The sequence below is a fragment of the Leopardus geoffroyi genome, chromosome X (genome assembly GCF_018350155.1).
Source record: "Leopardus geoffroyi isolate Oge1 chromosome X, O.geoffroyi_Oge1_pat1.0, whole genome shotgun sequence".
Taxonomy (NCBI): domain Eukaryota; kingdom Metazoa; phylum Chordata; class Mammalia; order Carnivora; family Felidae; genus Leopardus; species Leopardus geoffroyi.
This window is the reverse complement of record NC_059343.1, coordinates 99,080,606-99,221,447: the sequence shown is the minus strand read 5'-3', so window position 1 is coordinate 99,221,447 and position 140,842 is coordinate 99,080,606. Positions and strand designations below refer to the sequence as shown.

At 44.8% G+C, this 140,842-nt stretch overlaps 6 protein-coding genes, 1 long non-coding RNA gene and 1 pseudogene across 14 annotated transcripts; 6 read left to right on the top strand and 2 right to left on the bottom strand.

Annotated features, from left to right (window-relative positions):
• The first annotated feature begins 7,332 nt into the window (after nt 1–7,332).
• Nucleotides 7,333–10,668, top strand: LOC123595201 (rhox homeobox family member 1-like). Of its 2 annotated transcripts, XM_045472581.1 has the most exons (5): nt 7,333–7,722; nt 7,882–8,197; nt 8,301–8,395; nt 8,821–8,866; nt 10,620–10,667. In XM_045472581.1, exons 1-4 carry the CDS (start codon nt 7,644–7,646, stop codon nt 8,847–8,849), a joined length of 519 nt encoding a protein of 172 aa, XP_045328537.1. In that variant the 5' UTR covers nt 7,333–7,643; the 3' UTR covers nt 8,850–8,866; nt 10,620–10,667. The 2 variants fall into 2 exon arrangements, with proteins under 2 accessions (XP_045328537.1, XP_045328538.1); XM_045472582.1 differs by lacking the exon at nt 8,301–8,395 and having other exon boundaries at nt 7,337–7,722; nt 10,620–10,668.
• A 21,218-nt stretch (nt 10,669–31,886) lies between these two features.
• On the top strand, nt 31,887–33,533 carry LOC123595200 (annotated as a pseudogene).
• A 2,181-nt stretch (nt 33,534–35,714) lies between these two features.
• On the top strand, nt 35,715–87,180 carry LOC123595198 (NFKB activating protein). Of its 3 annotated transcripts, none has more exons than XM_045472576.1 (10): nt 35,729–36,297; nt 39,427–39,507; nt 51,091–51,161; nt 51,340–51,483; nt 53,393–53,456; nt 55,274–55,383; nt 55,697–55,772; nt 56,955–57,104; nt 68,611–68,723; nt 68,974–69,460. In XM_045472576.1, the coding sequence occupies exons 1-10, from the start codon at nt 35,900–35,902 to the stop codon at nt 69,072–69,074; spliced, it is 1,308 nt and encodes a 435-aa protein (XP_045328532.1). In that variant the 5' UTR covers nt 35,729–35,899; the 3' UTR covers nt 69,075–69,460. The 3 variants fall into 3 exon arrangements, with proteins under 3 accessions (XP_045328533.1, XP_045328532.1, XP_045328534.1); XM_045472578.1 differs by lacking the exon at nt 68,974–69,460 and adding an exon at nt 86,210–87,180 and having other exon boundaries at nt 35,730–36,297; XM_045472577.1 differs by lacking the exons at nt 68,611–68,723; nt 68,974–69,460 and adding an exon at nt 60,303–63,346 and having other exon boundaries at nt 35,715–36,297.
• AKAP14 (A-kinase anchoring protein 14) lies at nt 63,395–83,288 on the bottom strand. 2 transcript variants are annotated; one of them, XM_045472580.1, is made up of 6 exons: nt 83,163–83,288; nt 79,792–79,958; nt 79,609–79,700; nt 66,436–66,615; nt 64,141–64,193; nt 63,395–63,504 (listed from the first exon to the last, which is right to left on the bottom strand). In XM_045472580.1, exons 2-6 carry the CDS (start codon nt 79,946–79,948, stop codon nt 63,420–63,422), a joined length of 567 nt encoding a protein of 188 aa, XP_045328536.1. In that variant the 5' UTR covers nt 79,949–79,958; nt 83,163–83,288; the 3' UTR covers nt 63,395–63,419. The 2 variants fall into 2 exon arrangements, with proteins under 2 accessions (XP_045328536.1, XP_045328535.1); XM_045472579.1 differs by lacking the exon at nt 83,163–83,288 and adding an exon at nt 82,293–82,371.
• Nucleotides 87,181–89,094: 1,914 nt separating the features above from the next.
• On the top strand, nt 89,095–91,452 carry LOC123594313. The gene is made up of 2 exons (XR_006710745.1): nt 89,095–89,383; nt 91,170–91,452. It is a non-coding gene; the product is annotated as an uncharacterized LOC123594313 (long non-coding RNA).
• A 1,641-nt stretch (nt 91,453–93,093) lies between these two features.
• NDUFA1 (NADH:ubiquinone oxidoreductase subunit A1) lies at nt 93,094–96,916 on the bottom strand. The gene is made up of 3 exons (XM_045471094.1): nt 96,801–96,916; nt 95,744–95,833; nt 93,094–93,224 (listed from the first exon to the last, which is right to left on the bottom strand). The coding sequence occupies exons 1-3, from the start codon at nt 96,900–96,902 to the stop codon at nt 93,204–93,206; spliced, it is 213 nt and encodes a 70-aa protein (XP_045327050.1). The 5' UTR covers nt 96,903–96,916; the 3' UTR covers nt 93,094–93,203.
• Nucleotides 96,917–97,215: 299 nt separating this feature from the next.
• On the top strand, nt 97,216–98,304 carry RNF113A (ring finger protein 113A). Its single transcript, XM_045471093.1, has one exon. The coding sequence runs from the start codon at nt 97,216–97,218 to the stop codon at nt 98,245–98,247; it is 1,032 nt and encodes a 343-aa protein (XP_045327049.1). The 3' UTR covers nt 98,248–98,304.
• A 15,930-nt stretch (nt 98,305–114,234) lies between these two features.
• UPF3B (UPF3B regulator of nonsense mediated mRNA decay) lies at nt 114,235–130,101 on the top strand. 4 transcript variants are annotated; one of them, XM_045470997.1, is made up of 11 exons: nt 114,235–114,650; nt 115,584–115,690; nt 115,856–115,962; nt 119,645–119,743; nt 121,463–121,573; nt 122,575–122,618; nt 123,113–123,295; nt 123,697–123,735; nt 125,615–125,775; nt 126,108–126,476; nt 129,071–129,166. In XM_045470997.1, the coding sequence occupies exons 1-10, from the start codon at nt 114,495–114,497 to the stop codon at nt 126,472–126,474; spliced, it is 1,374 nt and encodes a 457-aa protein (XP_045326953.1). In that variant the 5' UTR covers nt 114,235–114,494; the 3' UTR covers nt 126,475–126,476; nt 129,071–129,166. The 4 variants fall into 4 exon arrangements, with proteins under 4 accessions (XP_045326953.1, XP_045326951.1, XP_045326952.1 ...); XM_045470995.1 differs by having other exon boundaries at nt 114,240–114,650; nt 126,108–126,414; nt 129,071–130,101; XM_045470996.1 differs by lacking the exon at nt 123,697–123,735 and having other exon boundaries at nt 114,242–114,650; nt 126,108–126,414; nt 129,071–130,101.
• The last annotated feature ends 10,741 nt before the right edge of the window (nt 130,102–140,842 follow it).

Genomic DNA, 140,842 nt, shown 5'->3' with positions numbered 1-140,842 from the left:
AGGGGCAAAGGGAGAGAGAGCATCTTAAGCGGGCTCCATGCCGATGCTGGGGCTCAAGCTCAAGACCACAGGATCCTGACCCGCCAACTGAGCCACCCAGGCGCCCCAGAGTTTTTTATTTTCTTAGTAATCTCTACCCCCAATGTGGAGTTCGAACTCATGACCCCAAGATCAAGGGTCTCCTGCTCTTTGAACTGAGCCACCCAGGCACCCTGCCCTTTGGTTCTTTTTGACACAGATACTCTCCAACGTGCTGCTAAATGACATCACCTAAACTTGTAAGCCTCTCTCGTTGATCCGCTTCTCCCCCAGGAGTTAACTTACCTACCCCCCCTTCCAAATGGTGGCACCCACAAGCCTTATCCTGGGGACACAAGCCTTGCCCACTGACAAAACTGGCAAAGCGTCACCCAAATAAGTCTTGTGTATCTTACTGCCACCTTGTGGTCATACAGTTTTCCTTAGTCGGCCTAGAAACCTCTTGAACATTTACAACTCATATTTTTCTGGTTTACCTAGATCCCACTGGATGCTCTACAATGAACCCATTTTTATTTTTTTAAGTTTAATTATTTTTTTTTAGTAATCTCTACACCTAACGTGGGGCTCGAACTCACCGCTGTGAAATCAAGAGTCCCTTGCTCTTCTGACTCAGCCAGCCAGGCGCCCCCAATGAACTCGTTTTTAGGACAAGGAATAAGAATTTAGACATGAAATGATTGTGGTTTTCAGCTTCCTGGTTTGGACCAGTTATTCTCATTATCATTAATTATCTATTGTTAACTAATCATCTGGGTCCCCCTGCATATCTATGGTACTAACTCATTGTTCCAAAAGAAAATAAGAATTCAGATTTGAGAGGAATATCTTTTTTAGCTTCCTGATATCAAGTATTACTAGCTATTTCTAGGTATCTCCTATAAACTAGATACCTATGAACCACTATTCATCTCAGACTTATGAGTTCTTTTTTCTAAGTTTATTTATTTATTTTGAGAGAGAGACAGAGAACAGGAGGGGCAGAGAGAAAGAGAGAGGAGAGAATCTCAAGAAGTCCCTGCACTGTCAGCACAGAGCCCGATGTGGGGCTTGAACTCACAAACCGTGAGATCATGACCTGAGCTGAAACCAAGAGTCGGATGCTTAACTGACTGAGCCACCCAGACGTCCTTAGTTCTTTTTAAAAAATTTACTTTAAAGAGTGCTCAAGCAGGGGAGAGGGGCAGAGGGAGAGAGAGAATCCTAAGCAGGCTCCACGTTCAGCATGGAGCCCTATGCAGGACTCGATCCCACAACCCCAGGATCACGAGCTGAGCCGAAATCAAGAGTCTGATGACACTCAGCTGACTGAGCCACCCAGGCGCCCCTACCATTCTACTTTCTATTTCTAGAAATTTAACTACTCCAGGTATCACCGATAAACGGAATCATAACAATATTTGTCTGTCTGAAGCTTAATGCCTTCAAGGTTCATCCCCATATGCTACATGTTGTAGCAAGTGTCAGAATTCCACTCCTTTTTAAGGCTGAATCAAATTTTATTGTATGTGTATACCACACTGTCTTTACCCATTCACCCATCAATGGATACTTGGGTGGTTTCCATCTTTTGGCTCTTGGGAATAATGCTGTTCCGAACTTGTGTACGCAAATATCTGTTCGTGTCCTTGCTCTCGGTTCTTTGGGGTGTGTGCCCGGAAGTGGAATTGCCGGATCACGTGGTAATTCTGACAACATTTCTGAGGAGCCACCCTACCATTTTCCACAGTGACGACACCGTTTACATCCCCACCAGTGATGCACAGGGTTCCAATTCCTCCACACTGCTGTTAACAGCCAACCTGCTGGGTGCGAAATCATAGCTCATTCCTTCTGTTAAGACTAACGTGTGAGAAAAATGTGCTTTTAGACTTCTGGCTTCAAATATTTATTCTGCTTTTATACGATTGACTCTATTTTTTCATGTTTGACTTTTTCACGTTTATTTATTTATTTTGAGAGAAAGAGAGAGACAGAGCAAGAACAGGGAAGGGGTAGAGAGAAGAAGAGAGAGAATCCTAAGCAGGCTCCGCGCTATCAGCGCATTGCCCGACTCGGGGCTTGACCCCACGAACCGTGAGATCGTGACCTGAGCCGAAATCAAGAGTGGGACGCTTAACGGACTGAGCCCCCCAGGGGCCCCCTCTCGTTATTTTTTTCAAGTAAACTCTACCCCCAACAAGGGGCTCGAAGTCACAACCCTGAGATCAAGAGTCGCATGTTCTACTGGCTGAGCCAGCCGGGCACCCCAATACTAACTCATTATGATCACAAGAAATAAAAGCTACATCCGAGAATCATGTTGTTTTCAACGGCCTTGTCTCAAGGATGTACTCTGGCCATTGCGAGTCACTTTCAATGAACTCATTACCTACGTACCACTAAATGACCATCCTATTCCCTAATTTTTCCACAAGTAATTTGAATTTAGGTTTGGAAAAAAAAAAATATTTTCCAGGTTCCGGATGTCTGCAAGTTTTTCTGCGTATCTCTACTTATTTCTAGGTATCCAGTGCCCCAAGGACACTTAGTTAACTCTAGTATTACCTGTTTGTTTCAACAAGAAATAAGAAGGCACAGTTGAGAAAAATACGGTTTTCAGCTTTCTGGATTCAACTAATTACTTACTACGGTCATCTCGAGTTTACTCATTCTTTTTAAAAAATTTTTTTTCAACGTTTATTTATTTTTGGGACAGAGAGAGACAGAGCATGAACGGGGGAGGGGCAGAGAGAGAGGGAGACACAGAATCGGAAACAGGCTCCAGGCTCTGAGCCATCAGCCCAGAGCCCGACGCGGGGCTCGAACTCACGGACCGCGAGATTGTGACCTGGCTGAAGTCGGACACTTAACCGACTGCGCCACCCAGGCGCCCCTCGAGTTTACTCATTCTTTAGGAATCCTAAATTCTAGAATATCCACGCCCTATGCCATCGAGAAATATGATTTCAGAGTTCAGAAGTAGGAGTTTTGGCTTCCTGGCTTATGCTAGTCAATATACTAAGTTCTAAGTTCTCTCTAGATTATCTAGTGTTTGTTTGTTTGTTTGTTTGTTTGTTTGTTTGTTTTTTAGGTGTCATCACTCATCTACAGTTTTAAGGCAAAATTCCAACAAGAAATAAAAACCCGGTATTGTAAGACTGCTTTTTAGCTTGCAGGTTTCAAATACTTGTTCTGATTACCTCGTGTTTCTTCCAGTGAACCAATGAAACAGGTGTCACTAGAGATATATGCTACTAACTCATTATTAGAAGGACAGGTTCCTGGGTGGCTCAGTCAGTTAGGCATTCGGCTCAGATGGTGATCTCCTGGATCGTGGGTTCAAGCCCCACGTAGGGCTCTGTGCTGGTAGCACAGAGCCTGCTTGCGATTCTCTCTGCCTCTCCCCGGCTCTCTCTCTTTCTCTTTCAAAATAAATAAACTTCTTTAAAAAAAAGAGCAGAAATAAGTTGGAGCAGTGAAGAATGATGCTTTTTTTTATTAAGTAAACTCAGCGTCCTATGTGAGGCTCGAACTCACAACCCTGAGATCAAGAGTCGCATGTTCGACCAACTGAGCCAGGCAGGTGCCCCAAAGAATGATTTTTTTTTTAAGATTTTATTATTTTTTAAAGATTTTTATTTATTTATTTAAATTTTTTTTTAACATTTATTTATTTTTGAGACAGAGAGAGACAGAGTATGAACAGGGGAGGAGCAGAGAGGGAGGGAGACACAGAATCTGAAATGGGCTCCAGGCTCTGAGCTGTCAGCACAGAGCCCGGACGCGGGGCTCGAACTCACGGACCGCGAGATCGTGACCTGCGCTGAAGAGATCATGATGCCTAACTGACTGAGCCACCCAGGCGCCCCCTCAACTTCTTGAATATTCAACTACTTTTCTTCAGCATCTTGATTTCAACTTGGTATTCTAGATATCACCACTTGTCCCTGGGTTACTGATGACTGAGTTACCACCAGATTTCTATGGTACTAATTTATTAGTTAATAAAGAAAGTGTTGAGCTGAAAGATGCTCTTACGTCTGGTTATCTCTCCTTAACTAACTACAAAAGTATAATAATAGCATATAGCATAATAGCAAAAGTTACTGAGCACGTCCTCTGTGCGAGGGATGGTTCTCGGAGGATAGGTTCAAATCATTTAAACAGTTCACTAGTACATTTCCCAAGTGAGTGACTTTAAGCAGGTTATTTAATATCTCTGTGACCCAATGACATCACCTATAAAAGGAAGATAATAGCAGCTCTAAGTCCACAGCGTTGTTAAGAGAATTAAATCTGTTAATATAAATAAATCACTTAGACCATCGTCTGGAACACAGTAAGAACCAGCTTATGTGTGAGCTACTCTTATTATCTCAGTTAATACTCACAACAACCCCATGAGGCAGGTACTATTATTACTCAATTTTACCGATGAGGAAACGGAGGCACAGGGAGAAAAAGCAACTCACCAGCTTAGCCACCTAGCAAAAGAAAAGGAAAGCCGGAATACAGATGCCAGCAGTCTGACTCCAAGGCTCTCTGCCCTCATGAATTTGGTACAGCAAACCCACGATTCTCTTCTATGCCTATTTTTACGTAGACAAGGCTCAATTAGGCATGTAAGGCTTTCAAGAAGCGAATTAACTAAAAGTTTTAAGTAAATACTAACCTGCCTGATGCTTAGAGAGGCGACACTCACCCAAGGAGCACATAAATGGCTGGAGTTTAGAAAGTGCTGGAATAGGGGCACCTGGGTGGCTCAGCCGGTTGAGCGTCCGACTTCGGCTCAGGTCATGATCTCGTGGTTTGTGAGTTCGAGCCCCGCGTCGGGCTCTGCGCTGACAGCTCAGAGCTCAGAGCCCAGAGCCTGATTCAGATTCTGTGTCTCCCTCTCTAACTGGCCCTCCCTCACTCGTGCTCTGTCTCTCTCTCTCTCTCTCTCTCTCTCTCTCTCTCCCCAAAATAAATAAACATTAAAAAAGAAAGCGCTGGAATAAATTGTGGAAATCTCAAATATGAGAGACCACACCACGCAAACTGTAGTGGGGGTTCTAGCCAGGCTAACGCACACCATGATCCTAACCACTGTAGGTCTCTCATGTTATAACTGATCCCAAGCCCAAACCGATCGTAGAGTATCTAGCCGAGAGAGGGGGAGGCCTGCGGAAGCCAGCATGAGCGGCCTGAGGAGGCTTGAGTAGTTAGGGAGAGGCTGTGGAAATGTAACGGTTTGACAGCTTTTTCAAAGTGAATTCTACCACCATCCTGTAACTGTTTTTCTACTCACCCTTCGGGAACAAGAGGCATTGAGAGAGTATGTTTACTTGGCGCGCACAGTAGGTGATAATTGTTATGAATTGGAATAATGTGAGGTGAACAGGGGCCCCCATAATTTTAGGGGCCTATGAAAATGGTTTCATTTCTTTTATTAAATGGGTCTGACGACAGTGGTGGTTGTGAAAGTAAAAGCAGGATAAATCATGTACATGGTCGAGCACGGGACCCATTATAAGAGGCTATTCTCAGCACTCAGGATACTAACACATTCCCACCTGCAAAACATTTCTTTTTTGAGGGGGGATCTAAATTAAATTTATTAATACGAGAGCTTGATGGTGCTTAATTCCAGGGACCAGAGCTCAGATCACTGGTGCTTGATGAAAAGTAAAGAGAAATCTTAAGGACATAATTAAAATCATGACTTTTGGGGCGCCTGGGTGGCTCAGTCAGTTAAGCATCTGACTTCAGTTCAGGTCATGATCTCCTGATTCATGGGTTTGAGCCCCACATCTCTGTGCTGACAGCTCAGAGCCTGGAGCCTGGAACCTGCTTTGGATTCTGGGTCTCCCTCTTTCTCTGCCCCTCCCCCGCTCGCGTTCTGTCTGTCTCTCAAAAATAAATAAACATCAAAAAAAAAAAAATAAAGAAAAACTTGACTTTCACCATCCTCGAAATTCTATGAATTCTTCACCCATCCTTGAGACATGGGTAAAATTGAAAACCATCAAAATATTTGGACTTCTTAAAAACTGGATTGTATGAATGGTGTTTATGAGAAGGTGTTTGTGAAAAATCGATGACCCTGGATCTTATCCAAGAGGACAGCACTGAATAGTTCATATGTTCCTTGAGGGACTAAGATGCTGACGTCTTTCTGATACCGGACCATTATGTGATTGCTGATTCGGCATCAGGGTGTAAGTTACCTTTCATTCGCACCAGGTCCAGCGAGTTATTGGGCACTGGGTATATATACATACATATTTTTTGACTATAGCCAGAGGAAGTGGCAGGGGCGCGCAGACTGTCATTAAGCGGTATTCGACACTATGCAAAACATTTTTGGAAGGGAGAAACAGAGCCCTCAATCTGCCTTCTTATTTATTAGACGTTTATCAGCGCAGAGCAAGAACTCAGGAAGGTGGTTCTAGACAAAGGGAGATGGAGAAAGACGAAGAGGACCAAGAGGAACAGGAGGAGGAGGAGGAGAGTAAAAACCTGGAAACTAACCCAAGTCCCCAGCACCCGCCCAGCGCAGAAACACGTGCGCTTTTGCAGAGGACCTACAGCTAGAGAGGGGACAGCGGAGCTTGACATGCAGAGGTTGGCAAGCCCCACAGTCCAGGGCCAAAGGAAGGGCCGCGGGCAGTGCAAGCATTCTTGGATGCACAAAACTGGGGGCAGGGTTCTACACTTGTACTACCAACCTGAATTCCTTACTACCAATCTAGAATATTCGTTGCTTTCGCAAGAGACGGGTTGGGTTTTTTACAGCGTGGATCTGAGCACCCACGGTGCTCTGCAAACCTAGCCTCAAGCTCCCGCTCCTGATCGCCCAGAGAAGCTTGGTGGGCTCCGCTTTCAGCGCGTTATTGCAAAACCCCAGAGCAAGCAGTCCCCCCCCCCCCCCCCCCCGCCCAGCTAATCGTTTCGTCTGAATCGCCAGCCCGGCTCGTGGGCTCTGGGTGCGAAGGGAGCCGAACCAGAGAGTCCCGTCCATTAACTACCGACTTCTCGGCGGGGAGAGGCGCGCTCAGAGCCCACGCGGCGAGGGCGACCACCGTCGCTTCCATGCTGGGGCTGCCAGGGGCCCCGCGCTTTCTCCAGCCCTCCCTCTGAGTCCCTCGCCCTGGAGGAGCTTAGGGCGACAGCCCTGCACCGACCTCGGTGCAGCGACAGCCCGGCGGTGAGACGTTCTCGCCACACTTCTCCCAGGGCCCTGGGGGCTGGTGGGACGTTTCGTGCCCCGCCCCCAGCCCCGCCCCCGCCCCGCCCCCGGCTGGCTGGCACCGCCCAGCAAGGCCCCTGCCCCAGGGTAATGCCCCGGGTAAGCGGCTAGTTAGAGCCCTCGGGCACGCCCCCTCCCGCAGCACGCTTCCGGCAAGCGCTCCGCCTACCTCGTGGCCACGCCCCAGCCTCGTGTGCTCCCCGGCAGGTCCCGCCCACCACGCACGCGGGTGCCGGGGTAGTGGGCGTTCTAAGCGAGCGACCATTGATCCAGGGGTAGGCGCGCGGTAACCCGGACCCCGTGCCAGAAAGACGACCCGACCCGGGGGGTTGCCGCGGGCCGCAGCGCAGAGTCTATAAAGGCGCACAGCTGCGTCGACAGCGCTCGGGACATGGAACCTCCGCCCGGGAGCCCCCTAGAAGACACCGCTTCCCAAAGCCTGGGAGACGATGAGTTCCGAGAACGGCAGGGTCGGGGCCTGAACCGGGACATCCGTTTGGCGAACCGTGGGAAACGCCCTTTCCCTGGGAGAGGCGAGGGGTCGGGACGCGCGGCCAGCGTCGCTGCTCTCGGGTCGCTGCCCCACGCACCCTGGGCTCCAACGCAGTGATCTCTCTTTTCTTTTCCAGACGCGAAGCCTACCGTGATCTCAGTAACTGGAGGAGACATCGGGAAGGATCTACTGTCCGAACCTGAGCGGGGAGCAGCAGCAGAAGGGGAAGAAAGCCACGGCGGCGCGGGAGCTCCCGGCCCCGTAGACGAGATCCAGAAGGGCGGCGGCGGCGGAGAGGAGCCCCCGCAGCAGCAGCAGGAGGCCCACGCGGCCACCGAGGATCCGCAGCCCCAGGACAGGCAGCCACGCCTCCGCCACCTGTTCATGCGGTTGGAACTGAAGGAGCTGGAGAGAGTTTTCCAACGCACCCAGTACCCCGACGTGTTCGCGCGGTGAGTGGCTCGCTCTGGAGGCGCCCAGTTCTCTAGGACGCTAGGGGCTCGGCGGCGTGGGACGCCTTTGGCTCTCTCCCGGGTCTCTCTCCCTCCCTTCCAGAGCCAAAGCTACCTATGGGCTGGAAGCCACCGAAATCTGCCAGCCCTTGCCCTCCGTCCAAGGTGGGAGTGATGCCTACAGGGCTGGGCATCGAGGTAAATATTTTCCTGCAGTATGTAAATGAATCGTCAAGAAACTTGGGCCGCGCTCCTGTTTTCCTAAATCTCATTCTCTCGGCTCAGGATTGAGATCAGGATGAGGAGTCAGGCACCCTCATGCAAGTGCAGGGTTGGATCTGGTCTTTATTTAAAATGCTGATAATTTGGTCGTCCCGGAATTTTTTGTGCATCCGTTTGATTCAAGTTATATTGATCTTGAACTCTGAGTTTTTCAACGTACCCTGAAATTTTGCTCACAAAGGCAAGTTGTCCCTGAAGCAAGCCCGGACTTGGGTATTACAGAAATGCGTGCTGGGGAATTGGGGAAAATAGAAATCTAAAAACAAGCATGAACTGTACATTGTATATCTCATTTCATCCACAACCCCAGATACTAAATATTGGCGATTTTCTTCCCTCAGAAAGGAGATTACCATATGTATGGATGTGACTCAAACCGAGGCACAGGTCAGTAAACTTGAAAAAAGCAATGTGGCTGGGCAGCCGTTTTAAAATCTGCTTTGGGTCTTGGACACTTTTGTTCTAGACATTCTCAAGTTGTTGTTTCGGTTACCTTTTCCATGTTTGCGAAATAAGTTTTGAACTTTAGGTCTTTGGTGAATGGAAGTTGGGATAAGTACACCCTGGTTTATGGAAATTGCCCATTACCAGAAGGATCTTGATTTCTTAAAGCAAAACAGTAAAAGAGAACCAAACTGCTTCTTCGAATTCCCTGTACAAAATCAAGGGTAGATAAAGTTCAACTCCTTTTTTATAAAAGTTTATTTATTTTGAGAGGTGGGGGGTGGGGTGGGAAGAGAGAATCCCAAGCAGGCTCCACACCATCAGCACAGAGCCCGACATCATGACCTGAGCTGAAATTGGACACTTAACCAACTGAGCCAACCAGGTGCCCCAAGCTCAACTCCTTCTAACACGTCTTCTAGGGAGCATTTCTGTGTGGAGTCATGTTGGGCTCAGTTAAATCTGGGAACTATGCACGTTAACACACAAAGGACCTAGGTTATGAGAGGGTTCGACTGTATTGTTACTTTAAATATTTAAAACCAGGCATAAGTTCTTAGCTAAATCCACACACACACAAAAGTACATTCAGGCCTTGGGGTAAGGGAATTATTCACATACAGAGAACACACGATATGAGTAACTAATGTCTGTTTAGTTACACCAAGACGAATGCAGGGAGACGGCTTTAAAGTCCAAGTGCCTGGTTCTCCTGCTGTTTTAGTCTGTAGCAAAGCATTGTAGAAAGTGGCGGCCCTACTTTTAATGTTCTGAAACTCTCATGTGTCAGCCTGAAAACATTATAGTGGAGGGTTGGAGGAAACTGGAGATTTGTTTAGAAATTGAAGCAAACAGGGGCACCTGGGTGGCTCAGTCAGTTAAGCGTCCGACTTCGGCTCAGGTCATGATCTCATGGCTCATGGGTCCGAGCCCCTTGTTGGGCCCTATGCTGACCACTCAGAGCTTGGAGCCTGCTTTGGATTCTGTGTCTCCCTCACTCTCTGCCCCTCCCCTGCTCATGCTCTGTCTCTGTTTCTCTCAAAAATAAATAAACGTTTTGAAAAATTTGAAGCAAACAATTTTTTTTGGTGCCCAAACCTGGGAAATAACCATTTTTTTTTTTTTAATTTGAGAGAGGAAGAGTGCACGTCGGGGAGAGGAGCAGAGGGGGAGAGAGAGAGATATCGAAAGCCATCAGGGTGCCCTAAGAACAATTTTTTTCTTTCTTTTTTAACGTTATTTATTTTTGAGAGAGGGAGGGCAGAGAGAGAGGGAGACACAGAATCGGAAGGAGGCTTCAGGCTCTGAGCTGTCAGCACAGAGCCCCATGTGGGACTCAAACTCACGAGCCATGAGATCATGACCTGACCCGATGTCAGACTGACTGAGCCACCCAGGCACCCCAACCCTAAGAACAATTTTTTTAAATATTTATTTATTTATTTATTTTTATTTTTTTATTTTATTTTTTCAACGTTTATTTATTTTTGGGACAGAGAGAGACAGAGCATGAACGGGGGAGGGGCAGAGAGAGAGGGAGACACAGAATCCGAAACAGGCTCCAGGCTCTGAGCCATCAGCCCAGAGCCTGACGCGGGGCTCGAACTCACAGACCGCGAGATCGTGACCTGGCTGAAGTCGGACGCTCAACCGACTGCGCCACCCAGGCGCCCCAATATTTATTTATTTTTGACAGCAATAGAACACAGGCGAGGGAGGTACAGAGAGAGGGAGACAGAGGATCCGAAGCAGGCTCTTCACTGACAGCAGAGAACCCGACGCGGGGCTCAAACTCACAAACCATGAGATCTGAACTGACGTCGGACGCTTAACCGATTGAACCACCCAGGCGCCCCAAGAACAATTTTTAATACAGTTTCACTGAGCTAAGAAGGGTGAAAAGCTTAGAGAAGAATTGCATACAAACATATACCTTGAAGATACGGCACAGATTGAGCTCTATGAGTGAATATTCTCGAGGACTTTCTAACATCTAAGGATTTTTTTTTTTTTTTTTTTTTTTTTTGGTGATACTATTTTGAAGAGATGGGTTTTATGGAATTTGGTGCTGGGTAGGGGGAGGGTTTCAATTTATGCCAGATTCTTACCTCTGTTAATTTGAAGTATTCTTTCATTTGTTCGGGCAGTGATGTCTAATTCGTGCGTCAAAAGATAACCATTTGAGACGGTAGCAGGTCATGTTGTATTAAGAGATTATTTGTGAAAAACAAAATCCAGGATGAGTTTGTTATTTTTGTTCCATGGTATGTATGTGAGTGCAGTCATGCAGATGGGGTGTAGATCTGGTGGTATGGAGTTTTAGTGAATTTGGACCCAGTTTGTCTAAATTTTCCTTAATTCTATAGACGAAAATATCATGGCAGTGTTCAGGGTGTCAGCAGCTCTTACAACGCAGTAAGAAGCCACAGTCCCCCTGGGCCCTCCAAACCAGGCCTTCCTCGTCAGATCATGCTTTTAACTCTCAAGAGGTTTCAGAGGATGAATAACCCATTAGGTATCTTTGAGGGAAACCTGTTTAAAAGTCCAACCTGCTGGGGCCCCTGTTGAGAGAGAGGAACATTCAGGAATGCACCTGTGCATGCCCACTGCCACCCTCACCAGATGATTTTGAAAACAATATTTTTAATTTTATTATTTTGAGAGAGAGTGAGAGCATGTGCACGTAAGCGAGGGAAGGGCAGAGAGAGAGGGAGACAGGGAGAGAGAGGGAGGGAGAATCCCAAGCAGGCTCCGAGCCCGGTGCAGAGCCAGACACGGGGCTCGATCTCACGTCCATGAGATCATGACCTGAGCCCAAACTGAGAGTCGGGTGCTTAACCGACTGAGCCACCCAGGTGCCCCACAAGAAAATTTTTAGTCGAACACGTGGCTTTGCCATGCTGAGACTGAAAGCCAGACGGCACTCAGCCCAAATCCTGTAGTTAACATTCATATCTAGTCTGACACACTAACAACATTTCTTTTTTCATGCTCAGACTGCTTGCGAGAATAACAAGTCCCTTTTCTGTTCTCTGTAGATGTTAGTTTGGGCTGAAAAGTTATAAACACAGTCTCGGGGAGGGGAGTATGCAGTAGTTTCAGCATTTTACAGTAATTAAACATTCTGGATCTTTCTAAAGTTTCTAAATCTTTTTCACATCAAACAATGTAAATTTTCCTAGGTAAGTGTGAAAAGTAAGTTTTTAAACAAAGAGTCACTGCGATTACATACAAAGTAGGGGAAATGGAGTTTGTTCTGAGTCGTTTTAGTCTTTTTAAGTTTATGTATTTAATTAGAGCACGAGCAGGGCAGGGGGCAGAGAGAGAGGGAGAGATCTGTCAGCACAGAGCCCAACGTAGGGCTTGAACTCAACGAACTGTGGGATCATGACCTGGGCTGAAATCAAGAGTCAGACGCTTAGCCAACTGAGCCACCCAGGCACCCCGTTCTGAGTTGTTTTAAAAAGGACAGGAAAAAATGTTTTGGGGTGCCTGGGTGGCTCAGTTGGTTAAGTGTCTGACTCCATCTCAGATCAGGTCTTGATCTCAGGGTCGTGAGTTTAAGCCCCGCATGGGGCCTGCTTTAAATAAATAAATAAGTAAATAAGTAAATAATAAAAAGAACAGAAATACGTTTGCCGGAATGGAGGTGATGGGGTGTCGTGCTTATCATTGGGCGTCCTCGGAGCACACGCGTGGATGTGCTGACCTGCCATGCAGTCGTTTGGTGCTGATACGATACCTCTGGGAAACGTTGGCGTCCCGGAGGTGAAATAAGAGAGCTAAAATAGAATCCTCCCCTGCATTTCCTGCTAGGTAAGCTAAACTTGGCCTCATTTGACCTGCTGTAGCCCACATGTGGCCTGGGCTTCTCAACGCCTGGAGCGGACACCTCGGGAGTCAGTTGCTATGGTAACATAGCCCTCATCCTAGGAATGCTGCGTGCCATTACCTTCATCGGGGTTCAGTGAGACTTCTGCTCACCCCCATTAAGCCCAGGCGGTAAGGTGTCCCAGCGAGAGCCGGTCCTTGCCTCGGCCAGATCATCTTAGGAACCATATTCTCATTTTCCTTTGTGGAACTCTCACATGAGGTTTTTTTAATTCGGCAAGTGAGACAAACGCTCATTGGCCCTGCGGTAAAAGACGGGCATCCACGGAGAACCAGTCCCGTTGTGCCACGTGGCTCTTCCAAGCCAAGTACCTTTCTCTTCTGTACCCGGCTTAGGGGAAGAAACCTCAGTAGTCTCTGCACCGCAAGGGGCTTTCAAGGTCATCCAGTCCACTCCCTTCATTTCACAGATTTGGGACATAGGCCCAGAACAGTGGAGCAGGCAGCTCAAGAAAGCGCGCAGAGTTCCTCAGCCCCTGGGTGGCCGTGCCCTCCCCCAAGACCTAGATCATCCAGCTCTGGGCAGCACACGCCAGCTCAGGCTCAGTGCCTCAGCGCTTGCCACCTGCATCCTGCCTAGAACTCTTTTCTCCAAAGGGCTGGAGACTCAAAGTTCCCAACTCCTCGCCGAGTCATTTCACTTCTAGGAAAATAGGAAAAGTTACCAACCTCCCCTACAGACATTCAGCCTCCTGGTGCTTACAATTTCGGGCCTTGAGAGAGTGATGCGATTTGTACCCTTTCCACAAAAGGCCGGGTGTGCTTCCATCATAACCGCCCTCATTTCTCCCAGTCTCCTTTCAAAACCAAGTTTGCCAACCTGTGGCGCAACCTGTGAGCAAATGCTAGCTCTGAACGTGTGGTGAATTAACTAAAAAATGTTTATTTGTTTATTTTTGAGGGAGGGAGGGGAAGGGCAGAGAGGGAAGGAGAGAATCCCAAGCGGGCTCTACACTGTCAGCACAGAGCCTGATGCGGGGCTGGAACTCGTGAACCGTGAGATCATGACCTGGGCTGAGGTCGGATGCGTAACCAACTGAGCCATCCAGGCGCCCCTAGAAATACAATTTTCAAATGCGTTGAGCTGTAGTCCACCTCCGTCCCTTCCACACACAAAGGGTAGGTCTCACGGTGAATGTCTTAATTCCCAACATTTATAGGCCAATATTTTGGATTCTAAAAATACAAAAGGTGCCGCCTGCACGCACTCTTGTGTTTAAAATCAAAGGACACGGGGCGCCAGGCTGGCTCAGTCAGTAGAGCCCGTGACTCTTGATCTCAGGGTCGTGAGTTCAAGCCCCACGTTGGGCATGGAGCCTACTTTAAGAAAAAATAAAAAATACAAAATCAAGGGACACAAGAGATTTAAGGGGTGGCATTCAGGCCTGGGTACATAATTGAGATGCCTCAACCCATCCTAAGCACAGTACCAGACAAAATTAGAGCTGCTATGAGAATTGCAGATTCGGAGCTCAACATCCTCATATTCCAGGCCCAAGAATCTTGGTTTAGGGGGGGGAAATGGAGGCAAGATAAGGACCAAGGAAAAGCCTCTGTCCACTTCTCCCTTGAAGAAGAGAGACAAAGGACGAAACAAATGATGTTTTTAAACAGGAAGTGGAAAAAGAGACTGTGGAGACCTAGGGGAGGAAGAAATCCACGTCAACAGCTGGGCCCAGAGCTATTGATGAGGTTGAGGGAGCGGGAGAGTGAGGGAGGCTGGCAGCTCATCACTTCCTCTGGGAGGTAGCCAGTGGGGCACGAGGAGATGGTTCTGGCCAGCTGGGCATAGAAGGGAAAGGAAAAAACAGAACTCAGGCTCATATGCAGATGAGTTCCTTACATCTCCTTCCATAGCCCCCATCACAAGGTCAAGCAACAGAGCTGTCTTTTCTCTTTTTCTCACTTGCCTACCCTCCTTTTAACTCAACCCTGGCCCAGGCGCATAACCACAACAGCCCAAGAAACATCCAGAAGGGTCTTATTTCTTCATTTTAAGCAAAAGAAATTTCCAAGAAATTCCAATGAATTCTGTAGGCCCACCCACCACATCAAAACCTCAATTCCAACAGAGACTCAGGCAAAAATATTTCAAGGTGTTAAATTGGTTCTTCTGCTATTTATTTTATGTTTTTCAGGGTTTTTTTTTTTTAAATATAATTTATTGTCAAATTGGCTAACATACAGCGTGTACAGCGTGCTCTTGTTTTGGGGGTAGACTCCCATGGCTCATCGCTTCCATACAACACCCAGTGCTCATCCCAACAAGTGCCCTCCTCAATGCCCATCACCCATTTTCCCCTCTCCCCCCCGCCATCCACCCTCAGTTTGTTCTCTGTATTTAACAGTCTCTTATGGTTTGCCTCCCTCCCTCTCTGTTTGTAACTATTTTTCCCCCTTCCCCTCCCCCATGGTCTTCTGTGAAGTTTCTCAGGATCCACATGTGAGTGAAAACATATGATATCTATCCTTCTCTGACTGACTTATTTCATTTAGCGTAATACCTTCCAGTTCCATCCACGTTGCTGCAAATGGCCAGATTTCATTTTTTCTCATTGCCAAGTAGTATTCCATCGTATATATAAACCACAGCTTCTTTATCCATTCATCAGTTGCTGGACATTTAGGCTCTTTCCATAATTTGGCTATTGTTGAAAGTGCTGCTATAAATATTGGGGTACATGTGCCCCTATGCATCAGCACTCCTGTATCCCTTGGGTAAATCCTGGTAGTGCTATTGCTGGGTCGTAGGGTAGCTCTATTTTTAGAGACTTAGACTTCAGGGGTCTCCACAGCCAAACCTGTCCTTCCATTAGATGAATTCATTCTATGGTTTCAAAACGCCACTTAACCTTTAGCTTAAAAGAGTGTTCAGTCCGTTTATTCCAGAAACAAGAAAGCTGACCACCATCCTGGTTGAGATGGGGGTGTGAACGATGAGGAAAGAGAGCTCACCATCATGAGGTGACTGTCTAAGAAGAGCAACCAAATTCAAATTCAAGGCCAGAGAACTGAGGTCCATTAGCCTCAGCCTGCTCCTTGTCACCGTTCCTTCCCCTGACAACCAGGAGAAGACCTTAACCCCTGGGCAATAGACAAGTGATATTTTTGAATACTTGCACGAGATTGAGTCTTCTGCATTTTTTGTCTCCCCCAATATGGCAAGGTGGTGGTTTACATGTAACAGCAATGAATAATGACAATAATAGCTACAGTTTTCTGCGGGCTTACTGTGTACCAAGTACTGTGCTACGCAACCTGCATAAATTACCATTAACCTCTTATGCAGACAAGGAAACTAGCACAGAGAGAGGCCAAATAACATGCCTAAGATCACACAACTGACAAGTGGCTCCAATGAAATTCACTGAAACAAATATACAATTCACGTTAATAAATTCTTTGAATTTGAGAGAAAAATGTAGTGCATGTTTTCACATTTCTTTTCTTTCTTTTTTTATCTTGGAAACAGAGAATGTGAGTGGGAAAGAGGGGCAGAGGAAGAGAGAGAGAGAGAATCCCAAGTAGGCTCTATGCTCAGCTCGGAGCCTGATGCGGGGCTTGATCCCACGACCCTAGGATCAGGACCTGAGTCAAAATCGAGAGTTGGACACTCAACTGACTGAGCCACCCGGGCCACCGGGTCACCATAACATTTCATTAACCAAAATAACCTCATGTGTTAGACATTCTGCTGAATGACAGATTCACATTAATATACCTTTATGCGATATTTCTCGATTAAAGAGCAGATTAAAGCATTAGGTATGAACTAAGTATTTCTCATTTCTTCTTGTTCTTGCACCAATTAAATGGATTCTCTTTTCTATGGTTTAAACTACCTTATTTGTTATTCATTCGTTCATCCATTTATTCTCTGTCTTAGGACTTAAGGCAACATATAACGTTAATGATGTATATAATACAATAAGTAAATAAAGTGAAAAATGGTTATTTTTAAAAAACTTTTTAAATGTTTATTTACTTTTGACAGAGAGAGAGAGAGAGCATGAGCGGGGAAGGGGCACAGAGAGAGGGAGACACAGAATGGGAAGCAGGCTCCAGGCGCTGAGCTGTCAGCACAGAGCCCGACGCGGGGCTCAAACTCACAGACCGGGAGATCATGACCTGAGTGGAAGTTGGACGCTCAACCGACTGAGCCATCCAGGTGCCCCGAAAAGTGGTTATTTTAAAAAAGTGGATTAAGCTGTGATTTTTCAGAGAAAATGCAAAGTCCCTTTCCCTGTCTGAATGGTAAGCAGTGTGTGAACACACAATATTAATGGAAATATAGAATTCTCACACTTTATTTTTAAATATTTATTTACTTTGAGAGAGAGCACTCATTGGAGGGGCAGAGAGAGAGGGAGAGAATCTCAAGCAGGCTCCGCATGTTAGTGCAGAGCCCGATGTAGGGCTCGATCCCCAAAACTGTGAGATCATGACCAGAGCCAAAATCAAGAGTCAGACGCTCAACCAACTGAGCCACCAGGCACCCCAAACTCTCACACTTTAAAAAGAAAGACAAGGACTTCCAGTTTCCAGTCCAAAATGTAAAGAATAAGGAAGGAATTCTCATCTTCATAACAAGAAAGAATGGAATAAACTGAAAACAATTCTTCTTAGATCTGTTAGAGCACTGAGGTCATAGGGCAAACTGCTGCCCTGGAAAGTAGGGAGAAGACCGATAAACACAGTTTGCCAGAAGCAGAAGCCTAAGCAGAAACCCACAGTTAGAGTCAATATGAGTTGGAACACAGTAAACTATAATTGATGAGTTTTATTTTATTTTATTATTTTATTTATTATTTTTTAAGTAGGCTGCATACCCAGCATGGAGCCCAACGCAGGGCTTGAACTGATGACCCTGATATCAAGACCTGAGCTGAGATCAAGAGTTGGACACTTAACTGACTGAGCCACCAGGCACCCTGTAATTGACAAATTTTAGAAGCTTAGTATGGATTGCCTTAAGAGTTAATACTCTGGCCAGGGCAGGGTTCCGAGGAGCTATCACTGTAAAAATTGGAGAAAACTCCACTTGCTTAAAGCAGGGAGAGGGGAAAACTATTTTGAAACATATCCAGAGCTCTCTGATTTTCTCAACCAAGGCCTACCCTGAAGGGAAACTATTTAACCACAGCCTAAGGGACTTGGGTTTTACCAAAGCCTGGGTGACGGTGGAAGGGGTCGGTACACCCAACTCTGGCCCCTTCTAGCCTTCCTGTCTCAGTTAAAGGAAAGGGTGGGGAAGCTGAGAAGCCCTTGTAAAGGTCACAGCCCAGGGAGACGGACTCCCTAAAGGACTGAGATCTAATCATAGGACTATAGAACGTTTTTCCTCCCCACAGACTTACCACCAAATGAAGAGTGCTCCTGTTTAATAGTGGACTACACCTGAAAGAACTGCAAGCCTCAGACCCTATTTAAGAAGAAGCCTCTAGGGAAACTCAAAGATGACAGCCGAGACAAAAACAAGGACACTAAAGGGAATTTTAGCCTCTGACACAGCAAACAGTAAACACATCCTAGTTCCTAGCCAGATAAACAGAAAACCTTGCACTAAAGCACTATCTACTCCAGTTCTTTTACCCAGCACATCACGTTTGGCTTTCAATAAAAGGTATAAGGCATGCTAAAAAACAAAAAAACAAAAACAAAAACAAAAAAACCCACATATTCTGAAGAGACATAGCATCAGAAGTAGACTCAAATATGGCAGAAATTTTGGAATTATTTGATGTGGAATTTAAAATTACTATGATTTGGGGCATCTGGGTGGCTCGGTCCATTAGGCATCTGACTCTTGATTTCAGCTCAGGTCACGATCTCACAGTTCATGAAATGGAGCCTTGCATCAGGCTCTGCAGTGACAGCACAGAGCCTGCTCGGGATTCTCGCTTCCTCTCTCTCTGCCCCTCCCCCACTACCTCTCTCTCTCTCTCTCTCTCTCTCTCTCTCTCTCAAACTAGATAAACTTCTAAAAATAATAAAATGTATCAAAAAATAAAATAATAAAATAACTATGATTAATATGCTAAAGTCTCTCATGAAAAAAGTGGACAATATGCAAGAACATACGAATAATGTAAAGCCAAGAAATAAAAACTCTAAGAAAGAATCAAAAGGAAATACTAGAAAACAAAAACACTGTGACAGAACTGGAGAAGGCCTTTTTTTTAAGATTTTAAGTAATGTCTATACCCAACATGGGACTCAAACTCACAACCCTGAAATCAAGAGTCGCACATTCCACCAACTGAGCCAGCCAGGTGCCCCTGAAGAGTGCCTTTGATGGGCTTATCGATAGACTGTACAAGGCAAGTAAGAATCAATGAGCTGGAAGATATGACAACAGCAACTTCCCAATATGACAGAAGCTCCCCAATATGACAAGAGAAACTTCTGAAAATGAAAAACAAAGAGAAAAAAGAATGAAGGAAACAAAACAAAACAGACCACCTAAGAGCTGTAGACAACTGCAAGAGGTGTAACGTGTGACGGGGATGCCAGAAGGAGGAGAAAGAAAAAAGAGTGGAGGAAATGTTTAAAGTAAAATTGGCAGATCTCCAATTTAAGTCTTCAATCCATTTTGAGTTTATTTTTGTGTGTGGTGTTAGAAAGTAGTTCAAATTCATTCTTTTGCGTGTCGCTGTCCAGTTTTCCCAACACCGTTTATTGATGAGACTGTCTTTTCCCTAATGTATGTTCTTGCCTCCTTTGGCATAAGTTCATTGACCATATGAGTGTGGATTTCTTTCTGGGCTCTCTGTTCTGTTGCATTGACCTGTGTGTCTATTTTGGTGCCGGTACCATACTTCTCTGATGACTCCAGCTTTGTAGAATATCTTGAAATCTGGAATCGTGATACCTCCGGCTTTGTTTTTCTTTGTCAATATCGCTTTGGCTATTGCGGGTCTTCTGTGGTACCATACAAATTTTAGTATTGTTTTAGTTTTGTGAAAAATGCTGTTGGTATTTTGGTAGGGATTGCATTAAATCACTATGCTGTACACCTGAAACTAATACAACATTGTGTGTCAACTGTACTCAAAAAATCTTTTAAACCTTCAAAAAAAAAAGTTATACTGGCAGAGATCTGTTCCAAATTAATGGCAGACACCAAACAACAGATCCAGGAAGTTCACAGAACATCAAGCAGGATAAACACCGAAAAAAATCTATACTGGGGCATATCATATTCAAACTGTAGAAAATCAAAGGCAAAGAGAAAATCTTGAAAGAAGCCAGATTAAAAAAAATACCTATACAGGAGCAAGGATAAGAATCACATCAGACTTCTCTTTAGAAAACATGCAAGCAAGAAGATGGTGAAGTGGAAAAAAAATGTTTCTGAGAGAGAGAGAGTACAAGTGAGGAAGAGGTGCACGGGGAGGGAGAGGGCGAATCTTAAGCAGGCTCCACGCTCAGCACGGAGCCTGATACGGGGCACGAACCCATGACCCTGGGATCATGACCTGAGCTGAAATCAAGAGTCAGATGCTCCATTGACTGAGCTACCCAGGTGCCCTAAGTGAAGTGAAATATTTAAAGTGTTGGAGGAAAAAAAAATCCATTAACCTAGAAGTCTGTATCCATCAAAGTTATCCTTCAAAAGTGTGGAGAAATAAAGACTTTCTCAGACAAATAAAAATTAAGAAAATTTGTCACCAGTATACCTCCTTTGCAAGAAATGTTAACAGGAGCACTTAGAGAGGAGGAAAATTAGAGGAGGAAAATTAGCACTTAGAGAGGAGGTCACAAACTCAGACTTGTGGGGTACCTGGCTGGCTCAGTCTGGAGAAGCATGCGACTCTGGATCTTGGGGTCGTGAGTTCAAGTCCCACATTGCGGGGTAGAGATTACTTAAATAAATAAAAATTTTAAAAAAAGAAATTCAGATTTGCATAAAGAAAGAAAAGGTGTTAGAGAAATAATAAATGAAGGTAAGATGAAACATTTTATTTATAATATTTTTATGTGATCTAACAGATAACAGTTTGTCCAAAATAATAACAGTAAAAATGTCTTCAGTGATTATAGCACATGGATAAGTGAAATGAATGACAGCAATGTTATAAAAGACAGGAGAGAGGAATTGGGAACACTGTGCATAAGGTATTTGTACTACCAGTAAAATGATATAGTGTTATTTGGAAGTGGACTTAGACTTCTTGTAAATGCATATTGCAAATTCTAGGGCAACCACTAAAAAATTTTTTTCTAAGTGTTAATGGTATGTTAAGAGAATAGAGAAAATTGAATCATAATAAAAATCTCAATTAAAACCAGAGAAGGCAGAAAAAGAGTGGAAGATAAAATAGAAACCAAGAACAATGACAATGAATACAAAGCAATTACAAAAATGGTAGATACTAATCTGAATATATCAATAACAATTTTAAATGTGAATAGTCTCTGGCAATTAAAAGATAGAGACTGTAAGACTGGATTTAAAAAACACAAGAGCCAACTATATGTTGCCAACAAGAAACCTACTTTATTTGTTTTTTTAATGTTTATTTATTTTTGAAAGAGAGAGACAGAGTGTGAGCAGGGGAGGGACACAGAGAGAGGGAGACACAGAATCCGAAGCAGGCTCCAGGCTCTGAACTGTCAGCACAGAGCCCGACACCGGGCTCAAACTCACGAACCGTGAGATCATGACCTGAACCGAAGTCAGACGCTTAACGGACTGAGCCACCCAGGCGCCCCAGGAAACCTACTTTACATATAAAGAGAGATAAATTGAAGGTATGGAGGCATTGAAGGTATGGAGAAAGATATACCATGCTAACATTAAGCGAAAGAAAGCTGGAGTACTTCAGACAAAGCACGCTTCAGAACAAGGACAATTATCAGGGATAAAGAGGGCCATTACATAACAGCAAAAGATTCAATTTTCCAGAAGACAGCAAACCTTAATGTGTCAACCCAGTGTCAAAACACATGAGTCAAAATTGACAGAACTACAAGGAGAAATAGACAAATCTACTGTTGTACTTGAGAACTTTAACATCCCCTCTATTACTAATTGACAAATACAGCAGGTAGAAAATCAGTATAACCAAATATAATTGAACTAAGAGCATCATTAATAAACCAGATCTAATTGACCTTTGTAGAATACTTCAACAACAGCAGAATGCACATTGTTTTCAGGCTCACATGAAACATTCACTAAAACAGACTATATTCTGGGCCATAAAACACACTTCTAAATAACACATGGATCAAAGAATAAATCTCAAGAGAATTTGAAAAAATATTTTTAACTAAATGGAAATGGAAATACAACTTATCAAAATTTGGAGATGCAATGATATCAATGCATAGAGGGATATTTGTCACACTGAATGCCTATGTTAGAAAAGAAGAAAAATCTAAAATTAATAATCTAAGTTTCTACCTTAGGAACCTAGAGAAAGAAGAGGAAATTAAATGCAAGTAAGCAGAAAAAAAGATATTAAAAAATCAGAGCAAAAATCAAAGAAATTGAAAACAAGAAAACAATAGAGAAAATCAATGAAACCAAAAGGTGGTTATTTTGAAAATATTGACAAAAGTGATAAGTATCTGTCCAGGCTAACCAAGAAAAAAAGAGAAGACACAAATTGCTACTATCAGAAATGAAAGGGGGCCATTATGGGGCACCTGGGTGGCTCAGTCAGTTAAGCATCCAACTTCGGCTCAGGTCATGATCTCACAGTTTGTGAGTTCAAGCCCCATGTTGGGCTCTGTGCTGACAGCTCAGAGCCTGAAGCCTGCTTTTGAGAATTCTTTCTCTCTCAAAAACTTAATAAACATTAAAAAAAATTTTTTTAAACAAAAAAAAAGAAAGGGGGCCATCACTTCTGATTCCACTGACATTAAAAGGATAATAAAAGAATATTATGAACAACTCTATGGTCACAAATTTGATAACTTAGAAGCAATGGACCAATTCTTTGAAATACATAATCTAACAATACTCATAAAAAGAGAAATAGACTATATGAATAGGTCTATACCTATTTTAAAACTGAGCCAATAATTAGTAACCTTCCAAAACAGAAAGCAACAGGCACAAATGAGTTTACTGGGGAATTCTACCAAACATAATAAATCATACAAATTCTCTACAATCTGTTCTAGAAAATAGAAGCAGGGGGAATGCTTTCTAACTCATTCTATGAGATCAGCATCATCCTAATACTAAAACCAGACAATACATTACAAAAAAGGAAAACCAAAGACCCGTATCTCTTAATATAGATGCAAAAACCATCAACCAAATATTGGCAGATCAAATACAACAAGTTATGAAAACAATTATATACTATGACCAACTGGGATTCATCTCAGGTACGCAAGGCTGGTTCACACTCAAAAGTCAATTAATGTAATCCATCACATCAACAGGCTAAAGAAGAAAAAATGACATGATCCTATCATCAGATGCAGAAAAAAGCACTTGACAAGGTCCAGCACGAATTCATGTTAAATACGCTCAGCAAACTAGGAACAAAAAGGAAGTTCCTCGGGGCGCCTGGGTGGCTCAGTCGGTTAAGCGTCCGACTTCGGCTCAGGTCATGATCTCGCGGTCCGTGAGTTCAAGCCCCGCGTCGGGCTCTGGGCTGACAGCTCAGAGCCTGGAGCCTGTTTCAGATTCTGTGTCTCCCTCTCTCTCTGACCCTCCCCCGTTCATGCTCTGTCTCTCCCTGTCTCAAAAATAAATAAACATTAAAAAAAAATTTAAAAAAAAAAAGGAAGTTCCTCAACATGATAAAGGACATCTATAAAAATGTCTACAGTTATCATACTTAGTGGTGAGAAATTAGATGCTTTCACCTTAAAATCAGGAAGAAAGCAGGGATGTCCCCTCTAACTACTATTATTGAACATCATACTGGTAGGCCTAACTAATGCAGTAAGACAAAGTAAAATAAAAGGTATGTAGATGGGGAAGGTAGAAATAAAACTGTCTTTGTTCACAGATGACATGACTGTCTAGGTAGAAATTCCTAGGGGAATCTCCTAGGGGAGCCAGAGGGCTATAGAAAACAGGCTCCATTACTACAGGGTCTGTGCGTGAACTCAGACCCAGCACAGAGGCAACAGTTTGAAAGGCACCTGGCCCTTACATGAAGGAGATTTATTGACTAATTTTAGGGGGTGTGCTGAGGGGCAGGAATCTGTAGGAACTTTCCTTAGGACAAAAGCACTGTAAGAGAAAATTAAAAAATAAGACAAATGAAAATGAAAATAATAACATTCCAAAATCTTTGGGACACAGCAAAAGCAGCTCTAGGAAGCAAGTTTATAACAATACAAGCCTACATCAAGAAACAAGACAAATCTGAAATAATCTAACCTTACACCTAAAGAAACTAGAAAAACAACAAAGTCCAAAGTAATAAATATATAATAATAATAAGGAATAAATATCAGAGCAGAAATAAATGAAATAGAGACTAAAAAAGCAATACGAAAGGTAGCGCAATTAAGAGCTAGTTCTTTGAAAAGACAAACAAAATTGATAAATCTTTAGCCAGACTCATCAAGAAAAAAGAGAGGGGACTCAAGTGAGTAAAATCAGAAATGAAAGAGAAGTTACAAGTGACACCACAGAATCACAAAGCATCTTAAGGGAGTACTACAAAAAAAAAATATATATATATATATGCCAAATGCCAACAAATTGCACAAACTGGAAGAATAATAAATTCCTAGAAACATACAAACCTCCAAGATTGAATCATGAATAAACAGAAAATCTGAACAGGCCACTTACTAGTAATAAAATTGAATCAATAGTCAAAAACTCTCAACAAACAAAAGTCCAGGACCAGATGGCTTCACGGGTAAATTATATTAGACACTTAAAGAGAGTCAACACCTATCCTTCTCAAACTATTTCAGAAACTTGAAGAGGAAAAAAATGCTTTCAAATTCATTCCACGAGGCCAAAATTACCCTAATACCAAAACCAGAGATACTACAAAAAGGAAAATTACAGGTTAATATCCCTGATAAACATAGATGCAACAATGCTCAACAATATATTAGCGAATTAAATTCAACGATACATTAAATGGATCATACACCATGATCAAGTGGGATTTATTCCAGGGATGAAAGGATGGTTTAACATCCTTATCTCAATCAATGAGATACACCACATTAACAAAATGAAGGATAAAAATGATACGGTCATCTTCCTTAATTTTTAAATGTTTATTTTTGAGAGAAAGAGAGCGAGCAGGGGAGGTGCAGAGAGAGAGGGACAGAGGATCCAAAGTGGCTCCACGCTGACAGCAGAGAGCCCAATGCGAGACTCGAACTCACAAACTGAGATCATGGCCTGAGACAAAGTCCTGAGCCAAAGTCTGACGCTCAACCGACTGAGCCACCCAGGCACCCATGATCATCTTAATAAATTAAGAAAAAGCATTTCACAGAATTCAAAATTCAGTTATGACAAAAACTCTCAACAAAGTGAGTATAGAGGGAACGTACCTTAACGTAATAAAGGCCACATGTGACATACTCATAGCTAGCACCATACTCAACTGTGAAAAGCCGAGAACTTAACTCTAAGATCAGGAACAAGACAAGGATGCCCATTCCCGTTCTTGCCAATTTTATTCAGCATAATACTGGAAGTTCTAGCTGTGGTGATTAACAAAAAAATAAAAATAAAAATAAAAATAAAAGGCATCCAAATTGGCAAGGAAGAAGAAAAACTGTCACTATTTGCAGGTGACATGATATACAATACATAGAAAACCCTAGACTCCACCAAAAAACTATTTGAACTAATAAATGAATTCAGTAAGTTGAAGGATACAAAATTAATAGAAATATGTTGCATTTTTCTTTTTTTTAAGCTTATTTCATTTATTTTGAGAGAGAGATAGAGAGAGTGCGCGCAGGGGAGGGGCAAAGACAGAGGGAGAGAGAGAATCCCAAACGGGCTCCACACTGTCAGCACAGAGCCCGACACAGGGCTTGACCTCTTGACCAAAACCAAGAGTCAGACACTTAACCGACTGAGCCACCCAGGCGCCTCTCTGTTGCATTTTTCTACACTAATAACAGTCAGAAAAAGAAATTAAGAAAACAATCCCATACACAGTTGCATCAAAAAGAATAAAATACTTAGGAATAAATTTAAGGAGGTGAAAGACCTGTACTCTGAAAAGTATAAGACATTGATGAAAGAAATTGAAGATGATGCAAATATGTAGAAAAATATACTATGCTCATGGGTTAGAAAAATTAATATTCTTAAAATGTCCATACTACCCAAAGCAGTCTGCAGATTCAATGCAATCCCAATCAAAATACCAATGGCATTTTTCACAGAACTGGAACAAATAATCCTAAAACTTGTATGAAATAACATGAGACCCTGAGCAGCCAAAGCAATCTTTAGAAAAAAGAACAAAGCAGAAAGTATTATATTCTCAGATTTCAAACTATACTACAAAGCTGTAATAATCAAAACAGTGTGGGACTGACATAAAAATAGACACATAGATCAGTAGAAGAGAATAGAGAGCCCAGAAATAAACCCACAGTTATATGGCCAATTAATCTATGCCAAAGGAGGTGAGAATATACAATGGAAAAGAGACAGTCTCCTAAATAAATGGTATGGGGAACACTGGACAGCTACATGCAAAAGAATGAAACTGGACCACTGTTTTACACCATACACAAAAATAAACTCAAAATGGATTAAAAACCTAAATGTAAAACCTGAAACCACAAAACTCTTAAAAGAAAACATAGGCAGTGGGGTGCCTGGGTGACTCAGTCAGTTAGGTGTCCAACTTTTGATTTCAGCTCAGGTCATGAGCTCATGGTTCATGAGATCAAGCCTCACGTCAGGCCTTGCGCTGACAGCACGTAGCCTGCTTGGGATTCTCTGTTTCCCTCTGTCTCTCTGCCCCTCCCCCACTTGTGCACGTGCACTCTCTGTCTCTCTGTCTCTCTCTCTCTCTCAAAATAAATAAACATTAAAAAAAGAAAACTTAGGCAATAAACTCTTGAACATCAGTCTTAGCAATGTTTTTTGGACTTGTTTTCTCAGGCAAGGGCAAAAAAAGCAAAAATAAATGAATAGGACTACATCAAACGACAAAGCTTTTGCACAGCAAAGGAAGCCATCAACAAAATGAAAAGGAAATGTACTTAATGGAGAAGACGATTGCAAATGATATATCTGATAAGGGGGTTAATATCCAGAATATCTAAGGAACCCATATAACTCAACACCAAAAAAAACCCCACACATAATGATTTAAAAATGGGCAGAGTAGTGGAATAGACATTTTCCCAAAGAAGATACAGAGATGGCCAACAGACACATGAAAAGATACTCAACATCACTAGTTATCAGGGAAATGCAAATCAAAACCACAGTGAGATGTCACTTTATACCTGTCAGAATGGCTAGAATCAAAAAGATAAGAAATAACAAATATTGGGAAGGATATCGAGAAAAGGGAACCCTGGTGCACTGTTGGTGTGACTGTAAATTGGTGCAGCCACTATGGGAAACAGTATGGAGGTTCCTCAAAATGTTTAAAATAGAAATACCACACAATCCGGCAATTGCACTCCTGGGTGTTTACCCAAAGAAAACGAAAATACTAACTTGAAAAGAAATATGCACCCCATGTTTACTGTAGCAGTATTTACAATAGCTAAGATATGGAAACAACTCAAGTGTCCATTGATAGATGAATGGAGAAAGAAAATGTGGTAGGGGGCTTGGCTGGCCCAGTCGGTAGAGCATGTGACCCTTGATCTCATGGTTGTAAGTGTGAGCCCCAGGTTGGGTGTAAAGAATACTTAAAAATAAAATCTTAGGGGCGCCTGGGTGGCGCAGTCGGTTAAGCGTCCGACTTCAGCCAGGTCATGATCTCGCGGTCCGTGAGTTCGAGCCCCGCGTCGGGCTCTGGGCTGATGGCTCAGAGCCTGGAGCCTGTTTCCGATTCTGTGTCTCCCTCTCTCTCTGCCCCTCCCCCCGTTCATGCTTTGTCTCTCTCTGTCCCCAAAAAAATAAATAAAAGTCGAAAAAAAAAATTAAAAAAAAAAAAATAATAAAAAAAAAAAAAATAAAATCTTAGAGGGGCACCTGGGTGGCTCAGTCGGTTGAGCGTCCGACTTCAGCTCAGGTCGTGATCTCACGGTTTGTGGGTTCGAGCCCCGCATCGGGCTCTGTGCTGGCAGCTCGGAGCCTGAAGCCTGCTTCGGATTCTGTGTCTCCTCTCTCTGCCCCTCCCCCACTTGTGCTCTGTCTCTCTCTGTCTCTCAAAAATAAATAAATGTAAAAAAATAATAATAAAATCTTAGAAAAAATATGTGATATATCATCCACAAAAAAGAATGGTATCTTACCATTCATTCCCGACAAAATGGATGGACCTAGAGAGTATCATTATAAGTTAAATAAGTTATCCATAGAAAGACAAATATTAGGGGCACCTGGATGGTTCAGTTGGTTAAGCATATGACTTTGGCTCAGGTCATGATCTCCCAGTTGGTGAGTTCAAGCCCTGCGTCGGACTCTATGCTGACAGCTCAGAGCCTGGAGCCTGCTTCAGATTCTGTGTCTCCCTCTCTCTCTGCCCCTCCTGCTGTGCTCGTGTGCTCTCTCTCTCTCTCTCTTTCTCTCTCTCTCTCTCAAAAATAAATAAATAAACATTTTTTTTAAAAAGAAAGACAAATAGCATATGATTTCACTTATATGTAGACTCTTTTATTTTATTTTATTTTATTTTTAATTTTTTTTCAACATTTATTTATTTTTGGGACAGAGAGAGACAGAGCATGAACGGGCGAGGGGCAGAGAGAGAGGGAGACACAGAATAGGAAACAGGCTCCAGGCTCTGAGCAATCAGCCCAGAGCCCGACGCGGGGCTCGAACTCACGGACCGCGAGATCGTGACCTGGCTGAAGTCGGACGCTTAACCGACTGCGCCACCCAGGCGCCCCTATGTAGACTCTTTTAAAAACCCCAACAAATGAAGAAACAAAACAAAATAGAAATAGACATAAATACAGAGGACAAACTGGTAGTTTCCAGAGGGGAGGGGGATGGGAGAACGGGTAAAATAGATGAAGGGGATTAAGAGGTACAAACTTCCAGTTATAAAATAAACAAGTCACAGGATGAAAAGTACAACATAGGGAATACAGTCAATAATATTGTAATAACTTTGTATGGTGACAGGCGGTAACTAGACTTCTTTTTAAATTTTTTCTTATTCTTTTAATATTTATTTTTGAGAGAGAGAGACAGAGAGACAGACCGACAGGGTGCGAGCGGGGGGGGGGGGGGGGGGGTGGGGAGAGAGAGAGAGAGAGAGAGAGAAAGGGAGACACAGAATTTGAAGCAGGCTCCAGGCTCTGAGCCGTCAGTACAGAGCCTGATGCAGAGCTGCAACTCACGAACTGCAAAATCATGGCCTGAGCTGAAGTCAGATGCTTAACTGACTGAGTCACCCAGGCACCCCTTTAAATTTTTTTAAAATTTTTTAATGTTTACTTATTTTTGAGAGACAGAGTGAGAGTGGGGAAGGTGCAGAGAGAGGGAGACAAAGAATCTGAAGCAGGCTCCAACTTCCGAGATGTTAGCACAGAGCCTGACGTGGGGCTCAAATTCACAAACTGTGAGATCATGACCTGAGCCGAAGTCAGACACTCAACCAACTGAGCCACCCAGGCACCCCAAATTTTTTTTAATGTTTATTTATTTTCGAGAGAGAGAGAGAGCCCACGCATGAGCAGGGGGAAGGGCAGAGAGAAGGAGACAGAAGTTCAGAAGCAGGCTTCACATTGACAGCAGAGAGCCCTATGTGGGGCTCGAACTCACAGAACTGTGAGATCATGACCCTACCCAGAGGCTTAATCAACTTAGCCACCCACGCACCCCAGTAACTAGACTTCTCATGATGTTCATTTTGTAATGTATATAAATGTGTAATTACTATGTGGTACACCTGAAACTAATATAATATTGCATGTTGGGGAGCCTGGGTGGCTCAGTTGGTTAAGTGTCCAACTTTGGCTCAGGTCATGATCTCATGGTCTGTGAGTTGGAGCCCCATGTCAGGCTCTGTGCTGACAGCTCAGAGCCTGGAGCCTGCTTCAGATTCTGTGTCTCCCTCTCTCTCTGCCCCTCCCCTGCTCGTTCTCTCTCTCAAAAAATAAATAAACATTAAAAATATATATAATATTCTATGTCAACTGTACTTTAATTTTAAAAATATTTAATTATGTTGATGGGGAAAAAAATGGGTGCCCTGCAAAAGACACTGTTAAAGAATGAAAAGACAAACCACAGACTGGGAAGAAAATGTGTGCAAAACACTTATCTGATAAAAGACTTGTGTCCACAATATACAAAGAGCTCTTAAAACTCAACAATAAGAAAATAAACAATCCAGTTAAAAAGTAGGCAAAAGGTTTGAACAGAAACTTCACCAAAGAAGATGTAAAGTTGCTCAATAAGCATATGCAAAGATGCCTAACGTTATGTGTAATTTGGAAACAACGAGATACTGGGGCGCTTGGGTGGCTCAGTCAGTTAAATGTCTGACTCTTGATTTCGGCTCCGGTCATGATCCCACAGTCAGTGAGATTAAGCCCCACTGTGGGCTCTGCACTGACAGCACGGAGCCTGCTGGCGATTCTCTCTCCCTCTCTCTCTGCCCCTCTCCTGCTCACGCTCTCTCTCAAATTAAATAAACTAAAAGCTACAACAACAAGATACACTACACACCTATTAGAATGGCTAAAATCCAAAACACTGACAGCAGCGAATGCTGACAAGGATGTGGAGCACCAGGAACCCTCATTCCATGCTGGTGGGAATGCAAAAATGGTTCAGCTACATTGGAAGACAATTTGGCAGTTTCTTATGAAACTAAACATACTCTTATCATATGATCCAATAATCCCATCCCTAGGCATTCACCCAAGTAGCTTGACAGTGGATATCTACACAAAACTTGCATGTGAATGTTTACAGTAGCTTTATTCATAATCATCGACACCTAGCAGCAACCAAGATATCCTTCAACAGGTGAATAGGTAAAGTGTGATACATTGGTACAACAGAATATTATTCAGCAATAAAAAGAAATGAGCTGTCAACCGAGGAAAAGACACAAAGGAAACTTAAGTACATATTGCTAAGCGGAAGAAGCCAGTCTGATTCCAACTAGGTGACATTCTGGAAAAGGTACAGCGGTAGGAAAGTGGAAAGATCAGTGGTTTCCCAGGAAGGGGAAACCTTTTTTTTTTTAGGAGGAGGGGAAGAGAGCAGGAAAGGAAGGATGAGTAGGTGGAGCACAGGGGATTTTTAGGGAAATGAAACTATTCCGTATATACAGCAGTGGTAGATACAGGACATTAAGCACTTGACAAAACTGATAGAAAACACTACACAAAGAGTGAACCCTAATGTAAACAATAGACTTTAATTAAAATGCGCCGATACTGGTTTATCAATTGTAGCAAAGGTACCACACCCAGTGCAGAATATAACAGGAACTCTCTGTACTTTCTGCTTGGTTTTTTTGTAAACCTAAAACTGCCCTAAAAAATAAAGCCTATTAATTTTTTTAAAAAAAAAAAAGCAAGACAAGATCAAAACATGAATGCTGCTGACATCTCCATTCATATGAAGCCAATGTTTTCAAGATATGCCTATTCTAGGTTTTTGGTTTATTGGTCTGGTTTATCTGATAATAAAGAAGTACTTCATGTAGTGTTGGTTAAATTGTGCAAAACTGTGTTCTCAGGCACTCCTTTGTTTGTTTGTTTGTTTGTTTTAATTCGGTGTTTATTTATTTTTGAGAAAAAGAGAGACAGAGCATTAGCGGGGAAGGGGCAGAGAAAGAGAGAGGGAGACACAGAACCCCAGGCAGGCTCTAGGCTCTGAGTTGTCAGCACAGAGCCCGACGCGGGGCTTGAACCCACGAACAGTGAGATCATGACCTGAGCCAAAGTTGGACACTTAACTGACTGAGCCACCCAGGAGCCCTTGTTTTTTCATTTCTAAAGCAAAGGAAGGAGGAAGGAAGACCTGGGGAACTGGAGAAAGAGAATGAAGAGGAAGAGAAGAAAAAGGTGGCAGCCTGAGGAAATCAAATGCCACAGTTCCACACTTAACATTTTCTCTTACGGAAATAGCACATGTGCAGCACGTTTCTCTCTTAATGTCATCACAACAGAAGTTTTGTACCCTAAATGCCACAAATAAAGAAAGTCAGTGAACTGGAGGAAAGCAACGCAGGAACAGAGGGCTGTATTATCTTTATCTCTGTATTAAACCTTCTTTCCCTTTCCTCCTCTTTCATACATAGGTGTGAATCGACAGCTGTTCGATTTTCTTTGGAATCTGTGACACCACGGGCACTGGCTGAGCTCCGGGATCTGGGTTATTTGCCAAGTTCTGGAACTTCCTTATTCTCCACCCCTCTCAGATATTGACCGCGAGCTTCATTACACTCAGCATTAGCCACTGGCATAGTTGGCCAACATCCTAGTCCCATAGGGACCTAATGGGCAGCAAAGCACTCAAATTCTCCATCCAAGTCACACACTGGGCAGGGCGTCATTCGCTCTTCCTTCTCTCTGTCTTGGGCCCGCGTGGGCGCGTGCACACACACCCCAGCAGAATCCTCACCTCAAATATACGCCGGAATGGTCATATCATTCCGTTTCATCCTGTGTTATTTTCAGTCATCAGAACACTCCCACAAGCTCTGACCACATTTCTACCTGTTGGCAGACACAGCTCCTCTCAGTGAGGTTAAATTAGAAATAATTGTCCATTGGTGGCTCAGTCTTTCCAATGTGAAATTCCTATGGGCTGATCCAAGAGTTGGAGAAATTTTCCATACGTCTAGAGGCCTAATATCATCAAACCCCTTCCCATAAATGGAGCACCAATTCATCATCAGAGGAGAAACCCTAGTGAGCCACGAGTTTGAGGGACTGGCAAAGCCAGCACTAGAGAGCCCAAGTCTGTTTGAACCAGGAACAAGAAGTATTTGGGAAGAAAATTATTTTGTGAAAGTATTTAGTTCAAATCTGGGGTTGGCGTAACCATGGTGGCTCACGTCCTCTCCACTTGTGTCTGCCAACTGTCCTCAGCCTTGACACCGCTGCCTGGGGGCTCTCACGCTGGCAGTGGCCTTGTCCCTCAGCATCACCCTGTGTGGCGCAGGGACCTGGAGGAGGCCTGGGGCTCTGCAGCCCACCTCAGTACTCCCGCAGGCCCCAGTTACACAAGTGTGCCACCCGCACAGTGATGCACTTTGACGTGGGAGGAAACCAAGGACCGTGTTCTTTACGTCTTGAAACTCTATGGCAAGATTGACCCAGAAGAGCTCTTGGTGAATTCCCACTTTATGAAAGACCTGGGCTTAGACAGTTTGGACAAGTGGAGATTATCATGGTCAGGGAGGATGAATTTGGGTTTGAAATTCCTGATACAGATGCGGAGAAGTTAATGTGTCCACAAGAAACTGTAGATTACATCGCAGAGAAGAAGGATGTATATGAATAAAACATTAGACCCTTTTTTTTTCACTGAGAGCTCTCAAAGACTCAAAAGATGCTGGCGAGTGTCTGTAAATGATAACATGTTTTGGCATGATCGCTGCCTTTGACAGAGTAATTCTTTTTTTTTTTTTTAATGTTTACTTTTGAGAGAGAAATGGAAAGTGTGAGTGAGGGAGGCGAAGAGAGAGAGGGAGACAGAGGATCCGAAGCGCTCTCTGTGCTGACAGCAGAGAGCCCGATGTGGGGCTCAAACTCATGAACTCGAAGATCATGACGTGAGCTGAAGTCCCACACTTAACTGACCGAGCCACCTAGGTGCCCCTTATTTTTAATTTTTTTAATGTTTATTTTATTTTTGAGGGAGAGGGAGACAGACAGAGAATGAGCGGGGGAGGGGCAGAGAGAGAGGGAGACACAGAATCTGAAGCAGGCTCCAGGCTCCCAGCTGTCAACACAGAGCCCAACGAGAGGCTTGAACTCACGGACTGTGAGATCATGACCTGAGCCGAAGTCAGATGCTTAACAAACTGAGCCACCCATGTGCCTATAGACTTGTATTTAAATTATCTGTTCTGTCCTTTGAAAATAAATCTATACAACAAACAAAACAATTATTTAGTTCAGGTTTTGAGCTCATAACTCCTTTCAAAAACAGATCAGAGATTAAAAACTTTGTTTTGGGGGCGTCTGTATGGCTCAGTCGGTTAATCATCTGACTTCAACTCAGGTCATGATCCCCTGGCTCACGAGTTGGGGCGCACCAGGCTCTCTGCCTGGAGCCTGCTTCAGATCCTCTGTCTCCCTCTCTCTGCCCCTCCCCCATGCTCGCTCGCGCACTCTCTCTCTCAAAAATAAACATTAAGAAATTTTTAAAAACCCAAAACTTTCAGTCTTGCAACTTTTTTTCTTTTTAAGCTTACGTAAGTTTAAGTAATATCTACACCCAACGTGGGACTAGAACTCACGACCCGGAGATCAAGGGTCATATGTTCTTCCGACTGAGCCAGCCGGGCACCCCATAGTGCACCTTCTTTAACAATTATTGGTATAAAAGAGTCCCCCTGACTCCCACTACCTTAATGCCCATTTCCACAACCTAGTGGACTTTCATTTAAAAACAGTATAAAAGGGGCGCCTGGAAGGCTCAGTCCATTAAGCATTCGACTCTTGATTTCAGCTCAGGTCATGATCTCAAGATTGTGCGAGCGAGTCCTGAGTTGGGGTCTGCACTGATAGCACAGAGGCTGCTTGGGATTCTGTCTCCCTCTCTCTGCCCTTCCCCTCTCCCTCTCTCTCTCAAAATAAATAAATAAGCATTAAAAAAAACAGTATAAAATGAATCGAAAAAATGACCATTAACCATGTATTGCTGAGCTAGCATATGATGGGACTAGTTTATGGGGCCTGACAAGAAATGGGTTACAAATTCCTTTTGCTGGAGCACATTAGAGGAGATGAATTTCTGGAGATGAAATATGCAGTTTTCTCCAGGCTACAAACTTAACTATAGTGTATCAGGCTCAAGTAATTTTTTTAAAAAATGTTTGTTTGTTGGGGCGCCTGGGTGGCGCAGTCGGTTAAGCGTCCGACTTCAGCCAGGTCACGATCTCGCGGTCCGGGAGTTCGAGCCCCGCTTCAGGCTCTGGGCTGATGGCTCAGAGCCTGGAGCCTGTTTCCGATTCTGTGTCTCCCTCTCTCTCTGCCCCTCCCCCGTTCATGCTCTGTCTCTCTCTGTCCCCAAAATAAATAAACGTTGAAAAAAATTTAAAAAAAAATGTTTGTTTGTTTATCTATTTAGACAGAGAGAGAGAATGGGTGTGGGAGGGGCAGAGGGAGAGAGAGAGAGAGAGAATCCCAACTCAGGACCCGAACCGAAATCACGAGTAGGTGGCTCAACCCACTGAACGACCCGGGCACCCCCATGCTCAAGTTATTAACACAGAATTTGTGCCCCCTAAGCTAAGTGGGCAAAATGGGGCTGACATCATAGCTTACCATCAATTTTGATAAACACTCCTTACTTTATGTGAGATTAGAAAGAAAAAAAAACGCGTGTGGGGGTGAGTATACTCCTACATGCATGTACATAAACACAAACATATACATATAAAGTCATACTGGGTTTGTTATTCATACGGCTGCTCAGTGGACTGTCTCCTGGGGCCTCTCGCCCTTCCCTTCAAGTATTTCGATTCGAGGCTGAAGAAAGGACAAGGTCTCTAGTCCGGTTTAAATTTGAGCCGCTTCACCCGGGACCGGAAGGATAGGTGGATCCGGTTGCCCCACCGGCTTCATTATACCTATACACACATCCTGTCCCGACGGCAGAACCACCTAGGTCGGGGGAAGGGATTTGCCGACGTACCCGGAACTGTTTCCAAGGTTTCTTCACATTCGGTGGTGGCGCGACGGCGGGCTCTGGGATCCGAAGCAACCGAGATCTCCCTTAGCTCGCGAGAGCGCTCCCTTCTCTAGCGACTGAGGGGACCCGGCGGCTCGGGGAACCCGGCGGCGGCGATGGCTCCGGTGTCGCGTTCGCGCAGCCCGGAGGGGGAGGCCTCGGGCTTTGGGGGGAAGCGTCGCAGTTTGTCCAAGAGCCCTAAGCCCAGCAAATCCGCCCGCTCCCCGCGGGGCCGCCGCTCCCGCTCGAGCTCTCGCTCGCACTCTTGCTCTCGGTCTGGGGACCGGAATGGTGTCAGCCATCAGCTAGGTGGCTTCAGCCAAGGGTCCCGAAACCAGTCTTACCGATCCCGCTCGCGGTCACGCTCCCGAGAGCGGCCCTCGGCGCCGCGGGGCAGCCTCTTCACTTCGGCCTCATCGACCGCGTATTATGGCGGCTACTCACGCCCCTACGGGAGCGACAAGCCGTGGCCTAGCCTTCTGGACAAGGAGAGGGAGGAGAGCCTGCGGCAAAAGTGAGTGACACGGGCACGCCTTCTCTTGCGGGAGCCCACCTGCCTCCGGAGTCGGACTTTCGGTTCGCCGCCCCCCCCCCCCGCCCCCTTCTGACAGTCCGCAGTTCGCTCTCTGCCTGCCTGGCTCCCGTTTCCGTCCCTTCTGTCCACCCACCACGACGCCTTTTTTCGCCCTTTTCTTCCCTTCGGTTTTCACCCCTCCCCGCGGCCCCTTCATTCAGCGCCCTGGTGTCTCCTATCTCTGGCTCCTGGCGTACAGCGCTGCTGTGCAGAGCCTCAGACCTAACGGGATTACAGTATTTACTTGGTTTTGTCATTATTACGTGTAAAGCATGCTTTTTTTTTTTTTTTTTCTTTTGTAAATGTTTACTTCTGAGCCGGAGAGAGAGAGAGAGAGAGCGCGCGCGGGCGCGAGTGGAGGGAGGGGCAGAGACTGGGAGAAAGAGGACCTGAACGGGGCTCCGTGCGGGCTGACGGCAGGCGGCGGGATGCGTGGGGCTCGAACTCGCGAGCGGAGCCGAAGCCTTAACGGACTGAGCCATCCAGGTGCCCCCGTGGAGCGGGCTTTCATTTGGCACTGGGTTGAGCTCATGGAATAGAACGGCCCCGTTTTGTTGATCACAAAGTTAGCAGAGTGCCTAGCACTTTGTAGGCGCAGAACCATTGCTCGTTGAATGATGGGACGGGTTGGAGGTGATAACGGGATGTGGAAGCGGAAACGTTTGGCGGAGAGGTGGGAAAGCTTTGAGGTCAAAGAGTTTATCTCGGAGAGGAGAAAAACCTCTGAGACTGAGACGATTGCATGTAGGGAAAGTGATCGGCGGAACTGTTGATTAGGCTACACTGAAAAGGGTCTTGTTAAATGGTTTCTAGTTTGGCCATGAAAAACGGGGTCAGGGCGAAATCAAGTGTCCTCTCAGGAGAGTGAGTATTGGAGAGGGAAAGTGAATCGTTTGAGAAAGAGAAAGGAAAAAAGGTTATAATTATTGCTGTGTAAGCCTTCATAGCTGATGCTTATTGACTGTTAAGTTATGCTAGGCACTATATTAAGTGCTTTACCTGTACTGTATTGGAAAAGAAATTGAAAAGTTTCACAGGCATTGAGGAGGAGGTTAAGGTTCCGACCGCGGGGAGAGGTCTCCATAAATCTTTTTCTTCCAAGAATGGGAAGTAATAAAGCATTGATGAAGAGGACAGGCTCCAGGATCAGACTGCCTGAGTTTGAAGCTCTGCTTTATTATTATTATTATTATTATTATTATTATTATTATTAACTTTGATTATCTTTATAAGCAGTGTGCACTTTTATCCACACACATTTTGGGTTGTTTTTTTTTTTTAATTATTATTGAAGCCCCGTTTTGCTGCTTAATAGTTGTGTGACCTTGAGCATGTTTCTTAACTTCCCTGAGCTTTATTTCTTAACCATTTAAATCTTTTTTTTTTTCAACGTTTATTTATTTTTGGGACAGAGAGAGACAGAGCATGAACGGGGGAGGGGCAGAGAGAGAGGGAGACACAGAATCGGAAACAGGCTCCAGGCTCTGAGCCATCAGCCCAGAGCCCGACGCGGGGCTGGAACTCACGGACCGCGAGATCGTGACCTGGCTGAAGACGGACGCTTAACCGACTGCGCCACCCAGGCGCCCCATTTCTTAACCATTTAAAAAAAGATAAAATTAGTGCCAAGGCTTTTAGGGTTGTTGTAATGATTTAGTGCCTGGAACCTAATAAATAGTCGTTGAGTGTTAGGTCTTAGAGTTTCCTGCATGGAAGCAGAAACGATAAAAACAGTGCTGACTTAGGTTGGAGACCTACCTCTCCAAATTAAATTTGTCAGCAAGTTATCTCCTGGCTGTGTTAGAAAGCAACCAGCTTCTTACCGGACAACCCTCACCAAAAGATGTCAGAACTTCTTGGATGAAATTTGCATTTGTACACTTAGGAGATGAATAATTTATCTTAAGAGTACAGATGAAGCTGGTGGCAGTGGGGATGAGAACTTGACTGTTCCTACAGCGTGTCATTCTTCCCCCTGTATGCATATATTCCAAGTTGGGTTATATATGACCCTTTTAATTTTTTTTTTAACGTTTATTCATTTCTGAGAGAGTGAGCAGAGGAGGAGCAGAGAGAGAGGGAGACACAGAATCCGAAGTAGGCCCCAGGCTCTGAGCTGTCAGCACAGAGCCCGGTGCGGGGTTCAAACTCACTGACCGTGAGATCATGACTGAGCTGAAGTTGGATGCCCAACCGACTGAGCCACCCATGCGCCCCTAAGTATGACCCTTTTAGGCTGTTTCTTCGAAAGGGAAACCTGAGTCTAATTCTGCATGATTATAATACCTTTTCCCCTGAATAAAGATGTAAAAACTAGTATATTCAAGCAATCAAATCAATTTATTTTGTAAAAGTTTGTTTTTTGTCTTTTTTAACAAATGGAGTCACAAGCAGCTAAACTTTGAGGAATTGAGCCTTAGTTTTTTGGGTTTGTTTATGAGCAAAACTAAAAGGAACCACAACATAAAAATTTTTTTCATGTCCTCCAAGAGTAGATGGAGGATATATCCCTTTTCCAAAAAGGAACTAAAGGGAAAATAGAGAAAACAAACCCCGTATCGCATTGAGGGCAGTTTTAGTCAAAATAAAACTTTTCTTTCACTTTCAGAGCTCTCTTTATTTTCTACTTCTAATGCTTCATTTTTATTTTCTTTACTAATTCCTGAGTTTCTGAACATGGGTTTGATTAAATCAAAAGTAGAGATTGCTCTTTACTCTCATAAATGTGTATAAACAAAGAAGTTATTTCCAAATAGAAAACTGTTTGTGCCACTATTGCAGAAGATGAAATGAGCAGTTAGGAGCTGTGTCATACATGAGGTAGAACAGATGCACTTGACAGTCTTTTAGGCTGTCTGGCCTGGACTCTCAGGCTCTCTATAGTCTGTACCATTTAATAGTACTGTCGAGAACATGAGATCATAAATGTTGAGTTTACACTTAATTTATTAATTTAAATTTTAAAACGTAAAGGGAAAACAGAACTTAACTGGACCCCTTTGAATTGATTATCGATTTAGGAGACAGTTTGGCCATGGAGTTAATAATTTGTATGCCTGTATCTTCTAGGAGATTAAGTGAGAGAGAGAGGATTGGAGAATTGGGAGCTCCTGAAGTATGGGGACTTTCTCCAAAGAATCCAGAACCAGAGTAAGTGACTTGAAAATATACTTTTAAACTGTAACATTTGTTTAAATCCAGAGACTATTGTAAAAATTTTTGTTAAGTGAAGAACTTTAAGTATAGCTCACATTTTTCATCTTGTGATTTATGCTATTCTACCCCTTAACATTTAAAAACATTGAACCTAGGGGCGCCTGGGTGGCGCAGTCGGTTAAGCGTCCGACTTCAGCCAGGTCACGATCTCGCTGTCCGTGAGTTCGAGCCCCGCGTCGGGCTCTGGGCTGATGGCTCAGAGCCTGGAGCCTGTTTCCGATTCTGTGTCTCCCTCTCTCTCTGCCCCTCCCCCGTTCATGCTCTGTCTCTCTCTCTGTCCCAAAAATAAACGTTGAAAAAAAAAAAAAATTTGGGGCGCCTGGGTGGCGCAGTCGGTTAAGCGTCCGACTTCAGCCAGGTCACGATCTCGCGGTCCGTGAGTTCGAGCCCCGCGTCGGGCTCTGGGCTGATGGCTCAGAGCCTGGAGCCTGTTTCCGATTCTGTGTCTCCCTCTCTCTCTGCCCCTCCCCCGTTCATGCTCTGTCTCTCTCTGTCCCAAAAATAAATAAACGTTGAAAAAAAAAAAAAATTAAGCAAAAAAAAAAAAAAAAACATTGAACCTACCTAATGATTAAAATATGTTGTTAGTGGATCTTAACTTATTCATTGTTCTTTTTAAATTGTAATTCATGGGGGTGCTAATTTCCTATTCACAGAAGGGCTCAGTATTAAAACAGATGTGTTTATATTATTTTGAATTATTTTTTCTCAGCCTAACAGCAGATTGCATGTCACATGTTAGCCTTACAAAGGGCTTTAAAAAAAATTTTTTTTATCTATTTGTATTTATTTATTTATTTTCAAGTTAGTTAGCATACTGTGTAGTCTTGGTTTCAGGAGTAGAACCCGGTGATTCATCACTTACATATGACACCCAGTGCTCATCCCAACAAGTGCCCTCCTCAGTGCCCATCACCCATTTACCCCACCCCCATCAACCCTCAGTTTACTCTCTTCATTTAAGAGCCTCTTATGATTTTCCTCCCTCTCTGTTTTTATCTTACTTTTCTTTCCCTTCCCCTATGATTATCTGTCAAGCTTCTCAAATTCCACTTATGAGTGAAATCATGTGATATCTGTCTTTCTAACTGACTTATTTCGTGTAACATAATATCCTCTAGTTCCATCCATGTTGTTGCAAATGGCAAGATTTCATTCTTTTCCATTGCTAAGTAGTAGCCCATTATATAAATACCACATCTTAATCCATTCATCAGTTGATGGGACATTTGGGCTCTTTCCATAATTTGGCTATTGTTGAAAATGCTGCTATAAACATTGGGGTGCAAGTGCCCCTTCGATTCAGCACTCCTGTGTCCATTAGATAAATTCCTAGTAGTGCTATTGCTGGGTTGTAGGGTAGTCCTATTTATAATTAAAAAAATCTTTTGAACGTTTATTTTTGAGAGACAGAGAGACAGTGTGTGTGTGTGGGGGGGGGGACAGAGAGAGAGGGAGACACAGAATCTGAAGCAGGCTCCAGGCTTTGAGCTGTCAGCACAGAGCCCGACGTGGGGCTTGAACCCACGAATCACGAGATCATGACCTGAGCTGAAGTCAGACGCTTAACCCGCTGAGCCACGTAGGCCCCCCTCTATTTGTAATTTTTTAAAGAACCTCCACACTGTTTTTGAAAGTGGCTGCACACCAGTCTGCGTTCCCACCAGCAGTGCAAGAGGGTTCCCCTTTCATCACATCCTCACCAGCATCTGTTGTTTCCTGAGTTGTTACCTTTAGCCATTCTGACAGGTGTGAGGTGATATCTCCCTGTGGTTTTGATTTGTATTTCCCTGATGATGAGTGATGTTGAGCATCTTTTCATTTGTCTGTTTGCCATCTGGATGTCTTCTTTGGAAAAATGTCTGTTCATGTCTTCTGCCCATTTCTTCACTGGATTATTTATTTTTCGGGTGTTGAGTTTGATAAGTTCTTTATAGATTTTAGATACTACCCTTTATCCAATATGTCATTTGCAAATAACTTCTCCTATTCCATCAGATTGCCTTTTAGTTTAGTTGATTGTCCTTTGCCGAGCAGAAGTTTTTTATCTTGATGTGGTCCCAGTATTTCATTTTTGCTTTTATTTCCCTTGCCTTCTGTGACATATCAAGTAAGAAGTTGCTGTGGCTGAGGTCAAAGAGGTGCTGCCTGTTTTCTCCTGTAGGATTTTGATGGTTTCCTGTCTCACATTTAGGTCTTTCATCCGTTTTGAATTTATTTTAGTGTATGGTGTAAGAAAAGTGGTCCAGTTTCATTCTTCTGCATGTTGCTGTCCAGTTCTCCCGGCACCATTTGCTGAAGAGACTGTCTTTTTCCAGTTGGATACTCTTTTCTGCTTTGTTGTTTATCTGTCCTTCTCTTCTGAATGACAGCCTTGCTGGATGAAGGATTCTTGGTGCATATTTTTCCTGTTCATCACATTGAATATTTCCTGCAACTCCCTTACGACCTGCCAAATCTCCATGGACAGGTCGGCTACTACCCTTATATGTCTACCCTTGTAGGTTAAGGCCTGTTTGTCCCTAACTGCTTTCAGAATTCTCTAACTTTGTATTTTGCCAGATTGTCTATGATACGTCATGGTGTTGACCTGTTTTTGTTGATTTTGAAGGGAGTTCTCTGTGCCTCTTGGACTTGGATGCCTGTTCCCTTCCCCAGATGAGGGAAGTTCTCAGTTGTAATTTGTTCAATAAACCTTCTGCCCCTTTCTCTCACTCTTTTTCTTCTGGAACTCCTATGATAAGGATACTGTTTTGTTTTATGGAATCATTTAGCTCTCTAATTCTCCCCTTCATGATCTAGTAATTTCCTTTCCCTCTTTTTTTAGCTTCATCATTTTCTGTAATTTTATCTTCTTTTTCACCTATATTCTCCTCTACTCCTTCCATCCTCCATGTCACCGTATCTGGCTTCTTTTGCATCTCATGTATAGCATTTCTTAATTCATTATAACTATTTGTTAGGTCTTTGATCTCTGCAGCAAGAGATTCTCTGCTGTCTTCTATGTTTTTTCAAGCCCAGCTATTAGTCTTAAGACTGATTCTAAATTCTTGTTCACATGTGTTTTTTATATATGTTTTGCAATTCTCTGGCTGTGATTTCTTCCTGAATTTTTTTTTTGAGGAGGATTCTTCTGTTTTGCCATTTTGGCTAAGTTTCTGTCTTTTGCATGTTTTTAATAGCTCGTTATGTGGAAGAACTACTATATTAAAAAGGGGGTCATACACTGTCCAGGGCCTGGCACTTCACAAAGTGTTATGGAGTGTGTTGTGTGCACTCTGTTGTGTATTTCGCTGCTCTGTCCCACTGGTCAGTCCTCTGCAAAGCTCCTCCTTGCTTGTAGTGGTGGAATGTTTGGACCTTCCACCAGGTGTGTTTTCATTTGTTCATTGAAGTAACCCTGAAAAAAAAGGAAAGGGGGGGAAGCCTGATCCCATTCAAAGAGAAGAATGAAAAGGGAAAAAAACCAAGCAAAGGAAAAAAACTATAAGGCTAAATCCTGAGAAAGAGAAAGGAAATTAAAGAAGAGATAGAAAAGGTGTAGAAAGAATAGAGTGAAAATGCCGGATTAAACAAACAAAACAAAAAAGTGTGTGTGTGTGTGTGTGTGTGTATGTGTATAAAATAAGAATTGACCAAAAACAAATCAGAAACTATGAGCCTGATTCCAAAAGAAAAAAAGGAGAGGGTAGAAGGAAAAAAAGAGAAGAAAAGAACAAACAGACAAAAAAGCAGTCGTCTTGTTGGTGCCTGGGACCAGTGGCTATGATGGCCTGGAAGAGAGGCCCTCTGGTTCACCCAGTGTCAGTGTTCCTCCAGTAGATAAGCAGTCACCAGACACAGAGGGGTGGGGTTTGGTGTAAGCGGGTCTCACTTCCCCTGGGGGCCGTTGTGCTGCTCCCTGAAGCCCCAGCGTGTTGGTGTCGGGGAGAAAAATGGTGACACCCCAGTCTCTCCTCCCCAGACCCGGTGTCTCGAACCACGCTGTTCAGGCAGCCCTCACAGAGCAGCGCGGGCGGTCGGCTTGTCCTGCTCAACAGTCTCCCGCTCCTCCTAGGCGCTCGGCTGCGATTCAAAACCTGATGTCTTGAAGAATCCCACGCCGCACGGTCCCTGTTCTGGTGTAGTGCCACTCAGCCCTGCCAGTAAAACGCCTTTGGCTGGCGCCTGCCGGGTCTTTTGCTCTTACGGAGGCAATAAACCCTCTTCTCACGGTACTCGAGGAAGGGGACTGTTCTCTCCCGGTGCGCCCCTGGGATGGCTACAGCACTTCGGGGCCAGCTCCTTCCCCTCCAGGTGCGTGCACACGGCTCCGGCTTCACTCCGGAAAAACTCGGGCACTTTTGAAACCTCTGAGTTTCAGCTCCTAAGCCTGTTGGCAGAATAGAAACTGGCACTCGCCGTATTTCTCATTCCCGAGTCCATGGTCCGGAGAGGTTTCACAGCCCCTCTCTCTTTCTCTCCCTTTTGTCTCTCCACAGAAGGGGTTCCCTCCCCTCCATGCCTGTGCCATTTTGTCTCCCCCAATTCACATACACGCATCTTGATCCTGCCAAGCTGTCTCTCTCCACCTGTGGAGAGCCTTCTGCCACTCCACAGATTGATTTCCTGGGTGTTCCAAGTGATCTGACCTCAATACAGCTGTGTTTGAAGGATGAAGAAAATCCCGGTCCCCCTGCTTCTCCCTCAGTGTATTTATTTATTTTTTTAGAGAGAGAGTGAGCAGCGGATGGGCAGAGAGAGGGAGAGAAAGAACCCCAAGCAGGCTCTGTACTGGCTGCGCAGAGCCTGATGTGGGGCTCGAACTCACCAACCGGGAGCTCATGACCTGAGCCGAAATCAAGAGTTGTACACTAAACTTACTGAGTCACCCAGGTGCCCTAAAAGGGATTTTTTTAAATGTTTATTTATTGGGGGTGGGGGGCAGAGAGAGAGAGAGGAGAGATAGAGAGAGAGAGAGAGAGAGAGAGAGAGAGAGAATCCCAAGCAGACTCTGTGCTGTCAGTGCAGAGCCCACCATGGGCTCAAACTCCTTTAACTGTGAGTTCAGGACCTGAGCCAAAATCAAGAATTGGATGCTTAACCCACTGAGCCACCCAAGTGCCCACAAAGAAATTTTTTTTGAGGTACAATTGACCAACAACATGGATGATGGAGTCTTTAGAGTTTTCTGTATATAATATGTCTTTTGCAAATAGTGACAGTTTTACTTCTTCTTTACCAGTTTGGATGCCTTTTGTTTCTTTTTCTTGTCTTCTGGCTAGGACTTCCAGTATTATGTTGAATAAAAGTGGTGGGAGTAGGCATCCTTGTCTTGCTCTTGATCTTAGGGTGAAGCTTTCAGCTTTTTCGCTGTCGAGTATGAGGTTAGCTGTGGGTTTGTCGTACCTGGCCTTTCTTAATTTGAGGTATTTTTTCTCTATATCCACTTTGCTGAGAGTTTGTATCTTATTTGGATGTTGAATTTTGTCAGATGGTGTTTCAGCATCTATTGAAATGATCATATGATTTTTATCCTTTATTTTGTTAATGTGGCATATCCACATTGATTTCTGGATATTGAATTATCCTTGCAATTCTGGAATAATTCCTACTTGAGTGTGGTGTATGATCTTTTTAATGTAGTATAAAATTTGGTTTCCTAATATTTTGTTGCAGACTTTTGCATCTATATATACATGCATCAGTGATATTGGCTTCTAATTTTTTTTGTTTGTGGTGTCTTTGGCTTTGGTATCAGGTAATGCTGGCCTTGTAGTAAATCGGTGAGTGAGTGAGTTTGTTCTTCAGTTTTTTAGAATTAAGAAGGATAGGTATTATCTCATTAAATAACTGGTAGAATTTACCTGTGAAGCCATTTGGTCCTGGAGTTTCTTTTGTTGAAAGTTTTTTTATTAATGATTCAATTTCATTAGTAGTAATCAGTCTGTATTGTAATCTTCCTCATTTGGACAATTGTTATATTTCTAGAAATTTATCTGTTTCTTCTAGTTTGTTCCATTTGTTGGCATGTAATTGTTCTTAGTAGTGTCATGATTATTTTTGTATTTCTGTAGTATTGGTTGTAACTTATCCTCTTTCATTTCTTACTTTATTTATATGGGCACTCCCTTTTCTTCATCCTGAGTCTGGCTAAAGGTTTTATCGATTTTATCTTTTCAAAGAACCAACTCTTAGTTTCAGTGGTATTTTCTATTGTTTTTTGGGGGGGGTCTGTGTTTCATTTATTTTTACTCTGATCTTTTTTTAAAAAATGCTTATTTATTTATTTTGAGAGAAAGAGAGAGAGCATGCACACACACGTGTGTGCTTTCACTTGGGGGAGAGGCAGAGAGAGAGAATCCCAAGCAGGCTCTGTGACAGGGCTCAATATCCTGAATCATGAGATCATGACCTGAGCCAAAATCAAGAGTCAGATGCTTAACCGACTGACCTTTATTATTTCCTTCCTTCTACTAACCTTGGGCTTTGTTCTTTTTCTAGTTCCTTTAGGTGTAAGATTAGATGGTTTATTTGATATTTTTCTTGGTTCTTGAGTTGGGCCTGTATCACTATAACCTTCTCTCTTAGAACTCCTTTTGCTGCATCCCATAGATTTTGTACTGTTGCGTTTCCATTTTTAATTTCCTCTTTGATTTTCTTCATTGATCCATTGGTTGTTTAATTCCAAGTTGTTTTGCCTTTATGTGTTTGTGTATTTCCAGCCTTTTTTTTTAAAGTGTATTTATTTTTGAGAGAGAGAGAGAGTGCGCAAGCAAGGGGAGGGGCAGACAGAGGGGAACAGAGGATCTGAAACAGGCTCTGCGCTGACAACAGATTGCCCGATGTGGGGCTCAAACTCATGAACTGCAAGATCATGATCTAAGCTGAAGTCGGACATTTAACCGACGGAGCCACCCTGGTACCCCTCCAGCTTTCTTCTTATAATTGATTTCTAATTTCATACTGTTGTGTTCCGAAAAGATGCTTGATATGATTTCAGTCTTTTTAAAATTATCAAGATTTGTCTTGTGGCCTAACATGGGATCAATCCTGGAGACTGTTCCATGTGCACTTGAAAAGAATCTGTTTTCTGCTGTTTTTGGATAGGGTATTCTGTATATATATGTTAAGTCCATGTAGTCTAATGTGTTATTCAAGGCCACTGTTTCCTTATTGATTTTCTGTCTGAATGATTTATCCAGTGATGTAAGCGGGGTGTCAAGGTCCCCTACTATTATTCTGTTACTGTCAGTTTCTCCCTTCACGTCCATTAATACTTGGTTTATGTATTTAGGTGCTTCTATGTTGGGTGCATGGATATTTACAAGTTTTATGTCTTCTTGTTGGATCGATCCCTTTATCATTATGTAATGTCCTTCTTTGTCTCTTTTTATAGAATTTGTTTTCCAGTCTATTTTGTGTGATATAACTATTGCTACCCCAGCTTGTTGTTGTTGCCATTTGTGTGGAATATCTTTTTCCATCCCTTCACTTTCAGTCTGTAGGTCTCTGAAGTGAGTCTCTTGTAGGCAGCATCTCCTGTTTTTTTAAATCAATTCAGCCACCCTATGTGTTTTAATTGGAGCATTTAATAAATTTACATTTAATGTAATTATTGATAGGTATGGACTTATTGCCATTTTGTTGACTTTTTCCTGATTATTTTTGTAGCTCTTCTCTGTTCCTTTCTTCTCTTGCTCTCTTCCTTTCTTTTTCTCTTGATCTCTTCCCTTGAGATTTGGTGACTTTCCTTAGTGTTATGTTTGTATTCTTTCATTGGTTGTGTATCTGTTTTAGGTATTTGGTCGGTGGTTACCATGAGGTTCATATATAATGTCTTAGGTATATAGTAATCTCTTTTAAGTTGATGCCCACTTAAGTTCAAATGCATTCTGAAAGAACTACATCCCCCCCCCGCAAATTTTTGTTTTGATATCATATTTTACATCTCATTATTTTGTTTCCATTGACTAATTATTGTAGGTCTAGCTGATTTTACTACTTTTGTCTTTTAACCTTCATACTAGCTATGTAGGTGGTTGATCCACTACCTTTAATATATGTTTACCTTTACCAATGAGATTTTTCCTTTCATAATTTTCTTACTTCTAGTTATGATTTTCTGTTCTACTTAAAGAAGTCCCATTAACATTTCTTGTAAGGCTGGTTTGGTATTGATGAGCTCCTTTAGCTTTTGCTTGTCTGGGAAACTCCTTATTTTTCCTTCACTTCTAAGCAAGAACCTTGCTGAGTAGAGTAACCTTGGCTGTAAGTTTTTTCCTTTCAGCACTTTGAATATATCATGCCATTCTCTTCTGATCTATAAAGTTTCTACTGAAACCAGCTTATGGGCTTACGGTTCTTATGGTTCTTTGGTATATAACTGGTTGTTTTTCTTTTGCTACTTTTAAGATTCTCTCTTTATCTCGAACTGTTGACACTGACTATAACGTGTCTTGGTGTAAGTCTCTTTGGATTCATCTTTTCTTTTTTTTAATGTATTAACATTTTTTAATGTTTATTTATTTTGAGAGAGAGGGGGGCAGAGGAGCAGAGAGAGAAAATCCCAGGCAGACTCCATGCCCTCAGCACAGAGCCTGATGCAGGGCTTGAACCCACAAACCATGAGATCATGGCCTGAGCCAAAATCAAGAGTTGGACACTTAACCAACTGAGCCACCCAGGCATCCCTCTTTTTTTTTTTTTTTTTAATGTTTTTTAATTTATTTTGAGGGGTGGCAGAGAGAGAGAAAGAATCCCAAGCAGGCTCCGTGCTGCCAGCGCAGAGCCTGACAGGGGGCTTGATCTCACAACTGTGAAATCAGGACCTCAGCTGATATCAATAGGCGTGGGGCGCCTGGGTAGCTCAGTCGGTGAAGTGTCAGACTCTGGGTTTCAGCTCAAGTCATGATCTCATGGTTCATGAGTTCGAGCCCCGCATCAGGCTCTGCAATGACAGCACAGAGTCTGCTTGAGATTCTCTCTCTCCCCCTTCTGCCCCTCCCCGCTTATGTTGTGTCTATCTCTCTCAAACAAGTAAATAAACTTTAAAAAAATGAAGTTTATTTATTTTGATAGAGTGAGAAAGAGCAGGAGAGGGGCAGAGAGAGGGAGAGACAGAAACCCAAGCAGACTCCACGCTACCAGCAAGGAACCTGATGTAGGGCTCAGACCCATAAATCGTGAGATTGTGACCTGAGCCGAGATCAAGAATCAGACACCCAACTGACTAAGCTACCCAAGTGCCCCCCAAGGTTTTTGTTTAATGTTTATTTTTGAGGAGGAAGAGGGACAGAGAGAGAGGGGACAGAGGATCCAACAAAGCAGGCCCTATGCTGACAGCAGACAGCCCGATGTAGGGCTTGAACTTGTGAACCGTGTGATCATGACCCAAGCCAAATTCAGACGCTTAACTGACTAAGCCACCTAGGCTCCCCCCAATATTTTATTTTTAAGAAATGTTTACACCCAGGGGCACCTGGGTGGCTCAGTCGGTTAAGCATCTGACTTCAGCTCAGGTCATGATCTCGTGGTTCATGAGTTCAAGCCCCACGTCAGGCTCTGTGCTGACAGCTCAGAGCCTGGAGCCTGTTTCAGATTCTGTTTCTCCCTCTCACTCTGCCCCTCCCCCACTCACGCTTTGTCTCTGTGTCTCTCAAAAATGAATAAGTGTTTAAAAAAATTAAAAAAAAAAAGAAAAAAGAAATGTTTACACCCAGCATGGGGTTCAAACTTACAATGGCGAGATCAAAACTCTCATGCTCAACCAGCTGAGCCAGCCAGGTGCCCCTAGTTAGTTTTCTTGTATTAAATAGTACCTGGGAGCACCTAGGTGGCTCAGTTGGTTGAGTGTCTGACTTTGGCTCAGATCATGATCTCACAGTTCGTGAGTTCAACCCCCTTGTTGGGCTCGCTGCTGTCAGCACAGAGCCCACTTCATATCCTCTGTTCCCCTCTCTCTGCCCCTTCCCTGCTTGCATGTGTGCACTCTCTCTCTCTCTCTCTTTCTCAAAAATAAAATTAAAATTAAAAAATACAATATCTGAAGGCCTAATTATTTTTTTCCTTATTTTTTTCCCCTTTGGTGCTGTTCATGAGGTTCTTCTTCCCTCTCCTCTATCTGTGTCTACTTTGAGTTGAAACAATGTGCTTGACAGGTAAACTTGTATTCTGTGACAGTGATAGCATTATTATCTGAAACTTGTTCTTATAGGTACCTTGGAAAATGGTCAAAGAATCTGAACTGAAAGAATGAGTTGGAAAGAACCCTAAAAATAATTTCCAGGCAATACCTAAATTATTCCAGATGTGATCTTCAAATTAAAAGATTATATGATAGGGGCACCTGGGTAGCTCATTTGGTTAAGCATATGACTCTTGAGTTTGGCTCAGGTCATGATCTCACAGTTCGTGGGATTGAGCCCCAAGTCAGGCTCTGCACTGACAGTGTGGAGCCTGCTTGGGATCCTCTCTCTCTCTCTCTCTCTCTCTCTCTCTCTGCCCCTCCCATGCTCTCATGCTCTCTCTTTATATGTCTGTCACTCTCTCAAAATAAATAAACTTAAAAAAATTTTTTTTTAATGTTTTTTATTTATTTTTGGGACAGAGAGAGACAGAGCATGAGCAAGGGAGGGGCAGAGAGAGAGGGAGACACAGAATCCCAAGCAGGCTCCAGGCTCTGAGCTGTCAGCACAGAGCCCGATGCGGGGCTCAAACTCACGGAGTGTGAGATCATGACCTGAGCTGAACTCGGACGCTTAACTGACTGAGCCACCCAGGCGCCCCAAATAAAACTTTTTTAAAAAGATTATATGCTATGAAACTTCTCTTCTAAACTATTATAGAATTTTAATATATTCATTTTCAGAATTATCTACAATAGAATTAAATCTCTGTATCTTGTAGTGTGTTAGGTTCTAATTGCTCTGGGGAGACAGAACGGTTGCTGTTCTACCATATGTCCTTTATACACTGAGATTAAAATCATGAAGTCTTCCTTTAGCCTTCCTGTCTCTAGTTTTTTCCATCTTTCCTTATGGTTCCATACATTTGGCCTGTGATTTCTTCTGAAAATATAAATCATACACATTGCTTTCAGTTTGAATAGTGTTTTGTAAACTCTAAAGCATTATGCAAATGTAAGTGATTATTATATTATTTTGAATGTGATAGACCCTCAAACTATACCCTTACCAAGTTATTTCAGTGTTTGCTTTTAATGGTTCTTGGACAATCAGTGTCATCACTGAAAAATTTTTTTTATTTCTTATTTTGACAGAGAGAGAGATAGAGAGTGAGCAGGATAGGGGCAGAGAGGGAGAGAGAGAGAATCTCAAACAGGCTCCCTGTTGTTAGCACAGAGCCCGATGCGGACTCAAACTCATGAACTGTGAGCTCATGACCTGAACCGAAACCAAGAGTCAGACGCTTAATGGACTGAGCCACCCAGGCACCCCCAAAATTTTTAATTCCATATTTTTATATTCCTCATTTTATCACTTTTCTGATTCTTATAACCATCTTCTTTAAATTCAGCTCTGATGAACACACACCAGTAGAGGATGATGAGCCAAAGAAAAGCACTACTTCAGCTTCTACTTCAGAAGGTATTTTTAAAATACAGAGCTTTTTAATTGAGAAGTTGAAAAAAGTGTTTATAAATAGCTGAATATACTTCGCTTTTCCTCAAATTGCCTATCATTTGTTCTTTATCAGTATTTCAAATACAATAAAATTGATAATCATAATATTTAGAAGTTAATTTTATGTCCGTGTTTTATATAGAAGAAAAGAAGAAGAAGAAGAAGAGGAAGTCTAGTCATTCAAAAGAAAGGTCCAAGAAAAAGAGAAAGAAAAAATCATCTAAAAGAAAACGCAAGAAGTATTCTGACAGCGACAGTGACTCTGACTCTGAAACGGACTCCAGTGGTAAGAAGGCCGGCATCGCTCTGCAAGCCTGGCTTCACGACTCATTCTACTTAGAATTTATTTCAGAAGAAGGTTCTTAAACGCGATAACGGCAGCCAAGAGTTGTGGAACGCTCGCTGCCTCCGTGCCAGGCACCCCGCCAAGCGCTCGGTGTTCGTTGTCGCTGCTTGCCCCGCGCGGTAACTGTAGAATGTGTCCTAGAGCCGGGGACGCGGGGCCCAGAGCAGCTGGTAAGCGCGGCACTCAGGGTCGCACAGCTGGGATTCAAGCCTGAGCAGCATGGCTCCCGACTGGCTGTGTGTGGCTGCACAAGGCGTGTGGCAGCGAACCAGGGCGAGGTTGGGCTGGGAGACGTGTGGCAGCGAGCAAGCCATAGGGCCGCGTCGGCCCCGAGGAGCGGCCCTTGTGCGTCATCCTCACGCTCGGTGGGCACCTCGGTGCCGTTTTCAAAAAGGCACATCATAGGGGCGCCTGGGGGGCTCAGTCGGTTAAGCGTCTGACTTCGGCCCAGGTCATGATCTCGCGGTTCGTGAGTTCGAGCCCCGCGTCGGGCTCTGCGCTAATAGCTCGGAGCCCGGAGCCTGCTTCAGATTCCGTGTCTCCTTCTCTCTCTGCCCCTCCTCCGCCCACACTCCATCTCTCTCTCTCTCTCTCTGTCTCTCAAAACTAAATAAACATTAAAAAAACTAAAAATAAATAAATAAATAAAAAGGCACATCATAAAGGACCCTTTCGGGCCAGCAGCTGGTTTATGGAAGACACCCCCTGTGGGGTGGTGCCTCTCAAAAAGCCACCTTTTTGTTTCCTCTCCTGGCTGATGATTGCCAGAGGGTGCCACCTCTGGGGACACATGACATGAAGGTGTCTTTTCCTCTGATGTCACCTGGGTTTCCTGGCCCCCGTTGTCACTTTTCTTCCTCACTGCTGGAAGAGCGAACTTCCTTAGAGCACAAGTGTGAGCGTGTCTGTCCCCTACTTACAATCCTTCAGTGGCTCTCTGTGGCCTTCAGGGTAAAGTTTGGACCCTGCTGGCTCCCTGTCTAATCACACGTGCCCTGTCACTCTTGCAGCGTCCTCTGTAGCCTGAGACGTGCTTTCCGTCTCCTCAGTAGTCTGTGTTCTTTCTCTCGCTTCTGTTACTTGGTACAGAAGTCCATCTGCCTGTGATGCCAGTCTCTCCCTGCGTGCGGCGTGCCTTCCTCACTTCAACAGCGGGCATGCAGTGCTTTTGTAATAAAACTGACTTTAAAAAGAACTAGCTTGGGGCATCTGGGAGGCTCAGTCGGTTGAGTGTCCGACTTTGGCTCAGGTCATGATCTCGCGGTTTGTGAGTTTGAGCCCCACATTGGGCTCTCTGCTGTCAGCACGGAGCCTGCTTTGGATCCTCTGTCCTCCTCTCTCTGCCCCTCCTCTGCTTGCACTTTTTCTCTCTCAAAAAATAAATAAACGTTAAAAAAAAAAAAACTAGTGGGACACCCGGGTGGCTCAGTCGGTTAAGCTTCTGACTTCGTCTCAAGTCATGATCTCACGGTTCGTGGGATTAGTATTTTGACATTTGCTTTAAATACCATCTTTTTTGTTGAGATATTCAAAGTAAAGTAGAAATATCATACTGCCACCCTAAAAATTTCTGTGTACATCTCTAAAAAATGACATTTTCCTACTTATCACCATACTATTATCTCACACAGTGAAGTTAATAATAACACCTCTATCACTGAAGGCTTAGTATGACTTTAATTCCTGTGTCCCTGGTGCCTAGCACATATTTTGATCAGTAGCAATAAATTTTTGAATTGATAAATTTCTCTGTAACAGCAAATAGGGCAGCAATAGGATATTTAATCAAAATTACTAGGGTTTTAGAGTTAAGTTTTTGTTTTTAATTAAAATATGCTTTAATTTGCAGATGAAGATACAAAAAGAAGAGGAAAGAAAGCCAAGAAAAAGGAAAAGAAGAAGAAACACAGATCGTCAGTTTTTCTCTTCAATTTTTATCATGGAAAAGTTAAAATATATATAAAATTACATAAAGTTATAAGTAAATAATGATAAATAAAATAGTATAATGATACCCTGTATAATCATCACCTCGCTGAACAATTTCAACTCTTTGGCAATCTCCACTGCCCACCCCCCATTATTTCAGAACCAATCCCAGATGTCATTTTGTCCATAATCTAGCATGTTTCTCTAAAAGATAGAGAAAATCGTAACTACAGAGCTGTTATCATGCCTAAGAAATTTAGCAATAATTCCTCAATTCTCAGCAGATTTTTATTACAGTGTATTCAAATCTGGGTCTAAATAATGCCCATAGGGGCACCTGGGTGGCTCAGTCGGTTAAGCATCCACCTTCGGCTCAGGTCATGATCTCAAAGCTGGTGGGTTAAGCCCCACGTCAGGCTCTGTGTTGACAGCTCAGAGCCTGGAACCTGCTTCAGATTCTGTCTCTGTCTCTCTGCTGCTCCCCCGCTCATGCACTCGCTCGCACTTTCTCTCTCTTTCTCTCAAATATAAAATAAAAAAAATAGAAAATAAATAAATAAATGCATGATGCGCATAAATTGTGATTATTGATATGTCTCTTATACCTCTTTAAATCAATTGATTCCCCTTCCATTTTTGTTCTTGCTGTTTACTTTTTAAAAAACCAAATCATTTACCTGTAGAGTTTCCTATAGTATGGGTTTTGCTGATTGTACTTTTAAGTATTTATTTTGAGAGAGAGAGCACAAACACAAGCCTGGGAGGGAGCAAGAGAATCCCAAGCAGGCTCCAAGCTCAGTTTGGATGGAGCCTGACATGGGGCTTGATCTCACAAACCATGAGATCATGACTTGAGCCGAGATCAAGAGTTGGACACTTGACCAACTGAGCCACCCAGGTGCCCCTGATTCTGTTTTTTAAAATTCTTCTTATTTTTAAAGACTTTATTTTTAAGTAATTTCTATAGCCAGTGTGGGGCTCAAACTCACGACCCTGAGATCAAGAGTCACATGCTCCATTGACTGAGCCAGCCAGACACCCCTGATTATATTTTTAATTGTGTGCTTTGTAACATGTTCTCTGTCCTCTGTATTTCATATATTTTGATAGTAAGGTCTAGAGACTTGATAAGGTTCAGATTTGAGTCTTTGGCACACATACTTCATAGGTGGTGCATACTTCATCAGGAGGCAGATAATGTCTGATTGTCTCTTTTTGTCCTATTAATAGCCATGGATGGTCATTGCCTAGATCCCTTATTTCATTAGGGATTGCAAAGTGGTGACAGTATAATTCTGGCTTTCTTAGGTAGAATAATTTTATAAGAGAAATCAACCCTCATCAACTATTTGGTTGCCCTGAAGTACAGTTTGTATAGAAAGGCAAGATAATTACTTTTTTAAAAAACTTTTTTTGTTTTATGAATTTTCAAAATAATGATTTGGACTTTTTTAGTATCATTATGAACCCAAGGATTCAGACATATCTGACATATTTTAATCCATTACACTTCAAATTATTTTAATCCATTACACTTCAAATTGGTAAGAGCTGGTTTTTAAACCGCTTTGTTATCTTTCTACAACATGAGAACTGTATTTCATTGTTCCCTTGAGGGATCTTTTTTATAGTGAAACATGATTTGGTTAAATAAGTTAAGATTTTTTAATTAAAATTCTCTAAAAATTTTAATGAGCTGAGAATTTAAATATTTTTATCAGTCTTTCATTGCCTTAAAAAATGAGATTCCCTTTAATGTGGGGCTATTAATTGTATTTGTATAAAATTATAATCATTACAGGAAGAAATATAAGAAAAAGAAGTCTAAGAAGAATAGAAAAGATTCCAGTGATTCAAGCTCTAAAGATTCCCAAGAAGAGTTTCTGGAGAATCCGTGGAAGGATCGATCAAGTAGGTTCTTCTGGTAGACTTTGACTCAGAACAGATAAAAAACATTAAATTAACATGGGGTGCCTGGATGGCTCAGTCGTGATCTCACATTTGTGAGATCGAATCCCATGTCAGTCAGTCGTGAGATCGAGCCCTGTGTTGGGCTGCTCCATGCCCAACATGATTAAGATTCTCTCCCTGTCTTTCTACCCTTTCCCTGCTCATGCACGCATGCATTCTCTCTCTCTCCAAAAAAAAAACAAAAAACAAAAAAAACATTAAATTAACTGATTAGTCAAAATGTGAATCTGTTTCTGAACATCTTTTCCTGCAGAGCCTGAAGAACCCTCAGACTTAATTGGCCCAGAGGCTCCGAAAACACTTGCCTCTCAGGATGATAAACCTTTGAAGTAAGTAACTGTGTACTTAAAATAACTAAAGTCCCTTCATCAAAGTATGGCCCTAACTTACCTTTCCAACCCTATCACCCTCTACTCCTTTATTTACACCCCAGGTTCCAAGTGAGCGGAACTAAAACTTCCTGCATTTACTGTGCACTTTCCCACGTCATGCCTTGTTTACCTTATGCTTCCCCCAACATGCCTTCCCTTTTTTTCCCAGCCCTAGTTTCTTTACTACTTCCAATTTCTTCCTGTCAAAATCCTTACCATCTTTTAAAACCCCTTTCAAAAGGAGGGATCATGTGCTGATTCCCAGTACCTTCCCTCCACAAGTAGATGTGATTCCTACCCTTCTTTAACCCTTTCGTCCTCAAAGTATTTCTGTTTCTTTTGTGTGTTGTTTTATGTGTTCTACCTTGTATTGCAGTTATGTCCTTGTTGGGATGTAAATTCCACAAGAACAGAAATTATTTTTGTATTCTAAGCTTTGAGTTTAATTATGTATTTAAGATGCAGTCAATGAATTGAATGAAGGGATGGTAGTTTTTATTTTATTTTATTTTATTATTTTTTTAATATATCAAATTTATTGTCAAACTGGTTTGCATCAACACCCAGTGCTCATCCCAAAAGGTGCCCTCCTCAATACCCATCACCCACCCTCCCCTCCCTCCCACCCCCCATCAACCCTCAGTTTGTTCTCAGTTTTTAAGAGTCTCTTATGCTTTGGCTCTCTCCGGGATGGTAGTTTTTAAAGTCCCCTCAAATAAAAGTTAATAGATAATAGTTACTGGATAGCATTATTACTGGTTATAAGCCTAAAAAGTATGTTAATTTGAGATACTTCTTTTTTTTTTTCTTCAAAGGGAAAGAAGGGGAAAGGAATTAGCTGGGGGCAGAAGCTGTAAAGGCAGTGCTTATAGACATAAATTGATCCATAATTGTAAACCATGAATCTGTACTCACTCATTTCAGTTCTTTTGTTCTTCCAAAGCATGTCTTTATTTCTGGGTTAGTTACGTAGGTCAGAGTGCAATGTTCACTAATTAAAGTAATTCACGTTGGGCTTCCCAGCCTGCTGCTGCCCAGCAACTGTTATTTTTGTGCTGTTTTCTGAGAGATGTTTTTGTGCTCTCTTTAGATGATGAGTTTTTTATAATGAACTTTTCTGAATTCTGAATTACTTTGTAGCTATGGCCATGCACTGTTGCCTGGTGAGGGTGCAGCTATGGCTGAATACGTAAAAGCTGGGAAACGTATCCCAAGAAGAGGTGAAATTGGCTTGACAAGTGAAGAAATTGCATCATTCGAATGCTCGGGTTATGTAATGAGTGGTAGCAGGTAAGTTATTGGCATCGAGGTCAGTTTCCATGGTTAGATCTTTTCCTTTCTCACTATCATAATTGTATTTTGGTAATTGATTTTCATTAAGTGATCATTCCTAATGAAAAGTAGAGTATACATTTTGGTTTAATACTGGTTTTATTTGGTTTATATAGTACTGGTTTTACTGGTTTATTGGTATAAACATGGTTGTCTAAAGTTGCAACTATGTGTGCAACTCAGCCTCAAAATCAGCTCTCTCTCCAACTTCAAAGAATCAGTCTTTCCAGTGTCCTTTCCTAGTTTGTATTTTGGTACAGATAGTTTTGTTTTCTAGAGGATATAGTTAATTCAGTCACTTAACACTGCTCCATGAAGAATGTGGCATTCTGGTAGGAGGAAATCATTTTCGTGAGACAGTGTTTCCTGTTTTCTGAGTTTGCCTCTAGTTCTCTGTAGAGTCAGAGGATGTGGAGTCTCTAATTCTCTGTGGACTCTGAGAATGAAGAGCAGAAAATGATTATGACAGACATCAGGTTCAGCATAGGGAAATGAAAATAAAATTATGGAAGAAAAAGCAAAGTACGAAGAAGAATGATTAGAGTGAACTAACAGGGCATCGGTACCAAGATCAACCTGAATTTCGGATTTTTAAAAACTTTATAAACTTTTAAAAATAGTTAAATATTTTAAAATAAAGTTGGAGGCAAATATTTGCAGAACACCTGAAGCTACTCCAGAATCTTGGAATTCTGAGGACTAGCACAGTAAGACAGAAAGAAATGAGTCATAAGCATTGGAAAGGAGGATATAACTGTCATTTTTTGTGAACGATAGGACTTTTTTTTCCATAGAAAATCCTTAAGAATCCAGATGATTCTAAATAATAGGAGGGTTTAATAAATGGTTCAATGTAAGGTTAATACATAAAAATGAATTGCATTTCTATGTACCAGGAAACAGTTAGAGAATGTAATTAAATAAAAAGAAACCAACATTATAATAGTATCAGAGAATATTAAGGATTTAGGAATAAATGTTAACAAAAGATGTCTAAGACATCTATAGAGAAAACTATAAAACATTATTAAGAGACATTAAAGAGGAAGGCATTATATAAAGTTGTCAGTTCTTCCCAAACTGATCTGTAGATTCACTACAGTTCTAGTCAAAATCACAACAGAGTTTTATGTGAAACTTAATGTTTTATAAGTTAGACTAGAGGGCTGAGAATAGCCCAGTCACCTTTGAAGAAGCAGAACAGGAAGATAAGATGTGCCATCCCAGATATGAGGACTTAGGAAATTTACAGAACTTTAGAAAGCACAGGGGAACAAATGAATTGTTCAGTGGAATAAAATACAGAGCCCAGAGGCAGAGCCATACATGTGTGGAACTTAAGTTATATGAAAGAGATGGTATGTCAAATCATTGGGGAAAGAAAGAACTGTCAGTAAATGGAGCAGGAGAAAAATGGTTATCCGTTTGGAAAAAGATGAAAGTAGAACCCTGCATCACCATATTTAAAAATCAGTGCAGGGGCGCCTGGGTGGCTCAGTTTGCTGAGCGTCCGACTCTTGCTTTCAGCTCAGGTCATGATCTCACAGTTTGCAGGATGTAGCCCCATGTCAGCTTTGTGCTAACAGCATGGAGCATGCTTGGGGTTCTCTCTTACCCTCCCTCCCTATGTGTCTCTCTCTCTCTCTCTCTCTCTCTCTCTCTCTCAAAAATAAATAAATAAACTTTTAAAAAAGTGCAGCTAGATAAAGGACTTAAATGTCAAAACAACTTTTAACACTCTTAGTATAAAATATGAGTAGATACCTAATAGATCTTGGGGTGGGAAAGTGTTTCTTAAACTTAAAATAAAATAGTGATAAATTTGCCTAGGTTAAAAGTAACAACTTTTGTTCATCAAAAGACACCACTTAAGGAAAAAGACAAGTTTCAAGCTGGGACAAGGTCTTATAACTGATAGTATTGAGAATATTTAAATACCTATAAACAACCCAAAAGAAAAATGGGAAAATGACACAAACAAGCATTTGTTAGAAGAAGAAAAATATATGGCTTACACATACATAAAAAGATGTTCATTATCATTGGAAATAGACATCAAGAACATACCGAAATACCATTTTACATCTATTTGACAGACAAAAGTTCAAAGTTCTAACAATACCAAGCATTGGAGAAGATGTGGATCTGCAGGATCTCTTAAATATTGTTAGCGGTAATATAAATTGGTACCACCACTTTGGAAAAGTCTCCTATCATCTTGGGAAGTTGAACATTCATATACTTTATGACCTAACAACTCTATTCCTAGATACCCAAGAGAACATCTTTCGCACGTACTAGGAGACGGGTACATAGATGTTTTATAGCATTGTTCACATAGCACTTTGTGTTCCAAATAAACTCACTGTACCCTGAGCGACCTTGAATACATTGTCATCTCCTTGTCTTTCCATCCTGCTGCTCCCCCACCCTCACACTAACCTGAAATGGTTCTCCCCTTTTCCTTACTCAGTTTTCTCTATTTTTCTAGACATAGCTCAAGCCTGATCGCAAACCGATTGTGTAGGGTTGGTTTACATATACATAAAAGAGTTTCTTGAAGTTTTCTCTCTAAGCAAGGAGACCTTTTGAAGATGATACAATAGTTTCCCTCAGCCCCGGCCCCCCATGTTCCTTATTTGGCCCTTGTGCTAAATCCCTTCTTTTCTTTGAGCTGCTACTGGATTCTAAGGAAGTTATTAAATCCACTCATGAAATTCCTCAAATTCTATCGTAGTATTAGACCTGGTTCTTTTGATCGTGTGATAAATTAGAATCCTGAGGAAGTTCCACCTGATCGATGACAAGTTAAATCTTCCTTCTGTCTTACTGTCAGTTCCCCAAAGGTAAATTCCACGTATCACATAGGAAGTTTAATAGTTTGCTAGTTTTGGTTGTTTTTACACCCTTAGTATTTGAAGTTGATAACCTTCGTGATGTTGACAGAGCATCAAATCATTATTTGAATACTACAAATGAATCAAAGGACACATCGGCAGATAAGATGAATGATCTTTTGAAAATCCGACCCATGACCAAAACAATTTCTGTCGGTCAGTTTTTTAACTAGGCCTCTCTGTATTAAGACAAGATTAGTGGGGAAGTACTATAAGAATAATTACTGAGAAATTAAGCCAAAAATAAAATTATCTCCAGGCATCGCCGAATGGAGGCCGTGCGACTGCGGAAAGAGAACCAGATCTATAGTGCTGATGAGAAGAGAGCCCTGGCGTCCTTTAACCAAGAAGAGAGGCGAAAGAGAGAAAACAAGATTCTGGCCAGTTTTCGAGAGATGGTATACCGAAAAACTAAAGGGAAAGATGACAAATAAGGATTTTCTGATTGTTCAGCAGACATTTTTAACAACAAAAAAAAGTCTGGGTTCCACATATACATACAAAAAGATTATTATGATCTGAAAAATGAAAAAGCTTTACAGTGCTACTGTGCCTTCTATTTAATTCTCTTAGTCCTTCAATAAAAAGCTGCTTATTGATGTAATTTTAGCAAGATCTTTGGGTTATTTTTGGATTGACCGTAATAACTTTCTGGTTTAAAAATCCAAATTACGAATGAGATCATACTGTATTCGGGGAGGTGGCATTGAGAGGAAGTGTCAATAAGACAAGAAACTTAACTCTCACACCATGGGCCAGTGCTACTCTTAGCTCTGCATCGTGCCCACCCTCCACCCTTACCCCTACCCCCACTGCAACTGAACTTGTGGGAAATTAATCACTTCTCTCTGTTGGATGTGTTATAAATGGTCTTGATAGAAACATACGGGAGGCCACTTGTGTTAATAAGATGAAGGCATTGCTGAAAAGAGGAAACCTGGAATTTGAAAATTGGCCTGTATAATACATAGTCCGCCCTGGAAATAACGTATTTTGTTTTCAGTCCCTACCTCTCTATCCCCAAATCCAACAAACAAGCCAAAAAGCAAACTAACCCACACACGTACTGAGTTGAAGACGTGAACATTAGTGTTTTAAATTCTTAAAGGTTTACTTAAAAATGGCTCTTCCGAGTATAAAATGTTAGGAAGTCTACTGTTGTGCCAGTGTGAGTACATTATTTCCATCTAAGTTGTGCTTAGGTCATTATTTGAATACTGGAAATGAATGGGAGTCCACTGCAGTTAGGAGTTTCATAGGAAAAAATTTAATGAAGTATTGTTTTTAACATCGTTGTTTCGTAAGGATGAAGCTAAAATGATAGTAAACGTATTTTAAGTCTGTCCTTTGTGTAATAAGCATATTTTATTTTAAACATTGTTAAACCTTTCAGTTTATTTTTTACATCTGTCATTCACTTTAACTTTGTATAGAACTCCTCACTTTATCACTTTTTATGGCTACTGTTGACTTTTAGGTTTGGGAGAAATGGAAAATTCTGGGACTAGTTCATGATCTTTTTCTTCCGTTATTTTGTTCAGTTTGAGTTGTTAGGTCACAAGAGTGAAGGGGAAAGGGGACAAGGGAAGTTTTGGCTATTTGTGTTAAGTTTGTTTTGAGCTGTGTTGTTATGTGTCTAGGATAAATCTAAATTACCTGGGGGATGGGGAAGTTCTAACTCTGAGCTTATAAAATGCTCTTTCTCCTTGTAATAGTTGAAAGTGTTTTTTTCCAAAGTTTTAAAATAAGGCAGTCGTATTTCAAAGTATAGATGAAAAGTTTTACTATCTAACATATATTCTAGGAAAGTGTCTACCTTTAACCCACAGCTAAACCATTTGGCGTGTAGCAACATTTATGACCCCTGAATCTGAAGTGATTTCTGTTTATCGTTGTTGCCCGCTGCCTAACCTAGTAAATCTCTTACTTCCAAAAGACAAAAGGAAACTAAGTTTCCAAATTTATGAGTTGTAACCTGTTTACTTCCTGTGTAATAAAACCGAAATTTATAATCCCTACTCAAGAATTTTGTTCTCTAAGAACATTGTTTTTTATTACTGGTTCCTAGAGACTGAATGAGTTGACTTATTTTCAGTAGGCAAGGTAGTTTAATTGCAACAGCTCTGATCTAGGATTATTGTGGATTTTTATTGGATTCTCCTGTCTCCTCCACAGACTAGATAGTCAACAAATGCCTGTTGACTAAATGAAAAAAATATATTAATGTATTTCAGAACTTTTCATTTCTTTCACCAGGGATTTGTTCAGGAAAGATCTACCAAAGAACAGCTTCAGTAGCGTATTCTTTGGGGAAGAGGAGGGAAGAAGAAAAGGGCTAAAAGTATTTTATTTTGAGCTCATGAGAGTTACTGCTTCAAACTGTGCTTAGTCATCTGAGCCATAAATCAAATAGGAGGGGTGTTGTGTTTGAAATTTATGTTTTATTCTTCAGGGAGACTTATCTAGTTTTCCACCTCCTTGCCTGTTGTTCTGATCAGATCTTCCCTCCTTTTGTATCTGTTGCACAAATGTAAGAGTTAAAAAAAGAAGAAAAATATTACCCACAGTCTTACCACATCAATTGCCTTTAGTATTCTGTGTTCCCTTCCAGTGCTTATCTATGTAAATACGTATTCTGACATACTTGTAAGTAATCACCTGTAATGCTATCTTGTCTTTGGTGTTTTAAAACTTTACAGCCAGGTAAGACAGCCTCATAGGGTAAGAACAAGTGATGATCTGGTGTTAGGCTGGGAAGAAGACAAAGTAAGGGTGGCTATCGAACATTCCCTGTTTTACTGCCTCCTGTCCTCAGGCCACCCTGTTGCCGTCACGGTTGTGATGCTGTATTGCGGTAGGCGGCATGCCCGGTTTCAGAGTTTCCGAATGTATTATTTAACTTACTCATTTAAGTGAAGGAAGGGGTCTGTGAGTAGGGAAATATTATGAGCTGTAGAACGACCACCACTTTTCTTTTCCCCAGTTATGCCCATAAAGAGGTATGTGTGCACTAGAGAATTGGGCTCATATGGGGGAACAAGCAGCCAAGTGTCCATCTCCGTTTAGTCTGACAGGTGAATTTTACAAATCTCTAAACTTGGCTTCTATACCTGTTAAGACTAAGTGATACAGGTAGTGATGGGAAAAACCATTTAGAAAATGGAAAACAACTTACTGGTTACTCTGCTAATGTGATGGAAGTTGCCAAATGGAAAATGAATGAATGCAAAAAAAAAAAAAAATACAGTTGGATTGTTTGCCAAAAGTTTATTATTCAATAAACATTCTGTGGTTTGATGTGCAGTATCGTATTTTTAATACATTGTGATTAGAAATCCAATCCTAAAACATTCTATAGGAATTAGACACCATTGAATTAGAAGGCAATTGACTCCATTAAAATACTTTTGGCCTCAGTAATGTCCCTCAGCCATTTTTCTCGAAAGCGAGTCATTCCTGGTCTGCAGAGGAAGAAAAACAAACATACTAAAACCTTTTAAAATAAAACAAAACATTGAGACAGGGATTCCCTGTTTATTCTGTTACATTCCTAGTAAGCAAAAAGTCTTTTGGGGGTGGGGAATGAAGGTTGTCTCTATTCCATAGACCCAATCAATAAAAGCATTGAGTTGATATGGAAAGATTCTTTAAAAGAGGTCCTGTACAAATAAAAGATTATTATATAGGACTTACTTCCATGTGATTGTGAAGTTTCCCATAGAAACAACAGACATGACCCACTTTGTTCCCACCCTACTTCAGCAACTAGTCCTCAAGTTTCTAATTGCTGAAAACCAAGCCATTAAAAAAGTTTTTCTAGAACAAGGGCAGAATCCTACTTTTAGCCCATCGTAATGGGGTAGGTGGTTCAAAGAAGAAAAGTAACCATTACGTGAATTATCTGTGGCTATGGGCCTACTAAGTTCCTGGGGTGTGATGACCTTTTCCCACCACCTTTTTAAAAGTAAGTCTCTAGGGGCGCCTAGGTGGCTCAGTCAGTAGAGCATGCAACTCTTGATCTCGAGATGTTGAGTTCTAGCCTCGTTGGGGGTAGAGATTATGAGAAAAAAAAAAAAAAGCCTCCAACTGTTCGTTACCTGTGAACTAACGAATGGCCCTCAAAGACGTAAGAGACCTCAATGGGCGTATCCTAAGAGAGAAAAGGGCAACTGTTAGCCTAGACCAATCATACCAACTCATAATTCCTTCCATCCCTACCCTTGTCCATATATGTATACGCTTAAGTTTCTAGAATTTACCCTCCTTATCGGGATGTCTGTCGGTTCTTTGTCACTTCAAATCTCTGTTCCCCAAAAGATCTTTTTGGCAACAAATAACCTAAAGAATCTCCATAAAAATTGAAAACAAGTCAGGACAGGCTTGTGTTCTTCATGAATAGTCATTTACCTTCTTTACATGTTCCACTTTACGCAGTTGGCCGTATTTCCCTCTTAGGAATAGAGTAAGAACGAAGTAATATAGGTAAACAAGTTTAAAAACGTTTTTAAAGCCACATAAAAATGTAGGGTGTAAAATTGTCTCAGTGGCCCCCACCCATTCTCCCTTCCAAAATTATACTTGGAATTCTAATCAAGAGCCCTTCTCCTAAGCACTCAGTGCATGGGCACTGATCATGGTCTTACTTCCCTCCCCCAGCCTTCCTTTCCAATCTCCAACCTTGCCACTTAGCAAGACAGCTGATGGCAGGATATATGACCAGGGGAAGGGAGAGCTCCACCTACTTTACCTTTTTACATTACTGCAGGTTCAAATAGGTAAGTTTGTACTAGGCTAGGATAAACATAAGACATAGTTGGCTCACTGTGTAGCCATATATAAAGCTTGAGAGTCAGACGAAGCCTCAGATAACTTCTGTGAAAGGATGGAAGACAAGGGGAGAAATGACATTTTTATGTGTGCTGTGTTCCGGGCATTACGCTTGGTACCAGCCCTGCTCCTCTGATGACCCGAGCCCTAGATTCATGGGTGTTATTTTAACTCCTTTCACACTAGCTATCAATATTTCATATTCATCGTCTACATGGTGGCTACAGGCAGTCATTCCTTCAAGTATTTACTGAGTGCCTACTGTTTGCCAGGCCTCGTTTTACAGCAAGACAAACATTCCTGCCTTTGTGGAACTCACATTCTGGTAGGGGGAGCAGGCCATAACAAGATAATAAATTACGTAGACTATCAGAAGGTAATAAAGTGTTACAAAGTGTGGTCTAGGAGGTGAGAGCAGGATATGCACATACCAAGGGGAGAGCGGTCCAGTCGGAGGGAACAGCAAATGCAGAGGCGCAGAGGCGGGACTATACCTGGATTGTTAAAGAATAGCAAGATCACAGTAGCTAGAGGAGAGTGAGGGAGGAGGAGGAGGAGAAGGAGGAGAGGGGAAAAAAGCAGAAATAACAAGGGACTAGGTCACGCAAGGCCTTGTAGGCCCTCAATACTCAAATTGTGCTCTGTGGACCTGTGGCATCAGCACGGCCTAGGATCTTGTTAGTAATCTCCGGCCCTACCCCAGACCTGCTGAATCGGAACCTTCTTTCGACAAGATCCCCCATTAATGTGCATGTGCTTGGAAGTTTGAGAAACACATTGTAAACAGAGGAGTGACATAAATTCATTTCACAAGGCTCACTCTGGTGGCCGCTGGGTTGAAAAGATACACGACGAGGGCAAGGGTGGAAGCAGAGAGACCAGTTAGAAGGCCATTGAAATACTCTTGGTAAGAGTCGATGGGGTCTTGCACCAAGGTGGTAAAAGTGGAGTGGTAAGAAATGGTTGGATTCAGGACCTGTTTCTGAAGATAGGGCCAACAGGACTTCCTAGTGCGTTGCATCAGGGATGCGAAAGTCAAAGGTGATGCCAAGGATGTGGGCCGTGAACCGAGATGAGATGTCTGCAGGTAGGTCAGGTTGGGAAGGGAAAATGGCAAGTTCAGTTTGGGATACAAGAAGTGAGATGTGTATTAAGCAGTGGCAGAGGTCTGGGCTGGAGATATAAATTTGGAAATCGTAAGCTAGAGGTGGCATTTGGAGCCCGGAGACCATAAGATCCCCAAGGAAATGAGTCTAGAGGAGAGGCTCGAGGCCAGGAGAGACTGAGAAGGAATGGTCGGTGAGGCGGGTGCAAGGCCAGGATAGTATGGTGTTTTAGCAGCCAAATGGGACACTTCCTGAAGAAGGGAGTGCGCAGCCAGGGCAAGTGCTACAGATTGGCCAAGCAAGATGAGGACAGAAGGAACCGTTGAGAACTAGTTTGTAAAACCATTAAGTTGTACCGAAAAGAAAAAAAAAAGAGGTCATCGATGACCTTGACAAGAGAGGTCTCCGTTCTCATTGGAGTCTCATCGACGTGAACAGGGCAGAAAAGGAAGAGCTTACTGGAGGTTTGTTTTTGGTGATCTTGACGGTGAAGTAGGCAGAGGCGGAGACTTGTAGCATGGGTCTCATAGCGGTCGGGATGCTCCAGCGTACGCAGTAGAGGTAGTAGTAGCTGTGAACCACCTCTTTCCTCTCTATGAACTGTGTGTGGTGCATCCAGCGTTCTTGATACTCCCAAGTCTGTTTCACGGGAAAAAGAGCACTCAGAACGAAAAGCACGCTTCTATGCAAGTCCTCTAGGCAAAGGCAGCGCACAACAGTAGGGGTCACAGCCCTGCTTCTGTCATCCGTTCTTAACATTGTTAAGATTCACACCGGAGTCAACTCCACACGGGAGGAGGGAAAAGGGGAAGCGGACACGAAATGAGTCAATAACGCGACATCGCCTAAGAGCGGGCTCTGGAACACAGAGAGGCACATGCTCAGATGCGTAGGTGTACGTGCCCGCCCCACACAGCGTGCGCACTGACCATCCAGACCCTGGCTTGGGAGGCAAGTTTGGCTCCTTGGAGAATAATTAGAAAGTGGTTCGAACACGTGTTCTGCCCACTCCGCGTAAAGGTATGACTAGAGGGTAATGAGGCCACAAGGCGCCTGGGTGGCTCAGTCGGTTAAGCCTCCGACTCTTGATTTGGGCTCAGGTCATGATCTTACGGTCGTGAGATCGAACCCCCAAATCAGGCTCCACGCTAGGCATGGAGTCTCTTAGGATTCTCTCTCTCCCTCTCCCTCGGCCCCTCCCCGGCTCTCAGTCTGTCTGTCTCTCAAAAAGAAAAACAAAATGTAATGAGGCTGATTTCACAAGCTGTTTCGGAAAAGCAGAGTTGCCTCACGGCAGCCATCGGTGGCATAGAAAGTGAGTTCAGAAGAGGAACGGGTCAGGCACGAGGATCATCTGACCCCTCAGATCCCTGTCTCCCCCCTCCGAGATGTTTCTGTCCCCAAGCATGCATCTTACTAGCGCCTCGGGCCCACAGAAGTCATAACGCAGCCCTGCTTCGCTGTACGGGGCCTCGAATGCTATTGGTATTCGACAAGTTCAATTCAGCTGAGTCCCCTTGGCTTGGCTATTGGGGCACGGGAAGCTTCCAAATCAAAATTAAAAAAATTTAAAAAAAGATCCTGAATTAAGATGAAGGTCCACAGAAGGAAGGGAGTGAGATAGTTTAACAGTCTCAGTGATGTGAGGAGGGACAGTAGGAGGCTGATGGCAAAAAGATTTCTGGCGCTCCTTTAAAAAAAAAAAAAAGCAGGCTGCGCGGGGGGGGGGGGGGGGGGGGGGGCGGCTTACTTTATTTCAGACTTACACCCAACCGATTGTTTCAGTCAGCCACACAAGGGCACCAGGCACTAGATTCCTTGAGATCAGGGACTGTGTTTTACACAGATTATCGTTCCTCTTAATGAAGGGGCCCGACAGGTCACCCTTTGTGGCCCCACTGGAGCAATGCCTTTCTTTCCAACCTTTCTATGTTATTCTATGTTATTCTATTTCTTCAGCCCTAATGTTTCCTCTGGCACACAAAGACTTTGTACCATCGGAAGGAAGGTCCCTAGACCTCATTTAAGGAGGCCCCTTTGCAGATGAGCATATTGGGGCCTAGAAACGGCAAGGGACGGCCCACAACAGCTGGGGCTGGGACCCGGGGCTCCCAAGCAGCCGGCCCAGTGCTGTCTCCACCCGACCAGACATCTCAATTCTAAGATTTTCTTCCCCTCCGTGTGGCGTCGCAGTGGTTGGTCTTGTTTTCTTTTCTTTTTCCTTTTGTGAACTCAGGCAGCCTTAGACGCATTAAATTTTTTTTTAATTTTTTTTTTTTGAGAGAAAAAGACACAGAGTGAGTGGGGGACGGGCAGCGAGAGAGAGACAGACAGACAGACAGACAGAATCCAAAGCAGGCTCCAGGCTCCGAGCTGTCAGCACAGAGCCCGACGCGGGGCTCGAAACTCACAAACTGTGAGGTCATGACCTGAGCCGAAGTCGGAGGCTCAACCGACTGAGCCTCCCAGGCGCCCCAGCCTTAGACACATTAAATTCAGCTATCTCCATCAGGCCAGTCTCTTCCCATTTTTGTCAGTGTTCGGGCAGCTGATTTTTGTGTAGCTCCAGTGAGTGTGTGTTGTCCTTGTATTTTGTAATTTTTACATAACGTTGCTTCATATACTCGCTTCCAGGGAACAATATGTCGTTGTGCTACTCTACCATGGATGGCTTAGCCAATTACATATTATTGGACACTCAAAATCAACAGGCACCTGGAAGTATATGCACAAAACTGTTATCAATGGTAAGTGACCTCTGAGGGAGTAGAGCTGGGTATTGTGGGGGCGGAAGGGGAACCTTCATTTTCTACTCTGTCCTTTTGCTCATGGGGGCTTTTTTATAATGGCATCTTATTTCTATTATAACAATAATTTGTAACTGTACGTTAGGCATTGGGGATTTTCCAACTTTTGTGGTTTTTTTTTTTAAATGGTTTTTATTTTTTTCCAACTTTTCTCTTAGAAAGAACTTATTTGTAATATTCCTGTTTCCAGATTGTGTTTCTTCAAAGAATAAACTACTTGTGCTCATTGGCAATGTAGGAGTATATCTGTTCCCTCCCCAAAACACACAAGACTTCGGATACCAGGTTTAACCATTCTTACTCACGTTGCAGTACCTTAAAATCCTTTGAATTTGCATTTTTCACTCATAGTAAAACTCTGCATTATTTCTGTCATCAAAAAGAACTGTTCTTACTATCTGGTAGCAAAAATGTACCAGACCTGTGATCCAGAACTTTAGTTTGCTGCTTAATCAGAAAAACCTTGGGCAAATTGTCCAACCTCTCTGAGCCTCAGGGTTTCTCATCTGCAAAATGGGCACATTGATGTACCTACATACAGGTTTGTTGTGGGGATTAGATGAGATCGTGCATGTGACGTGCTTAGCAGTGCTTGGCATGTGGTAACGCGCAGCAAACGGTAACTACTAATTTGCCATCCCCTGGTGTCTGGTGGATTCTGGGAAATCTGCAGTAAGCTTGAGAAAGCTCTTCATCAGAAATAGCTGACGCTTAGGGGCGCCTGAGTGGCTCCAGTCGGTTAAGCATCCAACTTCAGCTGACGTCATGATCTCGCGGTTCATGGGTTCGAGCCCTGCGTCGGGTTCTGTGCTGACAGCTCAGAGCCTGGAGCCTGCTTCAGATTTTGTGTCCCCCACCCCTGTCTCTCTGCCCCTCTCTGCTCGTGGTCTGTCTGTCTGTCTCTCTCTCTCTCTCTCAAAAATAAACATTAACAAAAAAGAAATATCTGACACTTAGACGGGAGACTACTTGTAGGACTCATTTCATTAGCAGGGTTGGGAACAAGGTGATTTTATGTCCGTCGCTATATAGGGCTTTCAGCTTTTTAGTCACCTTCTACTTTTCCTTTTTTAATTTAAAAAGCATTTTTTAATGTTTATTTATTTTTGAGAGCGAGTGCAAGTAGGGGAGGGGCAGAGAGAGGGGGAGACAGAGACACAGGTCTCCAACTCACGAATCATGAGATCGTGACCTGAGCCAGTCGGATGTTCAACCGACTGGGCCACCCAGGCGCCCCATCACCTTCTACTTTCTAATTGTCTTATCTTCATAACAGTCCTACAAAGTAGGTAAGCTCTTCATCTGTGAACAAATAATGGTATGGAGAGAAGAAATCTGTTCATGCAGTCAACATCTCTGCGTACCTGACCTTTCTAGGGGCTGAGGGCAGAGAAAGGGACAAAAGCCTCTCCTTCATGGACCATATGATCCAGAGGTAGAAGAAAAGCAAAGAGTGAATAAGTAAAATCTGGTGTCTTGGGTAGAGCTGAATGCTAAGCGGAAAAGTAAATCAGAGAAGGAGAAAGGGTTGTAATTTTAGATGAGATGGCCAGGAAAGGCCTCGGTGAGCAGGTGGGATCTTTTTAAAATTGAACTATAGTTGCCATTCAGTATTATATTAGTTTCAGGCATAAAACATGGTAATTGAACATTTATATACATTATAAAATGATCACGGTGGGTCTGTCCCCGTCCAAAGTTACTACAACATCAATGACTGTGTTTTCTCTGCCATGCTTTTCTTCCCCGTGACTAGTTTATTTGATAACTGGAAACTTGTCCCTCTTAATCCCTTTCACCTGTTTCACCCAAATCATACCCCTCTCCCCTCTGAAATCATACGTGATTTGTCTTTGACTTACTTCATCTAGCATAATACTCTCTCAGTCCATCCGTGTTGTCACAGGTGGCAAGATTTCAGTTTTATTTATGGCTGAATAATATTCCATTGTATATACGTACCACATCTTTCTTATCCGCTCATCTATTGATGGGCACTTAAGTTCCTTCCACATCTCGGCTGTGGTAAAGAATGCTGCCATGAACAGAGGATGCGTGTACCTTTTCACGTTAGTGCTTTTGTTTTCTTCGGATACATAAGCAGAACTGGAATTGCCGGATCATACAGTATTTCTATTGTAAATTGTTTGAGGAACCTCCGTCCTGTTTTCCATAATGGCTGCCCCAACTTACATGCCCGCCAACAGGGCCCGGGGGTTCTTCTTTGTCCTCATTCTCACCAACATTTGTTATTTCTTGTTTTTGTGATACTAGCCATGCTGACTGGTGTGAGGTGGCATCCCACTGTGGTTATGATTTGCATTTCCCCGATCAGTGATGTTGAGCATCTTTTCATGTGTCTCTTGGCCATCTGTATGTCTTCTTTGGAAAATTTCCATTCAGGCCCTCTGCCCGTTTTTTAAGTGGATTCTCGTTTTGGTATTGAGTTACAGGAGTTCTTTATATATTTTGGATAGTAACCCTTTATCAGACATATCATGTGTAAAATATCTTCTCGCATTCAGTAGGTTGCCTTTCATTTTGCTGGCTTCCTTCACTGTGTGAAAGTTTTTTAGTTTGATGTAGTTGCAATTGTTTATCTTTGGTTTTGTTCCCCTTGCCTGAAGAGACAGACCCGGAAAAATATTGCTGAGGCTGATGTCCAAGAGTTTATTTCCTGTGCTTTCTTCTGGGGGTTTTATGGCTTCAGGTCTCACATTTAGGTCTTTAATCCATTTTGACTTTATTTTCATGTCTGGTGTTAGAAAGGGGTCCAGTTTCCTTCTTTTGCAGGTCGCTGTCCACTTTTCCCAACACCTCTTATTAAAGAGACTGTCTTTTCCCCATTGGACGGACATTCTTGCCTCCTTTGGCATAGATCCATTGACCATCTAAGTGTAGGTTTATTTCTGGACTCTGTTCTGTTCCACTGATCTATGTGTCTGTTTTTTGTGCCAGTACCATACCGTTTTGACTACTGTAGCTTCGTAGTATAGTTTGAAATCTGGGAGCATAATACTTCCTGCTTTGGTCTTCTTTCCCAAGATTACTGTAACGAATCGGGGTTTTATGTTGTTCCATGTAAATGTTAGGATTATTCGTTCTAAAATATTAAAAATGCCATTGGTATTTTTATTGGGATTGTATTGAATTCTGTAGATTGCTTTGGGTAGTATGGACTTTTTTTTTTAAGTTTACTTACTTATTTAGAGAGAGTGTGTGTGTAAGTGTGGGAGAGGAGAGAGAGAGGGAGAGAGAGAGAGAACCCCAAGCAGACTCTGCACCACCGGCGCAGAGCCCGATGCGAGGCTCGAACCCATGAGCCACGAGATCATGACCTGAGCTGAAGTCTGATGCGTAACCGACTAAGCCACCCCCGGCACCCCAGTAGGGTGGACATTTTAACAATATTAATTCTTCCAATCCATGAGCATGGTATATTTTTCCAGGTAGTTGTCATCTTCAGTTTCTTTCATCATTGTCTTCTAGTTTTCAGAGTATATGTCTTTCAACTCCCTGGTTAAATTTATTTTATTCTTTTTGATGCAATTATATGTGGGATTGCTTTTTCAGTTTCTCTTTCTGATAGTTTGTTTTAGTGTATAGACAGATTGCTATATATTTTGTATCCTGCAATTTCACTGAATTCATTTACTAATTCTAGCAGCTTTTTGGTGGAGTTTTTAGGGTTTTCTATATATAGTATCATGTCACCTATAAACCATGACGGTTTTACTTCTTCTTTACCAATTTTGATGCCTTTTATTTCTTTTTCTTGTAACATTGCTGCAGCTAGGCCTTGCACTATATGTTGAATAAAAGTGGCGAGAGTAGGGGCACCTGGGTGGCTCAGTCGGTCAAGTGTCCGGCTTCTGCTTAGGTCACGATCTCATGGTTCGCGAGTTCGAGCCCCTCATTGGGCTTGCTGCTGTCAGCACAGAGCCCACTTTGGATCCTCTGTCCCCTTCTCTCTCTCTCTCTGCCCCTACCTGGTTGCTCTCTCTCTCTCTCAAAAGTAAACATTTAAGGGGTGCCTGGGTGGCTCAGTCAATTAAGCATCCAACTCTTGATTTCAGCTCAGGTAATGATATCATGGTTCATGAGTTTGAGCCCCACATCTGTGCTGTGAGCGCAGAGCCTGCTTGGGATTCTCTTTCTCCGCCCCCTCCCCCTCTCTGCCTCTCCCCTGCTCTCTCACTTTTTCTCTCAAAAATAAATTTTAAAATGAGCATTTAAAAAAAACGTGATGGGGCACCTGGGTGGCTCAGTCGGTTAAGCGGCTGACATCGGCTCAGGTCATGATCTCATAGCTCATGAGTTCAAGCCCTGTGTCGGGCTCCGTGCTGACAGCTCAGAGCCTGGAGCCTGCTTCAGATTCTGTGTGTCCCTCTCGCTTTGCACTTCCCTCACTCACACTCTCTCACAAAAAACAAATAAACGTTAAAAAAATTTCTTTTAAGTGGCAAGAGTAGACATTCTAGTCTTGTTCCTGATCTTAGAGGGAAAGCTTTCAGCCTTTCATTCTTGAGCATGATGTTAGCTCTGGGTTTGTCATATCTGGCCTCTCTTATGTGCTGGTATGTTTCCTCTGTGCCCACTTTGTTGAGCTTTTTTATCATATTTGGATGTTGAATTGTGTCAAATGCTTTTTCTGCATTTATTGAGGTGGTCATATGATTTTTATCCTTTATTTTGTTAACACGGTGTATAACATTGATTAATTTGTGGATATTAAATTATCCCTGCATCCCTGGAATAAATCCTACTTGATCATGGTATATGATCCTTTTAATGTATTGTTGAATTCAGTTTATTAACATATCGTTGAGGATGTTTTCATCTATGTTCATCAGGGATGTTGACCTGGAATTTTCTTTTGTGTAGTGTCTGTCTGGTTTTGGTATAAGGGTAATGCTGGTCTTAGTGATTTGGAAGCCTTCCTTCTTTAATGTTTTGGAATAGTTTGAGGAGGATAGGTATCAACTCTTTGAAATGTTTGGTGAAATTCACATGTGAAGCCATCTAGTCCCAGACTTTTGTTTGTTGGGAATTTTTTGAGTACTGATTCGATTTCATTGTTAGCAATTTGTTTTTCAGATTTTCCATTTCTTCTTCTTGAAAAAAAATTAAGTTTACTTATTTATTTATCTTGAGAGAGAGAAAGCAAGAGTCGGGGAGGGCAGAGAGAGAGGGAGAGAGAGAGAATCCCAAGCAGGCCCCACACTGTCAGCGCGGAGCCTGACACAGGGCTCAAATCCATGAACCGTGAGATCATGACCTGAGCCGAGGTTGGTTGCTTAACTGACTGAGCCACCCAGGCACCCCCATTTCTTCCTGATTCCAGTCTTGGAAGATTGTTTCTAGGAATTTATCCATTTTTTCTAGGTTGTTTAAAATGTTTGCAAGAAATAATTTTTCACAGTAGTGTCTTATAATCATTTGTATTTCTGTGGTGTCATTTGTAACTTTCATTGATCATATTCTTCATTCCAGTCCTCTCTCGTTTTTTCTTGATGAGTCTTGCTAAAAGTTTTCCAATTTTATCTTTTCAAAGAACCAGCTCTTAGTTTCATTGACCTTTTCTAATGTTTTCTTTTCAGTTTCTGTTTCATTTTTCTCTCTGATAGTTATTATTTCCTTTCTTCTACTAATTTTGGGCTTTGTTCTTTTTCTCATTCCTTTAGGTGTAAGATTAAATTGTTTATTTGAGATTTTCTTGTTTGACTTGGGCCTGTATCACTGTAAACCTCCCTCTTAGAACTGCTTCTGCTGCATTGCATACATTTTTTACTGTTGTGTTTCCATTTCTATCTGTCTCAAGGTATATTTTTGTTTCCTCTTTTTGAGTTCTTTGTTCACCCACTGGTTGTTTAGTATCACGTTTAGCCTCCAGGTGTTCGTGGTTTTTTTCTAGTTTTCTTCTCGTAACTGGTTTCTATTTTCATGCCATTGTGGTAAGAAAAGATGCTTGATATGATTTCAGTCTTCTTAAGTTTATTGAGACTTGTTTTCTGGCGTAACATGTGATCTGTCCTGGAGAATGTTCCATGTCCATTTGAAAAGAACGTGTGTTCTGTTTTTGGATGGAATGTTCTGTTAAGTCCATCTGGTCTAATGCTCATTCAAAGTCACTGTTTCCGTATTTTCTGTGGTGTCTGTCAATTTCTCCCTTTATATTTGTCAGTATTTTCTTTACACATTTAGGTGTTTCTGTGTTGGGTGCATAGATATTTACAAGTGTTATATCTTCTTGTTGGATCGATCCCTTTATCATTATGTAATGTCCTTCTTTGTCTCTTGTTATAGGCTGTGTTTTAAAGACTACTTTACCTGGGGGCGCCTGGGTGGCGCAGTCGGTTGAGCGTCCGACTTCAGCCAGGTCACGATCTCGCGGTCCGTGAGTTCGAGCCCCGCGTCAGGCTCTGGGCTGATGGCTCAGAGCCTGGAGCCTGTTTCCGATTCTGTGTCTCCCTTTCTCTCTGCCCCTCCCCCATTCATGCTCTGTCTCTCTCTGTCCCAAAAATAAATAAACGTTGAAAAAAAAAAATTTTAAAGACTACTTTATCTGGCATAAGTATTGCTACCCCAGTTTTCCTCCCCCTCCCCCATGTGTTTGGAATCTCTTTTCCCATTCCTTCCCTTTCAGCCTATATGTGTCTTGAGGTCTGAAAGTGAGTCTCTTATAGGCAGCATATAGGTGGGTTTTGGTTTTTTATCCATTCGGTCACCCTGTGTCTTATGATTGAAACATTTAGTCTGTTTACAGTGAAAGTACTACTGGGCATGTACTTATTATTTTGTTAATTGTTTTCAGGTTGTTCTTGTAGTTCTTCTCTGTTCCTTCTCTTGCTCTCTTCCCTTGTGATTGGTGTTCGGTTTGGATTCCTGGATCTTTCTTGTGTCTAGCATAGGCTCTTGGATTGTGGTTACCATTAGGTTTATATACAACACATGATATACATATACATATCTCGGCATATTTTAAGTTGACGGTCACTTAATTTTGAACACATTCTAAAAGTGCTTACGTTTTTACTCCCTCCTATTTTATGTAGACATCATATTTTACATCTTTTTGTGTACCACCTTAACTAATTATTGTAGCTATAATTGATCTTACTACTTTTGTCTTTTAACCTTCATACTAGCTTTGTAAGTGATTGGTCTCCTACCTTTACTGTATGTTTGCTTTTACCAGTGAAATTTTTTCTTTCTTAATTTTCTCACTTCTAGTTATAGCCTTTTCTTTTCTACTCAAACAAGTCCCTCTAACATTTTTTGTGAGGCTGGTTTAGTGGTGATGAACTCTTTTAACTTTTATCTAGGAGCTCTTTATCTCTCCTTCAATTCTGTATGATGACCTTGCTGGGTAGAGTATTCTTGGTTGTAGGTTTTTCCTTTCAGCACTTTGAATGTATTGTGCCGCTCCCTTCTGGCCTGCAAACTCTGCTGAAAAAGCAGCCGATCGATCGCCTTCTGGGGGTTCTCTTATACGTAACTATTTGTATTCTCTTGCTGCTTTTAAGATTCTGTCTTTATCTTTAATTTTTGCCATTTTAATTATTATGTGTCTTGATGTAGACCTCCTTCGGTTCCTCTTATCTGGAGGTCTCCGTCTCTGTGCCCCCTTAGCAATTATGTCTTCAAATAGGTTTTCTGCCCCTTTCTCTCCTTTTTTTTCTGGGACCCCTATAATGCAAATGTTAGGAGGCCTGACGTTGTTCCAGTGGTACCTTATCCTACCCTCATTTCTTAAGAATTCCTTTTTGGTTTTGCTGTTCAGCTTGGATGATTTCCACTACCCTGGCTTCCAGATCACTGATTTGTTTTTCTGCGTCTCCTCATCTGCTGTTGATCCCGTCTTGTGTATTTTTTTTTTTAATTTTTTTTTTTCAACGTTCATCTATCTTTGGGACAGAGAGAGACAGAGCATGAACGGGGGAGGGTCAGAGAGAGGGAGACACAGAATCAGAAACAGGCTCCAGGCTCTGAGCCATCAGCCCAGAGCCCGACGCGGGGCTCGAACTCACGGACTGCGAGATCGTGACCTGGCTGAAGTCGGACGCTCAACCGACTGCGCCACCCAGGCGCCCCGCCGTCTTGTGTATTTTTTATTTCAGTTATTGTATTCTTCAGCTCTGATTTTTTTTTAAGTTTGTTTATATTGAGAGAGAGAGCATGAGCAGGGGAGGGGCAGAGAGAGAGAGAAAATTCCAAGCAGGCTCCGTGCTGTCCACACAGAACCGGACACGGGGCTTGATCCCACAAACTGTGAGATCATGACCTGAGCCGAAATCAAGAGCGGGACGCTTAACTGACTGAGCCACCCAGGCGCCCCATTAAGCTTCAATTTTAAAAACTATTTTCTATCTCTGCGTTGAAGTTCTCACGGAGTTCATTCGTTCTTCTCCCAACTCTTGTGAGCACCTTTATGACCATTACTGTGAACTCTTTATCAGGTAAATTGCTTATCTCTGTTTTATTTGAGGTCTTTTTCTGTGCTTCCGTCTTGTTCTTTTGTTTGGAACATATTCCTCCGTCTCCTCATTTTGTCTGATTCCGTGTGTTCGTCTCTATGTATTAGGTACGTCAGCTCCGTCTCCTGCTCTTGAAAGTAGTGGCCTTATGTAGAAGGGCCCTGTGGGGCCCAGTAGTGTAATCGCCCCTCGTCACCAGAACGAGAGACACTCCAGGGGTGTGTCCCACGTGTGGGCTGTGTGCACGGTCCTGCTGTGACTCAGCTGTGACTGCTGTGGAGGCGCTGGTGAGCGGGGCTGGCCCTCGGCCCTGCTGGCTGCAATGCCTGGTGACTATTGTGGGTGTGCTAGTGGATGGGGCTAGGCGCCCCCTCCCCGGGGCACGAGGTGCTTTGGAGGGGACACCGATCTTGGCCAGTGCTCCCCACCCGGTGGGGCAGGGTGGCAATTGCTTTGGGGGGATGCTGGTCCCGCGTGAGGCTGCCTGCCACTTGTGGTGGGGCAGGAGCCGCTTTAGAGGGGCGGCTGCCAGGGCCTGTCTGCAGGGCAATGCCAGGGTGGGGTCAGCAGTGCTAGCAAGGTAGATAGAGAGTGGCAGAACTGGTACCCGCCCATACTTTCATTCCCGGAGGAAGTTCCTACAGATCCCCGCCCCTCTGGCACATAACCCTAGAATTAGTCGATAAAGGTTCACCTATAGCCCAGGCACCACTCAAATCACCGCCTCTGTGCTTGGTCTTAGGGTGATTGTGTATGGGCCCTTTAAGAGCAGAGTCTTGGTTTCCTACAACAGTCTGGCTCTCCCACAGTTAAGCAGCCCCATTGATTTTCAAAGCTCCTGGGATTAAAGCCTGCTGATTTTCAAGGCCGGATGTTATGGGGCCTCATCTTCCTGGTGCAGATCTCCAGGGTGGATAGTGGTACCCAATGTGGGGCTTGAACCCCCCCCCGGCCCCCCCCCCAGGCCAGGGAGGACCTGCACGCCTGTGCTGTCCCTCCCATTTGTGGGTTTAGCTCCCGACTTTGCCTCTGTCCCTGCTACCCTTCTTCATATGGCTTTTTCTTTATATATTTAGCTGTGGAAGAGCTCTTCTACTAGTCCTCAGGTCGTCCTCAGAGCGAGCGAAGAGAGGTAAGGCATGAACCATGAGAATAGGTCGCAGGGGAGAGGGTTCCGGGCAGAGAGCACTGCAAGTGCAAAGGCCCTGAGGTGGGAGCATGCGTGGCAGTTGAACGGGAAGGAGACGGGTGTGGCTGGAGTGAGAAAGGTGAAAGGACAGTAGGTCATAGGTGATGAGTCTGAGCAATAAGTCGGGAGGGAGAAGGGGACTCAGATCCCATCAAGCTCTCTAGGCCATTGTCAGGACTGTGTTTGCCTTTTCCTCAGAATAACCGGCGGCATTGTGGGGGGAAGTGTTTCTGCCCGTTCTGTGTCCCATTCCAGCCCGATTCACAAACCCCAGGTGCAGTAGGCGGAGGCGTTCGCCCAACTCCAAATGGAGACATTCTCCAGAGCTTAGCACCACACATCATCACTGTGCTCTAAATACCCCTTGTCATTGGAAGGGTGAGTTGTGCCTGCTGGGACATAAGAGGGTGTGGAGCCACCTCGTTTCCACCTGACCAGGCCTTCCTGGGGCCTAGGAAACTGCCCTTGGGGCTGTAGGCTTAGATGGAGCCGGCCAGAGGAACAGAGACAGTGGGGAGTCTTCTCCGAGGGCTGGGGAGCTTGCCTCCATCTATTTCGACTTGTCTCTCTTCTGAGGAAATACAGTGAGTAGGGATTTCAAGCCATTTTTTTATTCCACCCTGCCAGTTAGGCAAAGCAGCCCAGGGCCTTCTCTCCAAAGCTGCCAGGATAAGCCACACGAACGGTTCAGAGCCAGGCACAGGCGGAAAAGAAAAAGGAATTCACGGGCAGGTACATCATAGCGTGCGGGCAGTATGTTCCCAAACTAAATCTAAAAGTTCCATCGGCAGCCCCTTTGTTAACGAGGCGATTTCTAAGGTTGGTGACGGAGAACTCCTGTTTTGGAAGAGCAGCTCCCTCCTTAGGTCACTAGGCCCCCATTTAGAGCACCAGCATGGGAAAATTGCTTAACTGGGAGTATCAGGCTTTCCTGGTCGGAAATGTAAGGTTAGGACGATAAAAACAGGGCAATACGATTGTGCCTTTCACCTTCAAAGACTATCCCATGTTGGTTTTGGAACCCAGATGGGGACAGTGTTTATGTATTTAGCGACCTTTGAGATCATCTAGGGGTCCTGGATTTCAAACTTTTCATAAAACACTCCTTTTCATTGTTCTTTGCCCTCGTATGCCAACCTGGAGTGGTCAACTAACTTACCAAAACAAACTTCTCAATTTGTCTACGGCCTTTCTCTGCTGTGAATTCACCATGGGTGAGCCACTGGATGTTCTTGATGGGGTTTTTAGTTTCTGCGAAATGAAGGGGAGAGTCTGTCAGTTGCCTGGTAGTGTGCCATTGTAGAGTGAGACGTTCCTCCAAATAGCCAAACAGGATTACTACCTTCCACAAACTTAATAGCAGCAGCGATGGCACGCTTAACTATCTCCAGAGCTAGTTCATTCACATTGCTGCTGTCTTCTGTGTCCGTCTTCTGGCGCCTGGAACTTTCAGTCACATCCGTTTTCTCCTGGATTGTGACTCTTTTAGTCCCAACCATTTTCTTTGGCCTGCAAAAAAGGAACTCAAGAAGACACCTTTTACACATGTGCGCATGAACCCACTCCTCTAAATACAGACCATCACGTGAAGAATAACAAGACATAGGAAAAGGTTGTTGCCTCTAGGGGGCAACAGGGACTTAAGGCTCAGGATAGGACCCTGAATAAGGCATTGTGGTTTATCCTTTGTGCCTGGCTTCAGAGATCTATTTTTCCTGAAAAACCAAGGATTTTCAGATTCCCATAATCATGAACACCTTCATCAGGACGTAGTAGAGGGGCTCCTGGGTGGCTCAGTCGACTAAGCGTCTGACTCTTGATGTCGGCTCAGGTTATGATCTCACGGTTTCTTGAGTTCGAGCCCCATGTTGGGCTTTGCACTGACCCTGCAGAGCCTGCTTGGGATTCTCTCTCTCCCTCTCTGTCTCTGCCCCCTCCCCCCACCCCCGCTCACATTCTGTCTCTCTCAAAACAAATAAACTTTAAAAAATTATATATGTATATATATATATATATATATATATATATATATATATGTGTGTGTGTGTGTGTGTGTGTGTGTAGTAGAATGAGTCCTAACTTCTTTGGAGTTCTAACAGTATTGATTTCTAGTTGAGTCTCAATCCCTACTTAGGTGACTCAGGGCATGTGGCTCTTTAAGGTGAATTAGGGACTCTTGGGTGGCTCAGTTGGTTAAGCATCTGGCTCTTGAGTTCTGCTTGGCTTCTGATCTCCTGATCGTGAGATCGAGCCCCATGTCAGACTCTGAGCTGGGTGTGGAGCCTGCTTGAGATTCTCTCTCTCCCTCTCTCTGCCCCACCCCGTCAAAATAAATAAACATTAAAAAAATGAAGTGAATTAAAGTCATTAGAGGCAATATAGCCTAGGAGGGGTGGATTTTCAGTTTTTTCTCTTGGATTTTCCAGGTGTATGAATTATACCATCCATCAGGAACTATCATTTTTTACCATCTTTTTTTCCTGACACATATACCTCTCCTAAGTATTCGCTTTGGTTAACGCTACCAGACAAATGTTAAGTGAAAGTGGAGACAATGTGCACCCTTCTTTTGCGTCTGACTTCAGGGGGTGTGCTTTCTGCTGCTACATCACAAAGTATGTTTCTGGTTTATGGCTGGAGATTTATCACATCAAGAAATTATGTTTGCTTCTGTTTTTGTACAACGTTTGTCATAGATGATCGCTAAAATTTTCCATATGTCTTTAACGTCTGTGGAGATTGTGAAAGTTATAGTTATTAGGCCTGCGAACAAGGCTTCCTCACAGCGCCAGGAACTTCTGCACATTTTCCGTCTTTTTCACATCTTTTCTTCTCTGTCTTCCCTAGCTACTACTTAAGTCTCTTCAGTTATGAGAAATCAGTTCTAGCACAGTTAAACATCCCTGCAGGCAGTCCTCACATGGTGGGGTGCTGCGTAAACGTGGATCTCTCCAGGGGCACCTGGGTGGCTCAGTCGGTTAAGTGTCTGGCTTCGGCTCAGGTCATGATTTCACGGTTCGTGGGTTCGAGCCCCGCGTCAGGCTTCGTGCTGACGGGCTCAGAGCCTGGAGCCCGCTTCGGATTCTGTGTCCCTTTTTCTCTGCCCCTCTCCTTCTCACTCGCTCACTCTCTCTCTCTCTCTCAAATATAAACATTTAAAAAAAAATTTGTTTTAATTTAAAAAAAGTAGATCTCTCTCTCCCTTTATTTTTCTATAAATAGCAACTCCCAATTTTGGGTGTTTAATGTACGTTTCATTTAACTCACCCCCTGCCCTTGACATTGTGCACTGGCCACCTTTCATTTGCCCCTTTCAGATCCACTCCTCCCCGTGCACCCTGCTCTCTGCCTTGGAAGGCTGACCTCACTGGACTGCATCTGTGGGCTCTCCCATGTCCTCTGGCTTCCAGGAGATTCTGCACAATGGGGAGACCAGGGTGAGAGAGGAGAGTGCGGGCAAGTTATATATTCCCAGGGTAGCCGTCTCACTTCTCAGTCCTGGAAAGGAGTTTATCCTCTCCCCCCAAGCCCAGTGGATCCGCCATTCTAGCCCCCGGGGAGCTGACTTGCCCTTGTCTCCCTAGTTCTGCCCACGCCTTTGTAAACACTCCCTCTACTTAACCCTTCTCTACCTGCCCTACTTTTAGTATGTCAAGTTTCCTGCTGGGACCCTGAGTCATAAAGAGAGAGACTCTCGTTACCACATGAAAAGAAGAAGGCCAAGTTCACACCCAGACTATCTGGCTCCACAGTCCGAGAGAGCGAGAGCGAGAGCGAGAGCGCTTAGCCACCCGGCTCTCCTCCCTCCAGGATTCACAAAGGGTTGTGGGGCCCTGTTCTCACATTTCCATCTGAAGTCCAGAATGGGCTCAGTTGCTTTCCGTGGGCCTCTTTCAAGAGGGGTCACTCTTTGTTCCCTTTCTCAGTGTCATCGTTGGTTCCGGGGCGTGGCGGGTGCTGTGTGGGGCAGCCCGGTTGCTGTGGCCATCAGCCCAGGAATGGATTGAGCGGCCTTTTAAACATTCAGTAATAATGCTGACTCGCGTGCATTTGAGTCTTCACATTAGCATTTGGAGCTCCGTTTGCATCTGCCTCGGTGCCCTGTTGCTGCATCCAGCGGGTGGACAAGGCCGTGTGCTGGGGAACGGAGTCTCCCCAGGCTGTCCGTCCCAGAGTGAGGAGAGACTGGAGGCTGGCAGACGAGGGGATCTGAAGGCCCTTAACCCTGGAGAACTGGCTCTCCCCAGCCTAAGGGCTGTGCCAGTGCGGCCACAGCAATTTGCTATAAACTCCGCAGTTAAAGACAACAATGGAGTTTTTTGGTCAACCGGTAAATTTAGTCTGTTAATGCTTATGTATTTATTTTTGAGAGAGAGAGAGACAGGGAGACAGAACCCCGAGCAGGGTGTGCACTGTCAGCACAGAGCCCGATGTGGGGCTCGAACTCCCAAACCGCGAGGTCATGATCTGAGCCACAACCAAAAGTTGGACACTTAGCCGACTGAGCCACCCAGGAGCCCCTGGGCACAAATCATTCTTAAGCATCCCTCCCACTGGCCTGTCCCAGTTCTTTCTCCCCCCTTCCCTTCCTAATGAGAGGCCAGATGCGCAAGCGTGGGTGAAAAGGGCCAGGGTGTGGTCAAGTCTGGGGTCTGAGTGATGACTGGGGACGCCCCATTGCAAGGCCCTCCCACCCTTAACAACACCAGGTACCTGAGTGACCGTATCCTTGTTTGGAACAGTACTGGCCAAGGAAGCCTCAGAAAGAGTTTCCCAGCTGCTTTTCCCCTGGGTTCCCAGGCAGAATGTTTACAAATGCTGCCAGGGCAACACCAGTTTCCACCAATGAGAAACAATTTCTGTCTGTTTCTGTTAGTGAAGGAGGGGAAGAGTCGGTCACGCAACAGCATGACCTCCAGAGCAGGCCCACACAGTAGAATCCGTGCCCAGTACGTCTTGTGGGGCTGTGCCAGGAGGAACAGGGATGATAAGCCTCACGGCTGGTAACTACAGGGGTCCTTTTTATGTGCCAGCTGCGGTGCAAAGGGGCTCTGGATGTGTGAAGTCTTTTATTTCTCTCAACAACCCATAAGGCAAGTGTTAATATTTTCATTACAGGGGAACAGACTGAGGCACAGAGAGGGTTCAACCCAGTGCTGCCTGACTACACTGACTGAGCTCCTTATGTCTTCTTTTATGTATTTATTTTGAGAGAGAGGGCGAGCGGGGGAGGGGCAGAGAAACGGGGGAGAGGGGATCCCAAGCAGGGGCCGCACTGTCAGCACAGAGCCCGATGTGGGGCTCGAACCCACGAACTGTGAGATCATGACCTGAGCTGAAGTCGGACGCCTAACCGACTGAGCCACCCGGGTGACTTCTTACTTCTTTATACCCAAATTCTGAGGTGGTGACCTCCCTTGTGTGCTTGATTGTTTTCAAAGATGCCCTTTATGAATCCAGGATGAGCTTCTGCCATAATGGTTATCAGCATAGACCCAGGAGCAATTGACGTAACATTTCTTAGTTTTCTCATCGACGAAATGCCTATGGAGTAAGATTTTTTGTGGGGATCAAATCAGACAATTCATGTAAAGACCAAGAACAGTGGGGCTCCTGGGTAGCTCAGTTGGTTGAGCATCTGAGTCTTAATTTCTTTTTTTTTAATGTTATTTACTTTTGAGAGAGAGAGAGAGAGCATGAGCGGAGGAGGGGCAGAGAGAGATGGAGACACAGAATCCGAAGCAGGCTCCAGGCCCTGGGCCATCAGCACAGAATCCGACATGGGGCTCGAACCCACGAACCGTGAGATCATGACCTGAACCGAAGTCCGACTGTTAATTTCGGCTCAGGTTGTGATCTCACGGTTCGTGACTTCAAGCCCCACATCGGGCTCTGCACGGTGCAAAGCCTGCTTGGAATTCTGCCCCCCCCCCCCTTCCCTGCTTGCTCTCTCTCAAAATAAATAAATAAACTTAAAAAAAAAAAAAAAGACTGAGAACAGTGCCTGGTGCATCATAAGCTGTCTTTACGATGGTTAGATACTATTTCTAGCATTATTATTGATAGCGGTAGTAGTAGAAAATGTTTTTTTATGCGGTGAAATCAAAAGTCGTTGACCCTACATTAGGACCCAGTTTTATTAATTTGATGGACCTGTGAAGTCCCTCCGTCTCACAACCCCTGCTTTTAACCACTGTGCTTTGTGTATGAAGTGCTTGGCTCCTCGCACCTCGGACAATCCGTCTCGATCGCAGTAAAGAAAGGAAGGTGATTCGCCAAGTATCCCCTCCTCACCCAGGATGAAACGCTCAGCTCACTGCCCGGAAGCCGGCACGCACATCGAGGTCCCACGCACGGAGCCTGCCCCCAAGATAGTGCGGGAGATAGAGCAACAGGACTGGGGAGGGACGAGGGGGTAGGTACTGTGGCTTACAGGGACTCAGACTCTGATCGCAGACAGAGGGTTTCACGTCCCGGCTCTGCCACGTCCTGGCTGTGTGACTTTAGGTAGGTTGTTTCACCTCTCTGAGCCTCATGTGTGCAATGGGAATCTTTTTTTTTTTTTTAATGTTTTTATTTATTTTTGAGACAGAGAGAGACAGAGCACGAGCAGGGGAGGGGCAGAGAGAGAGGGAGACCCAGAATCCGAAGCAGGCTCCGGGCTCTGAGCGGTCAGCACAGAGCCAGACGCGGGGCTCGAACTCACGAACCGTGAGATCACGACCTGAGCCGAAGTCGATGCTTCACTGACTGAGCCACCCGGGCGCCCCAAGCGACTGGCTCTTGATTTCGGCTCCCGTCATGATCTCGCAGTTTGTGAGATGAAGCTGCGCGTCGGGCTCTGTGCTGACCGAGTGGAGCCTGCGTGGGATTTTCTCTCTCCCTCTGTGTCTCTCTGCTCCCCCTCCCCCACTCTCTCTCTCTCTCTCTCTCTCAAAATAAATAAGTAAAAACATTAAAAACATAAAATAAAACAAGAAGGAAAGGCACACCGAAAGTGCGCAACAGGCAGTAGGTAGCACCATCGTGACGGCGGAGACAGAAGAGTAGAGGAGTCCGAGTCCAGCGCTCCCCCAACGCTGGGCGAATTTGCCTGGGACAGATGCGTGTGTTTAGCTCTCGCCGTTTAGGCCCAAGGCCCAGCAGCCAAGCCAGGAAGGGATGTGCGTGACACTGTCGCTGGTGAGCACGCGGAGCACGCGGGCTCCAGAGCAAAAACACTCCCGGTGCTGATGACCGGCCTCAGTGCCACTCGCTGGTCTGACTCCCATGCGGCCCACCAGACCAACCGCCATGAACCTTCGAGGGCCACGGTGGGCCCAGATCCACGGCAGCCGCGTTCCCAAAGGGCAGAGCTCCGGCCTCCTTTGTGTCAAGGTTTCGTGGGTGGCTGAAGGCAGCAGGGCCTTTCCTAAGCAGCAGCGGCGGGGGCGGGGGGGGGGAGCTGGTGAGAGGTGTGCGGTGAGAACCCAACCCAGGAGGCCGGGTGCTGGGATCCTTCACGGCCCGGAGCAGAAGGACAGGCGGCCAGGTGACGAAAAACTCCTTGTAGGCAAAACGCTTTCATGGGGGAGGCCGGGAGAGAAGGCGCCTCCTTGAAGTGGGAGCTTGAACTCCGTGGGCCAGAACTTGACCTCCTCCCCCAGTCAAGCCCCTGACCTAAGCCACAGATTCCGGCCCCGGGCTCTCCAGATTGGACTCGGGCAGTGCCGGCGACAGGTTCCCCCAAACGCCGGATGCTTTCGCTCTCCCTGGCGCAGGTGTGTGTGGCCCGGAGACGGAGGCAGAGGAGTGAGCAGGACGGTGGAGGATGAGCCCAGCCCAGCCCCTGGTTCCCCAGGAAGCAGATGGATGCGGGCGGACCGGGAAGCCCCAAGTCCGCACCTTGCTGCCCCCACCCCACCTCTCCACGGGCCTCCCCTCACCTAGCCCTGCCTCCTCGGAGCCCCCAGGCCCTGGTTCCCGGCTCGGACACCAGCGTGCGGTCCAGTGACGTGCCTGTGTTCACCTGAGAGCACGCGGAGCCCGTGCCCACAGACGTGCCGCCACAGAAGCCCACGGGGCTCTTCCAGAACGCACCGAGGGCGCCTTCTTGGCCGCCGGAAGGCCAGTCCGCAGTGAGTGGGTGTTGCATCCCCTTCCGTGGAGACCAAGGGGCAGAGCTTGTTGGACAGGCGTCGCCCTGTCCATCTGGGCGTCCCGAGGCTGCCTCACGGGACACAGCGCCAGCGGAGAGGGAGGTAGGCACCTCACTGGCCCTGCGTGTGGGAAGCGGGGGTGAATTTGTACCAAGGATACGGTGCTCCCGAGAGAGAGTTGCTCTGGAGACCCAGGTCTCTGTTAGCTTCTCCCCGAGTTGAGCACAGGGTGGGGAGAGGCCTCCGGGGGGAGGTGGGTGACATCAGAGCACAGGGAAGAGAGGCCAGAGCTCAAGTCGCGGGCCTGCTCCGAGGAAGTCCACACCGTGGGCCCCGAATTGGATTCTCCTCTCTGTCCCTGCAGTCATTTTCGTTCCCGCAAAGTCTCTGCCCTCCCCTCCGCTAATACCCTCACTCTCACCTCGTCACCCTCTGCCTCATTTATCCTCTTATCTGTGAAGCACCGGCGGCAGGCACTGGGGGCGCGTGAAGGGGAGAAGACAAGGCCCCCACCCTCGGCGCGCTGACGGTCTAGTTGGGAAGATAAGGCAGGCCCACGCGAGAAGAGAACTAGCGGGGCGCCTGGGTGGCTCAGTCGGTTAAGAGTCCGACTTCGGATGGGGTCACGATCTCGCGGTCCGTGGGTTCGGGCCACACGTCGGGCTTTCTGCTGTCGGCGCGGAGCCCGCTTCGTATCCTCTGTCCCCCTCTCTCTGCTCTGCCCTCACTTGCACTCTCTCTCCCTTAAATAAATTTTTAATTATTATTTTTTTTTAACATTTATTTGTGAGACAGAGAGAGACAGAGCATGAACGGGGAAGGGGCAGAGAGAGAGGGAGACACAGAATCGGAAGCAGGCTCCAGGCTCTGAGCTATCAGCCCAGAGCCTGACGCGGGGCTCGAACTCACAGACCGTGAGATCGTGACCTGAGCCGAAGTCGGACGCTCAACCGACTGAGCCACCCAGGCGCCCCTCCCTTAAATAAATTTTTAAAAAGAGAGACAACTAGTAAGTCAAATGTGGCAGGGCACGTTGGGTTTGGGCAGGTTCTAAGCCAGTATGGCTCTATGACCTTCTTGCTCCGAGTCTAAAAGGCCACCAGACTGTCCCAGGAAGGGGCAGGAGGAGGTAGGAGGCCCAGGGCCTTTCCCCAGCTGAGGCCCATCCCCTAACATTAAAGGTCAGGGACCCTGAGCACTGTGCTGCCCAGTGACCCCTCAGAACGTTCCAGCCATCCTGAGCACACAGGTCTGCCATTGAGCGAGTGCCTCACTGAACAGTGCCTTGCTCAGAACAAAAGCACTGTGGCAGAGCGGTTTCTGGATCGCTGGACTTTTTTTTTTTTTTTTTTAAGTTTATTTATTTATTTTGAGAAAGAGCATGAGCAGGGGGGAACAGAGAGAGGGAGAGAGAGAGAATCTCAAGCAGGCTCTGCCCTGCCAGTGCAGAGCCCGGTGTGGGGCTCGAACCCACGACCCTGAAATCATGACCTGAGCCGAAATCAAGAGTCGGACACTTAACTGACAGCCATCCAGGCACCCCTCGGATCGCTGGACTTTTTGATGGTGATGCCCTGATTCTCATCCACGGTCGTAAGTACGGTGGATGGCCCTGGATACAAATTCCAAGGTTGCTGTAGAGACCTGACCCACCCCGCCCCAAAGACAGGGCTCTTTAAAAAAAAATTTTTTTTTAATGTTTTATTTATTTTTGAGACAGAGAGAGACAGAGCATGAGCAGGGGAGGGGCAGAGAGAACGAGACACAGAATCCGAAGCACAGAGCCCAACGCGGGGCTCGAACCTCACGAACCGTGAGATCATGACCTGAGCCGAAGTCGGACGCTCAACCGACTGAGCCACCCAGGCGCCCCAAGATGGGGCTCTTACAGGTAAGAGAGGGCAGTGGGCTTCTAGGGGGCTACCCTGTTTTCGGGCCTTTAGAAACACAAGGTATTAGGCCCAGAAGGCAAAATCTTACCTTCCTATCTTCTGGGACTGAAGAACATCTGCCAGGAAACAGGACAACCGAGGAAACAAAATGTATCCCAACTAATAAAGCACAGAACAGTTACAGGGCCTTTTCTTCCCAGTTGCATGGGTTTACACAAGTAACATCGGCTAGGCCCTTTTCTCAAGCCGTGCCCAGAAAAGAACAATTAGGGCTGTAATCACGAATGAAGATTTGTGGAAATCCCCAAAGCAGTGATTTGGCTCTTTGTTGCAAAAGGGCCTTTGCGGGTGGGGAAGCGTATTCCAGCCAACAGCATCGGACACCGAGGGTACACAGATATGCCAGGGAGACCCTTAGCAATTAGAGTGTGCAAACACAGCCCTGGATTTCTTCACAGAAACTTCCTTCTCTTGTCTTTGAGCAGCAGTGCACCCAAAACGTGAAGGTTCTAAGAGCATGGTGAACCCCAGCGCAGTATGCCCGCGGGCTGTGCATGAGTTAGGGGGAGGAGAGGGGCGTTCCACAAGCACACACAGACCCCAGCCAAGAAGCTGAGAGCCAGACTCTGGGTATCTGACGTCCACATCGACATAACCTGGGAAGAAAAAGCTCTGTAACTGTTCCTTGTGTCCTGTGTCTCACAAAAGGATAGTATAAAAATTTGTGTTCTCGGGTCACAGAAGTATCAGCACGAGGGGAAATCTTGGAAAAGCAAGTGGTACTCAGCGCTCAGACCCCACCCCCTACCTTCATCCAGAAGCTTCCTGTCGAGGATGGCCGGCTTCAATCCCAGCCACGCCTCACCTTCCCTTGGAAGGGAGCGAGTGGCAGCTGCTGAGAGGGGTAAGCCAGCACTTGGTTCTCACAGTGGCGGTGGCGTTAAGCCGGTTCTCCTCTCTGCTTTCAGAAAATACCTTCAGAGCGATCGGTGTCTTTGTTGAGCTTTGTAAGGCCTGTTGTCTTTGCAGTGCTCTGGAAAGACCTTAGTTGCGATCCCTCATTCTAAGAGGGAACCCCCAGGCCGCTCCCTGCACTTGGTTACACGCTGGGCCTCAGGGGCCCCCGACGCCACACTTGGGTGACTTTTGGGGACCTAGGGGTGGACTGGCCAGCCACTCGAGGGGTGCGTGCAGTGCCGGCAACGATCCCTTCCGCATGTGCGGGGCTGTGGGTGCAAACCATTTCACGGACACGACTTCGTGGCAGTCTCGTAGCCGCAGGGACGTGTGCGGGGCACATACTATCCTCACGTGAGAGATGGGAGACCTGAGGCTCAGAGCAGTGAAGTGACTTGCCTAAGGTCACACAGCCGACGGGCGGTGGGGCCGCCTGACACATCAGCCCTCCCGGCGCTGAGGCTCCACGGCACACGTCAGCCCTTCGGGAAAGGAGCCGTCCTGGGTCGGGCGTCCTGTGCATCCTAGAAGGTTTAGAAGCACTGCTGGCCTCGTTCCACTAGGTGTCAGCAGCGCCCCAGGAAAAGTAAACTTTCCGCGGCGGGGGCGGGGCTGAAGCACGGCTTTCTGTCCCTGGCTACGCAGCGCGGCCAGGCAGGAATGGGCCCGTCACCATCTCACTCCTGCTTCCCGCCCTGCAGGGGCTCCCAGCTGCCCCAGGAAGCGAGTCTGACAGCCCGAAGGAGACAGACCAGGCCCCTCGGGTTCTGGGCGCTGCCGGCCTCTCCAGTCCCTCTTCCCCCCCTCCTACCCGCCCCACGCTCCGCTCCAGGGCACAACCGCTCATAGCTCTTTCCCACACGGCCGTGCCAGTCTGTGCGCCCACGCTCATGCCCTTTCTCTGCGTGCCGTGCCCTCCCCCTCGCTTGCTTAGCTCGCAAATCCTACCCAACCTTCAAGACGTGCCTAGCAGCGTAGGCATCGCCCGGAAACTTACCCTAAGCCCGTGGCCTTTCCCTCCCCCCTCCTCAAGCCCCACCTCCGTGCTCCCGCACCTTCTGCAGCTTCCGTTCAGAGCACGCCTCACCCCATCCTGTCATCAACTGCCCTCCACGCTACTGGGAGCTCCTGAAGGGCGAGGCTGTGTCTTATTCGAGTCTGAGGCACAGTGCCTGGCAGGCAGCATTTACTCAGCGGTGTTTACAGACGCGAACCCCCGAGAACAGATGAAAGCACGCTGGGTTGGGAGTGAGAACACCAGGAGTCTGCTCCCACTTGCGCCCCAGCTGATTGCTTCCCGCCCCTGAGCCTCTGTTTCCTCCTCTGAGGAACGGGAGTTTGGACGAAATGTCTAAGGGTCCTTAGAAATTGGGTTGCTGGGGCGCCTGGGTGGCTGTCGGCTAAGCGTCCTGAGCCCCGCATCCGGCTCTGCGCTGACAGCGCAAAGCCTGCTTGGGGTTTTCTCTCTGCCCCTCCCCTGCCCGCGCCTGCGCACGAGCTCTGTCTCAAAAAAAAAAAAAAAAACAAAAACAAAAACAAAAAAACAAAAAAACAAAACACATTTAAAAAAAAGAAAAAGGAATTGGACTGCTGATTCTAGAAGGTTTTCTCAAAAATGTTCCACTTAAAAATGCTTCCCAAAGGGCAGGATCATCCTCTTCCTCCCCTTCTGAACGTGTAGGACCTTTAACCTCTTTCAAAGTCTTTTCCTATCGACTGTTATTTGACCCTAGAAATAACTACAGCAGCCTGGCAGACGTAATTTCAAGCAAGAACCATTCTTCCAAACAAGTGACGTAAAGGTAAACTGTGTGTCAGCTGTTACGCGCTTACCGACGTGTGTTTGTATGTATGCGCACACAGACCCTTCAGGGTGGTGTGTCGATGGGGAGGGGCTGGGCAGGGCGTTGGAACAAGTCTTTTCACTGAATACCTTATATTGTTAGATGTTTGAGCTGTGTGACTACAGTATTTAAAAAATTAAAGATAGTGAATAAAACCAAATGAATGGCGTCATTTCCCGAGCATCATCTCAACCTGAAGAGCAGGTGGCTATGGACCAGGGGTGGGAGAGGGGTCAGTGCCCTGACCACCTGTCAGAGCTGCTGGAAGAAAACACTTCTGGCTAATTGCACCTGCAAAGAATCGAGGGAGACGCAGGCTACCAAACACCACTGTTATCTTCTACCTACGGTGTTTTCACCTGGTTCACTCCCTGGCCGCAGACTATAACGATGAAGTGAAATTTCACGGCAGGTTCCAGAAAAGAGGGAGGTGAAGGGTTCAGACCCTCATGCTGAACCTGACCGATTTCTACCTGTCATTTTGTGGCCCTCCACTGAACAGCCCCGAATCCATCTAAGCAGATACCCTTAGTGGATGATCCCCACCTTGAGGCACAGTAGACAGAACAGACCTAAAAATCCAGAGACTTAGCGATGGATTTCGTAATGCTGTCAAGGTCTTCCACATCCCCATCCTTACTCCCTGCCTCTTCCGTCCCAGAGATGGTTTTCATGACAGTCAACAAAGTGAGGCCTGTGTGGTGCTAAATGCGGACTAGAGGTTGCATGAAGCGTGTCATCGGGGCCGTGGCTTTCCTTGAACGGTTTCTCATCCCCGGGCAGCACAATAGAGGATAACGCTCGAAGCATGAACGCCGCCACCTGCTTCCTCCGTAAGCCCTGCCCGGCGGCAGGAGTTCAATGGAAAGCGCACAGTGCGATAGCGGGCCAGGTCATGTCAGACGTTAAGATGAAGAAGAGAACAGGTCCTGTGGCCGCCTTGGGGGTTGATCTACACACACATCTACACACACGGGGCAGCACCATGTCTCTAGGGGTTACAGCTTTTCAGATTATCTGCTTACCTTTAGTGGTGAACGTGCAAGTGTTTATTTCAAGCAGTCAGTGTACTCATTTTAATAGAATGACGAGTCTTGCCGCTGCTCCCCACTAAGACAACAATCGGCACTTGAGTGAATCCTATGTGTCAGATGCAGAGCGCATGGAAGTTCAAGGTGCAAGCTCAGCTTTAAAAACATCCTACCTGGGGGCGCCTGGCCGGCTCTGTAGGAAGAGCGTGCGACCCTTGATCTCAGGGTTCTGAGTTCAAGCCCCATGTCGGGTGTAGAGATCACTAAACACTTTAAACTTAATATAAAAGCATTCTACCTGGAACTTAACACAATAGGAATCACCCAGAAAAGGAACTAGAAAGGAACTATATTTTACTAGCAACCGCTGAAGGAATTCAGTCTTTGTTCATGTATTCCTATCTACTCCAATAGTAACAACTACCATTTATGACACATTAGGCACTGACAGGTGCTTGGTGTACATTACATCTATCATTTTAAGCCTCAGCTGCCTTCTACTTTTTTTTTAAGAGGAAAGATCCTTTTTTTTTAAGTTTATTTATTTTGAGAGAGAGAGAGAGACAGAGCGAGCAGGGGAGGGACAGAGAGAGAGAGAATCCCAAGCAGGCTCTGTGCTGTCAGCACAGAGCCTGACATGGGGCTCAATCTCATGAACTGTGAGATCACGGACTGAGCCACCCAACGCCCCTAGTTTTTTTTAAAGTGATAAAGCTACACTGGGTAGATTGCTTGAGATTGTTTAGTACTATTAAAAAAAAAAAAAGTAAAGAAAGCCTTTAGTTTTGCTTTTTTGTTTTTATTATGTACTACATTGATAGACTGCATAACCTTCTAGAAAGGGCAGATGAGCATAACTGAGTTAATCTTCATCGGTCAGGAAAAGGCTTCTTTAATCAATATTTTCCAAACCCTGAAAAACAGTATAAAAAGGAAAATGTGAGAATTCTGTTCCCACCAAAGATGTGCATGTACTGGCATACATCAGAGATCTTGAAGGTTTGGTTCCGGACCACGTCAGTAAAGTCAGTCAAATAAATTTTTTGGTTGCCCAGTGCATATAAAAATTATGTTCACACTATACTGTAGTCTCAACTGTGCAATAGCATTAGGTCTAAAAAAACAGTGTACAAACCTTGGTTTTAAAGTACTTTAGTGCTGAAAAATGTTTTATTAAAAATAAAAAGTACTTTAGTGCTAAAAAATGCAACCATCACCTAAATTTTCAGTGAGTCATAAGCACTGATCACAGATCACTGTAACAAATATATTCATAATGACAAGTTTGAAATATTTCGAAAATTACCAACATGTGGTACAGAGACACGAACTGAGCAGATGCTGTTGGAAAAATAGTGCTGATGGACTTGCTCGATGCAGGGCCGCCCCAACCCTTCAATTTGTAAAAAAGCACAGTACTGTATCGATAAGTGCAATAAAATGAGGTATGCCTGTACCCTTACTTCTTCCAGTGTCCCCAAATGGCATTTTATTAAAGTACTTGCACATCCCTTATTTCTCTAACTGCAACAATAAAGTGAACTGAATGTTATAATCACTAAAGTAAGAAGAGTAAGCTATAAGGATGTCTAGTTTTCATTTTCTGACAGCAGCAAACATATCACTTTATATGAAAAGACCCCCCCCCCCCCGCCCCAACCCACCCCATCAGAACCAAAGTCAAGCAACTATTTACCATCTGGATCCTTCAGAGAGTCAGAGGACAGTAAGGTAAAACCATTTAAAAAAAAATAATAACAGCCAACGTGAGGAAAATACTGTCAACCTCATTCTACTTTTTTACACATGGACAAATGGAGACTGCTTAAAAGTCTCCTGCTTAAGTCAGTAAGAAAGTGGCAGAGCCAGAATTCAAGGTCAGGGACCCCCACCTCCAGAACTCTTGGCTCTGTAAGCAAGACACTGTTTATTCAGAAGACCCACTCTTCCTAACTTAGCTCACAACCAAATACCTCAGAAACCATAGAGTAAAAGATTAATCAGCAATGACATTTCTTCCAAGTGTTAAAATAACACAGTCCAGGTATTTTGTTTACTATTGCGGGAAGAATCACCTTGTGAGAAATTAAAACTGCACAGCCCGGGGAGCCACCCTGTAGAAATTCTAATTAGGAATCTTCATTTTATCTCCTACGCCAACTGATTGTGATGGTTATTGGACCGTGCTTTGAGAAATACCGCTTTAGTTGAGTAGAGATCGATCATCACGTTCATTACATTAGATTCTCAAATAGCACTATACTGACAGGCAGATCACCTAGCTTGAGTCCTTAGAGTGTTATTTATAGTCACCGACCCTGTTTTCTCATCTATAAAATGAAACTAATATTAACCTAGGTTCACTGTGAAGAATAAATGAGCCAGGAGAGAATATTAAAAAGTAGCTACAATTTTTTAAAAGAATAACGGGAGATGAACTCCTACAAGATGTAGGAATATACTATTAGGTTTATCAGATTAAAATGCTATTGCTTGGCCATTTTGTATCTACAAAAAACTGCAATTCCATAGGATTCAATCAAATTTAAAATTAGAGTAATTCTTTAACCTATGGCATTGGGTGCAGGAACTGGCAAACTAATGGAGTACGGAAGAGTGTGTTTGTGAAACAGGACCATGTGTACATGGAAATTTAGTTTATTAGAATGGTATTTCAAATTAAAAAATGGACTGTTCAGGACACCTGGGTGGCTCAGTCAGTTAAGCGGCCAACTTCGGCTCAGGTCATGATCTCACAGGTTTGTGAGTTCGAGCCCGGTATCTGGCTCTGTGCTGACAAATCAGAGCCTGGAGCCTGTTTTGGATTCTGTGTCTCCCTCTCTCTCTCTGCCCCTCCCCTGCTCATGCTCTATCTCTCTGTCTCTCAAAAATAAATGTTAAAAAAAAAAATGGACTGTTCTACAAATGGACAATTGTGACAACTGGCTATCCCTTGGAAAAAAGTACAGTTAAAATCTGATTTCACATTATACCCCCAAATGACCTGTAGATGGGTCAAAGCACTAAATGTAAAAATATATATATATATTTTTTTTTTGGGGGGGGGGGAGGAATTTTTAAAATATATAAATAATCTTGGGTAGGAGAGTCATTTGTGAGCCAAAATCCAGAATGACAAAATATGATAAACTGAACACCAAAATTAAAACCTATCTGATGAAAGACATCATAAAGTGAAGAAGCCAGACTGGGGAAAAGATCTACCACATATGCAACAGACAAAAGATTAATAGTCATTACATGTAAATAACATATACGTGTAGGTGCGTGTATAAAAAGAAGAAGCAAAGGACACAGGCAGACAATCCACAGAATAAAAGACACAAAGGAAATTAGCACTGTGAGACATTTGGCAAAACATTACTAGAACCCATCTGAACTGACACATGGCTAGCATCAGAGCTATCTTACCTTTGACACATAGTAACGATTAACTCCAGAGATGCGCCTGTCTCTTTGCATCAAACTCCACTGATACCGATAATGGGCAACCCTTTTTTCCTACAATTAAAAGAAAGTATTATTGCACAATGTTTATGAAAATGAATGACCCAAGAGAGAGCTATCGGAACTTATAAGTGACATTCTAGAAAAAGAATCATCACTGAAACAAAAACCAAATCGATATTAAGACCGGATCCTAAATAAAATCGGATCATTAAACTTCATAATTAAGATGGTAACCATGAGTTCTTACCCTTTATATTTTAACCAGCATCTGGTTTTTTTTCCCCTTTCCTCCTTCCCCTCGCCCCGCCCCCACCCCCTGCTTTTTTTTTTTTTTTTTTTTTTTTAAGACACCTGACTACTCGTTTCCTTTTGGGACCCTAATGAGAGGAAACAACAGCGGCAGATCACACGTGAAGAAAAGTCACAAAACCAGAAAGCAAACACATTTATACCCTGCACTCTAGAGATAACGTGAACGAGTAGAAGGAGAAGAAAATTACAACCCTGATGTGAAAAGCAGGATCTTGCGGTAAATACCTAGAGGCTTGGGGGGGAAAGGTGGGGGATAAAAAAATGTCAAGGGAAAAACCTAACTACGGGTAGGGAGGTAAAAAACCGTGAAGCTACCAGGATGTGGATGCGAGAAATTTTTAAAAAACAAAACAAAAACAAAAAACCATCCAGCAAGAAAGATCAGAGATCCGAGGAAGTGGAGGCAAGACTAGACTGACGCCCAGGAGTTCGGACCTACCTTCTAATCTACCTTTCCAGCCCCCGAACCCACTCTGCCCTCTAGCCCACTCTTCGCACGACAACTAGCTGCTCCTTGCTAGAGGAGGATGTGGTTTCCGTCGGGTTTCGTTCCGCAAGCCTCCGCTTGCAGGCAACACTAAGAAAGGGGAGGGCCGCCCCTGGTGTTCCCCAGCCCAGAGAGGCTCCGCGCCCCAACGGCCTTCCGCCGCCCGTTTTGTAACGCCAGTCCGCGGAGTCAGCCGTCGCGCCGGAGAGGCCGCCTTACCTTGCCCCCGTTACAGAACCTGTGGATGTGCGCAGTGGCTATGCCGGGGATGACCAAGCACACGGCCATGACGCCGAGGCCGGGCAGAATCTCGAACCACATCGCGCCGCGGCTGCCAGGACCGAACCCCTCCTTCCCGGCCCCCGAAAGGTGACCCGGCCTCGGACCCTTCCCGGTAGGCTCCGCGGCAAGCTGCGAGCGGGGCGGGGCCGCACACGCCTCCGGAGGAAACGACGGAGGCCGACGGGGCTCAGGGGTGGCGCGCGCTCGCCCCCTCGCCCCCTAGCGCTCCCGCAGTCGGCTTTGGGCCGCCCGGTTGGCTCCGACTGGCGGCCGGGCGCGCGACGTACGATGACGTGAAGAGGCCCCGCGCGGCCGAGCACGCCATAGCCGTTCCGGAGCTCGGGACTCTAAAATGGCAGAGCAACTTTCGCCGGGAAAGACCACGGACCAGGTGTGCACCTTCCTCTTCAAAAAGCCCGGTGCACGAAAAGGGGCTGCAGGCCGCAGAAAGCGCCCGGTCTGCGACAAGGAGTCCGGAGACAGCAGCGGCAGCAGCGACGAAGGCAACACAGTGGTTCGCCCGGAAAAGAAGCGGGCGATCCACAACCCGATGATACAGAAGACTCGTGGCAGTGGTAAACAGAAGGAGGCTTACGGCGACTTGAGCAGCGAGGAGGAGGCGACCGAGCCCGAGAGCCTTGGCGTGGTGTACAAGTCCACCCGCTCGGCCAAGCCCGTGGGACCAGAGGATATGGGCGCGACTGCGGTCTACGAGCTAGACACAGAGAAGGAGCGTGACGCGCAAGCCATCTTTGAGCGCAGCCAGAAGATCCAGGAGGAGCTGAGGGGCAAGGAAGATGACAAGATCTATCGGGGGATCAATAATTATCAGAAATACATGAAGCCCAAGGATACGTCTATGGGCAATGCTTCCTCCGGGATGGTGAGGAAGGGCCCCATCCGAGCTCCCGAGCATCTACGCGCCACCGTGCGCTGGGATTACCAGCCCGACATTTGCAAAGACTACAAGGAGACTGGCTTTTGCGGCTTCGGAGACAGCTGCAAGTTCCTCCATGACCGTTCAGATTACAAGCATGGGTGGCAGATCGAACGTGAGCTTGATGAGGGTCGCTATGGCGTCTATGAGGATGAAAACTATGAAGTGGGAAGCGATGATGAGGAAATACCATTCAAGTGTTTCATCTGTCGCCAGACCTTCCAGAATCCAGTTGTCACCAAGTGCAGGCATTATTTCTGTGAGAGCTGTGCGCTGCAGCATTTCCGCACCACCCCTCGCTGCTATGTCTGTGACCAGCAGACCAATGGCGTCTTCAATCCAGCGAAAGAATTGATTGCTAAGTTGGAGAAGCACCGAGCTGCGGAAGTGGGTGGTGCTTCCGATTTCCCAGAAGACCCCGATGAGAGTCCAAACCCCATCACTTAGTTTTCCTATTATTCTCATACCTCAAAATAAATACTTTTGTTGTTTTGGAAAGCGTAATTCGCCGTGTCCTTCCTTTCTAGGGAAAGTGAGTGGAAGAGGCGGGTGGTGAAGTAGGTTCCTGGATGGATGGCTTGTAAAAGCCTCGAGGTAGGTACAATCTGGATTTTTGCCTGGTATAAATGCTGCCTGGGTGTAACATAACTTTTCAGAACCCTTTGGCATGAATTCCGGGGAGGGGAGAAGTTGGAAAGAAGAGCTAGAAGTTGCTAGAACTAATCAAAGCTGTGATGAAAGCAAGAACTGAACCTATCGTGTCACGTTTCTGTATCACTAAATAGGTTACAAAAGTACCTTCCGTGCATTCTCTCTGTTGGGAGCCTGTACTGCTTCAAAACCTGCCCCAGCCAAGGTGTGTGTTTGGGGGGTGGGGGGTGAGTGGGAGGATCCGGTGGGCGAGCTGCTAGCTAGCACCAGGGTGCGTGTCTGGGAAATGGTCCTTGCTCTCTTTAAAGCGCCATAGGTGACCCTGCTTCCACGAACGATTGAAATGGCCTATGCTGTGCTGTCCAGTATGATAGCCGCTAGCTTCATGTGGCAGCCGAGGACCTGAAGTGTGGCAAGTTAGCCACTATACTGGACACTGCAGCGCTAGACCCAACTTGTAAACCAAGTTCGCAGGGCAGAAACCCAGCATTTTATAATCCATTGTCTGAAACCGTGTCCTCACAGACTGTAACGGAGCCGATCACGGTCATCTACGTACCTGTCTTCCCAACCAGTCTGTGAAGTCTTCAGTGACAAGCCCAGTGCTTGGCATGTAATAAACAATAAACCCAGAGACGCTTGAAAAGGGATATTGGGGCCAAAGCCTTGAATCCAGGCCGAGGAGCTTTGACCACATTCTGTAGGTAATGAGACAGCAGAGGTTTGGGGAGGGGAACACAATCAGACTTTTTTCTTTTTTTTCCCAATGTTTATTTGTTTTTGAGAGGGAGAGAGACCGAGCGCAAGTAGGGGAGGGGCAGAGAGAGAGGGAGACACGGAACCCAGAGCAGGCTCCGGGCTCCCAGCTGCCAGCACAGAGCCCCGATGTGGGGCTTGAACTCATGAACTGCGAGATCACGACCTGAGGCAAAGTCGGAACCTTAACCAGCTGAGCCACCCAGGTGCCCCCAGGCTTTTTGTTTTTCTTTTAATGTTACTGGGGCCACAGGCTGTTGGATAGATTGCAGGAAGATGGAAGACACGAGGCAGGGAGGCCAGTTAGACCAAATGATGAATACAGTTTTACTGATTAGTATTTGTGCTGATCCCAGGAAAGAGATGCAATAATTAATTGTGGGTTAGAGTTTTTAAGTTCGCATTCATTAATCCATTTAAATATATTCTTTGAGGGGCACCTGGGTGGCTCAGCCAGTTGAGCCTCCGACTTCAGCTCGGGTCATGATCTCACCATCCATGAGTTCGAGCCCCTCGTCAGGCTCTGTGCTGACCGCTCAGAGCCTGGAGCCTGCTTCAGATTCTGTGTCTCCTTCTCTCTCTGCCCCTCCCCTGCTCATGCTCTGTCTCAAACATAAATAAAAACATTAAAAAAATTTTTTAATAAAATAAAAAATAAAAAAATAAATATATTCTTTGAGCGGCGACTGTGTGTCAGGCACTATGTTTGGCGTAGGGGATATTAGCAAACAAGATAGACACAGCCCCTGTCTTCACAGAGCTGGACATCAAACAGTGGCAGGTGAGATAAGCAGGAGGGAAAAAGTGCACTGGGTCGATCTCTCAGGATTAACCCAATCCCAGCCTCGGAGTTCAGAAGCATCGTTTTACTTTCAACAAAGTGATACATTCTATAAGAGAATGGATAAAGTCCAGTGGGGATACGTAATAACCTATTGGGAAAGGGTTTAAGAAAGTCTGGCCAGAGGAAACAGCACTCAAGGGATGAGACAAAGAAGCAGCCAAACAGGAAACAGGACGCTGTGGGGACACAGATGGAGAAATAGAAGCAAACACTGTCAGGGTGCCTGGGTGGCTCAGTCGTTTGGGCATCCGGCTTCGGCTCAGGTCATGATCTCACGGCCCATGGGTTCGAGCCCTGCATCCGGCTCTGTGCTGACAGCTCAGAGCCTGGAGACTGCTTGAGATTCTCTGTGTCACTCTCTCTCTCTGCCCCTCCCCCGCTCAAGCTCTGTCTCTGTCTCTCTCAAAAATAAATAAACGTTAAAAAAAAAAAACTAAAAAAAAAAAAGCGAACACTGTCACGGAAGGCAAAGGAAGAGAGTGAAGTGTCATGAAAGATACATGGTGATGAGGAGCAAAAGAATTATAAAAATGTTTCTTTCTTTTTTCTTTTTTTACCCTTCCTGAGAATTGATATTCAGGAAGTTAAGCTGATGGAAAGGGTCCAGGAGAAAAAGATGAAAGAGAAAGAATGCTGCCGAAGACTAAGCTCTAGAACTGACCAGAGATGAGATTGAAGGCACAGATCAAGTTAGTCTGAAACAGGAACCCTCTTGCACTGTTGCTGGGAATGCAAACTGGTGCGGCCACTCTGGAAAACAGTGTGGAGGGTCCTCAAAAAATTAAAAATAGATCTACCCTATGACCCAGCAATAGCACTGCTAGGAATTTACCCAAGGGATACAGGAGTGCTGACGCAGAGGGGCACGTGTACCCCAATGTTTATAGCAGCACTTTCAACAATAGCCGAATTATGGAAAGAGCCTAAATGTCCATCAACTGATGAATGGATAAAGAAATTGTGGTTTATATACACAATGGAATACTACGTGGCAATGAGAAAGAATGAAATATGGCCTTTTGTAGCAACGTGGATGGAACTGGAGAGTGTGATGCTAAGTGAAATAAGCCATACAGAGAAAGACAGATACCATATGTTTTCACTCTTATGTGGATCCTGAGAAACTTAACAGAAACCCATGGGGGAGGGGAAGGGGAAAAAAAGTTAGGGAGGGAGCCAAACCACAAGAGACTCTTAAAAACTGAGAACAATCTGAGGGTTGATGGGGGGTGGGAGGGAGGGGAGGGTGGGTGCTGGGCATGGAGGAGGGCACCTGTTGGGATGAGCACTGCGTGTTGCATGGAAACCAAGTTGACAATAAATTATATTAAAAAAAAAGAAGTCTTTTTTTTATGTTTATTTTAAGAGAGAGGAAGACAGAGCATGTGAGTGGAGGACAGGCAAAGAGAGAGAGAGAGAGAGAGAGAGAGAGACTCCAAGCAGGCTTACCGCTGTCAGCACAGAGCCTGAAGCAACGTGGGGCTCCATCCTGCCAACCGTTGAGATTGTGACCCGAGCAGAAATCAAGAGTTAGACGCTCAACTGACTGAGTCACCCGGGCTCCCTAAGAAGTTGGTCTTAAAGTGCCGAGAGAAAGAATAGGAGAAAGACATTTGTCTACTACTCCACATATTGTTTAATACCTGCCTCTGAATCTTAAGAATATGCAAGATACATGCAGATGAGCATTAATCTTAGGATCCACAACATCCAGCATTTTCTTTTTTTTATTTTTTTTTTTTTTTTTTTTTTTTTCAACGTTTATTTATTTTTGGGACAGAGAGAGACACAGCATGAACGGGGGAGGGGCAGAGAGAGAGGGAGACACAGAATCGGAAACAGGCTCCAGGCTCTGAGCCATCAGCCCAGAGCCCGACGCGGGGCTCGAACTCACGGACCGCGAGATCGTGACCTGGCTGAAGTCGGACGCCCAACCGACTGCGCCACCCAGGCGCCCCTCCAGCATTTTCTTAAAAGGGACCATAACCACAAAAGCACACACATCAATAGTGTACTCAAAATATCTGTCATATTTACCAGTTTATGATTACATTTTAAAAGTCAGAACTAGTTTTTATCACCTTTAATTAAATGGTGCAACTTCATTTCATAGGTGGAAATTAAACATTTGTTCTTCCAAATATTTTTATTTATTTTTTATTATTTATTTTTTTTTAATTTACATCCAAATTAGCATATAGTGCAACAATGATTTCAGGAGTAGATTCCTTAGTGCCCCTTACCCATTTAGCCCATCCCCCCCCCACACCCCCTCCAGCAACCCTCAGTTTGTTCTCCATATTTAAGAGTCTCTTCTGTTTTGTCCCCCTGTTTTTATATTATTTTTGTTTCCCTTCCCTTATATTCATCTTTTTTGTCTCTTAAAGTCCTCATATGAGTGAACTCATAGGATTGTTGTCTTTCTCTGACTAATTTCACTTCGCATAATACCTTCCAGTTCCATCTACGTAGTTGCAAATGGCACGATTTCATTCTTTCTGATTGCTGAGTAATGCTCCATTGTATATTACATACCACATCTTCTTTATCCATTTATCCATCGATGGTCATTTGGGCTCTTTCCATACGTTGGCTATTGTCGATAGTGCTGCTATAAACATGGGGGTGCATGTGCCCCTTCGAAACAGCACACCTGTATCCCGTGGATAAATGCCTAGTAGTGCAATTGCTGGGTCATAGGGTAGTTCTAGTTTTAATTTTTTGAGGAACCTCCATACTGTTTTCCAGAGTGGCTGCACCAGTTTGCATTCCCACCAGCAATGCAACAGCATCCCTCTTTCTCCGCATCCTCGCCAACACCTGTTGTTGCCTGAGTTGCTAATGTTAGCCATTCTGACAGGGGTGAGATGGTATCGCATTGTGGTTTTGATTTATATTTCCCTGATTCTGAGTAATGTGGAGCATGTTTTCATGTGTCGGTTGGCCATCTGGATGTCTTCTTTGGAGAAGTGTCTGTTCATGTCTTTTGCTCATTTCTTCACTGGATTCTTTGTATTCTGGGTGTTGAGTTTGATAAATTCTTTATAGATTTTGGATACTAACCCTTTATCTGATATGTTGTTTGCAAATATCTTCTCCCTTTAGGTCGGTTGCCTTTTAGTTTTGCTGATTGTATTTATTTTTTTTTTAACTTTTATTTATTTTTGAGGGAGAGACAGTGTGCACAGAGGGAGACAGAGAATCCGAAACAGGCTCCATGCTATCAGTGCAAAGCCCGATGTGGGGCTCGAACCCACGAACTGTGAGATCATGACCAGAGCCAAAGTAGGACGCTCAATCGACTGAGCCACCCAGGTGCCCCACAAATAGTTTTTTAAAGTATGTAGGGGGGGAGGGGAAAGCAAGCATGTGAGCAGAGATAAGATTGCTCTGAAGAAGCTAACCTAGTCTGAGGGGTCAGAGGAGGCTGCCCTAGGAAATGACCCTCAAACTGAGACCTAAAAGGGGAGCGGGAGAGAGTATCCCAGGCAGAGGGATAAGTACACACTGAAGACCTGAAGTCAGCGACTGGCTTGGGCTAAGAATACAAAGCAGTCCAGCACGACTGCAGGAAAGAGGTAATCAGGGGCCAAAGAGCAGACACCTTGCGAGTCACGTTAAGGACTCTGGACTTTATCTGAATGGCAAAGGGATGCCATCAAAGGGTTTTAAAAAAGAAAGTGAAGGGGCACCTGGGTGGCTCAGTCAGCTGAGTGTCCGACTCTTGATTTCGGCTCAGGTCATGATCTAGCTCGTGGTCGTGGGATCCAGCCTCCATGTCTGGCTCCGAGCTGAGCATGGAACCTGCTTGGGATTCTCTCTCCCTCTCTCTCTGCGCGTCCCCCACTTGTGTGCATGTGCACGTGCTCTCTCAAAATAAATAAACATAAAAAAAGAAAGTGAGATGATCAGATGTGAGTTTTTTTGAGAGAGAGAGAGAGCATGAATGTGAGCAGGACAAAGTGAGAGAGATTTTTTTTCACGTTTATTTTTGAGAGAGAAAGAGCGGAAATGGGGGAGGGCAGAGAGAAAGGGTGACAGAGGATCCCAAGGAGGCTCTGTGCTGACAGCAGAGAGCCTGATGTGGGGCTCGAACTCACGAACCGAACCGTGAGATCATTACCTGAGCTGAAGGCTTAACCAACTGAGCCACCCAGGCACCCCAAGATTTGAATTTTTAAAAAAGAGAATTCTGCAGTGTGGAGAATGGATTCAAGGAACCAGACAGGAGACACGGAGACCACTTAGGAGGCTGGAGCACGAGTCCAGGTGACACGATGGTAGACTGGACTAGACTGGAGGCTGCGGACATGCATTTAATAAGTAGTTTTTGAGCATCCACTATATGCCAGGCATTGATTTAAGCAATAAAGACACAGCCATAACAAAAGTGCACAAGTCGGGGATGCGCCTCTTGATCTTGGGTTAGGAGTTCGAGCCCCACGTTGCGTGTAGAGAATACTTTGAAAAAAAAAAAAAAAGTGGTGCTCAGTCGGTTAAGCGTCTGACTCTTGATCTCGGCTCAGGTCATGATCTCACAGTTTATGAGATCGAGCCCCGTGTCCAGCTCTGCACTGGCAGTGCGGAGCCTGCTTGGGATTCTATCTCTCCCTCTCTCTGCCCGCCCCCCCACCATCGACTCTCTCTCAAAATAAATAAACTTAAAAAAAACTAAAAAAAAGAAAGATGCACATACAGAAAAGCACATAAAACACAACTTTGCAGAACAAGTAATTATACAGGAACACCCGCATAACCACGACCCTGGTCAAGGAATACAAAACTGAGAACACTCAAGGAGCCTCAGTGCACCCTCTCCAGATCACACCCCTCCACCCGTAGAGGTTACACAGAGGTAACCCCCGTGCTGACTTTTACGGTAATCGGTCCTTTGCTTTTTTCCGTCGACCCAGCCTTCCTCTTTAGCTATTTCTCTCTCCTTCCCTCTCGCCAAACCAAGAAAAACCGCACACTCAATGTCCCTCCTTTCTCATCTCCCATTTAGTCTTTCTTTGTAACAGCTTTGGTGAGAGATAGCTCATATCTCAGTACGAATATATTCATAGTCACCATTTAAAAGTATATACTCCAGTGGCTTTTAGCATATTCACGAGGTTGTGCAACCATCCCCACTAATTCGAGAACATTTTTGTAACATACAGAATTGTTGGATCACTGTATTGTACACCTGAAACTAACTGAACACTGTACATTAATTCTACTAGAATTTTTTTAGGGGAACATTTTCAACACCCCAAAAAGAAACCCATAAACACTAGCGGTCGCTCTCCACTATGCCCCCTCGTGCCCCACACCTCCCTGGCAACCACTCAACTTTCTGTCTCTATGCATTACCCCTTTCTGGACATTTCATATCCATGGAATCATATAATATGTGGTATTGTGTTACTGCCTGCTTTCACTAAGCATGTTTTCAAAGTTGATCCGTGCTGTAACACATATCAGTACTTTTCTCAATATGGTTGAATACTACTCCATTGTGTGGACATACTACATTTTGTGTATTCATTCTGTTGATGGACATTTGGGCTCTTTCCACATTTTGGCTATTACGAATAATGATGCCGTGAACATTCATTTTTGTGTGGACACAGGTTTCCATTTCTCTGGAGGAGATACCTAGGAGTGGAAATGCTAAGTCATGTGGTAATTTTGTTTAAACTTTTTTTTTTTTAATTTTTTTTTTCAACGTTTATTTGTTTTTGGGACAGAGAGAGACAGAGCATGAATGGGGGAGGGGCAGAGAGAGAGGGAGACACAGAATCGGAAACAGGCTCCAGGCTCTGAGCCATCAGCCCAGAGCCCGATGCGGGGCTCGAACTCACGGACCGCGAGATCGTGACCTGGCTGAAGTCGGACGCTTAACCGACTGCGCCACCCAGGCGCCCCTAAACTTTTTTTTAATTGAAGTGAAATTCACATAAAATTAACCAGTTTACAGTGAACAATCCAGGAGCACCTGGGTGGCGCAGTCGGTTAAGTGTCCGACTTCGGCTCAGGTCATGATCTCGTGGTTTGAGAGTTCGAGCCCCATGTCGGGCTCTGTCTGGGCTGACAGCTCGGAGCCTGGAGCCTGCTTTGGATTCTGTGTCTCCCTCTCTCTCTGCCCCTCCCCCGCTTGCTCTCTCTCTCTTTCTCAAAAATGAATAAACATTAAACATTTTTTTTAACTTAATCTGAAATAATTAAGATGGGGGGCGCCTGGATGACTCCGTCAGTTAAGCATCCGACTCTTGATTTTGACTCAGGTCGTGATCTCACAGTTTGTGGGTTCGAGCCCGACATCTAGCTCTGCACTGGTGATGAACTTTTGGGGGTGATTGGGGGGTTTGTGGGGTCTGGATCCAACGGCCAAGAAAGAATTCTTGAAGACGTCTTTGGTGTAAAAAGGTGATTTTGTTAAAGCACGGGGACAGGACCCGTGGGCAGGCAGAGCGGCACTGTAAGTGTGTGTGTGGGGGGGGGGGAGGGTGGTGACTGGTTTATGGAGTGGGGGGAGAGGGAGTTTGCAAAGAGACTTTCACATGCTAAAGATTTACTGGAGGCCTAGCTATCGTCAAGCTAAAGTTGTCTTTCCCTCCAGCAAAGCACTCAACGTTAAGACATTTGGGAGTTCCTGGACTTCAGGCTGTGATGGGACTGCCTTTTTCTGGTAAATTGGTGGAGGCTCTTATCAGTTTAACCATTTGTTTTTGTCCTTTCCTGTTTGGGGGTAGCCTGGAGTGTCCAAGGAATATCACACATGTCCCACCTGGGGGTGGGGGGGGGTGCTGTTAGCCTGCACTTTGTCCTCCACTCGCCCCACGCTCCCTCGCTCCCTCATCATTGGTAGCACTAAGCACAGAGCCCACTTAGGATTCTTTCTCTCTCTCCCTCTCCGCCCCTCCCCTGCTCACTCGCTTGTGCTCTCTCTCAAAATAAAAAAACATTAAAAAAATAATAAGAAATTAAGTTGGGAACACCAAAAGCAGAAGAGAGTGGATTGAAGAGCCAAACAGAATCCTAGGATGTATGAGGTACTTTGCATAATAGTAATGGACGTAATGCCAGGTGAGGAGGGAGCACGAGGCAAGCTGATACCCCGCAAACCACCCCCCTCCCAGGTGGGATCTGTGTGATATTCCTCAGGCACTCCCGACTGCCCAAGAACAAAGCAAAGGACAGAAAACAAATGGTTAAACTGAGAGTCTCTGCCAGTTTACAATGATCTCATCAATAGCCCGATTTCCAGGAACTCCCTACTATCTTAATAATGTTTTGCTAGAGGGAAAAACAACCTTAGCTTAACAATACCTAGGCCTCCAGTAATCTGTAAACCCTCTTTAGCACAGGAAAATCCCTTTAAGAAACTTTCTCTTGACTTTCCTTCCCCCAACTCCACAGTATATACACAGTCACTCCGCACAACCCCAGTGCAGCTCTTTCTGCCCACGGGTCCTGTCCCCGTGGTTTTATAAGATCACCTTTTTGCACTAAAGATGTCTTCAAGAATTCTTTCTTGGGGCGCCTGGGTGGCTCAGTCGGTTGAGCGTCCGAATTCAGCTTGGGTTGTGATCTCGTTGCTTGTTGGGTTCGAGCCCCATGTCGGGCTCTGTGCTGACGGCTTGGAGCCTGCTTCGGATTCTCTGTCTCTCTCTCAAAAGTAAATAAAACACTTTTTAAAAATTAAAAAAAAAAAAAAAAGAATTCTTTCTTGGCCATCGGCTCCGAACCCCACCATTACCCCAAAACCTCACCAAGGATACCTCATGCCCAGAGGGGCTTGGGAGTAGGGTTTAAATTCCTCACATCCACAAAGTGTAGGGTCCCACAATATGAGACCCAAACAATAGTAACAATAAAAATGATAGTAAAACAAATCCACACCCAGACAAGTTGTAATAAAACTGCAGAGCACAAAAAGCAAAGAGAAAATCTTAAAAAAAAAAAATAAGAGATATAGATTACCTGCTAAGTAACAATAGAAGAGTAACGATAGACTTTTCAAGAAAAAAAAGATGTCAGGGGTGCCTGGGTGGCTCAGTCCATTAATAGTCCCACTCCTGATTTCAGCTCAGGTCAGGATCTCAGGATTCCTGAGATCCAGCCCCACATCAGGCTCTACGCTGACAGCGGGGAGCCTGCTTGGGATTCTCTCTTTCCCTCTCTCCCTGCCCTCCCTTGTTCATGCCCTCTCTCTCTCAAAATAAATAAACACTTTTTTAAAACATGTCAGATAATAGGATAATAAAATGATAGAATAATATGTTCAGAGTGCTGAAGAAAAAAGTCAGTCAAGAATTCTATAACTAGGACGCCTTGGTGGCTCAGTCGGTTAAGCGACCAACTTCTGCTTAGGTCATGATCTCAAGGTTCGTGAGTTCAAGCCCTGCATCCGGTTCTGTGCTGACAGCTCGGAGCCTGGAGCCTGCTTCAGATTCTGTGTCTCCCTCTCTTTCTCTGCCCCTCCCCCACTCATACTCTGTCTCTCTCATTCTCAAAAAATTAAGGAAAAAAAAAAAAGAATTCTATAATCAGGGGCCCCTGTGCAGCTCAGTCAGTTAAGCATCCAACACTTGATTTCGGCTCACGTCGTGATCTCGTGGTTCGTGGGTTCATGCCCTGCGTCAGGTTCTGCGTGTGGAGCTTGCTAGGGAGACCCTCTCTCTTTCTCTCTCAAAGATAAATAAATAAACCTTTAAAAAAAATCTTAAAAAAAAAAAAGAATTCTTATTTATTCAACAAACTCAGCAAGTGCAATGAATTTATTTTTTTAAAAAACTCAACACCTTCTCTGTGCCTGACATTTTTTTAAATGATTGGGATACACAGCAAATGAAATAGACAGAAATCCATGTCTTCGTGGAATTGACATTCTAGTGGAGAGAGACAGGAAATAAGCAATAAATAAATAGGTGAATTATATAATAGGTAAAAACAGGTGAGGGAGGCGGCTGGCTGGCCCAGTCAGAAAAGCATGCGACTCCTGATCTTTGGGTTGTGTGTACAAGTCCCACGTTGGGCATAGAGATTATTAAAAAACAAACAACACAACAACAACAAACAAGTAAGGGAACTGAGATGGTCTGGGGCAGGAAGTGGGCTGAAAGTTATAAAAGGGTTGTCAGGGTCACCTCATCAAGGAGGTGACATTGGAGCAAAGATTTGAAGGAGGTAAGGTACTTGTTGGAAATGCATCCAGCTAAATTTTTATCTAGGAATGAGGGAAATAATAGCATTTTTAGGCATGTAAAGATTGTGGGTGTTTACTATTCACAGACACTCGCTGACATAACTATTAACATGAAGATTTTTTTTTGCAAGAAGGAAACTGAACTCAAAAGGAGAAAAAGGCAAAAAGAAATGGTGAGCAAAAGCTTTGCAAAAAGCGAATGTGTACTAGCTGTTAACATATAAAGGGGAGGTTAAAGAATGAAACCCAAATACCTTACAACCATAACATAGAAACGTGGATGGTGTGATGGGAAGGACTGGAGTTCAAGCACTGAAAACTCCATGTATTGTTTGGAAGAATGATGTAGTTACTTATTAACTCTAAACTTCTTAAAGCATGCATGTTGATATTTTAAATCAATACTAAAAGAGACAGTCAAAACAAAAACATACACCTGAAAACTAAAAATACAACCCTAAATAGCCAATGAGTTCATGAGAAAATCTTCATGGAAATCATGAAAAAGTTAAACCTCAATGACAATAAAATACATGTAAAAACATGTGACTTGCATCTAAAATGGAATCACGGGGCGCCTGGGTGGCGCAGTCGGTTGGGCGTCCGACTTCAGCCAGGTCACGATCTCGCCGTCCGTGGGTTCGGGCCCCGCGTCGGGCTCTGGGCTGATGGCTCAGAGCCTGGAGCCTGTTTCCGATTCTGTGTCTCCCTCTCTCTCTGCCCCTCCCCCGTTCATGCTCTGTCTCTCTCTGTCTCAAAAATAAATGAACGTTAAAAAAAAAAAAATTTAAAAAAAAAAATAAATAAAAAAAAAATAAAAAAAATAAAATGGAATCACGAAGGCAGTGCATAGTGTTTTTTTTAATGTTTTTTTTAAATATGCCAAATTAATGCATAAAGAGTTCCATTTTTATTTTATTGATTGATTGATTTTTAAGTAGGCTCCATGCCCAACGTGGGGCTTGAACTCACGACCCTGAGATCAAGAGTCACATGTTCTATAGGCTGAGCCAGCCCGGTGTCCCACGAGTTCCATTTATGAAGCTAAAAAAAGAGGAGGACAAACCTAAAAGGACAGTGGGAAAAAGTAATAGAGAAGAGCAGGAGTTAATAAAAACACACACAAAAATTGGAAATGATCAATAAAACCAAGGGCTGGTTCTTAGGAAGAAATTAATATAACAGGCATACCTCTATGAAGACTGACCTATTTAAAACGATGAAAGGTATACATAAATAATATTGAAAAAAAAGATATAGCTATGGATTCAATTTAAAATTAAAGCCACATAGAACAGGTTGGAAACATGGCAGAATAAACATGTTTTCATTTCCACAACATTCTGAAATCACACTAAAATGATAATAGATAATTGTCTTTTTTGTTTTGTTTTTTTTTAATTTTTTTTTTCAACTTTTATTTTATTTTTGGGACAGAGAGAGACAGAGCATCAACGGGGGAGGGGCAGAGAGAGAGGGAGACACAGAATCGGAAACAGGCTCCAGGCTCTGAGCCATCAGCCCAGAGCCCGACGCGGGGCTCGAACTCACGGACCGCGAGATCGTGACCTGGCTGAAGTCGCACGCTTAACCGACTGCGCCACCCAGGCGCCCCGATAATAGATAATTGTATGGGGCACCTGGCTGGCTCAGTTGGTGGAGCATGTGACTCTTGGTTTTTTTTTTTTGTTTTTTAACACAAATTCTATGGCAAAGGGAATTAAGGTGGATAATTACCTGACATTAACATAGGAAGAGTATTTTGGATTATTCAGGCCAGTATAATCACAGGGGTCTTCAAAGTGGAAGGGGGAGGCAGAAGAGAGAGCAAAAAAGGGGTAGACGAAGCAGAGTCAGAGAGAGATGCTATGTTGCTGGCTCTGAAGATGAAGGAAGGGGCCATGAGCCCCCAGCAGCTTCAACACCCTGAAAATGGGGCACCTGGGTGGCTCAGTCGGCTAGGCATCTGACTCTTGATCTTGGCTCAGGTCATGACCTCACCGTTGGTGAGATTGAGCCCTGCGTCGGGGCGGGGAGCCTGCTTGGGATTCTCTCTCTCCCTCTCTCTCTCCCCCTCCCCCGCTTACTCTCACTCTCTCTCAAAATAAATAAACTTAAAAGAAAACTCTGAAAATGACAAAAAAAAAACTAGATTCTCTCCTAGAGCCTCCAGTAAGGAACTCAGTCCTGCCTGTACTTCAATTTTAGTCCAGTGAGATCCGTGTTGGACTTTTTTTTTTAAGTTTGTTTTGAGACAGAGAGAGAGAGAGAGAGAGCGCGCATGTGCGCACATGCAAGTAAGGGAGTGGCAAAGAGAGAGGGAGAGAATCCCAAGCAGGCTCTACACTGTCAGCACAATGCCCAATGCAGAGCTCAAACTCACCAACTGTGAGATCATGACCTGAGCCAAAATCAAGAGTCGCACACTTAACCGCCTGAGCCACGCAGGTGCCCTGATATCCATGTTGGACTTTGAATTTACAGAACTGTAAGCCAATAAATGTGTGTTATTTTAACCCACTAAATTCGTCGTAATTTGTTACAGCATCAATAGGAAACCAACACAGGGGTGCCTGGGTGGCTCAGTCGGTTAAGCAGCCAACTTCAGCTCAGGTCATGGTCTCATTGTCGGTGGGCTCGAGCCCTGTGTCGGGCTCTGTGCTGACAGCTCAGAGCCTGGAGCCTGCTCCGGATTCTGTGTCTCCCTCTCTTTCCGCTCCTCCCCCACTTGCTCTCTGTTTCTTTCTCTGTCTCAACAAGAAATAAACATTAATTTAAAAAATAGGAACGAATATAGTTGGTGTGGGGAAAGCTCAAGTGTTCAGTTTTGGATGTGTTCAGAGAACCTGAGCGTGTTAAAGATCTATGTAGAAAATACCAAATAGGCAGATGGATAAGAGTCTGGAATTCAGGGGAGAGGTATGGGATGCAGATAAAAATTTGGAGTTGTCAGCGAAGAGGGAAAAGCCAAAAGAATGGATAAGGTTAACGAAGGAGCAAGTGTAGATAGAGAAGAGGTCTAAGGAGTGAGCCCTGGAACACCCAAGTCTGACAGCTGACATCCAGCCGGTGGTTTCAAGGTAGCGAGCACTCCAAAACACAGGCAGGCTCCAAGATGTAAATGCACAGCTAAGCAGTAGGTCAGAGGCAGATACTTAACACTCGGCTTGTAAGAACAGGCAGGTGCTGGAGACAGGAGTGAGTCACAGATCTCAAATACAGGGAAACAGTCTTGTCAAGAGGAAATAGGCATAGGCCTGACAATAGAGGTTGAGAAAAACATAAGGACAGAATCAGGGCAATATATTTTAGACGTTGGCAAAGATGGGACCTTGGCCCTGAACCAGCTTTCTGCCTTGGGCTTCTACTGCATCCTTAACTTGATTCCTGGCCCCTGTGGGTGTTTGTGTATCTTTCTAGCTTATCATTTTCCCTTCTCTCCCATTTCTCCTCCTTTTTCCTTAACTGCGCATAACATACAAATAATATATTCAATTGATTCTGACTTTTTTTTCACGTTTTAACACCTCTGAAATCAGATGAATCATGTCATAGTTTAATTGGCAGCATTTTTTTCCTTCTTGGTATATAAAATAATGATGGTCTTGGGGGCGCCTGGGCGGCTCAGTCGGTTAAGTGTCCGACTTCAGCTCAGGTCACGATCTCACAGTTTGTGAGTTCGAGCCCCGCATCGGGCTTTGTGCTGACAGCTCGGAGCCTGGAGCCTGCTTCGGATTCTGTCTGTCTGTCTGTCTCTCTCTCTCTCTCTGCCCCTCCCCCACTTGTGCTCTGTCTCTGTCTCTCAAAAATAAATAAAAATGTAAAAAAAAATAATGGTGGTCTTAGAGTCAATGGTATCTTTGGTTTCATGAAATACAATTGCTCTCTCATTTAAGGAGCATTTCAAATTTTTCAAATTTTGCATTTTTTTTCAAATTTTGCATTTTTTTTAAAAAATTTGGAGGGGGCTGAACTTTATTGAAGTTTCACTTACTGAAAATAATATCCGCCAATTTTAAGTGTACAATTAAACGAGTTTACACAAATGCGTGCAGTCATGTAACCATCAGCACAATCATGATAAAGAGCATTTTCATCACTCCAAGATGTTTCCTGGGGTCTCTCTGTGGTCAGTCCTTTCTCCCTACCCCTATCCCCAAGCAATCATTGATCTGCCATCTAGCACTATAGTCTTACCTTTCCTAAAATTTCCGATAAATGAGATTGTACAGCCTGTACTCTCTTTGCGTCTGGGTCTTTTCACTGAGCATAATCATTCTGCGATTCATTCATGTTGACAGACGTTATCAGTTCATTTTCACTGCTGAGTATTATTTCATTCTGTGGATGTGCCACGTTTTGTTTGCTCGTTCGCCAGTTGGCAGACATTTGGATCGTCTCCAGTTTGGGGCTATTATAAAAAGCGAATAATTGACCTTTTTCAAAGCGGGAGAAAGGGTAATCCCATGTAAAGCAAGTGGGTTTTATTTTATTTTCTCCTCATGAAGCATGAGAGAATTCTTTTACTTAAAAAAGGATAAGGGAAACAAATCTCATACATTTTGGTCATATTAGTCCTTTAAATACCAGTGAACGGTGAGTGTTCATTAAGTATCTGTGAATCCTAATCAGGGTAAGGAAAGGAAATTCCAAAGTTGCTCAGAGTACACCTTAGAATGAATAGAAAATACAAGTCTTAAAAAAGAAAACACAAGTCGCTCCCCCAGTGAGATAAACTTTGGATAACATTGGGCTACTTGAGGAAAACGAAGCCTGCAGAACCTATCTTTTGACCTGAAAAACACTAAACTTTCAAGACGAAAGATTCCACTTACTTACAGATAGGAATACTGACCCATCTGTGGCTCCAGACGCCTGGCTAGGAGGAGCTAGCTGCGTTGTATGCCGGGATTTGTAGTCTTCGAAAGAGTCGTTCTAGCCAAGATGGCGGAGTTGCTAATGACGTGCAAAGAGCGGCCCCGAGGGAGTCTGGGCCACCAGGGGATTGGGCTGTGCGGACCTTCCGCCGGCGGGAAGTTAAGACCAGGTGCTAAGACCTTTCCATCAAAGGAAGCCTGGCGCCCTGAAGTCTCGCGAGATCCTGGCCGGGCCCAATGGAACGCGGGGCCTGGTTTATCGTTAGGGGCGTCTGTTGGGGGCGGAGCTAGACGGGAGTGGGCCGGGCGTCGTAGGTGCCCGGCGTAGCGGCGTTTAGGCCGAGCTGCGGTTCTCCGGAGCGAAGCCGTGGCCATGAAGGAGGAGAAGGATCACAGGCCTAAAGAGAAACGAGTAACCCTGTTGACTCCCCCGGGGGCCACGGGCAGCAGCTGTGGAGCTTCGGGGGACAGCGCCAAAGGGGAAGATAAGCAGGATCGAAATAAGGAGAAGAAGGAGGCGCTGAGCAAGGTGCCTGGCCGGCTGTTGGCCCGGGAGAGGGCGGGACGGGTCCGCCACCCGCGAGGATGGTTGGGAGTGGGGCCGCCCTCTTTCCCCTCCCAGTCTGCCCCTCTGTTTCTTTACCTGAGTGAAAATCACGTCACCTAGTCTTCACCCACTCGCCCGAGATCGAGGGAGCCCCTGTCGGCCAAGCCCCGGGGTACGAGTAAGGGAAAAGGGAGGGATTCCTAGATGAGAAGGTGGAGATCCGAGCTGTGAGAAGAGTGCAAGAGGGATCGATAGTAAAGAGAATGAGGAATTAGAAGGTTGGTGGGGGTGGGGGGGGGGTGGATTATTAAATAGTGAAGGGGCCATCGGGGGTGGGAGTAGTTTGTGATCAGAGTAGTAATGGAGGCGAGTTGAGCGGGAGTGGGGGGATTCATGGTCGGAGGGGGGGGGGCGGGGCGGGTTCATCTTATTTTGGGAGCAATAAGGAACTTTTGGTATTCCTTAGCGTTTTGAATTCTCTATGCTGAATGAGGAAGGATTCTGTTTTAGGATATGTTGGCTGTGGTAAGGGGATCATAAGTCAAATGTTCATGGTACCCACAAAAGACCAGGATTGGCCTATTAATTTCTTGTTACTACATCTGTCGAAAAATGGGTGATAGAAAATGATGCAAAAACCTGGTAAACGGCTGGGTTCTGTTTAACAGAACCTAAGATTTTCCTTGTTCTCTGCTGTTCTGATTTCTAAGAGTTTGTAAAAAATAACAAAACAAAACAAAAACAAAGCGTTACGATTAGTCTTGACTATTCTGAACATTAGAATAATTTTCTGCTGGGTTTTTAATATGTGAGCTCATCCTTTAAAGACCAACTTTTTTTCAGGGATGGTGATTCTTTCAGGTATGACAGGAAATGGATTTGTACTAATTTTATTTTCCTTGTTCGTTTCTTAAGGTGGTCATTCGGAGATTACCTCCCACTTTGACCAAGGAGCAGCTTCAGGAACATCTTCAGCCTATGCCGGAGCATGATTATTTTGAGTTTTTTTCTAATGATACTAGGTAAAATGAATAAATAAAAGAGGGCGGGGGTAAATGAAAATTTTTCTTTCATTCTTTTTTACCCTACTGTTTCCATTTGATTTTTGAGCCTGTCTCTTTAATATATGCATACTTGTAATTCAGACACCTGCAAGCACATTTACATAATTGCTTTCCTCTCTGCAGTCTGTATCCTCATATGTATGCCAGAGCATACATCAACTTTAAAAACCAAGAGGACATTATTTTGTTCAGGGATCGCTTTGATGGTTATGTATTCCTTGACAATAAAGGTGAGTCCTTGTAACTGAAGGGGAGTTTCTTTGTCATTTGTATGTTTAAGACAATGTGTGTCTCACAGTGTTTTCTCAGTGCCTTCATAGCTTTTCTAAAACTCGGTGATAAAATGTGCAGCATCTAAAGAGTTTTACACATTTACTAAGCTTATTGCAGTCTTATAAATAGATGTGTGACTTTTCGCAGCCCTTGGATATTTTTATTAACCTGTTATTTCTGTAGTTTGACCGACTGAATGAAATTGCCACTGTTTTCTCTTCCTGTGGCCAATTTTTTTCGCCCTGGATTAGGCGATCTGTTGTTTTGACTATTTACCAGCTTCAACAGCAATACTGATAAACGGCTCTTTAAACTTGTACAACAAATTTTAAATATTTACTTGTCATCTCACTTCAAGGACCAACATTGATTGATTTAGGTTAAATCCTTTAAGCCAGTAATTCCCAGTTGGGAACACTGTTCAACGTTCCGACTCGTATTTGTACTTAAAACATCCAACTTCATGATCTCCCACTTTGTATCCAGGATTCTATAGGGAAGAAAAACTTCTGCCTTAACTCTCTCTTTATTATCTGCCACTTGCAACATTGTAGCTAGAGGATATCCAAGCTGCTATTTCCCACTTACCGTTTTTGTCTTTGTAACTATTATAGGCAAACAAAGTATCTTTTTGTTGGACTGTTTTTCAGTATTACTTCAGAGTTGGTAAAAATGAAATCTTTGTGAGGGAAGATGCCAGGAAAAGTTGAAGGATTTCCACTGTGTTTCACCAGATTTTATTAATCCCCGTGCCCCCACAGACCCCTGAAACCACTTACTTCTCCACTCCCAACTTTATTCCACTAGATAGCAATGTTTTCCTGGAAACCTGAGTTATGTTTAACTTTTTTCCTCTCTTTTTTTATCCCTTATATTTAAACAAGTGATGAATTTTTCCAGTTTGTTTTTTAATGTCTCGTTCATCTACTTATTAATACTTTTCACACTGTGTCCTTGCCTCCCAACGCTTAGACAACCCATTGTCTCTAAACTTACAGAATTTTCCTTTTTTTTCATTTCTGCATAAGTCAGTCTGTTACACTGCCATGAAATTAATGTTTTTGAAAATAGTGATTTAAGACAGCAGTTACGGGGGTGGGGGTGGGGGGGGGAGTCCAAATTCCACAGCCTGGTAGTCAGGGTCCTTCATAGGCTGGCCTCACTTCTGGGGTTTTTGTTGGTTTTTTTGATTTTTCAGCCTCTTTTCCACAATTCCTTCTGCTTTAGTCTGATTTATTTATTCCTTCTCAAATATATCAGTTAATAAACTAATCTGATTCTGTATTCAGTAGGATTTCCAAAACCATGCTTCCTCCCTGACTTCTTTGTGATGCCTTCTGGTCATTTCTATTTATTCTATTCTGGCTTATGTCTACATGCCAATGATAGTATTTTATACCCTTTATGACATCATTCTATAACAGGGGTCTGGTGTATTTTCTTTTTCCAGCAGTCACTTGGGTATTTTTTTACTGAGATACAATTCACATACCATAAAATTCCATGGTTTTTAGTATATTCACAAAGTTGTACAACCATCACCACGATGTAATTCCAGAATGTTTTTATTACTCCAAAAAGGATCCTATAACCATTAGTCATCTCCCCTTCCTCCTCCTGTAGACATTTCCCAGAAACAGATTTATACAATATGTAGCCTTGGTGACTGCTTCTTTTACTTAACATGTTTGCAAGGTTCATCCATGTTGTAGCCTATAATCATTACCTCATTCCTTTTTTTTTTTTTTGTACACGTTTTTTAAAAATTGTGGTAAAATACACAAAATTTACCATCTTAACCAGTTGAATCCTACAGTTCAGTTGAGTACATTCACACTGTGCAGCCAATTCCTAGAACCTGTTTATCTTGCAGGACTGGAACCCTATACCCATTAAACAAGAAATCCCCATTTCTTCCTCCCCCCAGCCTCTGGCAGCTACCATTCTACCTCTATGAGCCATCATTCTGTCTCCGTAAAGTTGGCCATTCTAGGTGCCTCATCTGAGTGGAACCACATAGTGTCTGACTTTCTGTGATTGGCTTGTTTATTTAGCATAATGTTCTCAAGGTTGAGCCATGTAGGGTGGGTCAGAAACTCCTTTTTACGCCTAAGTAATATTCCATTGTATGTCTATGCTACATTTTGCTTAACCATTTCTCTGTTGGAGGACATTTGGGTTGCTCCCACCTTTTGGCTATCGTGAATAATGCTCCCATGAACGTGGGTGTACAAATAGCTACGCAAGTCTCTGCTTTCACTTCTTTGGAAAATATACCTGAAGGTGGAGTTGCTGGGTCATATGGTAATTCTAGTTTTAATTTTTTGGAGGAGCCACTATATTGTTTTCCATAACAACCGCACCATTTTGTGTTCCTACCAGTAATGCACGAGGGTTCTAGTTTCTTCATGTCTTCGTCAACACTTGTTATTCTCTGTGGTTTTTTTTTTTTTTTTTTTCTTTAGTAGCTACCTTTCCAATGGGTGTGAGGTGATCGCTCATTGTGGTTTTGATTTGCATTTCCCTAATGATTAGTGCGGTAATATTTTAATCTTTTCATATGCTTGTTAGCCATTTATATATCACCTCTGTAGAAATGTCTATTTCAAGTCCTTTGAACGTTTTTCAATTGGGTTTTTTGTTGCTGGGGAGTTGTAGGAGTTATTTACATATTTTGTATATATTGACCCCTTATCAGATGTATGATTTACAAATATTTTCTCCCATTCGGCGGGTTGCCTTTGTACTCTGTTAACTTGTCCCTTAGATAAACAAGAGTTTTTAATTTTGATGTAGTTCAATTATCGATTTTTCACTTTTATTGACTGGGCTTTTGGTGTCTCCTGGCATATTTTTTATAACAGCTTTATTGAACTATAATTCATATGCCATAAAATTCACCCTCTTAAAGTATACAGTTCAGTGGGTTTTAGTATATTCACAGAGTTGTACAGCCATCACCACAATCTGATCTTAGAATACATTTCGCTCTCCAAAGAGAAACCCCGTATTCATTAGCTCTCACTCTCCATTCTCCCCCCAACTATGCCCCAGCTCTAGGTGGCCACTAATCTTCTTTGTATCTCTCCAGATTTGCCTATTCTAGAGATTCCTGATGTATTTTAAAAAACATTTTTAAATGTTTCTTTTTTGAGAGAGCACGAGTGGGGAAGGGAGCAGAATCCAAAGCAGGCTCCAGGCTCCAAGCTGTCGGCACAGAGCCCAATGCAGGGCCTGAACTCACGAGCTGTGAGATCATGACCTGAGCCAAAGTCGGACACTGAACCGACTGAGCCACCCAGGCGCCCCTCTGATGTATGTTTTAAACGAACATTGATTTATAGATCTTTTTCCCCCTCATATCAAAATATCACACTTTAAAAGTTGAAGTTAAATGATTATTTTACTTCCCTGCCATATCTTTTCGTTATGTTATCAGTGTGAAATTGGGGCTCCTTTGGTAACATACTGATTTTAGTTCTGCCCATGTGATTTGTGCCCTTGTGATTTATTCCCATTGAGGGGCCCTGTTCAGTTGACTGCTGTCAAAGGAGGCCTAGAGAATGGTGGGTTGACTCTCTTGTATCCACTTTTGGCTTTTTTGTTGTTATAGCAAGTGTGGTATTTTTTTCTAAACAGGTCAGGAATATCCTGCCATAGTAGAATTTGCACCTTTTCAAAAAGCTGCAAAAAAGAAGACTAAGAAAAGAGATACCAAAGTTGGGACTATCGATGATGGTACAGTATAGCTCTAGTTATGTAATGCTATTGCCCTGGGTGTTTTAAAAAAATTACTACCTTTGTGGGAATTAATTGGATGCCAGTCTTTTAGATAGGAAAACACACAGAGTAAAGTTTGTGAGAAATGTAATTCACTGGTGAAAGCTTTGCTTAATTGTCGGAATAGTAGTGGGTTTCCTGTAGAGTTCCCACTCTTTGGCTGGTGCCATCTCATTCCTTCACCATCAAGCAATATAGCATTGACTGTCGAGCAGTAAATTACCTTTGGTTTGTTGATTGGAAGGCAATGGTGAAAAATCAGATGTATCAAAGTACAACTCTTTGAGGTCTCAATGTCTTTTATGATGATGATGATTTATTTATATATTTTTTAACGTTTATTTTTATTTTTGAGAGACAGAGAGAGACAGCGTGAGTGGGAGAGGGGCAGAGAGGGACAGAGACCCAGAATCTGAAGCAGGCTCCAGGCTCTGAGCTGACAGCACAGAGCCCGACACGGGGCTCGAACCCACGAGCCGTGAGATCACGACCTGAGCCGAAGCCGGACGCTCAACCGACTGAGCCACCCAGGCGCCCCTTATTTATTTCTTTTGATTTCCATTTTTATAGAGAGGGAAGGTTTATCATTGAGAGCTGGGATGGAAAATTTTCTATACTTGAGGAACATAACCTAAAGTAGTGGAAGCGGCTAGTCCTCTTTTCCTGGGCTTTGAATATGCAGTTAACTGCACACATAGTAATTACATTGAACTGGAATACGGGAACTGAAAAACTGGAATAATTGCCACGTAAGGTAAACTGGATCCAGATTTTGAGCTGTGTGTAATGTTACGTTGGATATGGACTTAGCTGTAACATTTTGTATCTGGTATTTTGGAATCCTCTAGTTTGATTTCCATTACTTATTATTAGAGTGGGTATTATAAAGAAAACACAGAAAAGATTCCACACACAGCTAGTGACTGATTATATCATAGATTCGGATCTGGAAGACTAGGTCAAGTGACATGCCCCACAGTGCACAGAAACTCCAAATACCAGCAATGGGATGACGCCAATGTGTTACCCTTTCTGATGTCAGATGCGTCGAGAAAACTCCAGGAATCATCAGCTCCAGTGCCACATCTAGGACATCCCCCCTCAATATGTTGGGTTTACTTAATGTGTATTTATTTTTGAGAGACACAGAGCACGAGCAGGGGAGGGGCAGAGACAGAGAGGGAGACAACAGAATCTGAAACAGGCTCCGAGCTGTCAGCACAGAGCCCGATGTGGGGCTCGAACTCGGGAACGGTGAGGTCGTGACCTGAGCCGAAGCCAGCCGCTTAACCGACTGAGCCACCCAGGCGCCCCGTGTTGGGTTTACTTAAAGTGAGGTATGCCCATACAGGAATTGCTTACGTGCCATCTGTAATACTGTGAAGGTCCCATAACGACAACTTGCAGTTCTCACGTAAGTGTGAGTCTGGATTAGGTGGACAGTAACTTTTAAAAGCAAACCACTTAACATGCCTGGAGGTTCTGTTACAACGTGTGGTGTCTGCTTATCCCTGACTTGAGTGGGTATAGGGAATAGGAATTCCGAGAGTAATAGGCCAATAAAGCCCTGAATGGTCTAGTGGGTATGTTTAGGTTTATTTTTAAATCTTCCGTGATGTAGAAAGTTTTTTTTTTTAAAGTCTGCTATATTTTCTGTTTACCGAAACAATTATTTAGATCCAGAATATAGGAAATTTTTGGAAAGTTATGCTGCAGATAATGAGAAAATGACATCTACTCCAGAGACACTGCTAGAGGAAATAGAAGCAAAAAATAGAGAATTAATAGGTAAGTGGGCAACAGGAATTAAGGGTAACGGCTTTTTCATCAGAAGACCTGACTCCTACTTCTGTCCCTTGCTAGCTGTGTGACCAGGGGGAAGGCCCTAACTTCTCTGAGCCTCTGTGCTATAAAGTGCAGACGATAATACCTGCCTCACAGGATTATGTAAATGCATTGATAAGATGGGAAAAATGCTCCGTGACCTATTTTAATGCCACATAAATATAAGTAGAAAAAGTTTGAAGACTCATGGGACGTTTTGACGTCGGCAAGCCTTTGAAGATCAATTGGTATTTTCTGGCAACAAGCAGCTCACGTTCCTGAAAAACATGTGAACTGCAAATATCAAAAAATGAAGTCAGTTACTGCCAAATTGAAAACCCCTTGAGAAATTCTAGTTTGGACATTGGCCCTAGCAGTAAATCGTCACTCCTCTCTCAGCTCCAAACATAAGCATAGCCCCTGACCCAGGATTTCCACTCCTAGGAATTTATCCAAAGGAAGTAGGCTTTCAAAAAGGCTAACTACAAGGCTAGATAGCATTGTTCAGGATATTGGAAATTAAATTATTTTTCTAAAATGGATCTTATTAATGGATGCAGAGTCTAAGCCCATCTCTGATAATTTCCTTAGAATAAATTCCTGGAAGTGGAATTATGGGGACAAAAAGATGAGATATTTTTAGCGCCTTCCCCCAGTGTCTTCCCAGTTGAACAAATTTATATTGCCGTCTGAAACAAGAGACTATCCTTTGCACTTAATTCTGACACTGGGAATTAGTCCGTTAAAAAACTGCTTGAATTTGGATTTCTTCACTTTTGAAAAGTGTATTTCAGACCTTCAGAATTGAAGTAAACTACCGTAAAACTCTTTTCTGATAATGTATTCGTGAACCGTTTTAAGGGGTATAGTTTTCCCACCTTGGGTGGTTGGCAGGGAATGTCAGAAAATGGAATCCTTTCTAGGGGTTGACAAGTATTATTAATAATCTGTTTACATTTATGTAGCTAAAAAGACAACCCCACTTTTGAGCTTCCTGAAAAACAAGCAGGTAAACCTTTTGTTTTTATAGTTCTCTCGATACTTTATATTTTCACTAGTTCGTAGTCCATAAGCATACGAGCATTGAATTGGGGTCCTAGCGGAGAAACAGCTACCTTTTCTACCATGATTCTTTGAAAGATGTGGCTCATTGGCCTCCCTCTCTGGCCCTCTCCTTCGTGTTGTTGGGCCGAGGATGCACTGTGCAAACCCAGAGAGTCTTTAGCTTATTCCAGAGACATTCCCTTGGTTTCCTAAAAGCCTCTGGAGATACGGCATGCAGGCAACAGTGGGGAGATTCTGATAGTGGCAGGCCCTGGTCTTTATTCTCAGATTCTCAGTGGGGTGGCGAGGGGTTAAAGAGGTAGAAAGTAGGTAGTAGCCACTTTGTAGAAAGTCGGAAGGAAAGACAGTCCCGTCTAGTGGGTGCACGCCATAACTTTTGGATTAGGTTTTTGGTGATGATTACCTTGTTTGAAGGCTTACGTGGATGTTTCTTTCCAGAGAATGAGAGAAGAAAAAAGAGAAGAAAGAAGGAGGCGAGAAATAGAAAGAAAAAGACAAAGAGAAGAAGAGAGGAGGAAGTGGAAGGAAGAAGAAAAACGAAAAAGGAAAGATATAGAAAAGCTAAAGAAGATAGACAGAGTTCCAGAAAGGGACAAATTAAAGGACGAACCAAAGATAAAGGTATGAAAATGATGTGAGCTGACTGCATGTTGCTAAAAATTGCATGTACTTCTTTAAATATGCATGCATCTTGTGCTCTTGTAAACATAATTTTTTTAATTTGTTTTTGTCTTTGTGGGGGGGGGGAGGGGGTGAACCAATAGAAATCCTTCCTATGATGCGAATGGTATTGTTTTTAAAAATTCAAGATAATCTAAAAGAATTAAGTAATTTACATGATATCTTTTCATGAAGATCTGTTCTTTTTATCACAGAAAATGTTCAATGTTTGGATTATTATTCTCAGTTCTTCATAAGTAAGGGCTTAGGGCTGGCTGGCATGAATTACGGGTTTTATGCAGCTTTTCCTTCATATTTGATACATGAAGTTGCCTCATCTGTTTGTTTTCCACTGTCTTCAGGTACACAGGTTTCTGTTACAAGCTGTGAATCAGAAAAATGTAAGGACCCAAGTACATGATACAAAGCACCTAGTATCATGTCACACACACAGGTCTTAGTTCATAATAAGTCCTTTTGGTGGTGGTGGTAGCGATACCTGTAGAAAACTCCTTCCAACTGACTTGAGTCTTCTTGAAATCTGAGCCATTTTCCATTCCTACCTTAGAAGGAAGCCCCAATGACTTCCTGATGCTCTGCTGGGTACCCGGAAGCTTTAACAATCTACGGCTGGAGGACAACCATGCCTAAATCGCTCTTTCTTTCCATATGCCTCTCCTAACGGGCTGCCTTGTGGGAGTATTAGGGATAAATATAGCCTGTGTTACACGCCTCCCTTTCACATGATTCTCCCCGTTACCGTCTCTCGTCTGCCTGGGGATCTGGGAGCAGCTGATTGTGATGGACGCATCGTACCTGGGAAGAGGCGAGCTTGGAGAAAGCTCCCAGCCTTACCGCTTCCCTTCTGAGGGCATGGCTGAGGCAGCTCTTGCTTCCAGCAAACTTCCTGGGGGAAGTACTGCCTAGTCCTTCAGGGAAAGGGAACATCTCACGGAGATGGTGGCAGGGTCTCCTCCTCTTCCCTCCTCAAAATGAAGCAGTTTATGGCCAGAGCGTGTTCCCCCGAGTCCCTCCTGGGCTCATTACAGGCGATAAGGAGCTTGGGCAGCAGGGTGGAGAGATTCCCATCTTAACTCTTTCCAGCGATCTCTCTCTCTCTCTGTCTGCCGTGGCACAAGTGACCTGACTTGCTGTTCCTATCAGCAAGGCAGAAGGGTGAGCCAGCCACCCTAGAAACTTTCACGATTGTTCTTAATAGAGTAATGAACATCCTGGCCTCTAACAAAGATGTTCATTAGAAAAAACAAGAACACTTCCAATGAAACCTGCACGTGCTATCCTCACTACCTCGATGCTCCGTAGCGTCCGGTGTGGACTGGCCATTTGCCGTGGCCACGTGCTGCAGGCCTTCATGTTCAAGTCTTTCTTGTGGTGCTTGGCCTCTTGCTTGCTGACTCGTGTGATGCCTTCACCCTGAGATGAACCTTTGTACGATGCCTTCGCTCTGAGACTCGAAATTCTTCTATTCTGCCTAAGAATCACTCTGAATATCCAACCCTTGGGGATATTCTAGAGAGGTTTGTGGCAGCGATGGGAGAAAGAGACTGTTTTGTTAGCAATCTGGACTTCGTAAGGCACGTTTATTTTAGAATTGCATTTTGTCATATATGTGTGTGTCATATATATGCACGCGTATGTATATATATGTGACATTGAGCAGAGTTCCTACTCCGTAGAGACGGAACCTCACCGTTCGGTGAGGCCTTTGGATTTTTAAATCAAATGATGAAAATTATGTCTGATCGTACCATCATAAGTGTGTTATTCTCAGGCTCAAGGCAGAATTATTCTTGCAATGGATCCCTCCTTTGGTGACAAAGGTATCGGTCACTCCAAGCACGACAGGCAAACGGCTGTCCAACATTACTGTCCAACAGTAATGATCTGCCCGGCATCTTCGATTTGTGGCCTATTTTCCCATCAAGTTACATCAGTATGCTAGCTGGCTACAGAAGGCATACTTGGAAGTGTGCACTGTTTCACTAAAAGGTTGACCCATTTCAAGCCAAAGGAGTCTTGATCCTATTGCCACAAGTGATTAAACCACCTGGAGTGGATAACACTTTCCACGTTCATAGCCTCCTTTTAGTCAATTACTGCTCTCCGTGCGCTAGTTCTTAACCTGGAAGTTTAAGAGTAGCTGCAGAAAAAGGCCTCCTATAGCCTAAATTTAAATCACTTGGCATATTGTTTTCTCGGGTAGAATCAGAAGAGAATGTCCCACCCTTGAAAATAAGAATACGTTTGTTCTCTTTAAAGCTGCTCAAGAAGCCAGAAAAGGGAGATGAAAAAGAATTAGACAAAAGAGAAAAAGCCAAGAAACTAGACAAAGAGAATCTGAACGATGAAAGAGCCAGCGGGCAAAGTTGTACACTGCCCAAGCGCTCTGACGGCGAGCCTAAAGACGAAAAGCCTAAGAGGTCAGTGGCCGAGGGCTCCTTGGGACACTCCGTTTTCAGCCTGTTTCAACGTGCCCGTTTTACCGCTGTGTCCTGGCTGGTGCCCGAAGGGGGGCGGGAGTGCAGGGGATGAGGAGGAAAGGTTTCAGATATTCTAGCATCTTAGTCTGGGCGAACGAACTTTTGGGTTTTGTCACTGGTTTTCAAAACGCTCGCGTTTTTTCACCCTGCTCCAAAAGCACAAGGTCACCTGTCGTGGCCGCGTCCTAACCGGAGTGCCTCCGTGCACGGGAGCAGGCCACAGGGAGCAGGCGGCGTTTGGAGGTGCCATCTGAGATCTGTTCCCCACGCAGGCCCGAAGACGAGGGCGGCCGAGACTACCGGGAGCGGGAGCGGGAGCGGGAGCGGGACTACGAGCGGGACCAAGAGCGCCTCCTGCGGGAGAGGGAGAGGCTGAAGCGGCAGGAAGAGGAGCGCCGCAGGCAGAAGGAGCGTTATGAGAAGGAGAAGGCTTTTAAGAGGAAGGAAGAGGAAATGAAAAAAGAGAAAGAAGCGGTTCGGGACAAAGGAAAGAAGCCGGAAAGTACCGAGTCCGTAGGCAGCTCCGAAAAAACTGAAAAGAAAGAGGAAGTGGTTAAGAGAGATCGCATAAGAAACAAGGTGGTGCTTTTTGTTCTGTCTGTTTCCATGAGGACTTTTGCTCTCCTCTCGCACGTGTAGAGGCGAGGGCCAGCTCGCTGTGTGTGGCAGACTTTTTACAGGGGATCTTTAACTGCCTGCAACCTTTTTTCGGTCTCGGTGCGGTCCTTTGATTAACTTCTTGTAGGCATTTCAGACACACACAAAAGTAGAACAGAGAAGAACAAGACACACGCTTCAGCAGTTACCGGCTCCCGGCCAAGCTTTCTACTCTACCCCATCCCTGCCCCTACTGATGCTTTTCAAGCAGATCCCAGACACAGAATTTCTCCTTTAAATACGTCGATATTAGAGACAGAGATTCTTTTTCTTCATAGAACCCCGGTAGCATTTTCACACCAACCCCACCCCCCCAACACACACTAGGAAGTCCTCAGCGCCCTACCTACTGCGTTTTTCCCAATCGCCTCGTTAGTAACTTCTTGATAGGCTCCAAGCAAGGTCCACCAATTGTATTGTATCCTTAGGTCTCTTTTAACCTAAACAATCCCCCCCTCCTTTTGTTTTCCTGCCCTTTATTTGCTGCAGAAACCACTTTGTCCTGTGGAACTCTCAGCTCTAAATGGTCTATCTCCTACGTTTCCTTGAAAACTGGTACTTCTATCTTGAAAAACAGGGGTCGGCCGATTTTTTTTCTGTAAAGGGCCCGATGGTAAGCACTGCAGGCCTTGTGGGCCACATGGTCTCTATCACAACCACTAAGCTCCGTAGGAAAGCAGGTATAGATAATATGAAAAGAGTGAGTACGGCTGTGTGCCACACTCTGTTCATGAAAACAGGCGGCTCCTCACCCACAGGCCTGAATATATTCAGGCTCAATTTTTGGCGAGAACACTTCATAGATGGAGGGGCGCCTGGCTGGCTCGGTGGGTAGAGCACGCGACTCTTGATCTCGGGGTTGTGGGTTCGAGCCCCGTGTTGCATATAGAGGTTACTTAAAAATAAGATAATTAAAAAAAAAAAAAAAAAAGAATACTTCATAGACGGGTGTTGTGTACTTCCTATCGTATGATGTCAGGAAACATGTGATGCCCGGGCGCCCCGTTAGTGTAATGCTATGATCAATCCATAGCAATTGCATTGTGGTTATGGAATAGGATGTCCTTGTTCTTAGGGTATACAAGCTGAAATATTTAGGGATGAAGGGTCATGATGTGTGCAACTTAAATGGGAAACAATACGTTACTAGAGGCTGAAAAAGCACATGACAAAACGTTCATAATTGCGAATCCAGGAGAAGGGTACTAGGTGTTCACTATGCAGGTTTTGCAACATTTCTATAGATTTAAAATTTCTCAGGGTGAAAAAATTGAACAAACAACCAATCAGTAGGTTCAGGTATTGTAAGCCTGACCCATGTATTCTAAACATTTTTAGCCTGAAATTCAGTGTATCCAGGAAAGGCAAGATAGACACTTGATCCTTTCCCTTTATGCACCGGCATTCAGAGTAATGAGTTGGGGTCCCAGCAACTTCTAGGTCATCTGTGAGTTTTGCCTTGTCATGAGAACTTGTGGATTTAGAAATATTTGATGGATTCCAACTTGGTTTTATCAGTTATCATCCTTGTTGACGTTTAAATTGTCCCATCTTTGCACAGCGGGAGCCCCATCATCCGTTTCTGCAAATACTGTGCAGGAATCTTTGTTTTAACATCTCATCTTATAAAAATATTGAGACATTTTGCTGGAATTATTCCGTTGAGACTAATGCTTTAAGGCTAGCTTTCAGACGCCAGGGAGAAAGGGTAAGGAAGGCTCATGTAATCTTTTTGTTGAGTTCTAAAAAGGACCTATACATCTAAGTTTTCCAGGATCACACTATCATAAACCACACGCATGACTTGAACCGAGAGGTACATGATGACTTTGTTGAGGCTTATTAGGAATTGGAGATCGAAAGAGCCACCTAGAGAGCCTCAAGCTGGGGTGTTAGACTGTCATACGTGAATTAAGAAATAACCATGCTTTGTGGCAAGTTGCATGGGGTATGAGCTCGTAATTTCAGGGGGGTCTTCACTAAGACTTTGCATTGTTTTTTTTAAGGTTTTTATTTATTTGAGAGAGAGAGAGAGAGAGAGAGAGAGAGAGAGAATCCCAAGCAGACCTTGTGCTGACAGCCTGTCTACTGTGGGTCTAGAACTCACGAACTGTGAGATCAGGACCTGAGCCGAAATCCAGTCGGACACCTAACCGACTGAGCCACGCAGGCGCCCCAAGGCTTTGCCTTCTTCATTTTGGTTTTCCTCCTAAAACTTTGCTATGTGGTAGCGAATGTTAAAGTCCGTTTACGGATGAGGAGGAGAGACAGGCAATGGCTGAGGTTTCTAAGTAAAGAAAATTCAAGCTAATTCAGCTCATCTTGAGATGGTTATAAAAATTAGACTTATGGGAAACTTACCCTCAGCGTACGCAATGATACTTAATAAAGAGAGGGGAAAGGAGGCGGGAGGTTAAAAGCAAGTTAACCATCAACACTGTCGTGTCCTGTGCCCTCACGTTTCTGGTCTCGTAGGGGTGGTTTCGGGGTACATACCAACCTATAATTCGTGACTCCGAAGACCCCCTGGGAATGTCTGGCGGCGATGTGGTGACATTAACATTTCATTTTACTTTAGGACCGCCCGGCAATGCAGCTTTACCAGCCAGGAGCTCGAAGCCGAAACCGACTCTGTCCGCCTGATGACGGCACCAAGTCTGGAGATGCGGCGCTAGAAAAGAAGCAGGAAAGTGGTATTAGCCATAGGAAAGAAGGAGGAGAGGAGTGATAAGTCCAAACGGCCTTAGGTGTCCTGACTGTCTAGGCAGCCAAAGAGCACGTATTAAGCAATCCAGAAGTGCCTTCAGGGCAAAGGAATAGAGACAGAGGAAGGGATCGCTGGGCTGGTGAGGTACACTGCAGAGGAGTACGTTCTTTTTTTTTTTGTTCTTTTTTTTTTTGCGTCCGAGCAGGAGCCCGGTTGCAGGTTCAGGTTGGAAATACAATTTCACTTTCTTATGCAGTTCCTACAAAGTCATTTTAAAGTGTCAAAGATGAGGGAGGGGCCCCGCAGTGCGGTTTGCAGGCGGGAAATGTCCAGTGAGGAGTTAATTAGGTGCGACCCGAGGAGAGTAAAAAAAGACAGCTCGTTCTGGAATCAAAGGTTTTGGTCAAACCCTGGATTGAACTTTTCTGAATCCGAGTGGAACAGAGTCACTGTGAAGTCTTGTTCAGATCTAATTACATTCATTGTTGGTGATAACTGTTGACCGTGTAGCGTAGACGCAACGAGCATGTAATCGTAGTACAAGGACAGTGAAGGGTATAACACGTTTGCGCCTGCGCAAAAACTTAATTATGTCGTGTCTATATCCTGGGTCCTGAAGTTTGGGGATTAGTTGTAGTTTTTTATTTGCTTATGTGAGCTTAGCGCCAAGAATATTTTTAAACCTCTCCTTTTTGCCTTTAGCGGTTTTGATATTAATGAGTAAAATTTAACCTGTGTTTGGTTCTTGACAATCCAGTCTTTGTTTTATCTTAGGTCCGATGATCTGAGGGCATACCCTCTCCGGGAAGGAAACTGCACCAATTTCTGTTCCTGTCAAATAGCTACTTTTAGTCCTAGCTTGTTTTGCATTGATGTCAATAAATACCAATATCACTCAAGTATGAAGCTAAGTGTTTGGTTTTTTTTATTACCTTTACTAACTAGCTATTAATATGGAGAGATGAGGCTTTTGATACTGAATTCACCTCTTGGGAATTTTGAAGGGGGACGAGCGATATTCGCTTCTGCCTTCGGCAGCGTTAGGCCTTTGCTTTGCCCACCAAGATCGAGTCATGGCTCACTACTCTTGTTCCTCAAGAACCGGAATGTCCGGACGGCATCCTGCCAGCCTCCCCTAAGGTGGCGTCGCTCTGCCGTTACCGAAGTCACCGCTTCATGTTTTCCTCAGCTTTGAGAAAGCAGTTTCCCAAGAAGCAGGGAAAGAGGAGGAGCCATCAAAGGTTCCCGGAAGGGAATGCTCCTCAACTGGGAGACAGCACCCAAATACGGGCAGGGAGACCGTCAGAGAGAGTGGCTGCCGCTGTTCTGTGCCGCGTGGCGGTGATGGAAGACGAGAAAGGTGCTCGTTGCGCTTGGCGGTATTGAGGTCACCGGTGAACTGATGGGGGGCAGAAACCACGTTATAGTGAGGGGTGAGTGGCGTGTAGGAAATAGAGATGGGGGCAGCTGGATAAACGGACCTTGGAGCTCAGAGAAGAGATTTGGGCTGGAGATACAGGTTTGGAATTCATCTGTTTTTGTTTTTTTTTTTTTTTTTTAATTTTTTTTTTTAACATTTATTTATTTTTGAGACAGAGGGCATGAACAGGGGAGGGTCAGAGAAAGAGGGAGACACAGAATCCGAAACAGGCTCCAGGCTCTGAGCGGTCAGCACAGAGCCCGACGCGGGGCTCGGACCCACGGACCGCGAGATCGTGACCTGAGCCGAAGTCGGACGCTTAACCGACTGAGCCACCCAGGGGCCCCGGAATTCATCTGTTTTTAGGTGATCGCTGAAGCCATGGGTCTAGATTTAGTCACTTAGGGTGAGACGGTAAAGAAAGACAAGCAGACCTAGGGCCCAGCCTTGAAGAACGCGAAGGTGACAGGGAAGGAAAAGTATCTACATGGGGCGCCTGGGTGGCTCACTCGGTTGAGCGTCGAACTTCGGCTCAGGCCAGGATCTCACAGTTTGTGAGTTCGAGCCCCGCGTTGGGCTCTCTGCTGTCAGCGCAGAGCCTGCTTGGGGTTCCCTGTGCCCCTCGCCAATCTCTGCCCCTCCCCCGTGCTCTCTCTCACACAAGTAGAAAATAAGCTTTAAAAATATCCACAAAGAGAAAAGGAGTAGCCAGAGAGTAGGTGAAAAACCAGAAGACTCTGGTATTACCTAACCCAAGAGAAAAGAGTGAAGAAGGAGAGGGAAGTGGCCATTAGGGTCAGACGCTGCTGGAAGGTCAAGCGTGATGCCTGAAAAAAGGCCACGGGGTTCAGTGACCCACGAATCACTGATGACCTGGAATTACAGGGAACGGAAGCCAGACTAGGTTGAGAATGGAAACCACATAGAGGGAAGTGTGGCAGTGAAAAAATGGAGATAGGTAAATGGTGTGGATGAAGGATTCTCTTATTTTATTATTATTATTTTTAAGTAGGCTCTAATGCCCAGCGTGGAGCCCACCGCAGGGCTTGAGCTCACAACCCTGGGGTCAAGACCTCAGCTGGGATCAAGAGTCGGACGCTTAACCGCCTGAGTCACCCAGGCGCCCCAATGGAGGATTATTTTCAATACGAGAACTCCTAAAGCGTGTTTAGAAGCCACAAGGAAAGCCCCGAGAAAGAGGATGAAGTCCCAGGGGGGAGTGACCATCAATAGTGCAGGTTTCCTGAGAAAGCAGGTGAAAACGGGGCGGCAGTGGCAGAGCTGGCCTTAGGAGGAGCGATGCTCCGCGGCCATCGGCCATCAGTCCTGAGTCACATCGCTCGCCTCCTGACCCAGCCTGGGGCCGGTTGCCGGGCCTCTGGAGGCTGTTTTCACATCAGCACGTCCCTCTTTTTTTCCACTTGCCTTGCCAGTCCAACTTGGTAAACCACACTTCCCTACGCCCCTTAAATTTCTTCACGTACGTAGTCATTTTTGCCAACATTTACTAATCACTGACCGTGTGCCAGGCCCCGGGGGTCAAGGACTCGAGTCCTTGTCCTTGAGAGACCATGGTCCAGTGGTAGGAGGAAACAGCTAGAAATGACCAGAGCACGGCTGCCGAGTGTTGCTGGAGAAAGCCCCTAAACCAGACCAACAGGTGAGACGACAGGAGGGCCCTCCCTCCTGCCAATAATCGGCTTTTCCAATCCATCTTGACTTCCTTTTCCACAGCGCATCTTGCTTTCTCCAGTTGGCCCCCTTGCTCTCGTGTCAGGAGGAAGGAGGTGAGGACACTTCCTCCTAACTCATAATTTCGTGTTCCTCATGAAAACAAACTGCTGCAAGAAGAGAAAAGTAAGCATCCATTCCACTTTTGCCTACTTCGGACAAAGGTTTCATTTGGAAATAACGACGGGATGGAGACAGCTCACACATCTAAACGTTCATTGAACACCTACGGGCTTGCCACCAAGATGATGGTAGTGAACAAGGTCCCTGCCCTCATGATATTTACAGCCATTGGGAGTTTGCTGCTCTCGTGGAGAGAAGTGATACTAAGGGAAGTAGGCAGGAAAAGTTGAAGGGGTGAGGGCAGTGGGAATAGGTATCTCCAGGGCAGTGACAAATGGGTGGCTTTGGGCATTCATGCCCTCGGAATCGGGAACCGCACCCCCCTTTCCCCAGCAGGCAAACACAAGGTAGTCCTGAGGTAGTAACTTAACGCTGCTCGTAAATGAAAATCTAACTCTCTGTGGTATTCACAGATGCTATCTTTAATTCCACAGGAGAAAGGTTAATAGGAGTTTTGTAGCCTTTTGCTGGTGTATAGAAACTCTTGATGGGGCGCCTGGGTGGCTCAGTCGGTTGAGCGTCGGACTTCGGCTCAGGTCATGATCTCACGGTCCATGAGTTCGAGCCCCGCATCGGGCTCTGTGCTGACGGCCCAGAGCCTGGAGCCCGCTACGGATTCTGTGTCTCCCTCTCTCTGTGTCCCTTCCCGCGCTCGCACTCAGTGTCTCTCTTTCTCAAAAATAAATATTAAAAAAAAAAGTAAGTGACAAGTGGGGGCGCCTGGGTGGCTCAGTCGGTTAAGCATCTGACTCTTGATTTTGGCTCAGGTCATGATCTCACAGTTCGTGACTTTGAGTTTGAGCCCTGCATCAGGCTCCGCACTGTCAGTGCAGAGCCTGGCCTGGGTTTCTCTCTCCTCCCTCTCTCTCTCTCTCTGCCCCTCTCTCTCTCTCTTCTCTGCCCCTCCCCCACTTGCTCACCCGCTCTCTCTCAAACTTAAAAAAAATGACAGTTTCTTTAAAAAAAAAAGTGACAGGTGCCTGACAGAAATAATACATCAGGGAAAGGTAATATGATGTTCACAGTTGGGGGTTGAAAGTCCTAAATGAGGTGACTTCTGAGTAGACTTGAGAAGGACACGAGGTAGAAGCCTCCAAAAGAAAAAGCATGTGAAAAGGCCCTGGGGCAGGAGCATGCCTGGCCTGCTCAGGAATGGCAAAGAGGCCCCATAATGGCTGGGGTAGAGTGAGCAAGGCGGGGGGCAGCCAAAACGGATAGAGTGAAGTCAGAGAGCTCACAGGGGCAAGATCTTACAGGTCATAGTTAGGACTTGGGCTTTTCTTCCAGATGTTATAGGAACCACCACACAGTTTTGAGCAGAGGTGTGATATAATCTGACTTAATATTTTAAAATAAAAGGATCACTCTGGCTGCTGTGTTGAAAACAGACCAAAACAGAGGAAAGAAGGGCAAAGAGACCTTAAGCTGTCGCAGTAATCCAGTAGAGAAATGACAGTTGCCTGGACCAGGATGGCAGCAGCAGAAGTAGTCAGAAGTGATCACATTCTGAGCACATTTTGTAGATAGAGCCCACAGAATTTGCTGACCGACCAGATGTGGGGCGTGAGAGAGTCAAAGATTGTTTAAGCACCCGGGAGGATGAGGAAAGGACTGAGATGGAGGAAACCGCAGGAAAAAGTGTGTGTGTGTGTGTGTGTGTGTGTGTGTGTGCGTGTGTGTGCGTGTGTGCGTGCATGTGCGGTGGTGCAGGGGGCTATCAGTTTCGGACATGTGAAGCCATGGGATTAAGTTCACCATGGGAGTAAGTATAGATGGAAGAGAAGAGATTCAAGGAGTGAAGTCTGGAGCCCTCGAGCATTTAGACACGCGACAAAGAACCAGGAAAAGAGGGTCTGAACGAGGAAGAAAACCAAGCAAGTATACTGTCGTGGGAGGCAAGCGAACCGAGTATTTCAAGGGGGAGTCAACTCAGACAAACGTTGCTGATGGGTCAAATCAGACCATACCAGAGACATTAACCTAGGATTTGGCAACAGAGAAGTCACGAGTGATCTTCAGAACAGGTGAAAACCTGATTGGAGGGGCGCCTGGGTGGCTCAGTCGGTCGAGCGACCGACTCTTGATTTCAGCTTCACGCCAAGTCCTGCTCTCACGGCTTCGTGGGTTTGAGCCAGGCATCGGGCTCTCTCTGCTGGCAGCGCAGAGCCTGCTTGCGATTCTCTCTCTCTCCCTCTCTCTCTCTCTCTCTCCCCCTCGCTCTCTGCTCCTCCCCCACTCGTACCGTCTCTGTCAAAATAAAGAAACTACTCAAAAAAACAAAACCAGGATCACTCCGGCTGCTGTACCGAGAAGTGACTGGAGGGGGTAAGGTCAAAAGAAGGCAGAAGAGTTAGGAGGCTTTTGTCATGACTCAGGTGGGGGATGGTGGTATCTTGGGCCAGGCTGGGGGCCGCGGGGGCGCGTGGATTCTAGCTGGAGAAGAGAGCTGTTGAAGATGTTGTTCTAGATGTTGAGGAGAGCACGAACAGGGCTTGCCGGCAGATTAGAACAGAGGGGTAAGAGAAGAAGAGTCAAGGGTGGATCTCTATAGACCATGCCTTTTAAAAACGCAGAATTATTCTGCTCAAGAAGTTGCAGATGGCTGGCCTCCAGGACGAAGCTCAGACTCCCGGGCCTGCCCCGGGAGGCCCGGGACACCTGCTCGGGGTCTCTGCCCCTTTGCACACACAGAGTTCCCTCTTCCTGGAAAGCCCTCCCTCCGTCCCCTTCTCTGCCCCGTCCTATTCCTTCATCAGGCAGGATTGCCCTCGAGCAGCCCCTTCTCTGAAGGCCTTTCTGTGGCCTTCTACTGCCCAGGCTGGGGGCACTCCCAGCATCCCACGCATCCCTCCCAGCACGTGGGCCACGCCCTGCCGCCAAGGACGGGGCCCTGGATCCCACTACGGCACGCGGTGCGGGCCTTCGGCTTTATTCCGCTTCCTCCACCGCGTTACTCCCTGCAGAGGGCTGGTGAGCCCAAGTACCGCCCCCCACTCCAACCCACCTGCTGTGCGCCCCGCCCATCTCCTTCTCTCCCCCCTCACCGGCTCTCTCTCCTACCTACCAGGCTGCTTTTGTCCTAGGAAGGCAGGGGTGGGGGTTATTCGAACAAATATATGAATATCTGAAATGACATGAAAGTGAAAATACTCAGATATTTCCCAAAGACACAATGGAAATTACCTATGGGGTAAACGTAGCCTAGGGAGTCGGGGGTGGGGGGGGGGGGCTCAAACTCCCCAACGGTGAGATCATGCCCTGAGCCGAAGTTGGACGTTCAACCGACTGAGCCACCCAGGTGCCCCTCATTCATAGTTTTGTCTGTAGACCCATATAAATGTGCTTTTAACTTTACGCTGAAATATAACACCCATACAGAAAACCGTGTAATCCCGAAGGGCACGGCTAGATGCATTTTCACAAAGTAAACACACCCATACAAACAGCACCCAGATCCGGAAAAAAGAGTATGATCAGCGTCCCCTGCCCCCAAAGATAGCCACTGTCCTGACTTCCCATGGCACAGATTCCGTTCTCCTGGTTTTGGTCTTTACGTAAATGGAATCACACAGAATGCGTGCTCTTGTCTGGCTTCGTTTGTACCACATTTTTGTGGATGTTGATGAGATCATCCGTGCCATGGTGGTTTTGTCGTAGTTTGTTTATTTCCACTGCTGGATAGGAGCAGTTTGCAAATGTTTTGGTCTTAAGCCTCCTTAAGACCACTTACCTCATGGACCTCTGTTTATGTAGATAGATATATACTGTATTAGAAAGTCAAACAGGAATTTTTTTTTGAGAGAGAGAGAGGGGGGGGCACAAGTGAGCAAGGGGCAGAGAGAGAGACAAAATCCCAGGAGGGGCAGAGAGAGGGAGAGAGAGAGAGAAGCGGGGCTCACCCGATGTGATGCGGGCCTCGCGTTCACCCAGAGTTGGGCTCGAGCTCGGCAGATGTGGGACTTGAACTTACGAACCGTGAGATCGTGACCTGAGCTGAAGTCAGATGCTTAATGACTGAGCCACCCAGGTGCCCTAAAACAGGAATATAAAAGACACACAAGCACACATTCTATTGTCTGTCAGAGCAAGGAGGTCATTCTAGTTACATAGCCCCTTGAAAACTCCACACTACGCTCATGAGAGCACGAGAGTAAAAGAAGCAAGTGATGTCTTCGTATTATTAGAAAAGTCCTGGGGCGCCTGGGTGGCGCAGTCGGTTAAGCGTCCGACTTCAGCCAGGTCACGATCTCGCGGTCCGTGAGTTCGAGCCCCGCGTCGGGCTCTGGGCTGATGGCTCAGAGCCTGGAGCCTGTTTCCGATTCTGTGTCTCCCTCTCTCTCTGACCCTCCCCCGTTCATGCTCTGTCTCTCTCTGTCCCAAAAATAAATAAAAACGTGGAAAAAAAAATTTAAAAAAAAAAAAGAAAAGTCCTGTTGACCTCGCAGACCCTCTGAAAGGGTCTAAATGACCTCCCCCAGAGGACCACGGATCACACTTTGAGAACTGCTGCTGTATTGCCGCCCTTGGGAAACACGCGGTGTATCTGCTTACGTGGCGATAGATTAGGACAGTTTCCAGCTTGGGGCTCTCATAAATAATTCTGCTACAAGCAATCTAGTACCTACCTCTGCAGGCACATTTGTTCCCCTTTCCGTTGGGGAAACGCCTAGGACAGGAAATGTAGGGTTAGAGAGGAGGGAACCACGTAAAATATTTACATAATTTAAAAACTAGGGGCGCCTGGGTGGCTCAGTCGGTTGAGCTTCCGACTTCGGCTCAGGTCACGATTTCACAGCTCAGGAGTTCGAGCCCCGCGTCGGGCTCTGTGCTGACAGCTCGGGGCCCGGAGCCTGCTTCTGATTCTATGTCTCTCTCTCTCTCTGCCCCTAACCCACTCGCATTCTGTCTCTCTCTCAGAAATAAATAAGCATTAAAAAAAAAAAAAAAAAAGAACTAAATTTACAAAAAACATTCTCTCTTCGTGTCTTTCTTGTCCAGGGAAGCTCCTCTCCTGATGCCCTTCGGCCTGCCCCCGCATGCCCGCCGAGCCCCCCACACTGTCCACTATACCTGCATCTTCGTGCATTGTTACTCTCTCTTCTTCCCATCTTCTTCTCCATGATCTACCAAAACCCACCAACTCTTGAGCTCACCACTCTCTCGCGCGGCCCTCCTTTGTCTCCTTCCCTTCACACCCAAATGTCCTCAGAGCATCTCCTCCCTCCAAGCCCTGCCCCACCTCACCCCCCACTCTATTCCCTTCTTGCCACCTTCCTCACATCCCATCTATACTGCCCAACTTTCACGGGCACCAAGGAGCACCATGATGGCCAATCCCGGAGCCTCTTCACAGCCCCTGTCCTTTCGGACACCTGTGGGACCCAGCTCGGTGGCATTCTGGTCCCTGAAATGTGCCTCGGGCAAATCTGGCTCCGCCCAATCAGAATGTACCGCACCTCGACTCTTGTCTCTTGTGGCTGGCGGCGTGCGGCTCCTTCTGGCTGGAAAGCCCTCCTCCCGTCTCCCCATGTCCTGATCCCACCCGTATCAGTCTGCCAGGGCTGCCGTAACAGAATGCCAGACTGGGTGGCTCAAACGACAGAAATTTGTCACAGTTCCGGAGGCTAGAAGTCCAAGGTCACGATGATCAGGGCATCGGCGGGGTTTGGTGTCTCCTGAGGCCTCTCTGGGGCACCTGGGGGGGCTCAGTCGGTTAAGCGTCCAACTCTTCTTGGTTTTCCGCTCAGGTCCTGATCTCACAGTTTGTGAGCTGACGCCCCGAGGGGGGCTCTGCACTGACAGGGCGGACCCTGCTTGGGATTCTTGTCTCTCCCTCTCTCTACCCCTCCCCCGCTCACGCTAGCCCTCTCTCAAAATAAATAAACTAAAAAATTTTTTTTCTAAATCTCCTGAGGCCTCTGATTGGTTTGCAGTTGGCCGGCCAGCTTCCATCGTGTTGTCACATGGCCTTTGAGGGTCTCTGGTGTCTCTTGGTGTATCCCAAAGGACATCAGTCAGATTGCTTTAGGGCCCACGCCAGCAAGCCTCATTTTAAGTTAATCACCACCATAAAGGCCCTGCCTCCAAAGAGTCATGTTGTGAAATACTGGGGTTAGGCCTTCCACATAGGAATTTTAGGTGAACACAATTCAGCCCATAACACCACCACTCACCTTCTAAGGCTGGATTTAGATGCCATCTCCTCCCCTTAGCTGGCAATCAGCACCCCTTCAATATTTAAAAAAAAAATGTTTTTTATGTTTATTTTTATTTGAGAGACAGAGACAAAGCGTGAGCAGGGGAGGGGCGGATGGAGAAGGAGACACAGAATCCAAAGCAGCTCCAGGCTCCGAGCTGTCAGCGCAGAGCCCGACGCGGGGCTTGAACTCACAAACCGTGAGGTCACGCCCTGAGCCGAAGTCGGACACCCAATTGACTGAGCCACCCAGGCGCCCCTCCCCTTCAATCTTGTAACAGTTTATTTGCTTCCTAGCACTCTCTGCCCTGTTACCATACAAGGGAACGAAAGGAATAATGGCTGCTGTTTACTGAGCTCGGTGGCTATTATGTGCCAGGTAGACATTAACTCAGGCCTTACTGTGTGCGTGACGTGTTACCAGCGACTCTGAATCCTCACCACGGCACTGCGAGTTAAGCAATATTATTTACCCCCATTTAACAGAAGAGGGAACTGAGGCACAGACATGCCGAGTTACGTATCCAGCGTCATGTAGCTAGTACGTTGCACTGGTGGGGTGTCCAAACTCAGCTGGCCCTGGCTTCAGAGTCTGTCAGCACTGCACTTGGGGCCTTTTCAGCTCGACAGGTACCCAGGCCTACTCCGTGTCAGGCTTGGTTCTTGGTGCGGGGGGTACAGGAGGGAAGAGATGTGACCAAAAAACCCTGCCCTTGTGGAGGCTTGTGGTAATGGTATGGTTCTAGATTTTACTGCGGTGGTAGGTCCATGAAGTTACACATGTGATAAAGCTATAGAACTGCACACACACAGATGAGAGCACATCTGACGAGTGACATCGAAGCTCTTTGGATTGTTCCAATGTCAATTTCCTGGGTTTGATATTATAGCAATGCAAGACGATAATGCTAGAGGCTGAGTGAAGGGTGCACAGGATCTCTCTGTAGATTTTTGTGCGTTCTGGTGAATCCCTGAGTCTTTCAAAATAAAGAGTTAAAAAAAAATCTCCCTGCCCTCATTGAGCTTATGTGGAATTAGGACGATAAAGACATACGTGCTGTGACATAACAGACGGTGATAAGTGTTATCATGAAAAGCGGGTTGAGCGTCCGACTTCAGCCAGGTCGCGATCTCGCGGTCCGTGAGTTCGAGCCCCGCGTCAGGCTCTGGGCTGATGGCTCAGAGCCTGGAGCCTGTTTCTGATTCTGTGTCTCCCTCTCTCTCTGCCCCTCCCCGGTTCATGCTCTGTCTCTCTCTGTCCCAAAAATAAATAAACGTTGAAAAAAAAAAAAAATTTAAAAAAAAAAAAAAAAAAAAAGAAAAGCGGGGAATGGGGATCCGGAGCGTTGGGGAATGAAGGGTCTCTCGTGAGTGGAGACATTTGAGCCTTGACTTGCAGGAGGTGTGGAAAGCAGCCGTGGGGTGCCTGGGGGAATGGAGTCCCAGGGCGGGAGAACACCCGGTGTAAGGCCATGAAGGGAACTGTGTCTGGCATGTTTAAGGAAGAGCAAGGAGGTCAGCGAGGCTTTAGCAAAGTAAGTGAGAGGGAGGACAGCACGAGGCTGGGTGAGAGAACTAATGTCCGACCAACTGGGTAGGGCCTTTGAGGCCACTGCAAATTCCTGTGCTTTTTTTTTTTTTTTTTTTAATTGTTGTGTATTTATTTTGAGAGAGAGACAGAGAGAGACAGAGAGAGAGAGAGAGAGAGGACAAGGGTGGGGCAGAGAGAAGGAGAGACAGAATCCCAAGCAGGCCCAGTGCCATCAGCGCACAGCCCAACACAGGGTTTGATCCATGAACTGTGAGACCATGACCTGAGCTCAGATCAAGAGTTGGATGCTTAACCGACTGCGCCACCCAGGTGCCCCCGTACTTTCTTTTATGAGGAGAGGGATGGGGAGCCATTGGAGCGCGCTGAGCGGAGGAGCGCCATGATCTGCCTGAGGTCTTGAAAGGGTCGCTCTGGCTGCTGTAGGGAAGCCAGCAAGCGGGCAGAGCAGCGAGGAGCCTTAAAATAATCTAGGTGAGAGAGGGTGGCTCAGACCCGGGTAGAGGTGATGAGAAGTCCTCGGATTCTGGATAAATGTCAAAGTCAAGCGGACCAGATTTGCTGACAAACCAGATGCGGGATGCGAAAGAGACGGGTGGAAGATAGATTTTGGCCGAAGGGGCA

Coding starts and splice junctions, on each gene's coding strand:
- LOC123595198 (XM_045472576.1), top strand. CDS start 35,900: ATGGCTCCGGTGTCGCGTTCGCGCAGCCCGGAGGGGGAGGCCTCGGGC. Junction 39,508..51,090: donor CCAAAGAATCCAGAACCAGA/GTAAGTGACTTG, acceptor CTTTAAATTCAG/CTCTGATGAACACACACCAG. Junction 51,162..51,339: donor TTCAGCTTCTACTTCAGAAG/GTATTTTTAAAA, acceptor TGTTTTATATAG/AAGAAAAGAAGAAGAAGAAG.
- AKAP14 (XM_045472579.1), bottom strand. Junction 66,616..79,608: donor AAATTGAGAAGTTTGTTTTG/GTAAGTTAGTTG, acceptor CCCGTGAAACAG/ACTTGGGAGTATCAAGAACG. Junction 63,505..64,140: donor GGCCATTCGTTAGTTCACAG/GTAACGAACAGT, acceptor CTTCCTCTGCAG/ACCAGGAATGACTCGCTTTC.
- UPF3B (XM_045470995.1), top strand. CDS start 114,495: ATGAAGGAGGAGAAGGATCACAGGCCTAAAGAGAAACGAGTAACCCTG. Junction 115,963..119,644: donor TGTATTCCTTGACAATAAAG/GTGAGTCCTTGT, acceptor TTTTCTAAACAG/GTCAGGAATATCCTGCCATA. Junction 121,574..122,574: donor AAAAAATAGAGAATTAATAG/GTAAGTGGGCAA, acceptor ACATTTATGTAG/CTAAAAAGACAACCCCACTT.
- RNF113A (XM_045471093.1), top strand. CDS start 97,216: ATGGCAGAGCAACTTTCGCCGGGAAAGACCACGGACCAGGTGTGCACC.
- LOC123595201 (XM_045472581.1), top strand. CDS start 7,644: ATGGAACCTCCGCCCGGGAGCCCCCTAGAAGACACCGCTTCCCAAAGC. Junction 7,723..7,881: donor TGAGTTCCGAGAACGGCAGG/GTCGGGGCCTGA, acceptor TTTCTTTTCCAG/ACGCGAAGCCTACCGTGATC. Junction 8,396..8,820: donor CTACAGGGCTGGGCATCGAG/GTAAATATTTTC, acceptor TTCTTCCCTCAG/AAAGGAGATTACCATATGTA.
- NDUFA1 (XM_045471094.1), bottom strand. CDS start 96,902: ATGTGGTTCGAGATTCTGCCCGGCCTCGGCGTCATGGCCGTGTGCTTG. Junction 95,834..96,800: donor GGTTCTGTAACGGGGGCAAG/GTAAGGCGGCCT, acceptor TTTTAATTGTAG/GAAAAAAGGGTTGCCCATTA. Junction 93,225..95,743: donor ATCGTTACTATGTGTCAAAG/GTAAGATAGCTC, acceptor ACTGTTTTTCAG/GGTTTGGAAAATATTGATTA.